Source organism: Watersipora subatra, chromosome 3, assembly GCF_963576615.1.
Source record: "Watersipora subatra chromosome 3, tzWatSuba1.1, whole genome shotgun sequence".
NCBI lineage: Eukaryota > Metazoa > Bryozoa > Gymnolaemata > Cheilostomatida > Watersiporidae > Watersipora > Watersipora subatra.
The window spans coordinates 49,841,217-49,963,030 of NC_088710.1; the positions used below are offsets into that span (position 1 = coordinate 49,841,217).

The window sequence follows — 121,814 nt, forward strand, 5'->3', positions numbered from 1 at the left end:
TTAGTAGATTTTAGTAACTACCAGGTTTTTCCATGTCACGTATGTATACATGATCACCCGGGTTGAGCTTGGGCAGCTCAACGCGAGCTATCATGTACACGTGCGTACTTTATATAATATATTGTACATAACTACTTTACATTGTGACGATTGTTGTCTGAGTATTTCATTTTGACTTGGAAATCATTTAAATTGGACTCAACACTGCTAACAAAATCTTCCCATGAGGGCAGTGTTGAGATTGTAGATGCGGCAGCTATCTATATTTCTTTGGCAAATCATTTATCTTCAGCATCTGGTTAGATAAGGGTTGTTGGGAGAGATGATCGGCTATGTTTGTTTTTCCTCCTAGGTACGTTTGAAACAGTATATGCGTATTTCAGTGCTCGCAGTTGTTGTCTCTGAATTCTAGTTATGAGGTCACTGATGATTTTAAAAGATTGGTACAAGTAGATTGGTAATGAAGATTGGTAGGAGTAGTTGGTGACCGGTTTTGATTGCTAGATCTGGGTGTCCTGTATTGATCAACTCACACTTAGAGCTTTCCCATGCTATGCCTAATGTTTCTAGCTTAATAGTTGACCATCTAGAATCTGTATCAGACTTCTTGATTTAAACAGGATGAGTCGACATGACCTATCAAGGCTGTATTTGCTTACCTAGGGAAGGCTTACCTTGGTGATTCAGGCATCCAAAAAATTACTAACTCTTCGATACATATAGGGTGGAGTAGCTCCAAAATGTTTTGTGTACAATCTGGATGCACACCTCACTCGCTGATTACATGTTCTAAGAGTTTCACTGAGGTTTCGCTGAACAAACACTTAGGGTTGAGAGTCATTCTGACTTGTTTAAAACGTTTAAATAGTACTTTGTATGTTCTATTGCCTAGTTCCCCTTTGCTGTCTTTGTTAAACACCAGTAAATAGTCAATGTAGCACAGAACACTATCTAGTCCATTGAGAACGTCATACATGCAGCGTTGAAATGTATCTCATGCACTGACTAAAACACACGGTACTCAGTTGCAGCAATAACATCTGTATGGAGTTATAAATGTGATGAGCAAACAGGAGTTGTCTCCCACTGGCGTATCAATAATATCTTATATTGCATCTAATTTTGTCATGAACTTTGAAAAAATTTTGTCTCCTGCTATTTTGGCTAGCATCTCTTCTACTGAACAACTGTGCTGGGTGTCAAATTCACCGGTAACTACTCTATTCAACTTAGTCAGATCTGTACAGATGCGGATTTGAATAGTGTCCTCTTTTGGTACTTGCACCGTACATGAACGCTAATCAGTAGGGAGTGTTACTTTCGATATTAAACCCTTACTTTCTGTCCTATTTAGCTTTTGTTTTTGCCTAACAGTTGTGCAGTTAGGGTGGAATTATTTAAAGAACATGGGTGAAATATGTACATTGTAGCTCTGGTTTTACATCGTCTTCAGCGCCTAGATTATTATAAGCAGCTATATAGGCAGTTGACATAAAAATTGATAACGTAGTTTGTTGTTATTTTTATCATCAATGAGTACGATTTCACTCAAACTAACACAGTCCAGTTTAACAAAACTTATGACACTGCAAAACAGACAAAAACTGTTGTGTCCTTCTACACTCTACAGGTATGGTGGAAAGCTTGAGGTTCAGCAAACCAGAAACTAAAATCACCTAACACAACTCAATGTCTGAATCCAACACCAAACAAACCAAATACAACAGATGTAGAGGTGTGAGTTCTCCCAAGAAATCTGAATGCCAAACCAATAACTAAAAATATTAATACTGTAAAACCTGGAGCATTGGGAGAAAGTTTGTATTTGAAAGCACCAAACTAGCATATGCCAGTGAAGTCCCAAAAGAAAACTAGGGCGACACAGCATTGTTTGGTGAAGTCACTGTGTGGGAGCAGAACGACAAGCCTTTTGAGAAGCAGATTTACTCACCAGATTTGATGATAATGATGATAACTAGCGCAGTTCCAACTGGACTTGGGAGATTACTGTAGGAAAGCTTATTTATTCCTGATGAATAGACATATAGTTAATGATGAGCAACCTGCTCATCATTAACTATATGCTAATCAACCTGCTCATCAACCTGCTCATCATCTTTGTGGTGATGTTCTATATTGGACTAGCAACACTAATCCAATATAGAACATCAGCATAAAGAATTGATCCACCGGGTAACTTTGACTTCTCTTATACTGGTATGAGAGACTACTTAAATATACTAGTCAAAATATACTATAAGACGTATACTTTGATTTCTCTTACGCTGGTATAGTCTTATACCTTCTCTTAAGTAGACAAGTTGAAGAGCCAGATGGCTGAGATACAGAAATGCCAGTATAATAGATGAACGCCCTGAAAGAGAGATGATGAGTATTCTAAGTATTCTCTTAGAGAACAGGCTGAATATATTATCCTATCACAGGATATTTTGGAATACACACATTACTATTTGCTGGGAGTATTTAATGGCTGTTACGGCATAAGAACCAATAGTATTGTCAAAAGAACCAAGTTCAACAAGCTGATGGACAGCATGAAAGTATTCAAAAGCAAGTTTTAGCAACGAGCAGAGTAAGAGTATTGTGAATATGGTGCATTATAGTAAGAATTATCAGGGACAGAATCGTCGTTTCAGAAGATGATGACCAACTCAGATGTAAACTACAGTTTGAAACAGATCTCGCTGCTGCTGCCTTTTTACATGTTGATTGATCGGATACTAAATTCTACGGTTAAGCATTGTGTGAATATGGGTAGTAAAGGCGATGCGTCTGAATCAATGATTAATAATATTAAATAATGCGGTCATCTTTGTTTCAGATCTCAATCGGAACCCTGTATTATCTAGAAACAATATTCCTTGACTCGATAGAATAACCCATTTATACAACATCCCCCTCTCTAAGCGGGTAACCATCTGAACTACATGAATAGCAATCACTTTTTGGGAAAACTAACAACAGTGGCTGAAGTAAGCGTACGACTTGAAAGCTTATAAAGTATACAACTTGAACAAATAGTAGTAAATAGTAAAATGGGAGGACTAGCTAAGGTTGTGTTAATTGCTATCCTCGAGTATTAGGAGTCAGCTATCTTTGAAGAGAGTTATGTGGTAGGTAGCATGTAGCATTGATTGTCTTTAGAATGCATGTCCATATTAATAGAGCTGGTAATCCTCTAGTCTTTCAAGTATTCTTCACTCTCTAGCCAGAGCACAAACCCTACCTGATCTAGGATAACTGGCGGAGTGAGTTGGATGCAAACTCGTGCCCTCAGCGCTATCCAGATCAGGTGCCTGCTGTCCTGAAGAGTCAGCCTCAATGTTTATCATAGGACCTGGCACCTCTGTACTCTCAGGACCCAGCCGCAAAGCTTTAGATAATGGCACCTCGAGTCTCTTTTCCCGGACAGACACCGAGCACTCCTGTTTCTTCTGATTGTTTTCTTAGCACTCTTCATATTGTAAGAACGTAGAGCAATGTTACTTAGTACTGTGTCCTCCCGTTTCATGTCCCTAACATAAATTGGTGAGCCAGGCTTACGCTCCGGTAACTGGTATGCTTTGTGTCTTTTGTTGTAGTTCATCATGGTCCTTTCTCTTATTTCCTTCTCTTTGTCAACTACTGATTCAGTGCCTCCCTGCAGAGAACATTGAGCAGGAAGGATTGGCAGAGTAGTTCTGAGAAGTCAGCCTATAAAAACTTCGATGGAGTAAAGCTATTTTCTAAGGGTGTAACTTTGTAGATCATTAAGCTCAAATAGGTATCTGTTGATTTCATCCACGTCCTCTTCACAGTGCCAGCAGCTCTTTCAGCTTCTCTTTGACTTAGGATAGCAAGGAGAGCTAGTAATATGTTGAAAGCCATAAAAACGAGAAAACTCATAACGTTCTTCAGAGCTAAACTGGGGATCGTTATCAGATATCATGATTTGTGGGATACCATACACTGAAAAGATAGCCTTAAGTTTCTCTATGACAGTAAGAGTCCCCATTGAGTCCAACCGTCTGATTTTTATATAGCGACTATAATAGTCCACAACCAGTAGATATTGTTGTTTCTTAAACTCAAATATGTCTGCTCCAAGCCTTGACCAAGCACTGTCAGGAAATGTTGAATGAATGAGAGGCTCAACAGAAGTTGGTAAGTTGATCTTGCTCTTTTATCTGAGCTGACATTCCTGGCCACCAAAAGATCTCTTGGCACTTCCTAGACATTTGTAACGCCCTGGTGAGCCTAGTGAATCCGATCTAAACCCTCTAGCCGCATTTCATTGGGAATAACGATCTGTTGATTATACAACAGTAAGCCATCAACCTCTGTGAAGTGTCCCTTCTCGTCCCAGTATGAGTGTAATGAAGTGTTGGCATCTGTCTTGTAAGTGGACCATCCTAGTCTCATTGACTTCAAAACCTTCTGACAGATAGTGTCAATACGCTGTGCTTCTTTGATCTTGCTAATCTGTGGATCTTTAATTGCTAGAAGTGTAGTACGGATATTCAGTTCTGAGACAAAGGCAAGATCTATGACAGAAGGTTTCTCAACAGGTGCCCTAGATAGAGCACCTGAGATGATTCTGACTGCTTTGAACATACTCAACTTTGGGAGCATATCGCATAAATCTAAGACGCATTCTCCAAACTTTGGCTGGCACCTGATCTAGGTCTTTCACATTCATAAGCTGAACGAAAGGCTTGTGGTCAGTTTTCAAAGTAAAAACTAGGCCCCTCAGGAACTAATATAACTTGTCGCAAGCCCAAGCTATTGCGCGGGCCTCCTTCTCAATCACTGCATAGTTCCTTTTAACGTCAGTCAGAGATCTAGATGCCTAATAAACTGGCCTCCTTGTTCCATCCTTTTGAATCTGGAACATAGGGGCCCCGATTCCATATTGGCTAGCATCAGTAATTACAATGGTTTGTAGGGAACAGTCATAATGAGACATGACTGCTGTTGAAGTGAGAACCTTTTTAATCTCCTGGAAAGCCTCTTCTTGAGGGAGTCCCCATAACCACGTCTTGCTTTCTTTCAACAATTTCCTCATTGATGCATTCATTGATGAAAAATGAGGTATAAAGCGAGCTAGCTAATTGAGCATTCCATTTAATCTTCTTAGCTCAGTCTTGTTAGTCGGCGCTGGATACTCTCGTATGGCCTTTATCTTAGCAGGATCTATGCCCACTCCTCCAGCGCGAATTATGTGACCCAGAAACTTTACAAAAGTCTTGCCCATGTCACATTTTGCTTCATTGAAGGTGGGACTTGCGTGTTCCAACCTAGCTAACACTAAGTGTAGAGTTCTGTCATGACTCTTGACATTAGCACCATGAACTAAGATGTCATCCATGTGACATATAAAATTGTCTATGCCTGTTAGCAACCCTGACATGGCTCGTGGAATATTTCAGAAGCACTGGAAATTCCAAAAAGTAATCTGTTATAACAGTACCGGCCAAACTGTGCCAAAATCGTTGTAAGCTTTGTGGAGCTTTTTTCTAGACATATCTGCCAAAATCCACTGTTGGCATGAAGTTTTGAGAATATTTTGCTGTTTCTTAAAGAGCTATTATCAACTGCTGGAATAGAAAATATTTCTCTTCTAACAGCTCTGTTTACGCCAGTTAGGTCCACACAGATTTGTACTTCACCTGAAGGTTTTAAAACTGGCACCATGCCACCGCACCAGTTAGTGGACTCAGTCATAGGGGATATCACTCCTTGGTGTACCATCTCAAGCTTTAGTCTAGCTTTTTTTTGTAGAGGCAGTGGAGTCTTCCTTGGTGCGAATATACAGGCTGGTTTGCTGCCATGTTGAAGTGAGATTTTGTAACAATAACCTTTTAAGAGTCCAAGCCCTCTAAACAGATTTAGAAAATCAGTTTGAATTTCCTTTGTTACTTCCAGTTGGTTTTTGATGTGACAAGTGACCAGCTCTAGCTTCTTACAGGCATGTCTACTCAGAAGCGAAACTAGTTGGTCTCTGATGACATATGCTGTTTCTGCTATAGATCTTTCCTTGTAAGTCAGCCGAGTCTTCAGGGTACCTATAATAGGAAGTCATCTACAACCTGGTCCTAGTAAAGTAACACGTGACTCTTCCAGTTGTTGGTCGTTCAGCCATGGCTCTTGATAGCCAATAATGGTACCATCGGCACCCGTGTCTAGTTTAAATTTGGTTTTATTTCCATTAACATCTACTTCAGCCATCCAGGTACTCTCAGTAATTTGATTTATACAGAGTTCTCCAGTAAACAAAAACTCCAGATCAATCTCTGCAGAAGCTTCATGTATTGCTCAACTCCAACACATAGCCTGCCAGTGACCAAGCTTGCCACAGTTTCTGCATTTTGCCACTTTAGCAGGACAATCTCTTTTAACATGAAATTGCTTCCCACATCGATAGCATTGGCTTTGGCATGTGCTGTTGCTAAGGGGAGCAACTCGAGGCTGTTGTGTTTGCAAAGTGTGTTGGTTATAGTCTCTTTGTCTTGTTGATTGGCTAGGCCTCTGTCCTTGTGACGCATTACTTGACCTTTTTACTACAGCATCTACTGCCCCACGACCTGTGCTTTTTTGCGACCTATTACATTACAGCTGACATAACCTCATAGCTTCTGCAAACTCTAACTGCTTCCGCTAGTGTCAAATTGTTGCCTTGAGAAATCAGTTTCTTTCTTACATTGTCATCTACAATAACTGGCACTATACAACATCTCAACATCTCGTTTAGTGGAGCAAACCCACTTGTAGTTGAAGGATGGTAGTTGTAGGCACATTTGTTGGGCAATGCACATAAGTCAGCATAGAAAGAGCCAAATGGCTCATTAGTAGTTGATTTCGTACTTTAAATTTGTAACGCTCATGCACAATGTTTCTGTCGCCTATACGATACTTTTCAAGAATATTTAATGTAGTGTTGAGTGACTGGTCTGTTGTGTATTTATCACTATTTTCAACTACTCTAGCAGCATTGTCACCGATTGTATATAAGAGCAGAGCACGCTGGTAATCTTCTTTCTCTTCTGAAAGCCTAGACAAAATGTAACGTCACTGCCACCTACTCTTAAAATGTCTAAAGTTGAGCTCCTGTTCACAATCAAGAATGATTTCACCAGGAGGCTTAATTTTAGGAGTATTGCGTAGTACTATAACAGTCTGTGGTTGGTGGGCGTCTTCTTTATCTCCCGTTTCACAAATATATCACTGCCACCATGTGTGAATATGGGTAGTAAAGGCGATGCATCTGGATCAATGATTAATAATAATAAATACTGCGGCCATATTTATTTTAGATCTCAACCGGAACCTTGTATTATCTAGAAACAATATTCCTTGACTCGATAAAATAACCCAGTTATACAATAGGCAGATGTTGAAGTGTTTGTTCATGTACCATGTCACAGAAAATATAACTAACCATGAGATGTTAGCTTTCTACAGCTGACAAGCTTTTAGCAGCCCTAAAAAACATTCAGCAGTGTAACATAATAATATAAAAACTAATTTTAAAAACCAGTGGAGAAATAGGTTGAAACATGGATTGCTGATATGCAAGACTTGTGTAGGTGAACAGAATTGTTTGACACCCCTCAAAGAGACATGGCAGCTCAACAGTGTTTGGAACACCATGCCAACCGAGTGGCTAAACCAAAAGAAATTGTACCATGAGATTGCTAAGTTGTACGATAGCCGCGGTATGATTACTTCATATTAACTGCCAATCTTGCTCAAAAGCAGGATTTAAATTCCACAGTCAATATCACAAAGTTAGCCTCAGCCCGAGTTTCATCCAAGACGACGAGTGTGGGTCAATACCCCATCCAAAGTTGGTAAGAAATGTATTGTGGTCCAAGCGGACAGCTCACCTGAGCGCTATAATAGGTCTGTGTGGGACAGAGTGAAATCAATGATATACAGCCCAAACTGGGGGCTGTATATCATTGGTGAAATTCGTTCCAACCAAAAACACTCATCTGTGCTTTTGAATTTTGATTGCAGAGATGAAGACCTCCTCAACATCTAGCCTTTCAGTCTGGCTAGGCCAAATAGGGCTAGTGTAAGTGAAAGAATTGAGTGACCCAGCTGGCTCATAGGCTGCCTCATTGGGCTTTGATGGGGGGGGGGGGGGTGGCAGCTTTGGTTCTTGTAGATAGCCAAATCTATTCTAGAATCTTTCCAACTTTGGCCATTCAAAAGGAAAAATATTTAAACTGAAGTTCTTAATTTAATAAGTGCTCAGTAATTATGGTACTACAGGTTGTTATTTTATTATCAGCAAAATAAACGATTACTAACTACTACAGGTTTGTATCGACAATATTTTCCTTTTTGCGTTCCGTGACTACGTTTGATGATTATGGTAATTCTACGGGGAGCGCACACATTCGATGTCAATTTAATCTAATTTATTTTTGTTTGCACAGCGATATGTCTATGCTACAAAGTAAAAATAATAAGAAACATTGCACACGTCTACAATAAAGTAAAACAAACATACATCTTTACTGTGATAATAGCGGTGTCTGTCTGTCAGTCCGACCGTCTAGTTGTCGCCAGGATTAGAGGTTTGGATAATATATCACTTTCAAAGAGACTCCAATTCGTGACATTAGGCTAACCAACACATTAGCAGACCAACACTCGAATATCTGAACCAATCGATCGCATTCAAGTATTTCTGAATAATTGTGCAGCTACTTTCTGTGTTTTCTTGACGCACTTGCGCATCTCTTACTAGGTGACTAGACTATACTAACAGCGTACTAGTATAGCGCATAGTACCGGTATACAATAGAAATAACACCATACGTCGTTTTCTCTCGCAAACGCTGCAAGAGAGAGAAAACGATATTTTTAAGGCTAACATTGGACTCCCATTATTCAAATCAAAGTTGCAATCTTGCATCAACTTTACGCTATATGAAATTTCTTACGAAATGCAGAGCTGTTTACTCGTCATCTGATTCATGGCCTTGTTAACCGCGAGCTGCATCAGAATTTACCTAGTCATTATTACCCGATAACAAACTGAAAGTTTGGTTCAAAGAGTATCACTAATGCGGCTAAACCTCTTAAACACGCCCACAAATTAGCGTGCTAAATTTGATATCGTAATGTTGCCCAGCTGACGGATTGCATTGAGGACTAAATGTATTGATTGAGTGACTAGTGACAATGAGCCGTTTTTATTGGTAAACGTTTCTCAAAGAAGTGTTTGTGAAGTGCAGCTCGGATTACTATTATTGGCTGAAACGCTGCAAAAACATTTTCATCTTATGTTTTATTGGATAATTCAAGCTCTTAATAACATACACATGCCTGCATTTCTCACCGTTAGTACATGCCCTAGTCCGCGTATAGCCTCGACAATACTGTGACATCGGAATAGGTGGTTTATCACCGAAAGTTAGTTTGGTGTTATTAGTGCAATGCTTTGTGCTTCATAATGACCAGCAAGTAAGTACATTTTAGACATTTGTTAAAAATGAAATTGATTATGAGGCAGCATTGATGGCTGAGTGAATTAGCTTGTCTGGCTGATTTGGGCTTACAATGATGAAACTAGCTACCTATTTGCTTATGTAGGTGCTGCTCCGCTAATGAAATTGGCAGGTTTTTGTTAGTGCAATGCTAGGTCTTTGCCAAGATTGATCATTGGCCATCATTAACTATGCACAGTTTGAGGAAACCTGTACAGTTACCGGTATATTGTGAGTTGAGTGTAATTGCATGTACAGTTTGCAGTATCAGTGCCAGTACATGTACAGTATACGTACATGTACCTGGTGAATTGGTGAATAATGTACTTTCCAGTACTAGACGAATTCACGATTCATAGGCTCTGAAATGTATAAATATACTTTAGTTGCAAACTATTCGATATATAGTGTGCTGCTGCTTTTATTGGCAAAAATGAAGGCAGTTAGCTTGGTGCACATATTGGTTGGTGAGAACAATGATATACAGCCCCCCATGGGGGGCTGTATATCGTTGGTGAGAACATCTGCTTCATACTGCATATGAATATAATAGAGCTGCCGGGCAAATATCTAGTGCACCGGTCTTGCATAGAATGCTCAGATGTATACCTTTTATCTTCCCTGAGTCACTGCCACCGTAATTCCAAAAAGTCACTAGCAAGTTTTATAAGCAAGCATTGCTTCTCGTCATATCTACATACAGTCAAACACGGATAACTCGAACTTCAAGGGACCGAGCAAAAGTGTTCGAATTATCAGAGCATTCAAGTTATCAGAGCACTGTCACAAGTCCATATATTTACTTATTTATTAGTAGATACATGTACATATACAAACTATAATATAAATCAAAAGCATAAATGGCTTGTTTCAAATTAAATGCTTCTAATGTAAAGTTTAAAACGTTTTCATGAAAAAGTATAGAGATTTTTCTATCACTTGAGATTGGTTTGTTGTTTGAGGTGATGTTATTGCCAGGACGTTTTTCAGATTGACATTGGCAAAACTTGATCGTTGTTGAAATGCTCAAAAGAAAAAACATTTTTTTCTTTTGGGGTTTTACCCACGATCAATTTTGCCGGTTTTTCTTGAAGTTTATGCAGATTACCTTACTTTACCTGGGATTCGTTAAGAGCAACACTCCGAGGCAGTTCAATTAGAAGTTTTACGAGGTTTTACGGTACATTCTATATCACTCACGCTTTTTTAATAGATACTTATTGAATGTACACACGTATTCTGTGTTTAGGTCAAGCGATGAATAGTTTTTTGTAGCTCAGACAACGTATACGTTTAATTACAACATTTTTTAAGACGTTTTAAACATTCAACATTCCGACGTTGATTCAACACGAAATCAACGTCGGAAAACTATTCATCACGGGCTAGCCGACTCACGCACTCAAGGATTTTCGCCACGCACATACAAAACAACATGCGATTTTTGTTTTGTATGTGCGTGGCGAAAATTCTTGCGCGCGTGACCCGGCTAGCCCGTGCTATTCATCGTATCGCAGTATAAATCAAATTTCACCAAATTTTTAGAAAAGTCGTTGACAAAAATATTTTGCCGATGGTGGTAATAACGACGCTTATGAATTACGAAAAGATGAAGTTTACCTCTATGGCTTTGAATAAAGTGATTTTCTAAAGCGAAAACAACCGTTTCGGTAGCTGTTGGGCAAAAAACAGTTCGAATTAACAGTGTTGAGTTCGAGTTATCTATAGCAATTTATCATTACGTGGGAACGGACTAAAGGAAATGTTCGAATTAGCCATGTGTTCGAGCTATCCGTGGACGAGTTATCCATGTTTGACTGTATATGTTTTAGACGCTCAGTGGCAATGCAGTTTACGATATATTTTTAATTGTCGAGACATTTAATAGTATGTGAGAGAATGTAAGGATATATTACGATTGTAAGCGAGATATTTTTAAGACTTCAGATATTATAATATACATATATGACGATTGAATTATTTGAAAACTTTTCTATCTTACCAAAAACTAGGAAACTCCTTTTTGCAAGAAGCGTTATAGCGCTTCTATTGTACCAGTGAAAACAGGTCATGCATTTGACATGGTACTAAAACTTTTAAATGGTTCAAAGCAGTGAAAGGGAACTCTGTAAGGGCTTTTTTAGTAAGTCTGGAAGAATGAACTACCGATATTAATGTAGCCTACATAAGAGACCACCTTTTTAATGGCATTACAGCGACAGCGTAAGACAACATGTATACCCTTTAGTATGGGCACTAGTCCAAATTCAGTAGCATTTCATTGCATTGGGCACAAGTACTCATGACAATGCCAACTATTAGTATAATCAATAAAGACTGTGGAACTGGTGTCTGCATTAGCAGGAATAAAGAGCGAGCCGCTGTTATCAATGTGAAGAATCATGATTATTTGTAGCCTTTGAAGTCTCAGGGCAGCGTTTGAGTGGCTGCTACGATGGCTTAAAGGTTGACTTGCAACAAAATTCACATTACAGTTATTTGATATAAAAAGATTCACCATGTCTTACTCTGTTGTGTTGTAGGTGCAAAATATGTGGAAATGTGATTACAAGCTTTTAAAAGCTAAAAAATGAACAGTTAATCGCAGCCACACGAGACCGCCTTAGTTTGGATTCTCTTTCCAAAACGGCTCAATTGTGATGTAGCTGTGGTAGATGGTTTTTGTTTACACTTTCATGCAGCCTTATTCGTCGAAATATTTTCACAAATATACTTCACGCATTCAATAAAACCATGTCTATTGTTCTTACGCGTCTGTTTCATCGTCATTGTAATGCTGTCACTTTTAGCAGTGATATCTTATAACTTACCGTAAAAATTCGTTTAATTTTTTAGCCTTAGCTTGAAGGAGTACATATCATTGTCTGATAATCATGACGAGCCTGTTGGTCACCTGTGATAATCGAAAAGTGCTGCAAAAATTATTTGCGAAGTACTGGGTCACATGATCAGATTACGACTTGCCGATTAGACCAAACCGAAACAAAACTGTAAAGTAGCGAGCATCTATATTAGATACGGGGTCTTCGGTAAAACCCAAAGTGTTTGTCATAAACTAGTGCTACGATAAGTTTTATATTGAGCTTTTTATTGGCCTTTTAATTCACATGAGAACGTCACGTGACAAGACAATAACCAAATTTCATGACTACGACAGAGAAATAAAGAGATTCCAATCTACGGCGGCTTTTCGTTTTTGGGCTTTTAAGAGCTTGTAATCACATTTCCACATATTTGGCAACTACAACACAACAGAGTAAGACATGGTGAATCTTTTGATACCAAATAACTGTAATGTGAATTTTGTTGCAAGTCAACCTTTAACAAGTGACTGTATGCCGGCCATAAACATCTAAACAAGGGGAATCCCGCTTTGTATTGAGCGGTTGTCATGCTTTGTGTCTTGTATAAGCCCGCGGGAGTATCTAAAATATTACATGAGGATAAATAACTTCTTTAGTCTGGTTGCCACACATCATCATTGTGTCAACAGGTGGCAGAGAATGGGGTCTATGGTAGCTTACCCTTCTTTAAACCTCTTTTTATCCAATAATTAGTATTTCGGTGCCCTTCAGTTAATAAGCTAGGAATAATAATTAAAGGTGAATGTACTTCAAGAGGGCATCATTTATCATGTTTTGTAATGCATTGTTAGTTATAGATAAGCCTATTTTTATATATTTGTACACCCAAACGTGCATTAACAAAAATTCTTTATTCAGAAAAAGATAGGCCTATCGATCTGATCGATTTAATGAATTACGGTGAGGCGTGTTTTTCTTAAAATTTTGCTGGTTTAGTAACCTCACAGGCTTGTTAGTAGTTTCTCAGTTTTTATATACATGCATTTGCGCTATCATGAGTGAAAAAAACTGATACGAAAACTGGCTTGCTGACAGGCAAGAAGATCTTCATGTTATCAACAAACATTATACACTACATATGATGTAGAGATTAAATTTGATTTAGGCTTTAATGTCTCATAGGAGCAATTCCTCGAGTGTCTTCTAACTGCTTTTCTAATGATCTAGACTTTGAAAAACTAAGATTATTGGGATGTGATAAAACACTGGATTAATATGTGATAAAACATTGGGTGATGCTAAATTGAGTAGATCTGTAAATTACAGTAAATCTGTAATGTAGCATTGCTCCTTTTTAATTTTGCCTTAATTTGGGTTATATTGCTGAGTGGTACCTATAAACAGACTTGGCATACCTACAGCAAAGGCTTCCAGATAACAGCACAGCTTTCGTATATATAGGTTAAGATAGTTATTTTTTGTGGGACAGTGTATACACAAAGAAAATGTAGGCTACCCTGTTTGTGGGTTGTAAAAGAGAACTGTTATAGTGGTTATTTTTCATGTGTAGCTTGCATGCGTAGTGTGGAAGAGAGATGGTTCGTCGTTTTAATAGGGCAATTCCATAAATAAAGTGATCTTGGGTGAAAATTTCAATTTCGTATTACATTGCTATCAATATAAAATACAGATACTAAACACGTGTCCGCATAGTGTGCAAAAAACTGTTTTCCGATAAAGTCATCGGTTAAGGACATACACCAGTTGCAAAGTGGGCCTACGTTTGTATTTGAATGTTAGTAAAAAATGCTGTTAGGGAAAAGCAACAGGAGAACTAGCCAGTTTATGCCAGCGATCTAGAAATATTATAACATGTAGTTTATGACCAGTAGTTCACTTGATAGTAAACACAGCAGAATGGATTGAAAAGGAATGCCTATTATAGCCATCCAATGGTGGCTACCCGGAATGTCTCATCAGTAATCAGAATGAAGGTTTTAGTTGATTTATGAAAAACATATTCTCAATTGAAATTTTGTTTCAGATCCTTTGTGGGCTTGCATAGGGCTATGTATACAGAGAAAATTGAAGGGGTACCTTTATCAGTCTTTGTGTAATTGAGTTACTGATGAGACATGTTACTGATGGGGACATCCCTAGGAACAAAGTATTCGTACACTAAATCACAGAGTAGTAGTTATTGATAAAACAGAATAGTAATCACATTACTCTTATAATAGAATAACTTTACACTCATTTCATCCCATTTGTGATGAAATTTAAGAAACATACAGTCTCCAGCTAAAGTTTTAATCTCATCCTGATGGAGCCAAGGCTTCCTGATAGTCATTGGGTAGACATATTCACAGGCTGCAGTAATGAGTAATCAGTATAGGCTAGCTAGTCAGTGAGTCAACATGAGCAACATATATATATATATATATATATATATATATATATACAGTGAAACTCGGATAACTCAAACTTCAAGGGACCGAGCAAAAGTGTTCGAATTATCAGAGCGTTCAAGTTATCAGAGCACTGTCACAAGTCCATGTATTTACTTATTTATTAGTAGATACATGTACATATACAAACTATAATATAAATCAAAAGCACAAATGACTTGTTTCAAATTTATTGCTTCTAATGTAAAGCTTAAAACGTTTTTATCAAAAAGTATAGAGATTTTTCTATCACTTGAGATTGGTTTGTTGTTTGAAGTGACGTTATTGCTAGGATGTTTTTTAGATTGACATTGGCAAAACTTGATCGTTGCTGAAATGCTCAAAAGAAAAGACATCTTTTTCTTTTGAGCGTTTTACCCACGATCAATTTTGCCGATTTTTCTTGAAGTTTATGCAAAGATTACCTTACTTTACCTGGGATTTGTTAAGGCAGTTCAATTAAAAGTTTTACGAGGTTTTATGGTACATTGTATATCACTCACGCTTTTTGAATGGATACTTATTGAATGTACACACGTATTCTGTGTTTAGGTCAAACGATGAATAGTTTTTTTAGCTAAGACAACGTATACGTTTAATTACTTACAACAATTTTTAAGACGTTTTAAACATTCAACATTGATTCAACACGGAATCAACGTCGGAAAACTATTCATCACGGGCTAGCCGGGTCACGTGCTCAAAGATTTTCGCCACGCAAATACAAAACAAAAACAACATGCTGTTTTTGTTTTGTATGTGCGTGGCGAAAATCCTTGCGCGTGTGACCCGGCTAGCCCGTGCTATTCATCGTATAGCAGGATAAATCAAATTTCACCAAACCTTTAGAAAAGTCGTTGACAAAAATATTTTGCCGATGGAGGTAATAACGACGCTTATGAATTATGAAAAGTTGAGGTTTACCTCTATGGCTTGGAATAAAGTGATTTTCTAAAGCGATAGCAACCGTTTCGGTAGCCGTTGGGCAAAAAACAGTTCGTTATAACAGTGTTGAGTTCGAGTTATATAGAGCCATTTATCATTGCGTGGGAACGGACCAAGCAAATCTATTCGAGTTAACCATGTGTTCGCTATATCCGAGGGCGAGTTATCCATGTTTCACTGTATATATATATAGTTAATTATTGCATTATCTGTGGGTGTTAAGCTTCCCAGAACAGGTACATCCTAATCATGGACTTTCCTAGGATTCTAGTACTCATGTTATAGGGTTAACTACTCAGTCTCTAACCTAAGCTTAGGTGCTTTTCAATTTCCTGGCATACTCTCCCAGAATACGAGTGACCCTTTTCTGATAAAATGCAGTGTCATGCCATATTTGACATATAGTCGTTGTCAGCAAGGAGACCAGAGCACTAGTATTTGATAAAAATTGCATAAAAATATTATCGAAACCCCAATCTGCAATATTATCTGCTACAGTTAATGCAATAATACTTTGTGTTGTCAGCCAAACTACTTCAAACTAAGTATGTTGTATAAATACTTGTGTCCTCGTCTTGTACTTTTGTCCTTATTCTTGTTTTAACAAAGACCTATATGTATACCTGCCATACTTTCCAGATACATCTAAATATCTTATTAATGCAACCGAAGCCAGAAATCTAACAATAGATTACAAAAAGCATCTCATATAGGTTAAAACTTGCAGTTCCATGGCAACCAGCAGTTCAGCATGACGGCTATAGGATTCAGAAGGTTTTTAGTAGTTGTACTATTTATCATTATACATAAGAATGAGTGAACATTCAATAACATTAATTATTGAATGTTCACTCATAACTAGCATGAAAGTGTCACAATATGATGCAACAAATATCTGATGATGATTAGTACTTGACACAACAAACAAAAACTTGGGTGAAGTTATACAAGAAGTTTAATGTTCTCAATTAAAAAGTAAATGTTCTTTTAGGTCAGTCTTGTGGATAGAAATGTACACAGTAGGTGTAGACATTTATGATGAGTACATGTATGATTAACCTTTATTGAACATTTTATATCTTTCCAGTTTCACTTGTGTCTGTGTATTTTCCAGGGTGTCTCCAGTTTCGATCACATTTGTCCATCTGAATGGTGGAGCATCTGAATTGGTTGATCCACACTTCTTTCTCAAGTTGGTAAGACCCAATGACGAAGAAGAAGTTGAATGCGTTCTCGCCAATATCTCAGATGAGAATATCAGGTTTGAGAAGATGAGTTTTATATGCAAAAGCAGTTATGTAGCGGTGCATTTAATGGACGACACTGGGGTGACGCATGGGACAGCCAGCAATCTTCCACCCAAAGGTAAACACCTTCATCTGTCAACAGGTTTCATCTCACTTGTCGAGGTTTTCTGTGTATTGTTTGTGTTGGCTTGCCGCTGCTTAGCCTATTAGACTTTTGACGATATAAGGTCACAGTCACTGTCCTTGACACACATTTGGTTGAAAAAATTGTTGATTTAGTAGTTCAATAAAAATGTAACCGTGGACTGACACTGTGCCAGGAAAGATCGGACAGAAATTAGATGTACCTGTGATTTAAAAGATCAATCCATTCGAGACAATATTGCTCATAGGAAAATGTTGGCTCTAAAAGATGAACTTGATAGCCATGATGTTTCAAAGCAATAAAGATGGCAGACAATTTGCGGAGGCGCGATACTGAGTAATCTATTGTTGCTACCGACCTTGACATACCGTCTGTATAACCACTATTATAGTTAATACTTGACATTTGTCCTCACATCAAATAAGCCGCCGACTTATCCTTTTTAAGCCAATCAGAGATTGGCCAATTGGCTCTCTGAGATTGAGATCTCTTGAGGCCAATTGAGATCTTTGATTGGCTCGATTTCTGATTGAGATAATCAAAGATTGGCCTAAAAAGGATAGGTCTTATTTGACCAGTTGACTAATGTCGCATATTTACACGTTGCAAAGATAGACCTTTTACGAGATTGATCTATTTTTGGCTGTAGACCGAGGACTATTATGGTGGACTTTCTATGTAGTGACATAATTGCGCTAACTGAGTTTCATACCTACCTATGCTTTTTACAAATGCTTACCCTACAGGATGAAAATATTCGTTGGTTATAAAAATTCGCGATTTCGCGAACAGGCAACTCTGCGAATTATAAAATTCCGTGAATAATTAGTTCTATTTTTAATCACAAGGGAAAATAACTACTGCATCAAATTAAAAACTAGCCGCTAGGCTGGTTTTTAATATAAATACTAAACGTAGTTGAGTTTCAAAACATTTTTAAAATCATTGCCTTGGCTTTGAGCTAACACCATTGCCAATGCATCACATTTCTTTACAAAATTATTCAAGGTTGTCACAAGATATGCAGAATGGCGTCATCGCAAAAATAGCCACTAGGCAGAAGTACTAAACGTAGCCGAGTTCCAAAACTTCTTTAAAATCATCGTCGGGCTTCGAGTTTTATTGCCATTGCATCAAACTACAAAATTATTCAAGGTTTTCACAAGTTATTCGGCATGGCTTCGTCATCGCAAAAAATCTCTCCTAGTCTTTTTACATTGAAATCAACTCCATCAATCTCTAATACCGAAGTTGAGGACGATCGTGATTCTGATCTGGACATTATGGTATGTATTTGCTTTGCAGTGCAGATACGTTTTTCCATAATTAACTGCATTAGTTAATTGTTTTGTTTAAAAACTGATCGCTTTCATTAAATACTTCAGCTATTGTTTTGGTACTTCCTTAACACTTATTAATATTTTTCTTTTTTGTGTTTACTGCAGATTGACAATGAAACAACCTACTCCGATTATGAAAACTAGAGACAAGTAGTAATATTCACCGTGGCAGAAATATTGGAAGAGAAGCAACCAGCCAACCTAGACCCCTTCATCGACAACAACTCCTTGATATCGCTGCAGCAAACATGATTAAATTATATATTTTATTTCATGTATAGATATATTATAATTTATTACAAACTTGAGTGTACAAATAAAATGTTTCAAATACAAATACAATTTTACAAACGACGAATGGAGTAAATATAAACAGTTTAATCCATATGGCGGTTGTCTAAAGCAATAAAATTAAACTGATACTCTTGATAAGTGAATACTAGCGTGTAATGGTGGTAAGTCAGTTATCATCAGAAATCTCCTCGTGGCTTACTATTGCAACGTTCTGCTGGTTGGCCAAAAGTTTGCGATCGTAAAGGCGTTTTTGTTCCATTTTTAAAACAGATATATTCTCCTTGTTAGCAGCTGCGGTCACTTCAATTTCAAGACATCCCTGAATGATTGGTGATCTTCTAGGAATAACATCCACCACCCTTGCAGTCATTGTACCTCCGGATATGATGGAAAAGCTGCTTACTATACTTATTTCACGGGGTAGATGACCAACCGTTGCGCAGTGTGCGTTTATTAGCTTCACTGCCAATGGTTCGTGTAGATTATTGGGCTCTTTCTCACACTAAAACGAATAACAAAGCGGTAGGGATGGAAAAAATAAATAATGCGTTTTACTAAAGTAAAAGTCAATTATTAATTTAGTAAATGGTTTTAAAAAAACTCATTACTTACCACAAGTTGTTGGCTTATCAAAGGCCTCCAAAACGATGAATATTCGTGAAAACCTCTGGACGCAGCAAAAATTGTTTACCGTAGCTTAGCAAGATCGCCTCGCAGTTGTAAGCTAAATACGGTATAAACCGGAACACGCGGTGTGTGCATGCGTAGGAATAACTCTATTACTAGCCGCAATAGAGTTAACTTTTCCTAGAGAGTGGCAGTTTTCAGCCGCGAATAAATTCATCCGCGAATATGCATGAAAAGACAATTTTCGCGAAATATAACTCTGCGAATAAATTCATCCTGTACGGTATATTATATTGTCTTAGCGAATGGCATTTAGTAGCCACCTTGTACTGTATTGATGTGCGGAAAGCAGACCTATTAGCTATACTATATATATATATATATACATAGTATGATCACATAAGTGATCACATAAGTGATCATACTATGTGATGGTCTGCAATTAAGTGTAAATCATTTTATTGCAGATCTAAAAACGATCTGCAATAAAACGGTTTCAGGTCCGTATATTGATGACTTATAGTAAATCAAATGAGTCATATGATCAGATGATGTGCAATAAAATGTAACATGAGTATGTATACTGTATGGAGTTCTCACCATTGAGGCAGATGTGGCTAATAGGGTGTGAAATAGACTTGGCAGCAACGTGTTCGTTAAACTAGACTTTTGTCACGCTATGTAGCATAAACTTAGAATTTAACTTATGAATTTAGCTTATTAAGCATACACTTGAAACTTAAATTTTACTCTTCTACAGAACTTGGCTTTAATTTTGGCTTCGTCTTAATTTTTTATTATATGCTTCTGGCTTTGCACTTTTTTGGCCTCGCTCTCACTATAACTCTTAGCCAACTTTTTTCAAATTAATTCGACGAGAAAGATGGAGCGACGCTGTTGTTGAAAATGGACTCTAGCATACTTGACCATTTAGCGGTCATCGAGGCAGCTCATGCATGTATTCCAAAGGTTTCTCCTATCGAAAGGCAGAAACTTGCTCGTATCTCTATTTTCTTCTATGATGGGCACTCGTATGTCGAGGTATGACTGTAAAGTTAATCCATGCTGATATTTTCTTCACACGTCAAACTCCTCATATGTTGGAACCAATGTTCTTATAAAAATACATTGTATTCTGTTCAATTCACTTTCAGAGCCTAAAATTAATAACAACATACATGTACATATAGCATTAAAACAATATATAAACAATATAAAAGCTTTATATAAAATTATATAAAAACCACAAACTATATGTAAAAACTAAATTGATAAAGCATTAGGCCTAATTAGTAAAAATGAGTTTTTGACTGTTACCCTACTTGAGAGACATGAACGCAAGTGTAGGCTCAGCCATGTGTAGGTTTGGTATTTGGTATAAACTGAGTGATAGAAATATATAGTACAACATTCATTAACTTAGGCATACACCAGATAAAATTTAAATTAACTTTATTTATATATTTTTGCCTTTTGTTTTTAATTCCTACTAGCTTCTTACATTTACTCACAAAACTAAAACCTTGCACAATATTTTGCACATTTCATGTTGGAAATTCCATTGAATGACGATACAAATACTTCCTCAAATTTCACATTGAAAATGTTGCATGTAGAAGTGATCGTCAGTCGATGTTTGCTCGTCAGCTTGTAGATCTCTGATTAGTAAAGTTGTGCGTGGTAATGGCCGCTATGAAATTTTAAACTGGCAATGTGAATGGCCGAGTTATTCTTATCCTATAGATTGGACATTACTATTTCTGTCTCTTGCTAGCAACTGTTACTAAACCATTGTAACTATTTTACTGCCAATTGCCAGGAGAATACAGGGTGAAGGTTCGGATGCACTTTCATAATCAACAGGACTGCGCGTCGATGCAAGTGCGGCTGAGGTTTGATTTCAATAGATACGTAGATGGCAAACATCAATTCATGACGAGGTACATTGTATGTTGTGTTGTCCCCAGTCAGCATCAAGAGACGTTCGATATGTTACGTACCTTCTCTAGCAGCCATGGAGGCGATTTCGGACATGATTCAGAAGATGAGGATGAAGATCACGACCTGATTATCATTTGGTTGGATAGAGAATTCATGTATGGCCAGTACTTACCATGTCTGTTGAAGTTCATTTTGATAGCTCTATACGCATACTAAAACAGAAATTTTATGCTAAGTTAATTTATGTGAGAGTAATAAATTGAATGCTTTATATGCCAGTCCCTTGACTTCTCTAATCAAGACTTGCTTTACTAAATTTAAAGGTTGACTTGCAACAAAATTCACATTACAGTTATTTGGTATCGAAAGATTCACTATGTCTTACTCTGCTGTGTTGTAGGTGCAAAATATGTGGAAATGTGATTACAAGCTCTTAAAAGCTCACAAACGAACAGTTAATCGCAGCCATCACGAAAACGCTGTAGTTCGGAATCTCTTTATTTCGATGACATACTCAAACATTGTGGTTATTGTTTTGACACATGATGTTATTACGTGAAATAAAAGGCTCAATATAAAACGTCTCGTAGCACTGGTTTATGACAAACATTTTGGTTCTACCGGAAAGCCCATATCAAATATAGTTGCTAGCTACTTTACAGTTTCGTTTCAGCCTGGTCTAATCATCTAGTCGTAATCTGATCATGTGACCCATACTTTCTGCCAAATAGCGCCAACAATCTCTGCAGCATTTTTCGACTATCACAGGTGAGCAACAGGCTCGTCATATTGTCAGAGGATATTATGCACTCCTTCAAGCCAAGGTTAAAAATTTTAACGAATTTTTATGGTAGGTTTTGAAATATCAGTGCTCAAAGTGACAGCATTACAATGAAGATGAAATAGACGCGTAAGGACAATAGACATGGTTTTATTGAATGCGTGAAGTGTATTTGTGAAAATATTTTGACGAATGAGGTTGCATGAAAGTGTAAACAGAAGCCATCTTGTTCAACTACATCCTATTTGAGCCGTTTTGGAAAAGGATTCCAGCCTACGGCATTTTCGTGATGGCTGCAAATAACTGTTCGTTTTTGAGCTTTCAAGAGTTGGTAATCACATTTCCACATATTTGGCACCTACAACACAACAGAGTAAGACATGGTGAATCTTTTCATATCAAATAACTGTAATGTGAATTTTGTTGCAAGTCAACCTTTAAATTTTCTTGCATGACCTCTGCATACATCTTGAAATGCTCGAAGTTCGGCAACTTTTAATTTTGGTGCTTTAGCAGTTAGACATCGTTCGACATGTTTTCTTAAGGAGTGCAGGAATAATGATAATCTTCCCTGCAACCATTCTGACTGAAGCTCGTATATCAAACCTGATGATAAACAAACATGTATAAGTATAGCAAAAAGATTAGTCATTACCTCTGCAAAAATTATTTTATCTGTTTTTGCCCTCGATTGCCCTTACGTGTCAGAGCTTGTACACTGGAGTCTAGTCCAATCACTGAAAAAAGGAAAAATGTAGGAAAAAGGTTAACCTTGTATTATTAAATGTGGATAATCTAAGCTTGAAGATATGTGATTTCACTCTTCTTGTTGTATGTTGAAGCTTTATGGAATGTTATAATGATAATTGTGTTTTAACTGAACCATCAGTGATTGGATTAGATTCTTGTATACAAGCTCTGACCAATGGACTTACACACAAATGCTTTTCTGTATGAAAACATAATCAACATTCACAGTCATCGATGGCCATGTACGTTTAAAACTGGTACAGACGGTTCCCTACTTACGAACATTCGAGTTACGAACATTCGAGTTACGAACAACGGTACATACAAACAGGTCTGCGCGTATGTCCACCGCTAATACCGACGGTATTACCGACGTATTAGCGGCGGAAATAGGCACTACTCAGAAGCACCACCCAGCATCCACCTTTCTCTGCCCAGTTCGTTGCAGTGCATAAGTGCGTGAACGTATCTCCAGTACGCAAAGAACTTTTTTTATTTTTACTGTACGTATTGTAAAGGAATTTGCCGGCCTTTACTTGGCACGATTTAGACTAATAAATAAAGAGAAGAGAGTGCGTGTAGTTTCATTCAGCTTTTTATTAGCGAAAGAAATTTCATTAGCCGAGGAGCGTACGGCTATCTGCTCTGCTCAACTAAGTGAGCGCGCTCCTTTATACATGTATACAATAATATCAACCATTCCGGCTAACGGCAAACGGTAAGAACACCGGCTAAAAAGGTGAATAAATAGGACCGCTCGCGCATTGGTATGACAACAATATAAGTGACGATAAGTGATAGTGTTATGACGGGATATCAGATATAACAATAGCATAACGAGCGAAACAACGATATAATAAAAGGACAACACATACAAAAAAATAAGACAACAACGATAAGTGATAGCATAACGATTAAAACAACAATATAATAAAAAGGACAAGACATACAATAAATAAGAAATGCAGTGTCATGGCCCGGCGTCCACCAAAGTATTATTTCCATTTGATTAAATTTTTTTTTCAGTACAAACCAATACAGGTTACTTATACAAGCCTTAAACATACTTATATAAACCTTCAATATACATATATAGGCCTTAAACATAATTATAATACAAAATATAGCAATGAAGCAACTTACAAACAAATTCACCTTACGAACGATCGTTCGGAACGTAACTCGTTCGTAGGTTGAGAACCGTCTGTATTGTCATTAAAAGGCAATCCGAACATTTTTCTGTTTGATTAATTCGAAACAAAACTATTCTAATTGTCTACTTTAGGGAAACACTTCTGGAGCTTGTTGTGGATCTTGATGGTTACCGTATACCGAAAAGTCTAGAGTTGCTGGTCAACAATGGCTGGCACCAGTATCCTCCTGATTTTATAATGTAAGTATACCATTGTTGATGATATGTTGTTCATTCTTACAATGTCTAGTGAGGTGATACCAAGAACAATGTAGGTAAACCCTTGCTATAGTATTGATGAACAATCACATTTAGCATGTTGTTCATTGTGAGTGGAGTTAGCAGGTAGGATGACCTCCTGTCTACTTCACTAAGCAGACCAGGATGGGATATTCTGGCTAGTTGTCAACATAACAACCAAGTTATTGTTCTTCCTATTTTACTGGCACAGTCCTATTGAGGAGCTGCTTCAATGGTATTTCTAACCGAGCTCTTTCAACAAATATGGACTTGGCTGCTTGCCAATCTTTAGCACATTTACAAATACATGTACACTTATATCTCCACATATTAGCTTCATGCATTCCGGGACTGAGCTCATATGCCAATTCTCACGTACGGTGGAACCTCGGTTTTTGAACATAATCCATTTCAGAAGGTTGTTCAAAAACCGAGTTGTTTGAGATCCGAAACAATTTTTCTTATTAGAATTAATGTATGTAAATTTTAATCCGTTCCAAGTCGAAAAAAAGTTTCGGTAAAGTATTTTTTTAACATTTTACACCATAAACTGTCCTGTATAATGCATACTATAAATAAAAATGGGTAGATATAGATCATGTTTAATTTTAATAAGAATTTTTTTTATCTATGATAATGAAAAAGAAAACAAAAAATAAACATTTCATATGTTTTGCTCTTAAAACATCGAAAAAATTAAAAGTTAAGATACAATACCAAAAATTGCAGAAATTGATAATGAAACAGCAAAATATGCAACAGATCAGTTACATCAAAAATCATGTGAAAAAGAAAATGTAAACAGCAATGGCATGTTTACTTCACATTTTTGAAGGAAAATCATCCAAAACAATTTAGGGTGGCTCGACTGTAGGAGTTGTCTCCCTAGCAAATCTCTTTGGTAGAGGAGACGTCATCCCAGATAGTTTCTTCCTTTTTGTAAAAAATTTATGAAGCTTCTTGCCTCTCTTCTTGCTTCTTGCTCTTCTCTCATCTTGCTTCTCCCTTTGTTTGAGAACCATCCGAAAGTGGCTCATAACAATGTCGTTAAACGTTATGAACGCGGACAATTTCTCGTTTTGTCTCGGCGTCATTCTTTGTTTTTGGAGCCATGGTAGCGAATGTTTTCATGCTGTTTCCGGAGCTGTTCCGAACGTTTAATTCCCCAATGCGCATGCTCCGGTTTGGTCGAAAACCAAATTTATGTTCGAGATCCGAGACTAGCAAATCTCAAACTTTTTGGCCGAAAATCGAGTTGGTCGAGAACTGAAGCTTTCAAGAACCAAGGTTCCACTGTATCTCAAATCAAAGTTTTTTATATAAAACAACTAAATACGAATTACTGTAAAACCTCAAATTGAACGCCATGGCGCTCTATTTTTCAACCCTTCCTCTATAGTGGCGACCAATTGGAGGCGGCGTTCAAATAGAGGTTGGCGGTCTATTTTTCAAATGGATCGTCAGAATTTTGGGAAGATAAATTTAGCCCTCAAGATTGACAATAAGAGATGGCCAGCAAAATAATAAAACGCTACGGATAGCCTGCAGGCTACTAATTTACTTGTATGCAATTACAAGTGTACATATGTTCTAAAACCATGTTAAGTTTTGCCAATTTGGTCGATGAATATCAACCCCGTTTTTGTTGGACTTTTTGTCATATTGTGCAAATACCGCAGTATTGTACCAAAACCAAGATTAAAAGGCAAGTATCAGTTGATAAGCAAATATCAGTTGATATTTAATAATATTTAGGTGTAGAATACCCTTAACTTTCCATTGCTGTGCATATTGCCATAACCAATCTAATAAATACTTAACTAAATTAATAGCAAATAAAGTGCTAGTTTTAAACGGTGCCACAATTACATTCACCACTATGAGCTAGTTTGACTCTAGTTCTTATTGCTGATTTAATTTTTCTACTAGTTCATGTGAAAGCTACAGGCTTTTTTTCAAGATATAATCTCTTAATTGCAGAAATGGCTTGAAAATTTCCATTCTAAAATGGCTGACTTTGTTTTTGTAGAAACGAGGAAGATTTGCGACTTAGAGGCTGGGAAAATTATTGTGAATTTTTTCACAAGCTTCTCTACCTTGAGGAGTTGCAAGTACAAATTGACCTCAAAGCGTATACAATGAAAAGAGCGGGTATGAGACGAGGGGGTATGCATGGAGGATGGAAAGAATTCATTGTGAAGGTGAGAAAGAACAACTAAAAGTCGCAATTCAAAATGAACAGTTGAACAGTCAGTTGTGAAAGAGTTAACGTAAACTTATGAGAGATTGGGTTTAAATAAGTTGTGTAACTGCGGTTGATGAGTTGGTGAGTTGATCGGATCTCAAGGTCTTCGGAGAGACTCCGAGAAGAATCTGATACTGGTATTCGAAGGAAGATCTTGATAGTTGATTTCCCAGAATTCATGACCTGACTAAATGTGTGTTTTAGATGATAGTTCACATTGCATTGGTACTGGTTAACTTCCCACATCAATTCTGTGAAGTAAAATAATAAACACACCAGAAGTTATTTTCAAATTATGAGTCTTCAGGTCTGACTTGTAAACTAGCGTTTGAATGATTGAGTGTTATTAACAAAGATTTTTAATCAGTAGACGCAAAACCGTAAAAGACCTAAAACGTAAATACCAGATATCGTAAAAAAATTGTAAAGTGCCAAGTCGGGCGAGTTTTCTAAATCAGTTCGAGTGTTAGTTTATTTTGCCACACTTGTGGAAGTAAAAACGCCGTGCGTTTGTCGTTATATCTATTATAATTTTCGCGACATACTAGTTCGTCGTAATGGATTTATTAAATGTGTCGACGAAAAGGCGAATAGGGTAGCTGCGCAATTGTGATAGACAAACAGATAGAACTGCTGTTTATAGCAAAAAGATTTTGTTGTTTTGCCTTATTTTAGAGGTGCAAAATATTTATTATCTGCTTCACTTTGCAGAATAGACTTTGCTGTTTAGAAAAATAAGCAAATCGTTGTAAATGAATGTCGAAAATTTGCAGTCCCTATCAACTTGTTGTAAATTTACCGCAATCATGGCCTATAAAACCGGTGAGATTGATCATAAAAAGGAGAAAAGTTGTTGATGCAAACCAATAATACTGCAGTTACGGTACAACCCACATATTAAAAGAGTTGAGTAAAGTTTTTCCTTTTTGCATGGCCAAAGGGTTGGGTTTGGAAAGATCTTGGAACGGATTAGGCAATTTACATGTATTTTACTGTTGTTATAACATAAATTCCCTATAACATAAATTCCCTATAACGTAAACATTCCTGGAACGGATTATTTACATTATAGAAGCGTCTATCGTATTCATTATGCACTCCTCTGCCCTTTTTCATATTGTAGTATGTTTTTATAGAGCTCTGTGTGTAATTACCAAATATTAGTCAAGCAATAAACTGGTGGTACTGCTCAGAATTGTATTGCTTCAGTATAAGCCTTGGTTGAACACTATTGTAACTTCAGAACTTTAAACCGATTCTTTATTTTGTTAACTGAATGTGGCCTCGCTACTTGTATCTCAAATCTTACAGATTCTTTATTTTGTTAACTGAATGTGGCCTCGCTACTTGTATCTCAAATCTTACAGATTCTTTATTTTGTTAACTGAATGTGGCCTCGCTACTTGTATCTCAAATCTTACAGATTCTTTATTTTGTTAACTGAATGTGGCCTCGCTACTTGTATCTCAAATCTTACAGATTCTTTATTTTGTTAACTGAATGTGGCCTCGCTACTTGTATCTCAAATCTTACAGATTCTTTATTTTGTTAACTGAATGTGGCCTCGCTACTTGTATCTCAAATCTTACAGATTCTTTATTTTGTTAACTGAATGTGGCCTCGCTACTTGTATCTCAAATCTTACAGATTCTTTATTTTGTTAACTGAATGTGGCCTCGCTACTTGTATCTCAAATCTTACAGATTCTTTATTTTGTTAACTGAATGTGGCCTCGCTACTTGTATCTCAAATCTTACAGATTCTTTATTTTGTTAACTGAATGTGGCCTCGCTACTTGTATCTCAAATCTTACAGATTCCAGGCTTGTTGGAAAAACGTCCCTCTGTGCTGCGAGGAGATCGAATCTTTGCCAAGCCTTTGGTTGATAATCCTCAGTACAAGTACGAGGGAGAAGTCTTGTATATAGCTCAAGAAAATGCTGTCTTTAGATTTCCTACAAGGTAATTAATAAAACACACGAACATATCAAATGGAGCTCCCTTTAAGGAGCGCTCTCACTTGCTGACAATTCTTGATGATAGCAAGGTACTTTTCGTATTTTTATAAGCGAATAAAAATAAGTATTTTTATTTTTATTAGCTAAAACTATTACTAGCATCACCAAAAGCTAGTTGGAATGCAACATCAACTAATTGGAGCGACAAACTGGCTCGTGACAATTAATCAGTGTAAATTGTAGCGAGTGTATTTGCCTTATTTATTATGAACATAGAAAAAGGTTTTTTATTTATGCAATGCCATAGATGTTTAACACAAACAGCAACTGTTTACTCGATAGTTGCATGTGAATATATTTTCAAACTTAAATTGTGCAACTTCCAAAAGATCGTGCGGAGTCAAAGGCTGTCGGCTGAGAATTACTTGCCATAGATTTGCTGCTTTAGTCCATCGATCAATATTGATAGGTTGCCAAAATTGCATTTGATTAGATATAAAAATTACGGTTTGAATGTGCTATTGATCAATTTTTGTGATATTACTGCTTGAGCTGTTCTCAATGCTAGGTAAGGAGAATTATCTGCGACGCACTAGTCAGCTGTCCACATTGACCGAATATGTAGCTAATAACATCTTTTAGTTATAAATTATGTGGCTAAATGTTAGTCGTTAAATGTTACCTGCCCATTGTTAGTTGCCAATTGTTAGTTGCCAATTGTTAGTTGCCAATTGTTAGTTGCCAATTGTTAGTTGCTAACTTTTGGTCAGCAGTTGTTGATTGCTGGTTGTTAATTTTGTTGTTTCCAATTGATAACTGTTAGCCTCAAATTGTTTTTGCTAATAAGTAACACATGTCGTTGGGAATGCATTTCGTCAGTGTATTTAGCCAATGCGAGTCTGTAATGTGAGTTGCTAAATGATAATTGTCGCCTGGTAATTGCTTGTTGCTAATTGTCTGCTGTTAATTGCTAGTTACCAATTGCCAACTTATATTTGCTAAATGATAATGGATAATTAGCAATCTATATTTGCTGACTACATATTAAACATTTGTATTCCGATATGCAATAGTTGAGGTTCTGTGCTTTGCAAGCCGAAGGTTTGCATTAAATGATAGTCTAATGATGGAGTGGAATTGTATCTACTACAGCAAATGTTTCATCAAATGTATGACACCTTTCTACTTTCCAGAAACCCTTTAATTATTTCATGCTACCTGGTCCAATTTCACACCTCTTGTTTTTCTATTAATTATTTAACTACCTCTTGATTTATGTGATTGAATTAGTTAACTACAATGTCATACTACTCAGCCACCATCAAAAGAAAACTTATACCAATGAGCTCCCTAAATGAATCATGGTTCAAATAAAATAATTTATACCCATTCATGGTGATTTGAAGGAGAGTTTCAAAAAGATTTCCAAAATTCATTTTTAGGTGACTTAGTTTTTATAGTAACACATGAGCGCATTAAAATTTATTGGATGATACATTTGCATAAGCAATTATCTGTACCTTTAAAAAAACTCGCAATATTCATTCATCAACCTTTATACTATACCAAACACTTCCTCTGTTAAATATTTAATCACTGATGGATGGTGGGACAGTTTGTTATCTCACTTCATTTATTAGTCAACTTGTAGGCAATTTTAAATAAGCCTGTATGACAATTGCTTTGAAAAAAATTATTTCAGTCGAATCATATCATATTTAGGTGAATGTTACAATGAATTTTGTTGCAAAAACAGACATGAAGGTCAGTCAAAGATACTTCAGGGAAATTTAAAAAGTAGTTATATGTTAAAACCTTGTTCAGAGTCTCAGCATTGTGAATATGAATTTTCAGTCTAGTTTTACAAACCAAACTAATTCAAAATTTTATTGTATTAGTCAGGAATCGTCTCATTATTCAAATCCTTTTATGAAGAAAAAATAGTTTTGTACTAGGTTTGAAGATGACATAAGAGAAATCCTCCCTACAACAAAGTTCAAGATAGAATTCAGGCAAAGACGGACTCACATGAAGGTGATGCATCGCGCTATCGACATGCTGACTAAGTCAGACAGGTTTGAAGAATGTCTCTTCCCAAAATGTAACTCTGGCAACCGAAGAACAACTCGTGAGGAAATCAATCTTGAGTAAGTACATTGACATCCTTTTTTCTTTTCGATTTTAAGACCTCCATCTATCCGATTATATCACCGTTTGCTAACCCTCAGCTTACGAATAACATATTTGTAACCTGAAATAATATTATTAGACTAAAATTGTCTTAGCAATTGAAGGGCCTGAGGTTACAAGTATTTTTATAAAATGTTGAGTTATAAATGTGAGCATCACTGTTAACTTAAGCCAGTTAATTTTCTACAATAAAGTTTATGTTATGTCTGTTTGGAAAATTAACTTAATGTGTGTACATTGTAAAGTGTGTGTAAAACCTCATGTGTTTTCAATTTTATAATTCAAATTTTTTAAGAATTTTACTTGAGCGCTTTTACCACAGGCTCTTCAATGAATCATGTTCTACAGAACTCTAGTTGTATCTAAACATTTATACTTAGCATAATTAACTTGTCTGCTTGTTATTTGGGTTATACTTTTTATTCATTCAAACATGTGAGCCTTTGACCTATTGCTATTATTGTTCTTTGTGTCACAAGTCTATAGCTCACTCGCCTATTTTGAACAATGCATTCTGTTGATATACAGTCATACCTCAACATACGAACTTAACGCATTCTGGGGCTGAGCTCGTATGTCAATGTGCTTGTATCTCAATGCAATATTTCCTATATAAAATAAATACAAATTAAACCGTTCTCACACCGTTAAAACCACCTTAAACAGCATATAACTTTGGAAAAACTTTTTTTTTAGTTGTAATTCATTTATTACGCTCACAAAGTAACAAATATCTATTTAGTGGTTATGATCTGCTATAAAATGTGACATTTCTATGTACAGTATGCTACTGTATGGAGTTCTTATCCTTAAGACACGTAGTGATTAACGGTTGTGTGAGTGACTTGACAGTAGCCCTTTTGGTACACTAGACTCTTGTTACACTACGTAACATAATATGAATTTTGAATTTAACTTAAATGATTTACTTAAATGATTTCAGCTAAACTAAACACACACTTAAAGCTAAGTTTTCTTATTTTATTTAACTTTAATTTTGTCTTCGTCTTAATTTTTTATTAATATTTTCCGGCTTTATGCTTTTTGCACCGCTTTCATTATATCTTTCTGTCGACCTTTTTAAAATGTTTTTCAAACTGATTTGATGAGGAAGAAAGTGCGATGTTGTTCTCGAAAACAGGTTTTTGCATACTTGGCCGTTTGGTTGCCATCGAAAAGGGCCTCGTACGCTCATTTCTCAAAAGTTTCTCGTATCTCAAGGGAGGAACTTGCTTAAAATTTTGCTCATATCTCGATTTTCTTGTACGCTGGGTCTTTTCTTGTACGCTGGGTCTTTTCTTGTACGCTGGGTCTTTTCTTGTACGCTGGGTCTTTTCTTGTACGCTGGGTCTTTTCTTGTACGCTGGGTCTTTTCTTGTACGCTGGGTCTTTTCTTGTACGCTGGGTCTTTTCTTGTACGCTGGGTCTTTTCTTGTACGCTGGGTCTTTTCTTGTACGCTGGGTCTTTTCTTGTACGCTGGGTCTTTTCTTGTACGCTGGGTCTTTTCTTGTACGCTGGGTCTTTTCTTGTACGCTGGGTCTTTTCTTGTACGCTGGGTCTTTTCTTGTACGCTGGGTCTTTTCTTGTACGCTGGGTCTTTTCTTGTACGCTGGGTCTTTTCTTGTACGCTGGGTCTTTTCTTGTACGCTGGGTCTTTTCTTGTACGCTGGGTCTTTTCTTGTACGCTGAGTCTTTTCTTGTACGCTGGGTCTTTTCTTGTACGCTGGGTCTTTTCTTGTACGCTGGGTCTTTTCTTGTACGCTGGGTCTTTTCTTGTACGCTGGGTCTTTTCTTGTACGCTGGGTCTTTTCTTGTACGCTGGGTCTTTTCTTGTACGCTGGGTCTTTTCTTGTACGCTGGGTCTTTTCTTGTACGCTGGGTCTTTTCTTGTACGCTGGGTCTTTTCTTGTACGCTGGGTCTTTTCTTGTACGCTGGGTCTTTTCTTGTACGCTGGGTCTTTTCTTGTACGCTGGGTCTTTTCTTGTACGCTGGGTCTTTTCTTGTACGCTGGGTCTTTTCTTGTATGCTGGGGCACTCGTGTCGCGAGGTATGACTGTAGATCAAGTAGTGAACAGAAATTGAAGTGTCGTTAGCTTGCAGGTTTTTTAATGACAAAGTCAGACAGAATGCTCAACAGAAGTGCGCAGTGGAGCATATCGTACGAGGAACATCAGGAAATGCTCCATACATCATCTATGGACCACCAGGCACAGGAAAAACGTTCACATTAGTTGAGGCAATCAAACAGGTGGTTTTATAACATCTTATAATGTATATACCTGTTTGATATAATAAATTTATTAGGAAATTTATATATGAATACTATATAAATGAAAATTTACAATACTTTTTATCAATTATATTATGAAAAAAAGTTGCTGCGCTACTGTGAACTTTTGTCTAAAATGGTGGAAGCTGTCTGTCCATGTTAAGTATTTAATGTTACATTGACTTAGAGTTGCTCGCTCTTGAGGAATTCAAACTTTTCGACGTAGCAGATCACTTGTTGGCTTATTATCTGAGTGTTACGAAATAGCCAAGTTCAAGTTAGCATTGCTGAAGCATAGAGGAGTTCGATAAAACAGCTGCGCAATGCTACCATGTGACAAAGTAAAAATACCATAAAACTTTTATTTGAATGGCATGGCGCTAAATTTTTCAAACACTACCTCAAAAAGGCGGTTTATTAGAAGTGACGTTGTATTTGTATTTGACATTGTATTTTTCAAACACCACATCAGAATATTGAGAAAATAAATTTAACCCTTTCATGGGCGGATTGAATGTCGCCTATATTTTGCACTCTCCTTCGGGCAATGCAACATTAACCCTTTTGGATGCAAACAATTTGCTAAATTATCTTCAACTTGTCATAGATCACTAAATTAGTATGCATGGGGAAGCTGATACATGGCTCTACCAGTTGATATCTATTGCTGGCAATTAACCTACAATGATCTTATATATAGCCTGCGTTGCAATTTGTAGGAGCTTTCATGTTTTTTATTCATTCTAAATTTAAGGCATATTTTCATTTTATAACTAAATTGAACAAGGTTGCATTGCAGCTCATTGCACTCATTGATATGTTTACTACAGTTTGCAGCCAAAACTGGCTTTTTATGTTCAATAGAAGAGAAGTTATGGGCGTTGATCCATTGTAAGTTCAGATTACAGCAATGATGCTATCAAATAATATGCTATAACTCTGCAAAGTTATATAATAATAATCTATCAAATGCTGTAAATATATATATATATTCAAGAACAAGTGACATAAACAAACCCTATTTATAATGCATTCAGAAACAAAAATTAACATTTTTGAAACAAAAATATTAGCATCATTTGCTCAGTCAGTTGCATTGTAATTGTTGCTTTTGTATGAAATCATTTCATATTCTTCTGCTGTTGAATATTTTCCACAGTGTCTCTTGACCTCAACTCCTTTTTTGCACAACTGAGCTAGTTGATATCAGCGTCCAAACAATTTCTAGCAGAGCAAAACTTTTACATGATGTACTTTAGAATATACACTTCTTGACAAATAAAGATAAACTAAGTGTAATCAAAATAGCCTCAAAATTTTAGCCTCTAAATAGGAAGTAGCACAGATTCCATCGTAAATGCGAAAACCTTTTGCACATACATCAAAGTATCAAGACCACGTTAAACAAGGAATTACTATTAGCCTGATACAGTTACTGATTATTCCTATGGTGTTGCAATCAAAGTTTTAACGAAAAAAAGCGTAAAGACTTGTAGTTGAAAAATGGACTTCGATACAAACAGAAACAACGAACAAATTGATTGTTATTGGTGTAATCGAGTCATTATTAGTTCTGTTTTGTGGACAATTGTCTACTGATCACTTGCTATTATGGGTTCATAAAGATCAAGAATGTCGAAATGGCGGTCAAATAGAAGTGGCGTTCAATTAAAGGGTGACACTTTATTTTTCAACCCTTCTCCAAAAGTGGCACTCGAATAAATGGCATTCAAATAAAGGTGGCATTCAAATAAAGGTGGCATTCAAATAAAGGTGGCATTCAAATAAAGGTGGCATTCAAATAAAGGTGGCATTCAAATACAGGTTTTATGGTATGTAAGCAATGATGTGATTGGTTCAACCTTAGTGTCAATATACCTTGATATACTTAAAAAACCAAGCTGTGACGAAGTTCATGGACTGTTCAGCAGACAGATTTTTGAATTTGGAGTAATGTGCTCCTGCAATATTATTTGATTATTGTACATGTACTACCCAGTCATAGTCTTGTCAATGGTTAGCAAATACCGCAAGTGGAAATTGCTGATAAAAATTTTGCTATTGAGCTCCTCTTTCATTGAATATTGTTAAATCATTTAGATGTATCAGGTCGGTTCATGGTAGTTTTGTCATTATTGCAACATTTCAAAAATTCATTTGAGTATAGTTTATGATAGAGGTCTACCATACTCAACTTCTGACTAGGTGAAGTTTAAAATAGCTTAGCTTAAACAAAGAAATTAAAAGATTTAAATCTTTTACACTATTACACTATCTTTACACCATTTCAATATTTTTTAACTAGATAAATACCTGGTGTTGCGCAGGTTTTAAAATAATTGCCAGATGAGTTTGAGTAACTTACTTGGTAAGCTAGTAAGCTGGTGGTCTCAATCTTTACTATAATGTAAGTGGTGCTTGAAGCCAGCTTAATTGTCATTACATTATGCGAGCAATAACCAATAGAATTTTCCAAGTGCTTTAAGCATGGGTATTGTAACTGATGTTATAACTATGAGGACGATTACTACATGTATTGCAAGTAGCTCGTGTGGCTTAATGGATAAGGTTGCCACCTCCACAACTGGAAGTGCCGCGTTGAAAGCCAGTATGAGGGTTATTTTCCGTTCCTAAAACTTATCACTATAAAGGTCCAAACACACTAGGTGTTTTTATCGCTAGCGTCATGAGGAGAGCGGAGATATCGCTGGCGTGTGCCTAAACACACTTGAGCAATTCACTAGCAAACGATAACATGGGCAAGCTCACAAACTGCCAATAAAATTCCGTATCATTAGTTTCTTCGCAGTTGTTAATAAATTTAGGTAAGTCAATATGGCGCCGTCTAGGCAACAACGTAAACAACTTCCGCTTTTGCTATTAAACCTATCTCACTTTCACGGATTGTACACGGCCTACACTACAAGAACACATAAGAAAAAACGATTATTGTATTTTTAAGTGCAATATTTTATGATTTTTATATATATTTTATTTTGTAGTAGTTTTTTATATTTAATATACGAAATATTTACCGTTTTCAAGATGGTCAACCTGCGCAACGATTGACTCCAAATGTTGGTTTTCAACTCGGATTTTTTGCAATTTTTGTTTGTTATAGTGTACAGGGCTGGGAGTGCTTTTTTTAAATTTATGAACAATTCAATTTTCGTTCTGAAGATGTTTCAATCGTAACAAAATAGCAAGTTGGCGCTGCTGTACATTGGTGAACATTGATAAGAAATAATTACCCGCCATAAAATTGTATTCTGGTAAAAACCAACCAATCGAAATGCATCTCGCTAGCGATAAAGTTGTGTAGAGAAAGTCTAGCGTTATCGCTCCGCATGAGCTCGCTGAACGAGTTCTAGCACAGATTAGCGCCACGCAGCACGATATCGCTCTAAATATCGCCTAGTGTGTTGTCACCTTAACTGGACAGACAAACAGACGCTGAGATTATATATAGATTTTCACCTTCTTGTTACTTTCATCTTAAATGTCATAGTATTTCTACAGTAGACGCTTGTTTGCCAGGTATATAAATTATCTAAAAGGAGATCTGATATAAGGATCTTGGTATGCGCTCCAACAAATCATGCTGCCGATCTCGTGACTCGAGGAATATTGGAAGCTGTTCCCAAATCTGATGTCTTGCGCACAATTGCCATCTCTAGGGCCACAAATGAGGTTGACGAAGAGGTAAGAGCAATATTGGAATCTAAGGTTTTTATGTATACATGCCTTCTAAGTCTTGAAATAAATGTCAGCTTGAGTTCACCTAGTATCTTGCTTCCGCAACTCAAAACCATCAGATCAAAGCATTATAACCTTTACATGCATTAACGCTATGACCTGCTGATGCCAAAATTCACCTAGCATCTTGCTTCCGAAACTCAATTCACCTTATCAATGTATTACTGTAACCTTTTCATACCTGGACTCTATGGTTTATTGATACTATTTCTGGAATAGTAAACGCATCGAATGGTAAAGCTGATGCATTGTAACCTAGGTCAATTATGGAAGATAATTAAATAACATGTTGACCATGACAATGAGCAGAAGAGCTGCAGTGTTAGTTATTAGCGGTTGTTTGTGTACAGGAGTCTAATGCACTTGTATCAATAAAAGGAGTAGTTAAAGGGTGAGTCAGTTATATCAGATTAGAACTTGTAAAAATGAGTGCTTATAAGTAGTAATTTATTATTCAATTAATACCTTGCTGACTACTGTATCTAATGTAAAACCTCTATTTGAATGCCGCCTCTATTTACCCATCACTTTGACATTCTTTGTTGATCTACACGAACCCATAATAGAAAGCGATCAGTAGAAAAGTGTCCACAAAATAGTACTAATAATGACTCGGTTACAACAATAACAATTAATTGTTTCGTTGTTGCTGTATTAGCTGCCATGATTTTAGTGGTAGTGTACATGAGAAGATCGATCCTCACAATCATTAGAACTATGCTCTGATTTGAAGTCACTAAGGTTTAAATCTGGTCCATTTTCTTAGATTCGTCTACAATGTGGTTTATAATATGACCTGAAGACTTTAGAGCGTTTTGAAGAATGATGAGAATATTCTTCAGGAACACCGTGTGATGTAATAGCATCCATTGTTATGGCTCATTCCAACTTTAAAACGTTAAAAACGTTTTGTCAATTTTTGTAGCTCCAAAGTTTTACGATTGCTTCTTCAAAACTTTGAAAGCAACACTATCAAAATAATTAATAATAGTAGGCCTACTACGCTGATATTTTATAATCAAAGTCATTCCTTGTGTAACTCGGTCTGATACTTCAATTTACATGAATATTTTAGTGGTTTAGTGCAAAATCTAGGCGACATTAGTAGCGCTTCGCCCATGAAAAGGTTACATTTCTCTTCCCAAAATTATTACGAACGAGTCGAAAAGTACAGCGCCACTCGTTATTCAAATGCCACCTTTCATTAAACGCCACTTTAGAGGATGGATTGAAAAAAGCACCATTTAAATAGAGGTTTTGCGGTATGTATCTACAAATAGTCAGAGGGTCACCAGTTGAATAGTAAGAGCAGTGCTAGTTGGAGTCATTTTCTTGGTTCTGCATGTCCTGGTAGGGCTAAAGCTACACTTTACCTAGTTGTGCATCAAATTTAATGATAATAAATATTTTAATTGTACAGAAGTCAACAGCTGACTGATTTGATATTGTCAAAGGTGTTTCATTAATAATTTTGTGTTTCATTAATAATGTAGTTTTGGTTTTTCATTAATAATTTATTAATTATTAAATTGATTAATAATTTTTGTTTAATTAATAATTTTTCATTAAGTTAATTTCAACTTTACAAAGTTTGACCTGGTAGCTAATCCTTGTGATCTTGTGATCACAGGTGGTCTAGAATAGTGCTGGGGCGATATCAAAAATTCGTTTCGGCACAATATGATGGCGTAGCCAACCGATATATCGAAATATCGGGTATGTTATTCGGAGTTGTCTTACCTGCCAGACAAAGCTGCCATGGGAGAAAAACTCCTTAATGAATCCATGTACCAGTATAATTCTTTGAAGAATCGGGTATCAAATCGAGTAGAGGTATCAAATCAGGTATCAAATTTATCGACAATCATTCACCATGGTATTATATTGAATTGAATGCCATTCATCAGAATTATATTCTATTGGACTCTGTAAGCGAAGACTGTGATATTAAAGCATTTAAATGGGTGGTTTTACTGACAACTGATTAGATAATTGGAATGACAGTGGATTAAATAATTGTCAAGACTGGGTTTCACAGGTTGCAGGCAAGGAATACCAATTGGTCCACTTTCTGTAGCTTCAAACAACTTCTACGCTTGTTCACAATATTTCCCGAGCAACTAAACAGTCTTTCGGAAGAGCATGACGTAGCACACATGGACAGATACTTCTTTGGGAGTGTAGACAGATGTGGTAGTGACTATTTGGTAGGATTATGTGTCCTCCACCAATGCAATGGATTCATTTCTGCCGAGCATACTGGATACTCCTTTGCCAGGTAGTGGGCCAGTTCACACGCACACTCAACACTCACATCTTTCTTTTTTCTTTCCTCATGGGGTAGTCGCCTCGACTGGCTACCCATCAGCAGACCATGGAGTGATTTCTTTGCTGGTGGCTCTGTTTGTTGATGTTCTGCTTGATCATCAGCACGGTCTTGTGCCACCATCTCTTCACCAGAATCTACACTGGAATTCACACTGACAGCTGCCTCAGCATTAAGTTGTTCAGAAATTGCCTGAATAAAGCACAAAACAATCAATCAACTGGTGGAATCATCAATCTGAAATGGCTGGTTAACACTTTACTTTACACTTGTCTTAGGAACGAAAGAGCTCAACTATCAGTTATGTGCAGTACTTTACCTCTCTCAATCCATCTAGCAAATGACCATCTTTATATCTGGGGTCTAGAATGGTGGCCTTCTCCAGCAGCTGCATAACTTCTATGGTGGGATCCTGCTCATCATCTTCGTAATCAAACTTTGTTATGACGTACGCTTTTACATTCTCTCTGATGGTATTTGCGAGGAGAGTTAAGGTTTCAACTGGCTTTGCAATGGTGATCAAATGTTCCACGAGAGGAATCACGGCAGAAACTGTAACATCCTGGTCCCCTCTCTGAGCGTCAGTCAGAGTCTCAAATGGTTTCAAAGCAGAGGCAAGAGACTCTAATACTGAAAACTGGTCTGTATCAGGCAGTTTCTGGACATGTTGTTTTGATGCTCCTAACACCCGTCTGATTGGTCTTTCATTTTCTAGCACATGGTTCACCATCTTTAGTTTTGATCTCCATCCGGTCTTGCAGTCGGTTATCAGAGATTTTACAGGAACACCAAGCTCTTTCTGCGCTTTGGACAATTCACGCTTCTTCTGGAAACTGCTACCAAAAACTGCAACAAGGCCACGGCAGGTTTTCACAGCTTCATTGATTTCATGCAACCCTGGATCAACGACTGCATTTTTCCCTTCTTTTGGGACGGTGGCTGACTTGATAGCATTGTCCAAGATGTGACCAATGCAACCAATTCGAGGCTTCTCCAGTATTCTTGTTGCTACAACCATATTAGAAGCATTGGCAGTAGTAAGACTGACCAGCTTGCTCTTGTCTAGGTTTCATTGTGTCAGCAGCTCTTCAAGTGTCTCTGCTATCTTTTGGCCAGTATGACTCTCCGGTAGGTAGACAATATTCAGGTTCTTAGTTACAAGGTCCCATTCAGGAGATACGTAGTGTACGTATCTCAGAGAACAGGTGTGAGTTTATCAGAGAACAGCTTTCTGCTTGGCATTTTAAACCTACAAGACACGAATATAATTCATTATCAGTGAATGATTTTTCCACAAAAGTATGACAAAGGCTCTGAAATGTTAGACTGGAAGGCAACAAACAAAATATATAACTAACCTTGGATCCAAACACTCAATAAGATCCTTAAACCCCTGCTTCTCAACAGTGTACAGTGGCATACTGTCCTTAGCGATACATCTGGTGATATAGCATTTGTGATCCTCGCTTGATTTTATCTTCTGCCGCATATTGACGCTTTTTATCCCATGCCTATGAAAATAAATTGGAAAGGTCAATCAACTGGAAAATGTAGTAGCAAATTCTTCAGCGAAGTCAAATGCAACTGACACAGCAAAGGAGAAAGAATTAGTTACCTTCTGTAGTTTTGTTTGTTGTGGTGCCTGTTTGCCAGCGTGTGTACTTTTACCAACGGGTTGTTTTTTAACCTGGTCATATTTCAGAGGATGATGGTTCTTCAGGTGAGCGAATAAGTTAGTTGTGTTGCAGTCTGAGCGCTTGATCTTTAATCCACAGTCATCACATGTTACCTGCATAAACAGTTAATAATGATCATCAATTAATTGAATTTTATATAAAACATATAGCCTATATATTGCAACAGTACATAAATAATAGGATATATACTATAGATATGTACACACACACATCACCACAATAATTAATATTAATAATAATATGTTGTTGTAGTATGTATGTATGTTGATGTATATGTATATGTATATATATATATATATATATATATATATATATATATATATATATATATATATATATATATATATATATATATATATATATATATATATATATATATATATATGAAGTAATCTTAATTATTTATTGTGAGTGTATGTAGTACTAGGTAGTATATATGATGAGCAAACCAGACGGTGAGTAGCAATAGTTATTAGTAACATAATGATGAAGGATCATTCCACCGAGGAAATAAAGAAAAGTAAATAATAAAATCTAATAATAAATGATAATGTCGCCCTCTCTTTTTGCTCACGACAACTACTAAACTATTGCTTATTCACCACGCAAATCATCGATAGATTCAATCGAACCAGCAAATAGGGAACTCGCTCATCTAGTCAGTTGGCATAGTCACACCCTCAATCTCGTTTTCTAATTTGGAGAAATGAGCCCAGACTGGGCTCTTCGTCTTATTTGCTGTCGCCATGCTTGCAAAATGGTGGATTCAGTTGAAGTCTCGCGATATCTCGCCCATGGGAGGAACATGAATTTGGAAATTTTGATTGGAGTTTAGAAAGTGAACGAAATATCGACAATATCCGGTATTACGATATGGGCAGAAAGCACTCGGTACGGTCGGTATCAAAAAGTGGTATCGACAGTATACCGAAATATCGTATTATCGTCCCAGCACTAATCTAGAGTGAACTACATGTATAGCGTCTTCCATTGTTAGGATTTCAAACAGCTGAAACTGGTTCATTATTTCAGATCAAAATTTTAAAATCTCGACTTGTAATATTTTTCTTAGTTTTTACTTCTTTTTTTAAATATAATTTCGTTATAATTTAAAAGCTCTGTTTACCGCTTGATAATTTGTTTCTTTTTACACAGTAAATTTGAAACATTTTACTTGAAAAAAATTATAAAGCGGTGTCAATCAAACAATCTGTGTTAATTATTTGTTTGGTGAAATTGTAACAACTTACAGACATTGTTAGAGTAAACCAAGTTGAAATCTCATTTGAGTACCTAGCTAATGCCTATCTTTTAAGGGAAGTTCTCTTTGATAATGGAAGTCTTGAAATTGTTCAGCTAGTAAATGTTTATTTTCAATCATCACCCTCTATTGCTAGTTCACCTCTTTCTATTGCTAGTACATCTCCCTCTATTTCTAGTACATCGTCCTCTATTGCTAGTTCATCTTCCTCTATTGCTAATTCATCTCCCTCTATTGCTAGTTCATCTTCCTCTATTGCTAGTTCATCTTCCTTTATTGCTAGTACATCTCCCTCTATTGCTAGTTCATCTCCCTCTATTGCTAGTTCATCTCCCTCTATTGCTAGTTCATCTCCCTCTATTGCTAGTTCATCTCCCTCTATTGCTAGTTCATCTCCCTCTATTGCTAGTTCATCTCCCTCTATTGCTAGTTCATCTCCCTCTATTGCTAGTTCATCTCCCTCTATTGCTAGTACATCTCCCTCTATTGCTAGTTCATCTCCCTCTATTGCTAGTTCATCTCCCTCTATTGCTAGTTCATCTTCCTTTATTGCTAGTTCATCTCCCTCTATCGCTAGTACATCTCCCTCTATCGCTAGTTCATCTCCCTCTATCGCTAGTTCATCTCCCTCTATCGCTAGTTCATCTCCCTCTATCGCTAGTTCATCTCCCTCTATCGCTAGTTCATCTCCCTCTATCGCTAGTTCATCTCCCTCTATCGCTAGTTCATCTCCCTCTATCGCTAGTTCATCTCCCTCTATCGCTAGTTCATCTCCCTCTATCGCTAGTTCATCTCCCTCTATCGCTAGTTCATCTCCCTCTATCGCTAGTTCATCTCCCTCTATCGCTAGTTCATCTCCCTCTATCGCTAGTTCATCTCCCTCTATCGCTAGTTCATCTTCCTTTATTGCTAGTTCATCTCCCTCTATTGCTAGTACATCTCCCTCTATTGCTAGTTCATCTTCCTTTATTGCTAGTTCATCTCCCTCTATTGCTAGTACATCTCCCTCTATTGCTAGTTCATCTCCCTCTATTGCTAGTACATCTCCCTCTATTGCTAGTTCATCTCCCTCTGTTGCTAGTACATCTCCCTCTATTGCTAGTTCATCTCCCTCTATTGCTAGTTCATCTCCCTCTATTGCTAGTTCATCTCCCTCTATTGCTAGTTCATCTCCCTCTATTGCTAGTTCATCTCCCTCTATTGCTAGTTCATCTTCCTTTATTGCTAGTACATCTCCCTCTATTGCTAGTTCATCTCCCTCTATTGCTAGTTCATCTCCCTCTATTGCTAGTTCATCTCCCTCTATTGCTAGTTCATCTCCCTCTATTGCTAGTTCATCTCCCTCTATTGCTAGTACATTTCCCTCTATTGCTAGTTCATCTCCCTCTATTGCTAGTTCATCTCCCTCTATTGCTAGTTCATCTCCCTCTATTGCTAGTTCATCTCCCTCTATTGCTAGTTCATCTTCCTCTATTGCTAGTTCATCTTCCTTTATTGCTAGTTCATCTCCCTCTATTGCTATTTCATCTCCCTCTATTGCTAGTTCATCTCTCTCTATTGCTAGTTCATCTCTCTGTTGCTAGTTCATTTCCCTCTATTGATAATTGACTACAACTATTACCACCGCATACTCAGACTAGGTTGCAGTTAGAAATATTGATAGAAATATGCTGTATACGGTAAACTAAACATATATACTTGTTATTCGTGTAAATTTTTGCCAGTTTCTTCACATTTTTTATAAAACCGCATTGGTTGAAAAATTTTCGAAGGTCTTACGTTGGAAATCATTTTGAGTTAAGAGTCAATTTTTTTAAATTATATGTTCTGTTAGAATATTCTCATGTTAATTTTGACTGTTTTCGTTTGCTACATCAATTCTATTCTTTGCCACAAACCATAGCAGTTGTTGCTGAGAGTCAAATGAATATATGTATAGTTTTGCTTAGTTGCTCAGCAGTTGTCTGTTCTGTTGGTGACAATATGACATATGATGCTTGAAGATCATGGATGTATCACAGCATGTACATCAAGTGACTGCAAACCTTGTGAAAAGCATGAAGATTGTTATCTCCACCCTTTCAACCTGTGGATGGTAAGAGAAAGTTCAGTGTGGCATCAATTTTCGACCACAATACTTTGTGGAAGGATTCTCAAAAAGCAAATTGTTTGAATTTGTAAATGAATATAACAAGACTAGATAATACCCTTTTAAGAATTTCACATTATTTTGCATCATAACCTGTACACTGTAGCAAAAAGCAAATAATATATAAAGTACACTGAATTTCTCTCAAGTAGTTGTCAATAAAAAGGCTGCATGGGAGACTGTATTGCTGTTTTTGTAGCAGTTTGTACTCCAGTCACACTTTCTCAGATTTTCTGTATAAAAGAAAGTGGAGAAAAAGCTTGCATGTTTCATTCCAATAAAAGTAAACTAAAACACTAATATACTACAGTAGGCGCTCCTACAACATAAATCATCCGTTCCAGGAACGTTTACGTTATAGGGATTTTACGTTATAAGAACATTAAAATACATGTAACTTACCTAATCCGTTCCAAGATCATTCCAATCTCACTCATTTGGCAATACAAAAAGGAAAAACTTGACCTAACTTTTTTAATTTGTTGGTTGTAACCTAACTGCAGTATTATTGGCTTGCATCGACTTCTTTTTTCTGATCAATCTCACTGGTCTTATAGACCATGATTGCGGTAGTTTGATGATAAGTTGATAGGGAGCACACATCAACGATGTTCATTCTCATTGATTTGCCTATTTTTTCTAAACAGCAAAGTTTAATCTGCAAAGTAAATCTAATAAGAAACATTTTGTGCATCTACAATAAAGCAAAACAACAAAATTTTGTTACTTTAAAAAAGCGGTACTACCTGTTTGTCGACTATCTTTATCTAGAGGGTCAAGGTTAGAATAAAAGATAACTTTCTATGATACCTTAACTCGTGAAATTCAGATTGGTAGACCGACGCTGCATCAACCAATTGTCTTTGTATTTATGAACAATTGTGCAGCTACCTGTTCTCCGTTTTGTCGACGCATCTGATGATCTATCACGACAAACTAGACTGTAATGGAAGTTGTATATATAATAGATATAACGCCATGCGCAAGCCGGTTTTTCTCTCGCAAGCGCGGTGAAATATATTAAAATTCAAATCGAATTTGAGAACTCACCTGACTTTACACTTTGCATTATATGGAATTTTTTTACGTAGTAGGATGCAAAAACTTCACATAAAATTTTTACGTTTTCTGGAAATTAAGTTATAGAAGGCATACGTTATTGGAGCGTCTACTGTATGCAGAACACAAAATATTGTCGGTATGTTATGAACTGCAATGAACATGTTTGCATTCAATGCATGAATACGATTGAGGAGAGAGGTAGAAAGAGGATGAGAGAGAGAGACAGTTTATAGTTTAGTTTTGTAGTTAAATAGTAACAGTTTAGTAATAGTTACAGTACTTATAAGTATAATATGGTAATACTTCAGTAGTAGTTACAGTAGTTATAGGTATAATATGGTAATATCTTAATAGTAGTTACAATAGTTATAGGTATAATATGGTAATACAGTAATACTTCAACTTACGAGTGCTCCAACGTACGAGAAACTTGAGATACGAGCCAGCTTTTAAGCAAGTTTTAGCACTAACATACGAGCCATGTTTGAGATACGACCACGTGAGTCAGTTGCCAAGTATGCCGGAGGTGTTTTATGACAACAGCATCAAGCTGTATTTTTCAACTGCTCAGGTTATACTAATACTTTTGTACCGCGTTTTTGTGCGCGCTTTCAGTGCAGAATTATGTGAATTAAAAGTACTGTGCGTAGACCGAAAGTTTGCCAGTAAAATGAAAAAATAATGTAAAGAAAAAGCAAATGATAACAATTGATATTAAATGGAAAATTATTGAAAAATATGCGAAATGTGTATGCTTGATTGAGCTAGCTCAGCAATATGAGAGAAATACATCCACAATTATCAAACAGAAGGATTATATTCATGGCATTTAGCTCGCAAAAGGACTAACCATAGTTTCTAAATGACGCAGCGATCTTCACGACCGCTGATGGAGAGACCGCTCCAGGCATTGGATAAAAGATAAACATTTGGCCGGTGACAGCGTAACTGAAGCGACGCTATTTGAAAAGGCCGGTGCTATCTATCAAAACTATAAAAATAGACATTCGGACAAGTTGGCTAGTGGTCGTGCATTAAACCTTTGTGACGACACCTGTGTTCGTCCTAATCGCAACATGTTGAAAGGGCGACAAAGGCAAACGTCCTTAGATAGGTTCATCTTAAAACGGCCGGCTAGTCGTGAAAGTGAAACAAAGGAAAAATTAGCGAGAAACTTCAAACTATGATCGCAGAAGAAATTTTAATTACGTTAAGTTAAAAATGAAAGTTTGCTTTTAGATTTGCTTTCAAGTTTGTCTTTTAAGACTTTGATTAAATCCGAATTTATCAAAGTCAACTGTTGTAATGAAGGATAACTTATATCTCCCTCTCTGGCAAATGCTAGCGCTAGCTGCTATTGTATGTATTTAATTTTACATTTTAATTTATCACATTTCCTTGCATTATTTTTTGTTTGTTGCTTTTTGAAAGCATGTGGTAAGTTAGGACAATAACCAACATGTTCTTTCTATTACAATATCTTGTTTTGAGTGTTTTATTTGCATTTTTTAGAGTATGGAAACCAATCATTATATATTTAATTGTTCTATATATAAACAAATTGCACCAACATGCGAGTAAATTGACATATGAGCTCAGTCTCGGAACGCATTAAGCTCGTAAGTTGAAGTATGACTGTACTTTAGTAGTTACAGAAGTTATAGGTATAATATGGTAATACTTTAGTAGTTAAAGAAGTTATAGGTATATTGTGGTAATACTTCAGTAGTTACAGAAGTTATAGGTATATTGTGGTAATACTTTGGTAGTTACAGAAGTTATAGGTATATTGGGGTAATACTTTAGTAGTTACACAAGTTATAGGTATAATAACTGTAACTAATACTTTAGTATTAATTACAGCAGTTATAGGTATATTGTGGTAATAGTTTTTCAGGTTTTGCATTTATCTATCAGACTTACTAGTTGTGTTATATGAAATTGATTTTATATACCACAGTATAAAGATGCTAGATGATATTCAGATGTTCAGGTCTGTTTTCAACTATGATAAGGTGAATGTATTTTATATCTCCACTGTAGGTTGGTGTCTGGAGGCCTTACGCACTTCACTCACCTGTTCATAGACGAGGCTGGATTCGCTATTGAGCCTGAGACACTCATTCCTATGGCGATGCTCGATTCTAGCCAGCAGTGCCAGGTGGTCCTTGTCGGTGATCCGAAGCAACTTGGCCCCGTCATTCATTCTGCAATTGCAAAAAAAGCCCAATTAGGTAGGTGATGAGTACTTAGGCAAAAATGATGTTGTTATGTCTATCCATAGTTGAGTGTAACGTGTCATATTGTAATTGTGTCTTTTGTCTTATTGTTGTTGTCTCACTCTTGTCTGAAATCATTAGGTTATTATCATTTGTGCTTGAGATTACTGTTAGTAAATGTGTTATCTAGGTCTTTGGGGTTTCAGTGCATTGTAATTGCTTCTTTGTCTGGTTGGATACTTTAAACAACTGGGATGTAATACCTTCCCTTTGAGTTTTCTTTGCGCCGATTGCGTAACCTATTTTTCGGTTCTCTTATATATTTGCGCTGTATGAGTTGAGAGAGTGATTCTAACACAAGTGCTTGGTCATACAAGTTGTGTTGCTAATTTACTGGAAATTATAGCAACAAATTAGATTATGACAGTGCACTTAATAAGTTGTGAAACCTTTTAAAGTAATATTTAATATGTATTTTAACGCAGAAGTTAAAGGAGATGTGTCATAAGAAGTTTACAAACAACACGATAAGTTAATTCTTTTATTTTGTCAATTCCTCTTGTTTGTTATTTTGCTTTCCTGTATTTCTGATGAACGCTACTGGTATTGCGCTAAATCCTAAACCCTGCTTGTAATATTGGCTGATAATTTAAAGGAAAATGTGGAGAGCCGTCATGCTCAATTGAATGTCTGTATTCTATTTTATTTGCCTCTGGCCTGCTTTTTGTGCTTGTATATGTCTCCTTTAGCAGTGCTCGATAAAAGCAAGGGCGATATAAAATTGATAAAATCAGCTGTTATTATATTTCAAGAGTAACTAAAAATAAGAGTTTGAACCCTTAGTTTTGTTAGTTTAGTTTGATAGAACAAAGATTATATTTTATTAAACTTTACTGACTTTCAGCTCCAGCAACAACAAGTAAGTACTAGCAAGTACTATGAGTATGATAGACTAATATTAATATCAACAGGTATGAGTATGATAGACTATTATTAATATTACCAGATATGAGTATGATAGAGAGTCTAATATTAATATTAACAGATATGAGTATGATAGAGAGTCTAATATTAATATTAACAGATATGAGTATGATAGAGGGACTAATATTAATATCAACAGATATGAGTATGATAGAGAGTCTAATATTAATATTAACAGATATGAGTATGATAGAGAGTCTAATATTAATATTAACAGATATGAGTATGATAGAGGGACTAATATTAATATCAACAGATATGAGTATGATAGAGAGTCTAATATTAATATTAACAGGTATGAGTATGATAGAGAGACTAATATTAATATTACCAGATATGAGTATGATAGAGAGTCTAATATTAATATTAACAGATATGAGTATGATAGAGAGACTAATATTAATATTAACAGATATGAGTATGATAGAGAGTCTAATATTAATATTAACAGATATGAGTATGATAGAGAGACTAATATTAATATCAACAGGTATGAGTATGTTAGAGAGACTGATGAAAGAGAAAGATGGACCTTACCTGCCAAATTCTAACAACCGTTACAACCCAAACTTTGTCACAAAACTTGTGCAAAGTTTCCGATCTCACCCAGACATTCTTGAGGTTCCAAATGAGCTGTTTTATAACAACGAGCTGATCGCCTGCGCTGATGAGAAAGCACGAGAAATGTTCTGTGAATGGAGTGTAAGTACAAAAAAAATTGTTGACATCTGGATAGATAGACTGGTCTTGCTTATCAATCGCTTTCTATCAATAGAGCCCGTGCTAGGTAATTATTAACCTGTGAAGTTTGACCCTAGATACCTTTTATTTTTCTTAGTTGAGAATTGTAAAAAGTATGCTTATTATCACGAGACTTAGCCTTTTATGATGAGAATGATGGAAAAGCATTCCAAACAATCACAAACATGTTAATTTGGAACTGACTCTTCCCAAACCTAATGTGTGGATGCATCGGTCTGTAGAGCCACTTATTTCTGTTCATACAGATAGCTAGTAGTTCTATTATTTTCCAAGTACTTTTCAGTCCACAGCTTACGACACTCTACAAGGCTTTCATAGCATTCGACTAGCTGCAAAAGATTTTCAAGGCGCTCACTCAACTGGTCTATTCTTTGCAACAACTGCAGCAAATTAAAATTTTCATGAAAAACTAGTGGAGTGCTAAAAAAACTCACCATTTTGATGTTTTTTTCACTCTAATGTTTTTGTTAATGTTAATTGTCTTGTGTTAAAATATCAACTAATTATAACAATCTCTTTAATTAGTAGTTAATCTCGAGGACAATATTTGAAAGATGTAGTTCTAAAATATTCATTTACTAGATGTACACAAACTCATCTTGTGTCTGCAGGCGTCTCTACCTCGTCTGTAGTCTGTTGATCAAAAACTAGTGAAATAATTAAATAGCTAAGCAGAACATGTGTGATAATGAGTGTGTAGCATTTTATATTGTGAAGCCTTTTACCTATGATAGCATTTTAATTCCAGAAATTGCCGAAAAAAGCTTTACAGTCTCGTTGTCCGATGATCTTTCACGGGATCGAAGGAAGAGAGGAACAGCAGAAAGACAGCCCATCTTGGTTTAATAACTTTGAGGCTAATTGTGTCATTGACTACGTTAAAAAACTATTGTCGGCAAGAAATAAGCCATCAGTAACACCATACCAGATTGGAGTCGTCGCCCCTTATCACAAACAGGTGATATTATGAGCTTCTTACAAGTAGAGTGTCCAAATGGTGTAGTGGAACTGCTTCATAACAAAGTGAAGGCTGAATCATCTTTATAGGTTGACTTGCAACAAAATTCACATTACAGTTATTTGGTATCAAAAGATTCACCATGTCTTACTCTGCTGTGTTGTAGGTGCCAAATATGTGGAAATGTGATTACAAGCTCTTAAAAGCTCAAAAACGAAAAGTTAATCGCAGCCATCACGAAACCGCCGTAGATTGGAATCAGTTTATTTCTCTGACGTAATCAATCCATTTGGTTATTGTTTTGACACGTGATGTTGTAGCAAATTTTTTTGCAAATCAACCTTTAAATAATGTTTATTATGTTCAGTCTTTTCTTCAAAAATTAAAAGCGAAGAAATATTTTTAGGATTTAGATTCAAATATTTAAAAATTTCCCACTTCATGATTATGTCCTAGATAGGAGCAGAGTTTTATCAGCACCAACATTGCATATAGCAATTTTTTGTAATGCCTCTAATCGTATTGTAGTACAATAGTCAATTACAAGTTTTTGAATTCATTTCAGGTGAAACAAATTCGAAATGTCATTAAGAGCTTAGGGATCGAAGGAGGGGATGAGTTAAAAGTTGGCTCAGTCGAGAAGTTTCAGGGGGAAGAGAGAGAGGTGATCATTGTGAGCACAGTGAGGTGTGAGAATACTGTCAAACTTGCCGAAGATGATAAGATATCACTTGGCTTCGTTGCTGATGACAAGGTAACTTGCTGCTCAAGTTATTTTCAAAATGATTTTTAAAATTCCAGATTTCATCAAAGATGAAAAGCACGATTATGTTAAAGTTTTCTCGGCACACCAAAAAGAGACCTCTTAGTTTACTATGACGTACCACATTTTGCAAAATTCAAAATTGTTTCCTAAGCAATAGTGTACATGAGACAGCACTTGCTTAGACATAGGCACAGCTGTATATGAGAGGTGGCTATTATGAATACGGAATCAATAGAGGTTTTTTCATCGGTGGTGTTCATATAATTTGAATAAAAGCATACACTGATAGAAAATTGTAAAAAGGCAATATTTGTCAGAACAACAGGTTTCCAAGGTTTATTGTTTTATAGTCATTTATTGGCCTGTAGCAGTCATCAAAATATCTTGCTTCAACTTGTTTGTTTCATCCAGTGTAACTACCAAAAGAACAGGTCTGTTTAGATTTGAGTACAAATATCTTACTGCTAAACAGCAAATGGGTGACAGGGTGAGCTCTTGGCATTAGATTGATATGATTTATTATGACGAATGAAATCTCTGTTTTTCATTTTTTGCCAACCCTGCATCAACTGGTCCTGTTAATCAGCATGGCTGGACGCACTGACTTGAGCTTATAAATTTACACCAAGCTTCCATAACACACTTTTATATGTTATTTTATGACGTACTGCATAATACAGTGCACCCTCGAGATACGATGTTGATCTGTTCCAAGGTTGGCATCATATGGTGAAAAATTGTATATCGGGGTATAGAAACCATTGTAATTATACAATGCAAAAAATGGTAAAAATTGTCCAAAATTTTATAACAATGCTGTGCATATTGAAAATTAGTAACAAAATAGTATGTTAACTTTAGTAACTATAGTTACCTACAGTAGCTGCATTGTATTAAGTGCACCTAGTGATTATGATCTGCAATAATATTGTAAAATGCAACATCATAATGTGTGTACGAAATGTAGTATGCACGGTAAGGAGTTCCTACTTTCAAGACGCATGTACAACATAAGCTTTGAATTCACTTCAAATAGGTTTAGCTTACTAAACACACATTTAAAGCTAATTAAATCTGAGTTTTTGTATGTATTTTTAACTATTTCACTAAATTTCAAATTTTTATCACTAAAATCTTATCGCTTCTCAGCTTTCACTATAACCTTTAGCGAGTCTGGTTAAACCCTTTTTCAACATAATTTGACTGAAAAAGCCATGCGTTGCAATTCTCGAAAGCGGCCTCTCATACACTTGACCATTTAATGGCCATCAAAAAATGATATTTTATTTACTGTACAGTAGTGTAAGTACATACCTTTGGAGTAACGTGACTTGAGCTGGTACATGTAGCGATCAAAGAGGAAGCAAAAACATATCCACACTTATTATGTGACTGTACACTTGAAAATAAATTTAATACGTAATGAAATTTTCTAGCAGGCTAAATGAAGTTGTCTAGTTTATTTAATTTTTGGATCTTGAAAAGCAGAAATTGCCAGGAAGGCACAGCTTTCCTGCTGGTACAGAGAGTGCTCGAAGAAAACAAGCTAACTTAGTGCAATGTAGAAGATAGCCTACTTGATTACTTATTGAAGATGATGCTTGCTGGCACTCTGTAAACGCTAGTGCAATGCAGAAAATTGCTAGCTAGCGCTGGTAAAAGGATTCAGAGAAGGTTGTACAGTAGTTTGTCTTGTATGAATTGTGCACAAGAATCAATGTAACTATACATACAGAAGTTTGTATGTATTTATACCCTAAAGGGCATGGCTTTAGCAAGTTCTAGAAAGTAATGTGGATGCGTCAACTATCTTGAGTAGCTAGTTATATCTGAGTTACATACATACGATGATTTGTATTTACGTAGTAGAAAACAGGCCCACCTGCAAAGACATGGTTAAACAAGAAAATAAAACATAAAATCAAAATGAAATAAATAATATAAAACATAAAATGAATTAAATAAAGCATGTAAAACATGCCACACAAAGAAGGTAAATAATGATATGCATTGTACAGTATATTTTATGTACCAGTTCAAATCCGTAAATTAAACATTTAAAACTTCTGCCGATGTAGGCTTTTCTGTCTCTTCTAAATCCCGGCCTTCAAGTCGTCAGTCGTAAGCTCCTCCTTGTGCTTGCTTTAATAGATTTCTTATTTTTAATAATTATTGCGATTGTTGATTGGTTGCGATCATATTCCTTGGCAATATTAACAATACGGGTGCCTTCTTCCTATTTAGTTATGAGCTACAACTCCGTTGTCAAGGAAATTATTTTTCCTGCGCCTTGTAAAGAGATTATAACGCTAAAAATGAATAGTTGCTCTCAATTAAGCACTTTTTACAAAATGTCCCCCGTGGATTGCTGACATGAGAGAATTCGATCATCGTGTCTCTTCTAAATGCTGTGAAAATTTTTTTGGCAAACAGCATTTCATTGTCTTTGTTATCTCGACGTGCGTTTTGAGCACACTGACCGCCAAATCTTTACTCGGGCTAAAATTTTCTCGAATTCAATTCGTATAGTGAAAAAAAATTTGTATAGCGAAGTGAAGATCTAATAATGTTCAACTTCATAAGGTGAAAAAATCGTATATCAGGGCAATCGTATCTCGAGGATGCACTGTAGTATGTTCCAAAGCTGTTAGTTACATTTCTACTGCCACACCAGAAGTTGCTCTTATATTTTAAAAACTAGACAGTTTTTTATTTCTTGTGTGTTTAAAAAACAGAAAACTTGGAGTTTTTCTATGCTGTTTCAGCAATTTCAACATGAACAATATATTGCTATGCTGTAAGATAGCTTTCCATGATACATTGTAGAAGGATATTGTATATCAATATGTAGGAGATAACTTTTAGTAACGCAACATTTACCGCTCCAATAGTGAATTTAAAACAGGTTTCGTTGGTTGATTTAATCCGGCCCGACATGAATTTCTGTGTGTGTGTGCGTGAGTGCGTTTTTATTTCATCAACAAGCAAACAAAAAATATACACAGATCAAAGTTATAATAATAAAGAGTAGACAACATATAGTCGGGTGTGTAAAAAAGAGATAACTCGAAGAGATGATGATAGGGCCCATTGCGAGATGGCAAAGCCAGCAGTACGTGAGCCCGAGTCAGCAGCACAAAGCAAGATAACAATGATCACCCGACAGAGTGAAGATAGAGCCTCAGCTCCACCTTAAATTTTCCTAGGGAATTTATTTGTCTTAAAACAGTCGGCAGCTTATTCCACAGTGCAGGTGTAGCAAAATTATAGGATCTTTGACCAGCAGATGTTAGATGTTTGGGAACAGGAAGTGATAGTAATGATGACGAGTATGGTAATGTGATAGTGATACAGAGCTGCTAGAGTGAAACAATTTATGAGCTTGAACGAGTAATTTATACTTATAAAGTTTATCTACAGTTAAGATATCTAAATTGACAAATAGGTCTTTTGTTGGAAACCCGAAAGGCGTAAAGTTGATTATACGCAATAATTTCTTTTGAAATATGATTAATATTATATTAGATGTAGCTGTGGTGAATCCCCCATGTTTCAATTGAGTAACACAATTTTGAATGAATAAATGAATAATAGAGCATAACTAAGATTCTTTTAGGACGTACCCACTCGAACGATAAAAAATTCCTGAGATGGTTCAAAAATCCAATAAAGGTTTACGAATGTGTGAGGACCAGCCCAAGTTTTTATCAATTGTGATTCCATGGAATTTGACTTCATCTACTGCTTTAATTGGCATGTTATTTAAAGTGATATTCAGATTGAAAGTTGATTTGTTTTGATAAGTCATAAAGGTTGACTTGCAATAAAATTCACATTACAGTTATTTGGTATCAAAAGATTCACCATGTCTTACTCTTTTGTGTCGTAGGGGCCAAATATGTGAAAATGTGATTACAAGCTCTTAAAAGCTCAAAAACGAAAAGCCGCTGTAGATTGGAATCTCTTTATTTCGATGACGTAGCCATGAAATTTGGTTATTGTCTTGTCACGTGGTGTTCTCACGTGAATTGAAAGGCTAATTAAAAGCTCAATATAAAACTTATCGTAGCAATAGTTTATGACAAACACTTCGGGTTTTACCAAAGACCCTGTATCAAATATAGATGCTCGCTACTTTACAGTTTTGTTTCGGTTCGGTCTAATAGGTAAGTCGTAATCTAATCATGTGACCCAATACTTAGCAAATAATTTCTGCAGCACTTTTCGATGATCACAAGTGACCAACAGGCTCGTCATAATTATCAGACAATGATATGTACTCCTTCAAGCTAAGGCTAAAAAATTAAAACGAATTTTTAAGGTAAGTTATAAGATATCAGTGCTAAAAGTGACAGCATTACGATGACGATAAAATAGACGCGTAAGAACAATAGACATAGTTTTATTGAATGCGTGAAGTATATTTGTGAAAATATTTCGACGAATAAGGTTGCATGAAAGTGTAAACAGAAACCATCTCTCACAACTACATCACATTTGAGCCGTTTTGGAAAGAGAATTCAAACTACGGCGGTCTCGTGTGGCTGCAATTTTCTGTTCGTTTTTTAGCTTTTAAGAGCTTGTAATCACCTTTCCACATATTTTGCACCTACAACACAACAGAGTAAGACATGGGGAATCTTTTCATATCAAATAACTGTAATGTGAATTTTGTTGCAAGTCAGCCTTTAAAAATGGTGTAATATGTTTTTTCTGTGTTGGTAGTTAATTTGTTATTGTGGCACCAAACACTTAGTTTATTCAGATCAAAGATTACTTTATGAATAGTCTCATTCAAGTCTTGCGAACTCAAGAACAAAGTTGTATCCTCAGCATACAGTAAGGGGGTTAGGTAGGATAAACAATTATGGAGGGCATTTATGTAGAGCAAGAATAGTGTAGGACCCAGCACAGAACCTTGTGGTACACCACATGTTATGTTACTAGGATTTGAGTACGAATCACTTATTTTTGTAACTTGAATTCGACGAGTTAAATAATTTTGTATCTAATTAATTGTGGACTGACTAAAGTTGAACTGCTCTAATTTCTGAAACAATTTGATGTAGTCGATGGTATCAAAAGCTTTTCTAAAATCAATAAAAATTCCCGATACACATTCTCCTCTATTAAAAGATTCTAGTATTTGGTTGGTAAAAATTGAAATTGCTTTCGATGTACCTCTGCCTGGTTTAAAACCATATTGATTTTTGTAAAGTAATGCTGTTGACTCCAAATAATCAACAATTTGCTGATTCACTAGCTTTTCCATGATTTTACTGAAAACTGGCAGTATTGAAATTGGGCGAAAGTTACCGCATTCATTCAAAGAACCTCCTTTGTACAAAGGTATTATCTTAGCTTTTTTCAATTCATCAGGTACTCTTCCGCTTTCTATTGATTGATTTAAAATTTTACATAAAGGATCAGCTCTATTTTCGGAGACTGATTTGATAAATTTCACTGATATTTGGTCAAGACCCGAGACTTTATTTGTATTAACAATTGCTATCTTTCTTAAAAGCATGTTTTTGTCGAAGCAATGGAATTCAGTATTGTAATTCAAACAAAAAAGCAAGTTTCTTGTTTATTTCTAATGAAAGCTTTCATTTTTTTAAATAAATGCAAACCAAATGCTTCCTCCTCCCGCTAAATTCTTCTTCCAGTAAATGTTAAAAGTGCTCACATCCAAAAGTCACAGAAGTCAAGCATATAAAATAATCTAGCAATTTTGCTCCACTATTCTTCAAGTTGTTGGTCAACAAGTTATCGGTCAACAAGTTATCGGTCAACAAGTTATCGGTCAACAAGTTATCGGTCAACAAGTTATCGGTCAACAAGTTATCGGTCAACACGTTATCGGTCAACAAGTTATCGGTCAACACGTCCTTTCCAAATTGGAACTGTTAAGAAAAGAGCAGTGTACATGCAGAGCAGAGTTTTCCATAAAAAGGTGGACTGAAAAGTGTTTATTCACATAAGTTAATGCCAAATCAGTGTGTTTGGTATATATAATCAGCAAAGTGCTGTGCTCAAAGAATTTAGTATTCAGCGCCGCTATGAGACTTATCATAGAGACGGTAGGACCTTTTGAAAGGACAAATAAGGAGAAACGAGATAAACCAAATGGTCACTAATCTGAGGAAACAGCAGTCTACTTTTAGCGCCGATGAGAATGTAAGAGTTGGCTATATTATTCCCCATATAATTCCCCATTCCAAACATTTTCTGATGGAGCGTTTCTAAAAACATGCATGCTGAAGGCTGCAGAAGTCGTGGCCCCTCAAAAAGTGGACTGCCTTTGCCAACATTATTCTAACAAGGAAGGAACACTATCGCAGATCAGATAGCGGAACTCTGACTTGAGCAGCCAACTTGAAAATCAAGTCATTTACTACATGTTTAATTGTAATAGATGAGAGCACTGGTGTCATAGATGTTGCTCAGCTAGCCATATTCTTTAGAAATGATGATGAAACGTTGAGCATCACTGAGAAGCGCTGGAATTGATTTCCATGAATGACACTACAACAGCAGATGGTGTTTCTCTCATTTAACAGCAGATGACATTTTCATATTTCACTGGGGCACCTGGCAAAGTGGGCCATGAGCTTGGCTACCGGCAGCACGCCAGCAATAGTTTCGAGAAAAGCAAGCATTGGCACAAAATTTTGTGGCAATGTAATAAAGGACAAAAGAGTTTTGGCTATTTCACTGTATTTGGCAGGAGGCGTTATGTTGCAAAACACTGCGAACAGACCATGTTATGAGTGTAGGTGTGAAAACTCAATTTTATCAGATCTCGGGTCTGAATCACTGCCAGTTTGCCATATCTCTCATTGATAATGGCGTTCATTTTAGCCTTTCGTATTACACTGACAAGTGGTGGTTAACCAGAAATGCAGTACTGAAGTTTTTCTGTAAGCTACGAAGGAAAATTGGACAGTTCATCAACAACAAGGGATGCTCAGTAAAGGAACTTCAATGCAAGGAATGGATGCAGGATCTCACATTTATGATTGATATTATACAATGCTTGAATACACTTTACACTACATTGCAAAGCTGTAACAGAATTATCATTCAATATTACGATAGCAGAAGCACACTCAAGATAAACCTGTCAAGCGTTGCAGCTATCTAACTGGTGACACCGCACAATTCTGTTGTCTCACAGTTGGCCATCTAACGGCACCAGACCAGTCCGATAATTAGTTAGATAAATGCAAAGACAACATAACAGATTTACTGTGAGAGTTTTAGCACCGGACTCACGTATTATATGAACCTGAGAATGATTTGGTTTTTTGCTCGTCATTAACGGTAAAGCGTTTTGATATGTCGGCTGACAGTCAGCTCAAGCTTATTGACTTGCAGTCTACGAAGGACGATTTTGCCCCAAATTAACAGTCATTGCTGTGAAGATTCTATCTAGTGTGGGACTGCTCATCTATGTGAGGTGTTATCTCTATTGAAAAGTAATAAAGCAAAGTAGCACTCATATTTAACGAATAAACACTTGAATGACATTGTTAAATGTGCTGTTACTCAGGATTTCCCACCTAATATTGATGCACTTGTGAAAGCAAAAAGATGCTAAGTTTCAGAAGGAAGCAGTAGCATGTAGAGTGCAGGGAGAGAGAAAAATAGTGTTATTCTACAAAATTTGTTTGCACTCATGAATACAGGTTCATTCAATTATTCTATTCCACATTTTTATGTATTATAAAGCAGCTGTATGACAATAAAGGTGAAGACATTTTTATAGTGCCCACTTGAGGTGATTTAGTGTGGCGAGTTGGTTCAACTGTGAAACTGTATTCATGCAACTGTTAAAATTAACCAGTTAAAACATTCACAACGTGAAAATCTATTTTTTCATTGTTTGTGAATTAATATGCTGTGCTTAAAATAGATCCTGTTGATGCAAGAACTTCTCAAGTGATTGCTTGCTCAGTATGAGAGAAGGGTAACACCGGAAGATGTGGCAAAAAACTTGGTGTGCCGGTGTGTACAGGGAAGACCTGGCATACTCTAAATTCAGCTGTCGCTATGTTCCCAAACAACTGGCTCAGCCGCACAGACAGAAGATGGTTGAGCTGTGTCAATAGCACCTTTGTCGATATAAAAAAGACAGCGATGAGTTCCTTAAAAGACTTGTCCCTTGTGATAAGACCTGGATTTGGCACCACTACCCGGAACTACTACTACTATCCAACTGCATTGCAAGTCAATGCAATGGAAATACAGCGAATCTTCTGTCAAAAAGGTTCAAGTCACAATGGTCTACCCATAAAGTCCTGCTTGCCATTTTTGAGACATGCAAGGGCCTATTACTATTTCCTATCTTAAAAAGCACCACTTTCCACATCACCACCTACTGTTAAAAAGGATGTAAACAACAAACGCCGAGGTTTACAGTCATCTTTTACCAAAACAATGCTAGGCGCCATACAGCAGCCAAAACAATGAAAACAGTCAACCAATTTTATTAGGAATTACTACTACGTCCTCCCTACAGTAATGATCGTATACTGTCTGGCTTCAACGTGTTTAGGCCTGTTAAGGAGTTTCCGAGACAAACCCACTTTGATAGTGATGAAATTAAGATTGCAGCGAGCAACTTTTAAAAAAACTAATCCAAAGATTTCTTTGCTGGAGGTATTCAAAAGCTGGACCTCGATTGCAAAAGTTTGTGTCATTGCATGGGGATGATATTGGAAAATAAATATTAATTGTGTGCTTCTACTTGAAATAGGCTCTTTTTATTAATTAACTCACCTGATTTATTGAATGCCATTTCATTTATCTAGAAGTTTTGCTACATTCTGAAGAGATTATGATTTCTGTACTGTTTAAGGTTTTGGAAAATAGTAAATAAGTAAAATTTATTTTTTTCATTGTATCTGTACCTGAATAGTATTAGAACGCTTCAAAGTATTTTAGTGTTGCTAAACAATGCCAGAGCCAGTTAATATATTTAGATAGATATTCAATAGCATACATAGTTGATACATCAGCTGATCATCCAATAATGCAGTTATTTTATATACACATATTTAGACCTAGTTTGTATACATTTTCTTACTAGCTCTGTGGCATATGTGGGGGTCACGACAATAATATTCATACTTTGTACTCAAAATTTTGCATCCTTGACATGCATACATACGGGTAGTAATGTAACAGTTTTATTGACTCCACTTGTTTGCTATTCTAAATGACACCACTTTTTTATACAAGCTATTACCATAGCACTAAAACACAAATTATTCATGCGATCTTGACTGACACTTCATTACAATGACTATAATAAATACGTATTATCTGTCACTTGTGTGGTATTTTTGCAGCAATAGAAAAGCATTGGGACATTTTTCCGGTGTTAAATGGACAATCATAAAATAAGTTTTTATTGTTTACCCATCCAACACAATCCGAGCGAATCAATAATTTTACATGGAGCCCTGAGTCAAGACTTGAAAATAAATTGAGCTAGATCCAAAAGTCTGACCAACCCAAGTTTGACATCGCAAAGGACTGCTATCTATAAAAGATGAGCTCATTAATCAGATCAAGAAAATGAAACAACGTGGAATCATCACGAAGGCAGACCGATTGACTGGATCAGTGTGCAAACCCAAAGGCAAAATTTGAGTTTGCCTTGATCCCAGAACCTAAATGATGCTATGCGCCGCAACAATGCCATACTCTTGACTTTGAATGACGTACTTCTCTAGCCCCAAAGAGCTAAGTTTTTCTCCCTGTATAAGGCTAAAGACCACTTTTTACCAAATACCACTAGACAAAACTTCCTCGAATCTGACATAACGTGTAAGTACCTGAGGATGCCATTTGGTATTTCGTCAGCAAGGAAGAAGTTTCAGCGGTGACTTACTGAAGGACTGACTAGACTAAATGGGGTGACAGTAGTGGCAGAAGAATGCTCGTTTTTAGCTCATCATGACAGCAACACAATAAGAACCTTTTGGGCCCATGCTCGTTTTTAGCTCATCATGACAGCAACACAATAAGAACCTCTTGGGCCCATGCTCGTCTTTAGCTCATCATGACAGCAACACAATAAGAACCTCTTGGGCCCATGCTCGTCTTTAGCTCATCATGACAGCAACACAATAAGAACCTCTTGGGCCCATGCTCGTCTTTAGCTCATCATGACAGCAACACAATAAGAACCTCTTGGGCCCATGCTCGTCTTTAGCTCATCATGACAGCAACACAATAAGAACCTCTTAGGCCCATGCTCGTCTTTAGCTCATCATGACAGCAACACAATAAGAACCTCTTGGGCCCATGCTTGTCTTTAGCTCATCATGACAGCAACACAATAAGAACCTCTTGGGCCCTTGCTCGTCTTTAGCTCATCATGACAGCAACACAATAAGAACCTCTTGGGCCCATGCTCGTCTTTAGCTCATCATGACAGCAACACAATAAGAACCTCTTGGGCCCTTCTTAAAAGAGCTCACCAAGTAGAGCTAGAAATTAACAAGGAAAAGGGCAAATTCCTTCTGTATGAGTTACCATATGTTGGTCATTTCTTAACCTTTGATGGTGTGAAACCAAACTCAGACAAAATACAAGCCATCGTGAACCTGGACCACTCCCCTCGAAGAGAGCACAAGGTCAACAGTTCCTGGGTCACATTACCTACATGTCTTAGTTTATAGACAACCTTTCAGCCAAGTTACAGCTATGAAGGCGACTACTCGAACGAGAAAACAACTTCAGCTGGAATATGGGCCAGGTGAATGTCTTCAACACCCTGAACACAACACTGACTAACTCAGAGACCTTACAATACTTTGAGTTAACTTGACCCTTACAGTGCAGACTGATATTTCCACAGCTGGCATTGGTGTGGCATTAATGCAGGATGGGAAACCAGCAGCATACGCATCCAGAAGTCTGAGACTGATATTTCTACAGCTAACATTGGTGTGGCATTAATGCAGGATGGGAAACCAGCAGCATACGCATCCAGAAGTCTGAGACGATTTGAACAAAACTATATGCCACCAGATCTAGAATGCCCGGCAGGTGTCTTTGGAACTGAATGTTTTGACCAATACTTTTTGGATGACCGGATGTAACGATACACACCGACCATCAAACTCTTGTATCAATCTTTCTCAGGAAGTCCATCCATAAAGCACACCAAGGTTTTTATTGCTGCAAAACTCCCACACGAGTAACAGATAATACATTTTAAATATTTGTGATAAGATAAATTATTGTTATAAAACTGCATAATTATGAATGATAAATGTATCGATTGATGATATTAGTGAATTTGTTTCTGACTAGACATAGAGTACAAATGTTGTTATGACAGAAGTATATAGATACAAGACACTAATGTAACAGTTTTATTCACTCTACTTGTTTGCTATTTTACGCTATAGCATTTTTAATATAAGTTATTTTATAACATACATTAAAAATTCAAAGTTAAAAGCCACTCAAAACTGAAATTTTTGTGCAAATGGCGCGCCTAATCTAGGCTGATACCTTATAGGTAAAAACGAAAGCCATCATCATATTCATCCAAATGTCTGTCTATATCTACTAACAAACTGTTCAAATCTATGCACCGCTGTCGACTTACTCACCGCTGTCGATCTACTCACCGACCTTGATTTACTCACTCGTGTATACTTGTGTACTGTGAAATTGTTTGTTTGTTGCAGAGGTTCAACGTGGCTGTCACTCGTGCCAAAGCCCTGCTCATAATTGTTGGCAGTCCAATTGCTCTAATCCATGACAAGAATTGGAAAAAGTGAGTTGAATGCTTACATTTTTACAGCCCCTCGTCTCTCAGACAGCCTATATGCTCCGGTCTTATTCAGTCACTGCATTGTATTTAAGATTTTGATAGGCATAAAAAGCATAACAGAAAATACTATATACAATTTTTTTCATATTTTAATTACTTTAAAAATATATAGTTTAATTAAAAAATTAATAAAATAAATAATTTATTAAAAAGCAAATATTTCAGCATCTTATTGACAAGGTTTGCTTATTCATTTTGGGCAGCTTTTGTTAGAACAAAAATTTAATTAGAATTTCGCTCGCTACTTACAAAAAACAATTGTTAGCGATATACAAAGATCCCCTCCTACTTCTTACCATAACTATGTTTCTATACTATTAGGAGTTATTAATATATTATTAGTTACGCGTTAAATCCCGAAAAAGAACATGGTAGATACAAAGTAAATCACAGTCTATTGTCCAAACATCAAGACAATAACAGCTAATTTGTGCAGGGTGTCTACTATATTGTAACTGACACCTATGTATTCCACAACTGTTTTATCAATATAACACTGCAATTTAGTCATTTGTGATTTATATTGATTGCTTATCATATGAAAAAAATGTGCGGATGATCCACCACATAACAGTATCAGCAGTTGAAATTTTTTATTCACTCATTGAGTCGCGTGTTCTTAATTTCTGCTTGTAATAGACTTATGCTCAAGGAGTTGTCTGACTTTAGCGCTCAACAGTATCATATTGTCTTTCTAGACTAAAATTCATCAAATCACATTAAGCTGAATCACTCTTTGTGTTGCGTATTTTAAGTTTGTTTGTTAATATATAATAATATATAAATCAGAAATGCAGATAATTTATTCAATGTTTTAAGAAATCCTAACATACAGTTTCATTATATAACATAGTTTCTGAGCGTTTACGAACATTTGCTTGAACTTACGTAAAGGTAAGTTAGCGATCTGGGGGCTAAGGCAATGGGTTAGTCTAATAGGTTTTACGGGCACAGTATGTTTTATTAACCTGAGATGATTGCGGTTGAACCCTGATAATCAGTTCAAGAAAAATTGGTCCATTCTGAACAAAATTTTTCATTTTTAAAACTCTGACTCTGCATTAGTTATGCAGAAAACTGCTAGCTCTTAAAGCGATATAGCAATGTTTTGTTTATCCACTAATTATCATGAACGCTAATGCTCTGCATCATTTCACAGGTTGATCAAGTTTATAATAGACAAAGGCGGATACAGAGGCCAACCACCTGAGCAGGAGGTGCTCAGAAGAATGAGTGGCTTGGATCCACCAAACAGCCCTGATGAAGAAGAGGCTGCAGGTATTTGTGTTAATCATAACATACAATTATAGCCTGCTGCGGTTTAGCATGGACACACCTAGAGCTCCATGTTTAGAACCATCTACATGCAGTTGCCTCTATGATACATAGAGCCAATCTCTTGTTTGCTAGCTACCATGTTCCTATGGCTAGTTGCATGTTAGTTTGCCTAGTATGCTGTCAGTCCCCTGTGCCATGAGAGATCATCATGTGTAATAGCTATGTGCACAATTATTCTTAGACTAGCTGTGCTACCCGGCTTTACCCGAAAAATAAAACAATTTTTGGTCAGAAAATTGATTTGTATTTAACATATAACAACATTTGCCATTCTAACTTTCAAACTACATATCATGAGAAAAGTGTTTTGTGTAATTGAAATAAATTAAGAGAGAAAATGAAGACACTTGTAAAGGTTTTCAAAATTTGTCAAACAACTTTTAAACTTCATATCATGAGGAAAATGTTTCGTGCAGGTCAAATAAATTTTAAAAAATGAAACGACTATAAAAAGGTTTAGATGTAAATGTGAAATAATGAGCAAGTAATAGCCAAATTATGTCGGTTTTGCTACGATTACAATAAACGATGATTCGGTAATGATACAATTAATGCGAACTGAGAAAACAAAATAAAAACCGTGAATATGTAGAATTAATAATAACAATTCTTGCATAGAAGTGTGTGTGTAAAAAAGCTGCTACTGTTCCGCCAGAAGCTATCCATCAAAACTTTGAATACGACGATACAGAGACTACACAATTGTGCCGACGAGAAGAATTGGCCTTGACCCCAGATATAGTATTCGAACCTTACGAAAAATATTTTTAACAGGGGCATCGTAATGCATGGCCGCATCGGTAAAATAATCAACATGCACTATAGCCGGAATGACAGATCCACAGACATACTATGAGAAATATATACAGTCAAACATGGATAACTCGCCCACGGATAGCTCGAACACATGGTTAACTCGAACGGTTTCTTTGGTCCGTTCCCACGTAATGATAAATTGCTATAGATAACTCGACCTCAACTCTTTTAACTCGAACAGGTTTTTGCCTAACGGCTACCGAGACAGTTGTTATCGCTTTAGAAAATCACCTTGTTCCAAGCCATAGAGATAAACCTCAATTTTTCGTAAATCATAGGCGTCGTTATTGCCACCGTCGGCAAAATATTTTTGTCAACGACTTTTCTAAAGGTTTGGTGAATTTTGATTTTTACCAAACATCCGCTTAGCGATCGCCTTTCGGAAGCATGGAAAAGTGAGGTGACCTTCGCATAAACTTCAAGGAAAATCGGCAAAATTGATCTCGGTTAAAATGCTCAAAAAAAGATGTCTTTTCTTCTGAGCATTTCAACAACGATCAAGTTTTGCCAATTTTAATCTAAAAAACGTCCTGGCAATAACATCACCTCAAACAACAAAACAATCTCAAGTGGTAGAAAAATCTCCTATACTTTTTGATAAAAAAGTTTTAAACTTTACATTAGAAGCATTTAATTTGAAACAAGCCATTTATGCTTTTGATTTCTATTATAGTTTGTATACATGTATGTGCATGTATCTATTAATAAATAAATAAATACATGGACTTGTGACAGTGCTCTAATAACTTGAATGCTCTGATAACTTGAACACTTTCGCTCGGTCCCGTGAAGTTCAAGTTATCCATGTTTGACTGTATATATACTAGCTGTGCTACCCGGCGTTGCCCGAGTAATAAAAATTAGCTTATAAACAATAAGAAGTAATGAGAGTTGCCTCCCACTTGCTATTAGCCTGGCACATTACCAATGGAAAATTTGAGTACGCTTACTAATGAGAGCTATTCGTCTAGGTGGCGTGACGCAATCACCCTGCGTAGTACGCAAAGCCATTGGGTATTTGTTCTCATATAGTAACATTCATCGGCTAGTGAAGACATCAATCTCGGTGGCCTAATTGGTACGACGTCGGACTGGTGAACGGGAAGGTGTAAGATCAAATTTTCTTCGGTGCGGATTCGTTATACCAAGATTTTAATAGCTATAGCCGGAATGCAGACAGACAGATCCACAGACGGAGTTTGAGAAATATATAGATAGATGTAGGAAAGTGGCTGAAAGTAGCGTATCGGTTTATGAAACCAAATATTCGAGTTCAATTCCCATGCGAAGCATTTTTGTTATGCTACCAGCTTGACTTAGGAGGAACGGACAGAGGAACGCAGCTCTTATAAAAGTAAAGATTATAGTCGTCTGCCTACAGCTGCCAGTTGTTCTACATATTGTAGTTCTATGCTTGCAGGTTATCTGGTCTGCTGTTATCTGTCTGTAAGCAGCTATTTATGTAATACATTTGTCTACTTAAAAGGTGAAGCACACTGAAGGAATAATGTGCAAATATTGCAAATTCGCGAATGTTGATACTCCAGCTGTTTGCAGCGATGAATGGCCAAAAATTTGTTTGGACATGGTATCGGTTAGCATTTAAACTGTCATAATTGGTTTGCAAACATTCACTGAGTATGTTTTAAAGTCAAATTTGTGCTTTTTCCAAAAATGCAACTTGAGCTTGGAAAATAAGAGTTTAGTCAACTGTCAGCAAAAACTGTTCGAAAAGTACTATTTTTAAAAACATCAAACAATATTTGAATGATAGAAATTGGGGGTCATATAAAATATGTCTCTGCACTTTGCACCTACAGTGTGCCTCACAGAGTTCTTGCTCAGAGCCGCTGCTAGTTCTACCATTTCACAGTAAATCCTAATTCTGGTATACTGGTATTTCTGAACTTCTGTCATAATAACAGTTCCCTTAAGTAAGTTCCCAATAAATAGTTTCCTGAAAATGAGGCCTCACCTACAAATAAGATTTAACATGGCTTTTGAGAATGTGTCTCAGTTCAGTCATATCTCGACCAATGAGCTTAATGCGTTCTGGAACTGAGCTCGTATGTCAATGTGCTCAATTTATATAATGAAATATTTTCTATATAGAGTAACTAAGTACATATTAATCTGTTCCCATACTATGAAAAAATCACCTAAAAACACGATATTTTGATGAAAAATGGGTTTCTAATTATTGTGTTTCAGTAAATAAAGTATAAAGTGAAACAATTATCTATCTAGTGGTTATGGTCAGCAATAAAATGTAACATTACTATATATATACAGGACTGGGTAGAGTTCTTACATTCGAGACAGATGTAGTGGTTAACGGCAGTGTGAGAGAGACTTGACAGCAATGTGTTTGGTACACTAGACTTTTGTAACATAGCATAAAACTGGAAATTTAACTTAAATGAGTTTAGCTCACTAAATACACTTTTGAAAATAAGTTTCAATCTCTTACTAAACTTAGCTACAATTTAGCCATCATCTTAATTTTTTTATTTGTATCCGACTTGACGCTTTTATCTCGCTTTCACTATAACTTTTAGCTGACCTTATTAAAACTTTTTTAAATGGGTTCGACGAGAAAGAAAGATTGCTGCTGTTCTTGAAAGAAGCCTCTCGTATACTTGGCCATGTAATGGCCATCGAGAACTGGCTCGTACGCTCGTGTCTCAAAGATTACTCGTATCTCAAGATAACTTGAGATACGAGTAGTAACTTGGTCGACATTTTGCTCGTATCTCAATTTTCTCGTATGTTGGAGTACGCATGTGTCGAGGTATGACTGTATTTTAATATAATATAATCAACGTTCTTTTTCAATAAGATTAGGTGGCATAATATTAACAAATGATTTTTTATTAAGGCAAATGTAGAATTATATCTTTAGCAAGAAAATAATTTGAAAAAGAATTATTTGAATTATATTTATGAATAATTCAAATAAAAGGCTTTTCAAAAATTTACATAATTGTATTGCAAGATGTTAATGCTATCAAGTGTTTTTGTTATTAAAAGTAATCTTCTGTAACAAATACCCATCACATATTGCCTTACACCCCGCATACCCATTTGTCTTGTCATGCTTTTGTCAAAGGTATGAAACAACCGTATCATGAATTTGGTTAGGAAATTTTACACTGTATCAGCAAAACTCCTGAACTTAGCTAATAGCTAATAACCATTGCTTGATTATTATTAACCGTAAATAGTTTAATCTCGTCAAATTGGATTAACAAATTTTTGTGCATCCATGAAACAAGATGTGTCGTTGAGGAATCACGATGTGAGGATCTAAGAGCTTTTTAAAATAAAAGTAGTTTGATTTCATGAGAGTGAGAAAGTGGAGATCAAACTAAAAGATAAACAATAAGATGAGGCCAACAATAAGCAACGCATTTTTTAAATGAACTCTAACATCATATTTAACCCAAAATTGCTACAAGCCCCGTTTGATTACAGTTAAACCTCCAGTAGTTCTACCTATTCCAATCTCCTTACCTGTAGCTGTCTCTACCTTTAACTATTTTTACCTGTAACTATTTTCACCCGTAACTATCTCTACCTGTAACTATATCTACCTGTAACTATATCTACCTGTAACAGTTTTCACCCGTAACTATCTCTACCTGTAACTATATCTACCTGTAACAGTTTCCACCCATAACTATCTCTACATATAACTAGTGTATCTCTACCTGTAACTTTCTCCATTTATAATTATCTCTGCTTGTAACTATCTCTACATGTATAGTTACTTGTACCTGTTGCCATCTCTACCTGCAACTATTTTTACCTTTTTTTGTCTGTACCTGTTCCTAGCTCTACCTGTAGTTATCTCTGTCTGTAGCGATCTCTGCTTGCTATATCTTCCTGGCTTTAGCTATTCATATGTGTTCGTAATTTTACATAGTTGTAAACCTGCACTATTAAATTCACCAATTTATCTTGTGCAGCTAATGCTGCTGCACCCCAACAGACGTCTCGTGGTCCTAGGGCTAGCATCATGATGAGGTACGTGGATGATGAGATCAACAGACCGGAGTAAGCACCTCTAGCGGTAATCCATCTGAAGAGAACTTCAGTGAATCTGTGACATATTCGTTGTAAGCAGCCTTAAACGAGTTATTCCTGAATTCATTCAAAAGCTTTACTTCTATGTTTTTGCGAGTACAACTCCTTACATACAGTGTATTTTGTTTTACACAACTCCAAAAAGTTTGTGCCATCCCATGAGCTATAATTTTAGACGTGCAAGACCAAATACTAGCAAGTTAAATGTTGTTAGGTTTATCTCCAAATGCTGGCTGGCCATTGCTGTCTTACCAATGGTGACGGGATGGCCAAAGACAGTATAACTACCTACCTAGACAGTAACTACAGTTTAACAATTGCCTTTTGTCAATCATAGTTTTTTAGTAGAAGACTTGTAGCCTCGTAGCTGTGGCAAATTGAAATGCAATTGCAACTAGTTTTTACATCTTAGTACGGGGCGTATCACGCACGCCCATCACTCGTTTTATATTTGAGTAGGGGGGGTGTCATGCACACCCATCACTCGTTTTATATTTGAGTATTGGGATGTCACGCACAACCGTCGCTCGTTTTATATTTGAGTATTGGGGGTGTCATGCACACCCATCACTCATTTTATACTTGAGTAATGGGGTGTCATGCACACCCATCGTTCATTTTGTATTTGAGTATTCGGGGTGTCATGCCCACCAACAGCTCACCTCATATCTAAGCGTTAGGAGTATTTTCAATCATGTGGAGGGTTTATAAATCTTGGAGTGTCTTGCTAACAAAAAGCTGATAGCAAGTGCAATAATTTTTTATTACATTTTGCTCAAAATCTTAAATCAAATCCTGGTTCAGAGGCTCAAAAGAGGTAGTATATTTTTCCCACAATTTTAATAAATTTTTCTATTTTCATTCTTTTCTGTTTACATTTTGCTTGATGTTTGTTAGCTGTTAACTATTAGCTGTTGTTTTATGCTGAAGTGAGAGTACTTGGTACAATTTGTTGAGCGTTACTACCATTAGTTTCATGCCATCAGCTATCTTTTATTTTTATACGCAAATTCCTAACTACTAACAGAGCAAATTAATTCAGGAAGTTTTAGATTTCTAGAATCGCCGGCGTATGTAAGCTAAGCAACTTATTCGGTAAATACTTAAAAATCTTGAAAACTAAGCCGTTAGTGTTAACATTCCGATTGCAAATATATGAAGTTAACGGTAGCAAAGCTCAGCATGACTAAATACTTTGTGTGTGTGTATTTTAACTGTCTAGACTCGGGTCACTCTTAGTGAGTACACAAAATACCCATATCCGTAGAGACTATCTTTTATTGCCAAATAAATCAATACAAATATAAAAAATTTCTGTGTCATTTTTCACATAATTACCAATGCTGTAGACTGTATGTGAAAGACATTAGGTCAGAGTTCGGCAGCGTTGGAATACTGTTGGAGCAATATTAAACACCGGCTCCAGGTATACCTAAAATCCATGTCATGCTATAGTCTATAGATGAACAAAAATATTGGTTTATGACTCATTGTAGAATCAACTAAACATCTATAGCGTAGTAAAACCGCATCAAATTCATACTATTATCACAACAGTACTGGGCACATGTCTTACAGCCTTATATAATATATACATTTTACATCGTACATGTATAATATACTTGCTGCACTGGCAACAGATAGTACTACCAGAATCGACGATAATTTGCAATATAAGTTTCTTAAAGTTTGTTCATCGAAAACATCTAGCATAAGATTAACATAACATAAGATTAAAATAAAACCAAACGCATGTCAAAAAATATTCCCCAAATTATCCTTAAAATATTCAAGGGAAATATGAAAAATATCAAAAAGTGAATGAGTCAAGATTTGCAATTTTGCCATGGCTGGTCTAGCTTGTGATATCAGCGCACTAGAACAGTTTTATATATTTTGAAGAATACATATGTATGTTTGATTATAGTAACATCACTGGTTACGTTGCATTATAGCTGTGAGTACATGTACATAATGTATGACATGCTTGGTTATCAATGTAACCTGACTGGTTACGTCATATTATAGCTATTAATACATGTACATGTGACATCCTTGTAAATAATGTGTAAATCTGAATTTTCAACACAAGGATTTTGACCTTGTAGTAATTGTAAACATCCTGTTGAACTATCCTCGTGTTAAACCATCTGTTTACTCCTTTTAGCAAGCCACATGAAGACAAAAATGCTTCAAATATTCTGAAATCACTTGATTGTATGCAAAAGACTGCTGCTGTATGCTATGGTGTTTCTACTGGTAAGTCATTCAACTTGTTGGAGGTTGTCCAAGTACTTGGAGGTTGAGCGATGATGGAAAGAAAACAACAAAGTATAGTCAAGCTTGTGTATCTAAAGCAACATAGACATTGAATTTAAAGTGTTTACATGGGTAGAATAGAATATACCAGATAAAAATTTAGTAGTTAAAAGGTATAGCCATAGAGCTAGTAGCAAAGGTGAGCTTAAAAGTTTTAGGCTCACTTTTCTTACTAGCTCTATGGCTAAAAGTGCTTTTTAAATAGAGGTATAACTTCAAACAGAAGTGTAAGCTTAAGAAATATAGGCCATGTCATATTAAATGAATGGTTCAAACAGAAGCACCCGCTCATACATTCAAAAATTGCAAATAGAATTCTGCCCTGATGAAAATAGTCATTTGAAACTTGCCCTACTAAAAATAGTCGATAGGAACTTGTCATACTGAAAATTGTCGTTAGAAACTTACCCTAGTGAAAATCGTCGATAGAAACTTACCCTAGTAAAAATATTTGATAGATACTTACCTTAGTGAAAACTGTCGATAGAAACTTACCCTAGTGAAAATTGTCGATAGAAACTCACCTTAGTAAAATAGTCAATAGAAACCTACTCTAATAAAAATTATTGATAGAAACTTACCCTAGTGAAAATAGTCGGTAGAACCCTACCCTAGTGAAAATAGTTGAAAACATATCCTAGTTAAAATAATGAATGAAAACTTACCCCAGTCGAACGCTTTTTCTTTATTTACCCGCTTCTTATGATTGGGTCGTAAACTGTCATCTTTGACATTGTGAAAAGGCCTTCGAATCTTGGTGATTGTATTCTCAGCGAGGGCTTCGGCAAGGCTTGGCTCTTGACTAGTATTTGCCGATTTAATTGGTGCCTTTGGGCCGGCATGTGATTTAAAATGTACTGTCCAACTATTTATATCTGTGGTTGGCTTTTCATTTGTGACCTGTCGCATAGACTCCAAACTTTCCTGTAAACCTGGTGAAGGAAAATTCTTTGGCTTATTCTTCATTTTAGTCAATTGTTTGAGTTTCTTCTGGTCTTCCACTTTTTCTTTCTTGCCCAAATGGAAGCCAAAACTTTGACCAGAAGCGGGTTTAGAAAAGTGAATAGACTGAGCGGTGAGCCCTGGTGCTGGTTTACTGTCTTGCCGGACAGGTTCATTGTTTTCATTGGAAGGCTTTTTTGAAGCCTGACCTTTAAACTTCTGTCTATAGTGATCTAAGAAAGCCTCGTGCATATTTCTAGAAGGTTCCATTGTCTCAATAGCAGGGTCTGTAAAATACATTTCCTTATTTGTTGGACAAGACGAACGTGACGTTGAGATGTGCAGAGATGACACTAAAGCAAGGTAAAACTAGTTCACAGGTTTTAAAAGTACAGTAAAACCTGTAATTGAACGCCACCTTTATTTGAACGTCGCCTTTATTTGACCGCCACCATAGAAGGGTTGAAAAATAGAGCACCACGCTTTACTTGAACACCACGTCCATTTGATACCCACTTTGACATTCTTAGATCTTTACGAACCAATAATAGCGAGTGATGAGTAGAAAGGTGTCCACAAAATCGTACTAATAATGACTCTTTTACATCCATAACAATTGATTCTTTCATTGTTTCTGTTTTTACCGAAGTCCGTTTTTCAACTTCAAAGCTTTTCGGTTTTTTCCTTAAGACTTTGAAAGCAACACAATAGAAATAATTAATAATCGTATCTGCCTAATGTTCCTTATTTAACAGGGTCTTGATATTTTGGCGTATGTGGCAAACAGTTTACATTTACCATGGTATACGAATGATTATTTTTTGGGTGAAAGCTGTTCTTAGTGACGCAATCTTTTACGCCTGGCATTTGTGTGAAATGCAACACTTGAAAGTTTTGCTCTCCTAAAAATTTGTTTGAACGCTAATATTGACTACTTCAACAGTGCAGAAGAAGAGCTGAACTCAAAAGACATTGTGGAAAGTATCGGGCCGCTAATAGACAATGTTCGTTTCATCGAAAGCAACAATCCAAACACAACTGGCTGAGCAAACGATGCAAATATTTGTGTTACAAAAATGCTAACTTTGTTTCTACATGTATTATAAGTATGGTTTGTTTATGTAATTTTTTCTTGAATATATATATTTAGCATTTGATAGATTATTATTATATAATTTATGAATTTGCAAATTTATAGCATATTATTTGATAGCAACCTTGTGGTTATCTTAACTCGGCTTATAGGACGTGGGCCGAGCAGGCAAAAGAGCTCTAGAAATGGAGTTCCGTTGGCACCCCCTTTCAGTAGCAATTATTGGAGTGATTTAGACTGTTTTGGTATGGAAAATTCAAAACTGAAAAGTTTCCGTAGCTGCCATTCCCACTTCCATGAGAAATTTTGTTTAAATGATGTTTTAAGGATTTATCTCCCCTGTAAATAAGATTCCTTACATAGAAGCATCAGATTTGCAAATTGCAACATTTTCTCATAATTATTTTGCAGTGATTTAGGGTCTCAGTAACGAAATCAAAATTCATCTATCTATTTTCTAACATTCCATATTCTACGATTGTTACACATACATGTAACTATATACATATATATATACATGTTTATATATATGGTTTAATAGCTTTATTTAACAAAAAAAATTCAAAACACTATAATTATGTTATACATGTATAACCTGACACTGATGAATCATAGAAAATAGTAAGAACGCTGCAAGCACTGTGAACATGGTGATTATTATTAGCAGTATTATTAGTAGCTAATATCAAGTCTTACAAAACGAGCTGGGATATTTCAAAATATCGCATATCCTAACTATTTGTTCAATATGTTGAGTTCTTAGTCATTTTCCTTATCGTCGGCATCCTCTGCTACTGCTGTTTCAGTTTTGTTTCAGTGTACGCATGTGCAAAGCCCTGTGTAAGGCAGCTTTGCCATGATACTGCCACATCAGTTCCCTCGGCAGCTGGATTTTTGACACTCACATAGAGCTGCTTGTAGAATATCAAGTGGGGTGGTGATTCTGGTAAAACACTTTACTGCATACTCATCGTTTTTCGTACCCAGTATTCACCCATGTAAAGAAGGAAATGGTGCATTGGTAAGTTGGGTTGTTAACTCTTTCTATATACATGTAGGTAGCTGCTACATAATTGGCACAATGCACATGTTCTCTCAGCGATTGAAGGCAGGGAGGGCTGGACTGATTCGCCCCAAACATGGACGCAAAAAGCCTGTACCTTAGTCAGTTGAAGTCTGTGCCATGTTCCGGGTTGCTATTTTCTTGGCCATAAAGTCAGCATGTGTAAGTCACACAGGGAGAATAGAGTTGCACCAAAACTTAAATGATTCTCAGAGTCCTTTCATTGCCTGCTGAAGGTCGACTTCTGTTTTGATGAATTTCCTATGACTCTTTTTTCTTTGCCTGCAAATGATGAAATTGTATCACAGCCAAAAAACTGGGAACCTATGAGATTTTCACATTGGTAGATTATATCCGAGCTTAGTAGCCATCGAGCTTAGTAGCCATCGCACTGACATCTAATAGCCATTTCTCATCTCTCTGTCTAATAGGAAAAACGGAGTCTGGTAATTAATATTCTTACCATGGGCAAGTGCCATGATAGCAATGATTATGTCAAAAGATTTGATCACCACCTGTGAATAGCCATCAGCAGCATAAGATGCATGCAGCACAAGACGGTGTCTGCCTCCTTGTAATCACAAGCCAATGTAGGCGCCTCTATAGTGGTGGGTTGAGCATAAGGGTTAATATTAAGCCAGTAGCATGATCTTGCGGTTGTAGTGTAGAGTATTAGGGTATCATGCTTGACTGTAGTCTTCCAGTATGAAACAATGAATGCCAACATCATTTCCTTGTTTCTTACAGACTTTACAGAGGCTTTTCAGTCTGGTATCTTCACAGCTTTACTAAAATGAAGATTGCTTTGTAGTTTCTTATCACCTTTTGCTTCACTCACTCCCCTTGATTTTATTCTTGTAATAGTTGTCTATCACAAAATCCACACAAACAGCCTTGTACTTCTTAGTATGAGCAATAAGCACATCAAAAATGGTATCAGCAAGTTGATGGAATGTTGAAAGAATGGCACTGGCAGGCAGGGCTTGGATAAGCGCCATGGCATCCACAAGGAAGGCCCCACATCCTCAATAGCTTGGAGTCACTGCATTATGGTAGTTTGGTCATGTCCGCTGTAGATATGAACTAGTCCTCTGAGAAGGTTTCTAAGTCAGTTGCCCTCTGGGAACCTGGGCTGTAATATCCAAAAACTACAGTTAGAGGCACAGCTCTCTGCTTGTCCCATTACATAAAAAGTTCCAAGATACCATAGTTAAGTGGTGAACAATCTTTTTAAATATATACTTAGATATATAGACGCAGATATACTCGTCATAACACTTGTTACGAGAGGCCATCTCTAAAGCAATCGCATCTTGATCAACGTTCTATAAAGTACACGTTCTTCGTGTTTGATGGCAGCAGCATTCTTCAATACATCTGCATGTGTAGGCAGGTGCACTGCTTACAAAATTAGCCGGTTGTCTATGCGGAACCGTTCATGAACACGTTGATAGGAGTTTAAAATCAGTTGTAGGGGGCCATAGTTGATAGGCGATATGATGCCAATCATTGGTACCTTACCAGTACAAGTTGGACTGCAAAATAACACAGGGCACTGCTCATCAATTACTTAATCATAGTCAAAGCAACTGAAGAGATCATATCTTAAGTTAATTTACAGGATAGATGGCCATACCAGCAGACACAGTTTTGGCCACATGAAGGACAGCTTTGCGAGTAGTTGATTCGTGTAAGTAGTACTACACCTACTTTTCACAAATCATGCATACATGTTTAAATGTAGGTCTTGATGTGTATAAGTGGACAGCAGAATTGGACCGTGTGATTTTCTTTGGTGGCACATCGTCATCTTGACAAGGTGTATCATGAGTAGCAGGTTTCCGACTATCTTCTTGTGGCTAAATGAATGCCAGGACAACATCGACTGGGGAAATCACTATCACTTAGTTAGCTTGGACCAATAAACTAGAATGAATACATGCATAATTTGTCCATTTGATAAACAAGGGCAAGACTAATGGCTAATGCCTTGCTGGATTGAAATTTTGTTATTTTTCAAACTGAATGCAAGCACTTTGATCAGTAGCCACCACTACTGGTTTGTACAGATTACACTGTCAGCATTACTTGCATCTTAATAATGATTATTAATTACATAACTGATATACATATTTATTTTATAGAATAATTATCAGTCATATTATCTCACCTTAAATGTTTGAATGATAAAGTATCACGTCTAAAAAAAACTCACCTCACTGTGTTTTTTCTTAGCAAGCTTAATTTTTCTGTTGTTAGTCAGTCTTTGATAGCATGTTCTGCGAATCTGGGAGCCCTTGCAGACAAGTTGAAGGCGTACAGCATTAGAAACAGACCTTTCAGGCTCTTTAAAAGTGTTTTTCCAGCTTTCTAGACAGTAACTAAGTGTTTGATTTGCGTGATTAGTCAATTTTTATCAAACTATATTCTTGAGAACCAGTTATGTAGGCTACATAAGCCATGTCAAAGCATGAATGCACAGGCCTGCCAACCCAAGAGTGGGGCAATGCGTGAGATTTGGTTTTGGGGCAATTGATGTGTCAATGATAGCATATATAAAATTGTGGAAATTGGGGTAAAAATCTCACGCATTTTAATTTTTTCTTTGGGGTGATTGCGTGAGTCTCACGCCCAATGCGTGAGAGTTGGCAGGTATGTGAATGCACGACAAGAAAATAAATTACAGCAGACGAAGCTTTGCGCTTGATTTTTGTAATAAATGGACAAACTGTGACTCACTCCGTAAAGAGCCAATTACATTTCGGTGTGAAAGGAAACAACTCCTTTTAATCTACCCAACAAAATGAGAAAATTCATCCACTAGTGGTGATGGTCTGCATGGCAACTCGTTGAATATGAATTGTACTCCATCAAATCTATCTAACAAGTGCAAAAGATTGCCACTGAAAAGAGATGCCAACGGAAATGCAAGATAAACTGCCTTCGCCCACTGCCTATTATAATAGATTGATGCTCATAACTCCTATTGCATATAAAAAGTCAGTTCTTGCTGCCAACTAGCGAATAAATCAATAATTGTAACTTTTACGCAACATTGTTAAATATAGTTATAAAATAAAGATGTTTTAAAATTTTAAATGAAATAAAAAATTGAAAGCTCCAGCAAATTGTAGTGCAGGGCACAGGCTATAACATCATCGCAAGTTAATTTTAAGCTATAGATATCAACATGTAAAGATATTTTTCAGATTCCCAATGCATATTTATTTAGATACTACAAAAATTTGGAGGTAAGTTAGCAAATTTATTGCATCCAAAAGGATTTATGTCACTCCACTCGAAGAAAAGTGCAAAGTATAGGTGACATTTGCTTTGCCCGTAAAAGGGTTAAATTAATCTTTCTAAAATTCTGACTAGCTATTAAAAAAATAGAACGCCACCTTTATTTGACCGCCACTATAAAAAAGGGTTGAAAAATAGAGCGCCATGGCACTCAAATAGGTTTTACGATAATTGTATGTGGTACTAAATTGCAATCAGTCTAGATGTTACATTTAGGAAAGCTGATTATGAAGAAATAGCAGAGGAGGGAACAGCGAAGTTTAAAGGTGTAAAGTGTAGATGGATAGTGTATATGTATATTGGGGCCACATGCTATGCTCTTGACTATATGGAAATCAATTGGCAATTATTTTCTCAAAAGAATAGGGACATCTATGAAAGAGATCCTCGAAGCAAGGAAATTAAAGGTATATTACATAGGCATAAAGCTATGCGCCCACAAATGGGCACATCAAATGATCCACATTGTCAATTAGGTATTATTGCTAATTATATTATTAGTTTATATATTATTATATACTAGCTGTGCTACCCGGCGTTACCCAGGTAATAAAAAAGTCTTTGGACAGAAAATTGATTTGTATTTAAAATATACGGTAACAAAGTTTGCCATTCTAACTTTCAAGCCACATGTCATTAGAAATGTGTTTTGTGTAGTTTAAATAAATCGATAGAAAAAATAAAAACAACTTAAAGTTTTCAAATTTTTTCAAACAATTAACTTTCAAATTTCATATCGTGAGGAAACTGTTTTGTCCAGGACAACTAAATTAAAAATAAATAAAACAACTGTAAAGGCTTTCAAGCAACTGTAAATTTAAAATTTCATAACTTGGAAGAAGTGTTTCGTTGACATAAATTAGAAGGAAAAATAAAAATGTAAAAGTGTTTAAATGTAAATGTGAAATAATTAGCAAGTAATGGTTAAATATAGTTTATTTTGCTACGATTACAATCAAAAAGTACTTGGTATACAATTATATGATTTCAGTTTGTTTCAGTGTTGGCATGCCCAAATTGGCATGCCAATTTTTGCATGCCAGTATTGGCATGCAAAATTTCGTGGGCTATAGACGTACATAGAATGGTATAGAAACTCATAGTCATTAGCTAATGCAATCACCTCCTGGTAAAAATCATCATCATTAAAAATAGTACCAAAATACTATGTTAACCTTGGTAACTATAGGTGTAAACAATGACTTGAGTGCATTTTGTGGTTATGATCTGCAAGATAATATAACATTATAATGTAGTGGAGAGTTTTTACCCTCGAGAGATGGGTAACATAAAAGCTGAATCTAACTTAGTTGAATTTAGTTTAGTAAATACATACTTGAAGGAAGTTCTACTATGTATTTTAGCAAACTTCAAACTTTTAACATATATTTTATCATTTATTCGTTTGCGAATCATTTTTATTATAACGGATACCGGATATACCGTATAACGGATAACTCACCATGGTGAGTTCAGCGACATATATCTTTTAATAACGTATATAATCAGTACACAAATCACCAAATTTTAAGTTCGAAATAAGTTATTGTTGATATCGTGAGGCGGAACAAATTTGCCCTAACGAAAAAAGACGAAGAAGCATCGTGTTGCATATATACTTAGGTCCCAAAATATTTCTTAACAGAGGCATCGTAACGCGTGGGCGCAATGCTTAAATAATAGCTATAGCTAGACAATCACAACGATGAATACACGAATACACATATGACCAGTGTACACATACTACACAGTGTATCACATAGATATGATACTACACATGTACAACAGTATATATATGATACTAAACATGTACAGCGTTATACATGTAGATGTGATACTACTTGCGACCAACATAAAATTAACATGGAGGTATTACGAAGCGGTAGATAATCATTTTGTGCAGATATTGCATTGTTGCAAACAGTAAGGTTATAATATTACAGAAGTGCATCGGTATGGAAATATATTCAAGTAGAAGAGAGTGAGAAGATAATATACCACATGAGTATAAAGGTGTGCGCATACACTACCATCCAAGTGCAACATTGTGAGGACATAGGTTTACACTGGTGCAACAAATGAGTATAATATCGTAGTTGTAATACACAGTTTTGGTATTGCACCACACATGCAATAGTGCATACATATAGCACTAGAGTAGAATAATATTACATGCTAGCACTTGTCTCTGCAGTATTACAATGTAATTGAAAAACCTACCTTTGCTGACCTTGAGGTCTAGACAAGTTTTTCCATGACAGACTTTGAAGCAAGCTATTCCGTATAGATAGAGCGTAACTAGAACTGCTACCACTGCAACGGCAGCGCATACAAACAAAAATGTTATCGCGTTCTTCGGCACTACAAAATAAGAGTGTAGAGTTAAAACCCTACTAACAATCAATTCAATGTTCTAGCTTTTCAACATAGGACGTTAAATGCAATGAATGAGTATTTAAGTCTGCACCAAAGTTATCTCCATCAGAGTCTGTAGAAATATTGCAGTTTCGCAGTTGAAAGTGAAGAGGCTCACAAAGATTAAGAAGAACATGAAGAAAGATATTAATAATAAAAAATATATAAGCTAAGACGTAATAAAACAAAAAATACATAAGTTAGTGTCAACTTCACCTAGTTTCATTTAGAGTAAGTGATGCTGTGTATTTTTATTAACACTCCTTTGAGCCAAATTTTTTGTTTAAATTTCTTGAAAGTTACAAACAATTATTTTATTTGCTATTACTTTTTGATTTCATTTTTTGTACACAATTTCGTTTTTGCGCTTATTTTTTACATGTGTTTTTGCAATTAATTTGTTTTAATACGAGTAATATTAAATGTATTAATGAGTAAATACATATACGCATTAATATTTAAATGAGTAATTATCAGCTGTATGTATTAAGGATCTATTATGGATTAATTAGGAAACCAATTAAACAATTAACAATGTTTTGTTATGAGAATGTTTAATCTGTCATATGATGATTTTAACATGCAAACCAGATCTCAAAACAAATTGAATTTATATGTTGACATTTGACTGTACATGTATATATTGTCAAAGATAAGCTATGTTCAACTTTAAAGGCTACCTTTGCTTGTCAGTAGCAGTTTAAGCTAGCAACTGTAGATCATGGTCGCAGGTTTTAGCAGAGCCATACATTAAAATGTAGCTCTCAAATGCCTGTAATCTAACAAGGATATGAGAAACTTGTCATGTTGGTAATCTAACCATTGTCCTACCTACTTGCACACCTTATTCTTTTCTATTGGCAAAGGTAGCTTTAGATTCTGAAACATCATCCTTATTTCATCTATTTTCCTGTTAATCTGACAGAAATCTTCAGCTCTAGGACAAACTGGTCGTTTTACAAAAGAAATGAGACTTTCTGCAAGCTGAATAACTTAATCTGTATCACGACTGGTATACGCTCCAAACTTAGATACTGAAAGCCTTCAAAGACTCATAAGCTATCCAAGGAATCCTAAAGCTGTAACTGCTTTGCAACATTTTATTAATAAACACAAATTTGTGTTTGTTAATCTAGCAATCTAACCATGCAATTTTAAACTAATGAAATATTTGAGAAAATATCTTTTTTCCACTTTGCTGAGTGGTAACTCTGTGTGTTGAAGACCGTGGCGCCATGTGATGTAAATGTACTCTCTGTTACCATAGAAGCATGCTGATATCTGTACCTAATTCTAGTGCTACAACTCTTATGGATTCCAAACTACATACTATTAAGCTTTCCAATAAGCTTCGAGTGAGATTTTCCAACAAAAACCTACTGCACCAAACTAGAAAAGCTACAGTAAACTGTGAATCTGTCAGAACCTTGTGAGTCTCCAAAAGATAACAACAAACCGAACTTGCTCAATAAACAACAACAGAAATAACCATTGGCAGATCTGGTACATACAGTTTCCATAAAAAGAATCACCGATGCTTGTACTTTCTGAAGTCAAAGCAGAAGTGCTGTTGTACAAGCTTGTCTCTGTTGTAGACATAACAAACAAGCAGCTTCAACTTGTAGCCTTAAAACTCAAATTTATTGTTAGTAGAGATGAACGATTAAGTACTAGGAGAGATGCTATTGTTGAGCATCACGCGACTAAAACATTTTTTTTAGCTACTTTCTTTGTGTGCAACTGTCACAAGCTACAAAAATAGAGTGCAAATAAATGTAACATGATTCAGTACAAAACTATAACTAAACAAAAAAATACATAATTTTATAAATAATTTTTATGCTCATCTTGAGGGAATGCATAATTGATTTATGCATTATTGCCTCTCATCTGTATGCCATTCGATTAGACAGGTTCTATCTGATTAGGATTTGCATTGTTATAACCAGCGTGGTACATGGATCCCATGCTTCCGTGAGATTTGATATCGCCATCTCTTGCCATAGCTGCCTTGGCTGGCTTGTAGTGTTTCTTATAGTAATCAAATAATGCTCCGATTATCTCGGCTGTTATGACGTCATTGGTATTCTTTGCCATTAGCCGTACAGCAAAGACACCATCTTGTCTTAAATACTGATTGACAAATTGGCATATGAGCCTCTCATCGGTGGAGTTGTCTTTCCTTATCTTATTCATAATCCTAAGGTACTTTTTAAGATATGTAACTCGGTTCATAGAGAACAAAGTCCAGATCATGTAGACGATACCAATTAAAGTGATCAGCGCAATAAAGAGAATCCAAAACCAAAGAAAGATGTAAATTTTTTCATTGAAGAGATTAATAGGAAGGGTGCACTGCACTGTGTAGTCATGAACATTTTGCATCTGACGAATTTGAAAATCGCAGAGTGTCACTCGTGGGAACATGCGAGTGTTTGGTTCTGCGTTGTTCCACATATCCCTAATAATCTCTATGCCATAAATGGTGTATTTGTATTTGTCATTAGAGATGAACTCGTTGAGAAGCCAGAGCTGTCCGACAGCGTTTATTAGGTAGAGTTGTTTAACGAAAAGGTTGAGAGTGATGAGATGATTACCATAGAGTTTACCGATTGGAAAACAGCAATAGCGAGAGATGCTCTGTAGCCAGCGCCTTATTCTACCTCGGCGATATTCCCTCTGATAGGCAAGAGCTCTGTCAAAATGGCGGCAGATGAACTTTATTGTTTTGTCACGAATATCTGGATTAATATGCTCGACGCCAGAGACAAGAAGTACCATCCTATTGATGTCCATGCCTGCAGTTGTGTTGTGAGTCGACCAGATTATGCTTGGGATGTAGAAGCAGAGTGTTTGCAGCAGCAGAACAAGGGGGATCCATTGGTAGTAACCTACTACCTCTTTCCGTGGTATATCTATGGTCAAACAAACAGGAGTTATCAGCGCATGCTCCTTGATGTAAATTCACTCACGCAACTATTCTATTGTATAATTTGACTATGTCAAAAAAAACTTGAATGTTGAAATGACATCCGCATGTAAAAAAGCAAATTGATGAAACCTGAAAAAATAAGTGGTACAGATACACGATGGTAGGAACGTCAAGAAGAAAGCAAGATAAATAAAAGCAAATGAAAAGATAAAAGATAAGAGATAAAAGAGAAAAAAGAATGATAAAACAAAAAAGGGAAGGGTCAGCATTTAAATTAGAATATGAAAAATGTGATTGATAGAAAAATAAAGAATAAAGGCTACAAAAGCAACATAAACAAATTTTTTAGGGTTAGTATTTTTATATCATTGTTTATATGTAAGTAGTTGACCAGAAAAAAAACAGCAGCTCCTATCTTTCCTACTCAAAAAAATGTAGACGTATTTATAAGCTATTTGTCTGATGGTAAATCTGTCATTTTATCATAATCTGTGAGAGTAGGAATAAACACAATCTCTTTTACACAAAGAGAAAACAAAACGCCTATGATAACTACTTTCGAGACTAGACAATTGGTATTATCAAACAAGGAAAAGGGAAAAAACTTTATTGTAGGTTTTGAACATTTATTTTGTCGGCGATAACATTTAGAACAAGTATCTTAATGCTATGATTCTATTGCAGCTGCAATTATATGCATGTCTGATGCTCAATATTAACAAGGTAAATAATAACATAAGCAACAGGTACTGCAACTGCTTACATCTGCCCGCAAGTGTAGCTGTAAGCAAGCTGCCATGACAAAGTCTCATTCCAGATGTTTCGATAAATACATTAGGAGTGAGACTTAGATGACATCTGTTTCAGGTAACCAACTCTAACCATAGTCGCGGAAACTTACCAGGTTCTCTGGAAGTTACACATTCAGTGACAATTAAATTTACATCAACAACATTTACACAACAATAATCTTCATTCAACAATTTTATGCAAACCTTGTTGGAACTTACAATGTTTTTCAGGCACTTGCTGCATCGGTACGTAGTACGTGTTGCTAATCCAGCAAATGTGATTGGTGTATTCAATCATAGGGTCTGTAAAGGTCGCCGGGCACCAGCAAGAAATAGGGTCTCCTACATACTGTTTTGTACTCGTAACCTACATTCAAAAATAATTCCCACCGTCTCGTCAATGTATCATACGATGGCAGCAAGTAACTAACAGCTGCACAAATGCTGTAATAGTAAGTATTGTAAGGTAAGGTAAGGTTTTATAATAAACTTTCAGACAAAGCATGCTTTCAAAAGTTTATTATTAGACTAGAAAAGTGAAGAGTGAGACTTTTTCATTTGGCAGTATTACATAAATTTATATACTAATATGAAAGGGCCATACTAGGAAGTAATAATAACACACATGCACAACTCAAACAGTCACTACAATATCTCCTATCACACCACATATTTATCTGTTTATTTCAAGTTATATGCATGCCTATGACTTGAAATAAGCAAATAAAATGTGTGATCATATTTATACAGATTGTTGTGTTCAACCATTTAAAAAATGAAATGTTCAAAATTTAGCCGACATAATCATTCAAAAACACAGTTTTACAGCTGTTTGGTTTACATATTTGAAAGCAGGACAAAATATAGGATTAATTTAATATGTAATTTATGGCTATTACTAAATTCACAATATTGTAACAATGTTGTAAATGAGGATTTAAGCTTTCCAACAAAGGAACCGAGTTTAATTAGCACACCGCTGTATGAGTATCAACCTACACTGCATATGGATGAACTAAATATGGCCGTAAATAAACTGCTGTCGGCTTTTATTTCAGTCTTACTACAAGTAACAGACCTGAGACACAAGATTTTCTATATGGATAACAAGGCAGTATGCATGGTTTAGGTATATCCTTTAAAACATTTCTAATTTTTATTTTGCTTTACATAAAACTTGGATGTTTCTTTATTGTTTAAAGAATCTATACAAGCAAGTACAAATCATCAGGGATTGTATTCTTAGGCACTTACGACTACGAAGACGACGAGAATGATGACTGTGTATCTGTGGCTGCATCTATCAAAGAAGTCGTCATCCCAGCGAAGGGAAAACTTTCCAACCTTAGATACGGCTTCCAAGAAGCCAGACATGCTGAAAAAAGCAAATACAAAATTTCGGGAAACAGCTTGAAGTTCAATAGGAGGGAAAAGTATCAATAACTTTCAATAGTATATGACGAGACTAAAACTCTAGTCTAAACTTAGCAATAAATACTGCCAAGTGAACATAAGAGCTAGCCATAGTTTACTGAGCAGGGAAAGGGTAAGTACTAGTCACTAGGTTACTAACTGCCATCGTAATACTTACCTTTCCTCGGACATTTTTAGAGCTGTCTGCGAAGCTAGCAAATAAAAATACAATAAATTTTACATAGTACGTTACATCTACGTTATCTATTTCAAGTACAACAAGATGATGGTTCATTCACACAGAATAGAATAGACGTTTAAAGAATATCATCTGTTTATTTCTATATTGCTAATATATGGAACAAGATCACAACAAAAACCAATTAGCTTTAAAAACTGCCAAAAATGATTTTTAAACATATTAGCTCTGTGAACAGCTGGAGATGTTAGAGTGATGCAGGAGAAGGAAGAGGTTGACTGGAATAGCTTCTTCTGGACCTCCTCGCTCGCGGCTGTGACATCAAGCTCGCTGCTTCGGGGTCATACTTGTTAGCGCTTTTATGTGGCTTGTGAAACTCTTCAGAGTCATAGTGATATTCCTTGTAGTGATTCCAGAGGCGAGCGATAACTTGCGCCGTTGTAACGTCATTCGTGTTTGAAGCAAGCATTCGCAGACAGAATATTCCGTCATAGCCAAGATATTCATCAGCAAAACATGCGATGTGCCTTCTATCCAAATCATTCTTTTGAATCTTTTCAACTAATTTGATATACTTTTTAATATACCCGACTCGATTTAAGGAAAATATTGACCACAGCCAGGCAAGCAAACTGTAAATGTTAGCAAAAAAAACTACAACGATCCAAAACCAAAGGAAGGTGAAGAACTTCTCAGAAAAAAGGTTGATAGGAAGCGCGCATTCGACCGTGTAGTCTTGTATGTTGGAAAACTGTCGAATTTGAAAGTCACACATAGTTACCCGTGGAAATATTTTACTATTCAAACCAATGTCTATGCCTTGAATCACCAATCGTATCACGTGAATGCCAAACTCCGCAAAATGGACACCCAAGTTGTCAGCACCGAGAAGATAGTTTAAAAGGTAGAGCTGTCCGATAGCGTTACCTACAAAGAGAAACAACTGACTAACAAACATAACTATCTGAGTGAACACTCTCCAAAACAAACGAAAAATCATATACCATAATAGATCTTCACAGTTCTATGAAAGGTTGACAATAATGTAGATCCTGATTGGATTTATTATCTGTCCAAGCGAATCTTTTGTTTTTGTTACACAAAAGCAAACATTACTATTTGTTCATTGCTCGCATTTTGTTAACATAAACTGAAATATCGAAGTATATATCTATGTAAGTTAGCAAATAAATTAATTCACATCTAATACTATTTTTTTGAAATTAGAGAGTTGTCTTACCGATATATAAGACTTTGCAAAAAAGGTAACAGCCAATGAGATAGTTCCCATAGCCTTTTCCACAAAACACAAAGCAGAAGACCTTTCTTAATGCGGCTAAACATTTAAATAGAGGCTTTCGTCTCCGCCAGTAGGAATAGACTAAGGCCTGGTCCAGGTGCTCCACAACATTTGTAATTGTCTTCTCCCTAACCTACAGCGCAATAGTACAATAGATTGGAATTGGTTTTAAGAGAGACAAAACTACTAAATATACTCATCTTGTCTGCATACAAGTTTTAAAACTATTCTATTGGTATGCGTAACAGGCTATAGAGGCGCAGCCTTGTACCATGCATTAAAACAATACGACTTCATAAAAACTTCATATTTATAACTACTTTGTATATTACTACTAATATTTTTTCCTGTAAATTAATAAAAACAATGATTATCATAAAAAAGGATAGCTTTAATAAATTAAATAACCAAAAGCATTAGAATTATTACAAAACATTACAGTAGGAGAAAAACATTACATGAGGCAAAGTTTTTCTAGTTTTCTTTAAACAACTCTCGTGAGCTTAAAAAAAACAGAGAAATTTCATGAATGAATACAGCTAATAACAGTGATATGCATACAATTGGTTTATACTAAGCAAATATATATACTTGGAAAATATATATACAAATCTAAACACACTCTACAATTGCTGTACTTATCTAAACACACTCTATAATTGCTGTACCTATCTAAACACACTCTACAATTGCTGTACTTATCTAAACACACTCTATAATTGCTGTACTTATCTAAACACACTCTATAATTGCTGTACCTATCTAAACACACTCTACAATTGCTGTACTTATCTAAACACACTCTATAATTGCTGTACTTATCTAAACACACTCTATAATTGCTGTACTTATCTAAACACACTCTATAATTGCTGTACTTATCTAAACACACTCTATAATTGCTGTACTTATCTAAACACACTCTATAATTGCTGTACTTATCTAAACACACTCTATAATTGCTGTACCTATCTAAACACACTCTATAATTGCTGTACTTATCTAAACACACTCTATAATTGCTGTACTTATCTAAACACACTCTAAAATTGCTGTACTTATCTAAACACACTCTATAATTGCTGTACCCATGTAAACACACTCTACAATTGCTGTACCTATCTAAACACACTCTACAATTGCTGTACTTATCTAAACACACTCTATAATTGCTGTACTTATCTAAACACACTCTATAATTGCTGTACTTATCTAAACACACTCTATAATTGCTGTACTTATCTAAACACACTCTATAATTTCTGTACTTATCTAAACACACTCTACAATTGCTGTACCTATCTATACACACTCTATAATTGCTGTACCCATCTAAACACACTCTACAATTGCTGTACTTATCTAAACACACTCTATAATTTCTGTACTTATCTAAACACACTCTACAATTGCTGTACCTATCTATACACACTCTATAATTGCTGTACCCATCTAAACACTCTCTACAATTGCTGTACTTATCTAAACACACTCTATAATTTCTGTACCCATCTAAACACACTCTATAATTTCTGTACCCATCTAAACACACTCTATAATTGCTGTACTTATCTAAACACACTCTATAATTGCTGTACCCATCTAAACACACTCTATAATTGCTGTACTTATCTAAACACACTCTATAATTGCTGTACCCATCTAAACACACTCTACAATTGCTGTACTTATCTAAACACACTCTATAATTGCTGTACCCATCTAAACACACTCTATAATTTCTGTACCCATCTAAACACACTCTACAATTGTGGTGAATGCAATTTTGAGAATGTTAAACAATTTTGTGAAAGTTTAACTATGTAAATAAGCACAGGTATCTATAGTTTCACATAGATATAATGTAGCATGTCATGTCATAGATGTAGCATGTCATAAACATAGATATAATGTAGCATGTCATGTCATAGATGTAGCATGTCATAGACATAGATATAATGTAGGATGTCATGCCTTTTTGTGTATCATGTCTATTGGATTACCTACAACTTTATGTGCTACGCTGCCTAGCCTATGCTGCCTAGCCTATGCTGCCTAGCCTATGCTGCCTAGCCTATGCTTCCTAACCTATGCTGCCTAGCCTATGCTTCCTAACCTATGCTGCCTAACAAACTAATCAGGCATACCTAACATTTTATCTACAATGCTGCCTTGCAAAGCAACCAGGCAAGCCCTGTAATCTCCTGCTGTTTCCAGGCATCATAAGTGAGAAAACAATTCAGAGCTTAGACCAGAACGGCAGTAAAATGCAGGGTGTGTTATGAGAAAGGGAGACACATATGCTGTCCAATTGCACAAACCAGTTCAGTAGGGATTCGTTAAGAGCAACACTCCAAGGTAGTTCAATTAGAGGTTTTACGAGGTTTTACAGTACATTGTATATCACTATATCACTCACACTTTTTGAATGGATACTAATTGAATGTATTCTGTGTTTAGGTCAAATGATTAATAGTTTCTTTAGCTAAGGCAACGTATACGCTTAATTACAACAATTTTTAAGATGTTTTAAACATTCAAAATTCCGTGTTGAGTGATATACAATGTACCGTAAAACCTCGTAAAACTTCTAATTGAACTGCCGCGGAGTGTTGCTCTTAACGAATCCCCGTTCAGTAAGAGTGAATATCCTCCTATCTAATTATCTAACCCATACTAGCATAGACAATGTGTTACCAAACAGCAAAAGATGTGATCATATAATTATGGCCACATTGGTTTTTATCACAGCTGTGCTCAAGCATATTGCTAAGCAAGTAAGAAATGGAATAAAAATTCTTTACCCACGCTTCCATATGTCTCCCAAACATAAGCAAACATTTTATTATTTTTAATGTTGAAGCGATCTACTTTCATATAACAATGAAAGTCAATTACATTGATTTGTCCCCAGATTCAACCAAAGACTTGCACTAAAATAACATACGCAAACTTGAAATAAAAATATTTTAAAAACCTCAACATATGAAGTTTATAATTTTATGTATAAAATGCAATGTTTTAAAAAATTTTGAATATTTAAAAATTCTTCTTAAGTTGAGACAAAGATATATCAAAATTCAGTTCGAGTTTCAAAGCATTTAAATATAGAGGTGGCCATAAATCGAGATCTGACTATACTGCGAAGTAAAGTATGACTGTACCACGAAAGTGAAGGTTTCAAAAAGCTAAAATTTTCAGACAAATATTTTCTTGACCAGAAACAGCTTAAATATCTCAATTAGTGCATAAACTCCAGCTGTGAAAGTGTGAGGTGGTAAAGTATGCCACCGGTGAAAATATCTTGGTGTTACTGCAGACGTTACACCAGCTAGTCTTCTAATTTGTAAGTTGTTTTTAGTGAGAAGTTTACAAACAAATTTTGAAAGTGATTATAAATTCTGTCAACTGATATTAAGCCAAATAAAACCATTTTGCAATGTTTTAAAAAATCAAAACATAAAACTGTTTCAGAATCTTTACTATAATAAGAGATGTGTCAGTACATCCATCAATCCAAAGCCAGGGTTTGAGGTTGTGAAAAAAGATCACTTCGGGGAGGATTTGGACTCGTACCATTTGGCTTTGAAGCCTGATGCAGTAACATCTGCACCAGTCAGCCACATTAGACATTGTAGAATAATTGTGCACATAGTTAGTTTTGTGCTTATCGACTCACCTGATGATCTCTTGCAGTACACGAGACTGCCAGGGTATACTAGTCTTGTACAATTACATTATAATACTAACAGTGGGTATAAATAATAAGAAAAATTAATAGTATTTTTATGTTAACTAAATGGCATTAATTGTATGAGAAAGTTGTGTTAATTATGCATGTGTGCAATACGGCCACCCATCAACAATCGCAGACCATCTCCTACAGCCCTAATGTACTTGCACAACTACCTACAAATAAGAGCTGTTACTAAGAGACACAACTACTACTTTATGAGAATCACCTCTGGTTGAATATTCTCTGCGGAAGCGACTAGCATCGTCAGCCTGTTAACATCGACTCCACTGCGTGAGCTAAGCACACTCCATACGATATTAGTCATTTGGAAGAGGAAGGCCTGGGAGAGGAGTATGAAAGGTACCCACTGAAATGTTGTAACAATGCGTAGTAACACCGCATAACAAGGGGAGCCAAAGCAATGCATTAGTTATCACATATTTATGACTATTTTAGTGAGTGCTATTTGTGTTTACGACTGCAAAGAGCAGCACGGAACACGATAAAATAAACAGCCTCAATTTACTCTACAAATACTGGACTCACAACAGCCTTTCTCACCAATAGCCTTCCCCCAAAATAGCATTAACAATCACGGGTTGACTAACATGACCTCTTCAGCCTGCTTTACAAATACCTACCCTACCAGTATTTAACCATTTATTGTGTCATTCTTTAACAAAAATATACAGTTAAATCTCTACATACACAACTAATTCACTATGAAACATGCTTTGTAAGTTAATAACGTTGTATGTTGAAGCAAGTATTTCTATTAGGATACATTGTGATTTGTTTAATTTGTTTGACAGTATAAAAAGCTATGATAACTTCTCACTGAATACTGCAGGTAATTACACATAGCTCTAAAAACAAATCTACTATAAAATATGTACAGTAATTGAATTAGATGTCAATGAAAGAAAGTTTTATTTTTATTTCAGTATAAGTGTGCAGGTTCAGAGGCAGAGGTTGTGGTAGATTTACATGGCATAACTTACTCTAGAACAATTTAATTCAAATTAGTTTATATAGATTCAATTAGTTTTATATTTTTAACAATTTGTTTGAAATGACTTCTAGAGTCAAATATTTGCTCAATTTCCATGTTGTGTCAGCAACTTAGTATGTTGATGTCGTAGTTACTGTAAAACCTCTAATTGAACACCACCTCTATTTGACCGCCACTATAGAGAAAGGGTTGAAAAATTGGTGTTTAATTAGAGGTTTTACAGTATATATAAAACAGCAGTGAGCGGTGTCATCTGTCAAAAAGCTATTATTGCTAAGTATACTGAACATGCACTGGATGTACATGTAGGTATCATAGTCTTTCTTAAAGATAAACTTACGCAAGACTCTAGTCGAGTTTATCAGGATGTATCGGTATTTTTCTATTATTTGCGATTGTTGTTGATGTTTAAGGTAATATGACTGCCAGAATGTTTCTAAGTAAATATCGACAAAACTTGATCTCGGTTAAAATGCTCAGAAGAAAAATGCGTGCAAAATGAGATCACTAGTTGTTATTGGCTATCCGCATTCAAGCTGCAGCATTCCATTTTTATTTTGTCAGCCTCTTTGCAACTATAGCATCATAATCGCACTTCTGATTGATCTGAGAGTTTTAATTGAGATCAAGCTTTATCGATTTTAATCTTGAAACATCCTGGCAGTCAGATCACCTCAAACATCAAAAACAATCACAAATAATAAAAAGATACTGATACTTTCTGATAAACTCTACTAAGATTTAGTGAGAGTTCACCTTTAAGATAACAACCACATAATAGCTGATGAACATTCTCTACAATATCTTGAACTTACAGGTTCATAATATTGTAGCTGATCACAACCTTTTGGCTGAATCAAGTGGTAGAAGTCCATTATACAATCAACAGTGTACACTGAAGGCTGTAACAATGTGTCATCGTACATTGGAGTCGTCTTCTCGGTTATTATTCGTTGACTATGTGCACCGAAGACCGTTGGCATCGTCAAAGTAACATGGATACATCAGGAAAGTTTGCAGCTGTCAAACTTTCCCGACAGTTTTTGGGGCATCCATGACAGCCTGTGCAATGTTCACCATTTCGAGGATGAGGATTGGCTGTCACGAATTGCTTTATCTATATTTTCTTTTAGGACAGGTGACAGTATTTCATCGTTTCCGTGATCGCATTGTATAATGAATACGATACACCACGGACTATTTGTAGATGTAAGTGCGGATGGGTTTGTGATAGCGTGAACATTGTTATCACAGACAGTCATCAAAGTCTTGTGTGATTAACACCGACATACGCGGGGATATAGTCTGAACCAGCCTTAGCGCAAGACAAGAAAAGAGAAAAACTTTTGAGTAGTTCTCTACAAGTTCAAAATAAAATTGTTAAAATAATTGAATTTCTTGATCTTGTAGCCCAAGCACCTCAGGCAATAGGTAAATGTCTCATTTGCTACCTATAAACCACCATGCTCTTCTCTTCTACTTGTAACATAATATTACAATGTACGTGAAGTAACATGGAATTGCTGAATAACTATTCATGAGAATAAAATTTTTAAGGCACCAATCAAACAGACGTTAAGCCTGCCAGCACCAATCAAATGCAGGTTAAGCCTGCCATGCAAAAGATTGTATGAGTATAAAATCATAGGCACACCCACGCTTATGAAATAAGTGGCTCTATGAGGAGATCTTAGAGTGAGGTTGAAAGGCCATAGGCTATAGCAGATACAAGCATTGCAACAATGTTTGGGGGACAGTCTGAACCCCGTTAATACACATTGTTACCCAGCTGACCAGCTGTTTATATTATGAACATCTGTAAATGCAAAGTCAATCATTCTCTTTGGTATGACTTACTGTTCACTCCTCAGATGATTTCATTGGCTAGCACAGACTATACAAGAAACTCAAAATGTTTAAGTAGCAATCATTTTTTCAAATCCATATTTGGATTTATGCAACAATAAATATTGATTGGCCTCTCTTGGCCTGTCTTCTGTGCGATTGTGCGCTCCAAAACTGCTAACTACAAATGCTTTGTATTTACCCATTTGATAATTTATATATGGCTGGCTATATAGCAACAATATTGTTGGATTTGTAGCAACAATAATGTTAGAAATACATCAGTAATATAGCTGGCTATATAGCAATAATATTGTTGAATTTATAGCAATAATAATGTTAGAAATACATCAGTAATACGGCTAGCTATATAGCTATCCTAGACAAAGTCTTACCAATAGCTCAAGCACTAAAGGCAGGAAAGTACGACTACCAAGTACATAGACTCTATAGCAATAAGCATGTCAATCTGTGTTTCTCTTCTACCTGCACTACTTCTTGTGTACAAGATTGTCAGATTACTAAAGGTTTGTCAAAAATAAAATTTATTTATTCGTCCCAATATTCTTATTCATAGTCGTGTGTCCTTTAGAGCTTGTTCAATAGAGCAAGGCTAAACTTCCTGTTTGAACAGATAGGTAAATTGTACTGCATGTCTTTATGCAGTATTAAATATTGGTTTAGCTAGTAGCTATAAGGGGCAGCAGCATAAGACCAGCTGTAGTATAAATACATGAGGGTAGATTCTCTCGGCATCAGTCATAGTCATAAACTGTTATCGCCAATGTTTAATCAACAAATGTCAGTCTTGTATTGGCTGTTAAGAGTTTGCTCTAAATAAAGAACGTTTTATGTTATTTTCAGCTAAAATTAAACCTCTGAACCCAACACCATAAAACCGATTTATTTTTTTGTCATGCTCGAGATAGTAAGTTTACCAGTAGGATACCTACAGTAATTAACAAAGATACCAATGCAACAAAATTTACAAACTCTGTTACGGAAACTATGATTGGCTAATACGAACCTGGTAGTAAACCAAAACCAGTTCTCTAGGTTGGTCTTTGGTGAGAGGAGCCCGGTTGTGAGGTAGATAGTATGTGTTAGATATCCAGCAGACCTGATGAGTGTACTGAACCATAGGACCTGAACACGAAAAAGAAATGACTGGGAGGTGCGTGAGACACCGCTGACTCTAGATATCTTTTAAACAAACTGACCTCTAGCTAAAAACACTTCAGAATAAACATGTTTTTTTATCAGAATAGCTAATCATATTGTAGGTACTGGCTAAAGCAGTGGATTGACTTTTTTAGTAAGTGTTTTCAATCCAAATGAATTTACTAGGAGTGACTGATAACTCTAAGAGAATTTATAGAAAGCAACCCAAAAATAAATAAAAGGAAATCAATAATTATAGATTAGAATAATATAACTACTAATATAATAATTTAATAATACACTAAAAAATATTGCATCTTTTAGCCACCTCGTATAATTTTTCTCATAACTATGCATTGGTTAGAAAATGAAATGGTCTCACATCTGATACCCGAGTGTGATCAATAACAAGAATACAGCAACAATATAGCTAGGATATAGCAAAAGTAGCAAGTATAGAAGAAGATGAATAACAAGTATATAGAGATGATTAAGAAGTATATAGAGATGAATTACAAGTATATAGAGATGATTAAGAAGTATACAGAGATGAATAACAAGTATATAGAGATGATTAAGAAGTATATAGAGATGAATAACAAGTATATAGAGATGATTAAGAAGTATATAGAGATGAATTACAAATATATAGAGATGAATAACAAGTATATAGAGATGAATTACAAATATATAGAGATGAATAACAAGTATATAGAGATGAATTACAAGTATATAGAGATGAATAACAAGTATATAGAGATGAATTACAAGTATATAGAGATGAATAACAAGTATATAGAGATGCATAACAAGTATATAGAAATGAATTACAAGTATATAAAGATGAATAACAAGTATATAGAGATGAATAACAAGTATATAGAGATGAATAACAAGTATATAGAGATGAATTACAAGTATATAGAGATGAATAACAAGTATATAGAGATGAAAAACAAGTATATAGAGATGAATTACAAGTATATAGAGATGAATAACAAGTATATAGAGATGATTAAGAAGTATATAGAGATGAATAACAAGTATATAGAGATGATTAAGAAGTATATAGAGATGAATTACAAATATATAGAGATGAATAACAAGTATATAGAGATGAATAACAAGTATATAGAGATGAATTACAAGTATATAGAGATGAATTACAAGTATATAGAGATGAAAAACAAGTATATAGAGATGAATAACAAGTATATATAGATGAATAACAAGTATATAGAGATGAATAACAAGTATATAGAGATGATTACAAATATATAGAGATGAATTACAAGTATATAGAGATGAATAACAAGTATATAGAGATGAATAACAAGTATATAGAGATGAATAACAAGTATATAGAGATGAATAACAAGTATATAGAGATGATTAAGAAGTATATAGAGATGAATTACAAGTATATAGAGATGAATAACAAGTATATAGAGATGAATTACAAATATATAGAGATGAATTACAAGTATATAGAGATGAATAACAAGTATATAGAGATGAATTACAAGTATGTAGAGATGAATTACAAGTATATAGAGATGAATAACAAGTATATAGAGATGATTAAGAAGTATATAGAGATGAATTACAAATATATAGAGATGAATAACAAGTATATAGAGATGAATAACAAGTATATAGAGATGAAAAACAAGTATATAGAGATGAATTACAAGTATATAGAGATGAATAACAAGTATATAGAGATGATTAAGAAGTATACAGAGATGAATAACAAGTATATAGAGATGATTAAGAAGTATATAGAGATGAATAACAAGTATATAGAGATGATTAAGAAGTATATAGAGATGATTTACAAATATATAGAGATGAATAACAAGTATATAGAGATGAATAACAAGTATATAGAGATGAATAACAAGTATATAGAGATGAATTACAAGTGTATAGAGATGAAAAACAAGTATACAGAGATGAATAACAAGTATATAGAGATGATTACAAATATATAGAGATGAATTACAAGTATATAGAGATGAATAACAAGTATATAGAGATGATTAAGAAGTATACAGAGATGAATAACAAGTATATAGAGATGAAAAACAAGTATATAGAGATGAATAACAAGTATATATAGATGAATAACAAGTATATAGAGATGAATAACAAGTATATAGAGATGATTACAAATATATAGAGATGAATTACAAGTATATAGAGATGAATTACAAGTGTATAGAGATGAAAAACAAGTATATAGAGATGAATAACAAGTATATAGAGATGATTACAAATATATAGAGATGAATTACAAGTATATAGAGATGAATAACAAGTATATAGAGATGAATTACAAATATATAGAGATGAATAACAAGTATATAGAGATGAATTACAAGTATATAGAGATGAATTACAAGTATATAGAGATGAATAACAAGTATATAGAGATGAATTACAAATATATAGAGATGAATTACAAGTATATAGAGATGAATTACAAATATATAGAGATGAATTACAAGTATATAGAGATGAAGAACAAGTATATAGAGATGAAGAACAAGTATATAGAGATGAATAACAAGTATATATAGATGAATAACAAGTATATAGAGATGAATAACAAGTATATAGAGATGAATAACAAGTATATAGAGATGAATAACAAATATATAGAGATGAATTACAAGTATATAGAGATAAATAACAAGTATATAGAGATGAATTACAAATATATAGAGATGAATTACAAGTATATAGAGATGAATTACAAGTATATATAGATGAATAACAAGTATATAGAGATGAATAACAAGTATATAGAGATGAATAACAAGTATATAGAGATGAAGAACAAGTATATAGAGATGAAGAACAAGTATATAGAGATGAAGAACAAGTATATAGAGATGAATTACAAATATATAGAGATGAATAACAAATATATAGAGATGAATAACAAGTATATAGAGATGAATTACAAATATATTGAGATGAATTACAAGTATATAGAGATGAATAACAAGTATATAGCAAAGACGTAAGAACACTTTAGAATTACCCAACAGACTGATAAAATACAAATACTGAGATATAAGATACGTAGGATAAATAGAACTGACTGTTAAAAAGTGCAGGCGTCCAGCAGACGATGGGCTCTCCCACATACTGTTTGGTGCTGACAATGACTGTGAATATTAGCAGAATTACTGTGGAGTATCTATGGTTCACTCTATCAAAGAAGTCATCATCCCAACGCGCAGCAAATTTGCCCATGCGTGAGATGCCATCGAGGAAGCTGGAGATTCTATAACGCAAATTTGCATTTTATAGTAAAATATACTTAAACAAGAATGAGTAGCAAAAATAATCACGAAATATTTCTATCACAAGATGGCGTATAGAAAGCGGCTATCGAGCCAAGAAATATAAAAAATATAAAAACTTACGATCCTATCATCCTTAAGGTTGCTCAAGCATGTGCAGCCGTGAGACAGAATATTACGAGTGATGTTTGGCTCGGATCGAACAAGATGAACTAACATTGCAGTTATTGTATACATACATCCCACTGGTTGACTGTTATACAATACAAAACATGAGCAATACGCCGCTATAATCATTCTCCAATTTGTATATCATAATGAAATTCTAATGAAGATGATTTAGATGCAATGTAGCCACAACGTAACTAGTTTGGAGAATCGAAGATTGCCTTAATTACTCTGTACCGAGCACGAGCCAATTAGAGTCGGCCTTTAATAACTGCTTGTCAAACTGCACTCTATCAAGCGCGCTACTTACCAGTTTTATGGCGATGCTATATATCTTCCCTTCTCTTAGATCCACCCACATACAAGCTGCCTTCTTAAATCATTCCTCTAGATTTCATGCTATTCGCTCCAGCTGTAGGTCGGTGCTATGAGTGCTTTTGAGGAGTCAAAAAATCATTGTAGTCCGATTTGTAAAAACAAAAAATTAAATCAGTGAGCCATGGTTAATATTTGCCAAAAACAAAAATAAAGCCATGAATAGTTAGTGAGCGAATTGAATATAAAGCAGGTACCATGCTGACACGTGCCCTCATCGCTAAGGAAATATATTCCCAGGAGTCGTTGGTGTTTTTGATTTTGACTCGGAATTCTTTGTAGGAAGACGATTTGGTCTCCCGTTAGGCAGTCGTGAGTCCTTTGCTAGCTCTAGATCCACATCAATAGGATGATTTTTATGAAACTCCGCTCTTTGTCGATGATGAAGCATAAAATTATCCCAAAGTTTACAAACAACCTCCGATACGATCACATCATTGGTATTCCGAGCGAGCATTTTAATCGCGAACACACCATCTTGTCTGAGGTAGCGCTGGCTAAAGCATGACAGATGATTTCGGTCGATCGGAGCTCTTCGCATTCTTTCAGAGATGAGAAGATACTTCTTGATATAGGACGTGCGGCTCAGGGAAAACATTGAGCTGATCCAGAAGATGAGACTGAAGAGGTTGAGAACCGTTAAGATTAGAAGCCAGCACCAGAGGAAAAAAAAGATTTTCTCATTGAAGAGGTTAATGGGAAGGGCGCACTCTACGGTGTAAGTGTGTAAGTTGCCCATCTGACGCACAGTGAAGTCACACATAGTCACGCGCGGGAATACTTTGCTAACACTTGATCTGACAAAGCTCTTACTGGTGGCCAGCCGAAATACATTCAGTCCGTAAAAGAAGAAGTGTACTCCTAGGCCTTCTGTGCCCAAAACGTAGTTGAGAGCAAATATCTGTCCGAGTGAATTTGCTGTAAATATAGCAATGACAATTTAATACTTTGATCTCACATCTATCTATTTGAATAATGATATATAAGAAAATAAATTTTGAATTGATGGTGAAGCTACACCTCTATTATCTTACCAGGATATTTTTTTGCATGTTAGTCAAACTAGACATTTCGTTAAAATTGGTAAACGGACTACATTATTCGCTTCACTCAAATTACAACAACCCAAGTTAACAATTTTATCTGTTAACTCAGGCCCTGCGCCTCTGATATCTATGCTATTGCTCATATGGTCCCTCGTTGCACCTTACTTTTTCTATCATCTTGTTATGTAATGATTTAATGTAAATAAAACAAGCAGACAAACTGCTTTGCTACAACTTCAAGATTGATTATCCATGATACCGTTAACAGTTAGACAGTTAACATCTGCCTAAGGTTGCCATATCTTCAAATTACCACTAATCATCATATTCATTATGCAATCATCTGCATGGGACATAGAAAGTTAGTCTTACCTAAATACATAACTTTACAAAATAAATAAAACAGGATAAGATAATTCCCAAATCCTCTCCCACATCCAATATTGGCAGTTTGCAAGCATCTGTTACAAGCTCCGTTGTTTCTCCACGCTGTCACGGCTAACGCTCTGTCCATCTGTTTCACCATGGCTCGTACGGTCCTGTCGCGAATCTGACAAAGTTCATTCAGTTTCAAATGAAATATAGAAATGAAATCAAATGAAATACTGAACAAGCTAAAAATATACAGCGATGAGATTGAAATACTGCATTTAAAAAAATAAAAATAGGCAACTATATAAAAATTTTAATCTTCATATAAATCATATTCTGCGATACTTATTTTCCAATAATTGAATAGCTAATGCTCGAAGATTTCAAGTAAACAATATAAATTCATTATTTATGATATGACAATTATGCTGCAATTCAATCATGAAAAAAAAATTAAACAAAATAATCCTGATAACTAAAAAAATAACTGCTAACCACATCTCTAAAACCAATTATGATCTAGTAAAAAAATACGTTGTTGTAGCTACAACAACTGCTAAACAAACTAATATTATCTGGGACAGAGCTCTGCCTCCTACTCTTAGCCATTCATGCAAATGCTACAAGATATTCAAACCATCTTTGGTTGGCTTACTCAGGCTTAAAATTATTTAAGTGAGGTTTTATTATTTTGTATCCACATATATGTCAAGTTGTTTGCTTTTTCTACAAGTTTTGAGAGAATATTTGATAGAAATGGGAGTTTTAGAGTGATGCTAAATTTTTATCTTTAAAAACCCAAGTTAAAAATAAAACTTTTCATCTTTAAAACCAACTCTACACTGGCTAAGCTTACAAATACAGAGAAATCATAAGAGAATAGTTGACATAATACTAATTTGTAAAATCAATTTTTATTGCAAAATATAATAGAGAATATATTGAAACTGCTTACAACTAATAGAGTTGAGTCTATTGACATAGAGAAGCGGCACTAATATTTCTTTAGAGTAATTTAGTTCCGAAAGTGAAACACCTAAATAATCAACGAAATTCTACCGATCAGATAATGATGTTATAATGCCTAGTGAAGGAGCTGAATGCTTTATAATATTTATGAATAGCGCTTTTGTTCTTTAAGCAAAAAAGTCAAAAAAAGATCATTAACCAGACCAGTTAAACCTGCCTTCAAATAGATTACAACTTAATCAGCTGATTATCTACGACTAGGTTATAAGACAAACGACTTTTACATCCGGACAAATCTGGTGTGAATAACACTCTTCTTTGTCTCGATACAAGCTAAACAGAAAATAAAAATTGAAGGCGTGCAATTTTTAAAATAATTATAAAAAAACTACCAACTAACGTTTCACCATCTGATGATTAGCGATGTGTCAACAAACGGCAGACGACTTTGTCGAACATTGAACTAACCTCAGGGTTGATATTCTCCATGCCAGAGACGTTTTGAGACAAACGATTCAAATCCATTCCCACAAGTTGACTGGTACCTTTCCATAGACAGTTTGGCAATTGAAACAGGAAGGCTTGTGTAACGAGAATAAATGGAACCCACTACAAAAACAACTTTGACATATTATATGACATATGACATATGGGCATATGACATATAGGCATATGACATATGGGCATATGATATATAGGCATATGACATATGGGCATATGACATATAGGCAAATGACACATGACATATGACAGTGCATTACATCTCATCAGTTTAATCCCGAGTATAGTCAAAACTCTAATTATGATTGTCTCATGTACCGACTTTCCTAGACACGATGTGAAAGTCGAGCAAATATTGAACCTGAACCTTAAAACTCTTCAAGGTCAAAATTTTCTCAAAGAATACTAGTTTTGAAATTAAAAACATAGCGATGAGTATTTTTTATACTATAAAAAATGAAAATAGATAAAGATAATACAAAAGATAAATAATCCAAGTTAGAGCTCTTCTAATGTGTTTATGCTGGGATAACCAAACAGTTGTTTATAATAAATGAGTTCATTGTATACTATATCTTTGATTGGATTAATTTATAAATAATTGATAGAGGAACTACTGTGCGGATCATAAAGCGCTAAAAGTAGCATATAGAAGATAACTCCAAATGCATGAATATGTGACGGAGTAAACTATTGCGCATTATGATGAATCATTAGTCAACATTATGTTATTAGTACTTCTAGTGTGAGTTTCAGCTTCTCCTAGAAAAGGCGATGTTGTAACATTGGAATCTCCAATAAGTAACATTGGAATAACACATAACTTATTGGAGTAACATTGTTACTCCAATAAGTAACATTAGCATCTTTATCAACCCCTCTACCTTTAAACTGTCTGCGGTATCACCAAGGCTACACCTCCTCCACCCGCCACTAAGAAACGGCAACCATACAAACATTTTTAATGTTAATTCTTTAATAATGTATTCTTTTTATTTAGTTGTATAATGCATTCGTTTTCTTATTATGTGCAATTATTTGCAGCAAGTATTAATAAATTAGCTTAGATTTATAGACTGTGTAATGAATGATAAAATTACTGTATATCTTTATGGGAATATTTGATTCTAGATACAACTGTTTTAACACACAAAGTCGGTACCTGACCAAATTACATTTGTATGTAAAGGTTTGGCTGTTTGACAAGCTGCTGTTCCGTTCGACACTCACAGGGTGTACAGACAAGAGGGCTTGTGAAAATGCTACTACTTGTCAGCAGCGATTCTCTATCTCTGTTCACAATTTAGCTATTTGGCTAACTAATAGCCATGTCAACATCCAAAATTTTAAAAGAAGGAACAGAATCATTCAAAGAAAAAGTTATAAAATTTGAAGTTGTTCAACCAATAGCATGAATGCTGCTCTTGGTTAGCCAACCAATAGCATGAATGCTGCTCTTGGTTAGCCAACCAATAGCATGAATGCTGCTCTTGGTTAGCCAACCGATAGCATGAATGCTGCTCTTGGCTAGCCAACCAATTGCATGAATGCTGCTCTTGGTTAGCCAACCAATAGCATGAATGCTGCTCTTGGTTAGCCAACCAATAGCATGAATGCTGCTCTTGGTTAGCCAACCAATAGCATGAATGCTGCTCTTAGTTAGCCAACCAATAGCATGAATGCTGCTCTTGGTTAGCCAACCAATAGCATGAATGCTGCTCTTGGTTAGCCAACCAATAGCATGAATGCTGCTCTTGGTTAGCCAACCAATAGCATGAATGCTGCTCTTGGTTAGCCAACCAATAGCATGAATGCTGCTCTTGGTTAGCCAACCAATAGCATGAATGCTGCTCTTGGTTAGCCAACCAATAGCATGAGTGCTGCTCTTGGTTAGCCAACCAATAGCATGAATGCTGCTCTTAGTTAGCCAACCAATAGCATGAATGCTGCTCTTGGTTAGCCAACCAATAGCATGAATGCTGCTCTTAGTTAGCCAACCAATAGCATGAATGCTGCTCTTGGTTAGCCAACCAATTGCATGAATGCTGCTCTTGGTTAGCCAACCAATAGCATGAATGCTGCTCTTGGTTAGCCAACCAATAGCATGAATGCTGCTCTTGGTTAGCCAACCAATAGCATGAATGCTGCTCTTGGTTAGCCACGACGGAGCGCCATGCTGTTGGCAGCGGAACTCACCATCCCCAAAAAATAGGATGCACTAATATTGTACTTTTCAAATTCATTAACACAACGTAAACATATTTTGCAGTGTCCAAACATCTTAAGTTCAGGTCGCTGACAGCAAGGTAGTTAAAATAAATGTACCGGTGAGAAAGCAATCATTATTTGAAGCGGATCTGATTGTGCTCCTACTGTAAGCAGCCGTACAGTAGCACTTGTTTCCAGCAAGCATTTAAATCCACGGAATTAGTTCAAGGAGATGTCAGAGAATGATAAAGGCAGCAGACACCTAAAATGTCGGCGCGTAATTAGGGGTGATTTTTTTAATGCCAAACGAACGCGAGGCGTTTATCTTGTCTACCTTGATTATTCCAGGGTAGGATTATCTGTATAAATATAATGCCAACAACTGACTGCAGCTCCACATAAGTACATCTCTTACAAACCATCCTCCTGACAAGGTATTAAATTTTGCCAACAACATCTAAGTCAAAACTTCTTCCACGGATGAAGAAGCATACAAAGTCTAGAGAGCTGATCAAGCACTTGACTGAATCATCGTTACATCATCTCCTCTCATCTCTCCATAAACAAATTAACTAATCATACGGAATGCATAAAATCAATGCCAGCTTTGAGAAATCATGAAATACCCAGCTCGCACATTTGCGGCAGCACTTGAGCACCGATGACCTGCTACTCATAATCTCAAGAGCATGATCACACCCACATCAGCCCTTGCAGTATTGTAAACATTCTATGGTTCTTTACGATATGCTCATAGAAAAAATGAATAAGGCTGACACCATATTAGCCTGAGTTTTTCATACAGTGTTATACGTGTTATTATACAGTGTTAAACAGTTATGATGTCCCTGTTATACGATTTTTTCGCCTTACAATGTCACACAAGATGTTTTTTCATCACCGCCATACCACGACTTTTCGCCATTCGATATCAACAAAATTTTCTTTCGAAATTAGAAATTGGCAGTTGGTGTGCTAAATACGTCGAAATAACGAAGATGTCGATATGCTATTCGCAAAAATCTTTCTCACGGCGCTCGAATGAGATACAAGGCTCGTCCTCTCTCTCAGTTCAGTGTTATTGTTATAAGTTATAGTAAAAACAAAACTGGAAACAGATAAAGGATAAAAATTTTACACAATGACAAAGTTGAAGTTTTGCAAAATTATTCTTCTAAGCTAAATTTTAGTACTAATTAATTAATACTAAAACTTAACTTTATGTGTGTTTAGAAACAAACTAAATTCGTGTAAGTTAACTTCAACGTTTGTGTTACGTGTCTGTCTCAAAGATAAAAACTCCCTATGGTACGTACTGCTGCTACTGCACATAGTAATTTTCAACGTTACATTTTATTGCAGATCATAAACACTAAATACACTAAAGTTACTGTATGTAACTATAGTTACTAAGGTTAACATACTATTTTGTTACTAATTTTTAATATGTACAGTACTTATATAAAATGTTGATGATTTTTTACCAGGTAGCGTTTGCATTAGAAAATTACAATGGGTCCTCTATACGACACTATCACTATTCAATGTCAACACTGGAATGAACTAAAATTGTATGGCGAAGGTCCACTGTATAAGCTCACCTGATAGTAAACTAATATAGCCTCCCTCGGCTCGTTCGACTTGAGGGGTGCTAACTCTGGGGCTAAATAATATGTGTTGGAAATCCAGCAAATCTGATGAGCGTAGTCAACCATCGGTCCTAAGAAAGAGCATAGATCTATAAACCATTAGAGAGGTTTATGACGAGCTTAGGTTACTCCTAGAACAAAGACTCATAACAAAGTCCCTCGCATGCTTAGATTTACCTTTCGTATAACTAAATACAATGACAGCTAGTAAGGAAAAAAGCCATTCTGTATTCAAATCAGATATTATTCAATCAGTTGAAAATTTTTAATTTTTTGTGAAAGCGCTAGTTACTGACGTATGTTGATCAGCATTAAGCCATTCCAAAATTTTCTTCATATTTTAAAACCAACATATATTGGAACGAATATTCGTATAATAATATATCATAATTTCGTTCCACTGTATTTATATATTTATTTGTATTATTTATTATTATTTTGTATATACTTTAAATAACTATATGACTTTAAAATTAATGCATCATATAATACTATGTGAAAAATGAAATGCAAGATATAAATAATTTATAAAAACTAAATTGTTATTGTAATAATAATAAAAAAGAGGTATTTATTATTACTCCATAGTAGAAACATGATAGCAGAAGGATAGGCTTGCCAATATCTAGGCTCAGAGGAAATGAAAGAGTTACACAGCGAAACTTACACTAAAACTTAGACTAGATGAAGTCTAAATCAAGTTAGCTTATGTATATGTTATTATTGTTACACCTTTTTTTTATTTAACATTCCAGTTTTACTATTACGGGCTTCTTCATTTTTGCTCAAAAACTTTGGATGCCATATGTTAGAAATTCCATGTCATATGTCATAAAATGGTATATTAATGTGATCATAAATCAAGGTTAACTGGCAAGAAAATGAGTTAAAAATGGATTCGCTGTAGCCATTCACTTTAGTTGAGTATCAGAGCACTAGACAAGGAATCAATAGAAGTACCACGGTACAGTAAATACTAACAAAGAAGTCAATGAGATCTTAGATATCCTCCTGTACTTGTGCCAGATATAACGACAATAAAATTGCTAGATAATTATTAGCCCATCTTGAGACAGAATAATATAAAACTTGAAGACAATCCCGTTATGCGGATACCATAAACCTTAAGAGGTCTTAAGATATTAGTCTGTCTCAAGTGCTCCAAGCGTCTAACCGTACAGAGTGGATGTTTGATTCTAATCCGTGTAAGCTGCTATTCAGGTCAAACATAAAAGATTCTCTGAAAGCAGTTACAAGCAAATCATTATTGTAAACCAGCCATGATAAAACTGTGGATCTTCTCAATTTGTGCATTTTTCATGTTTAATTTTTTTTTAATGAGCCAGTTGGGTGTTCTCTCTTTTTAACTTTTAGTTTAAGCTTATTACTTTTGATATTTCTCGCATAGTTGTTTATTTTTATTCTTTGTCGTTAAAAACTGACAAATTTGAGTAAATTTGATGCTTTGTATAAAAAAAATCCAAAGTTTATGACAAAATATGTAATCAAAAAGTCGACAATTTGACTTACTGTAATTCTTTTAATCTTTGGATATTTTTACAGCAAATCAGCGCCAATGCTGATTGGCCATCCCTGAACTAGATCTATAGTTAACCCTAATAAAATTTTCACTCTTCAATCGCCGGACAAAACAGCAAACCTATAATAGTGACCCTAACATGAATACCTTATCATAAATCCAAAAACTCTCTACCAACCTCACATTAATCTTCGACATTTGTCATTTTTGTAGATTTTCAGCTTCCTTTTGTCATTAGCTATAAAGAGGTCTCCGAAAGCAGGGTACAAAGAAAAAACAAAATGTTTAGTTTCTACACACTGCCATTCAATTTGAGTTACATGATAGTGTATATATCTAAGCATTGTTTAGAAACGAACCTGTCCAAGTGCCATCACACCAGCACACAATAGGCTCTCCAACGTACTGCTTGTAACTGACTATAACTGTCATCGTTATAAGAATCAGACATGAGAACCTGTGGTTTAGCCGGTCGCAAAAATCATCATCCCATCGGCGGGAAAACTTTGCTACTTGCCCAATAGCATCAAAGAAACCTGACAGTCTATAAAAGCAGTAAAAAACAAGCACTTGTTAAAATAAAAATTAGAAACATGCCAAACAATTAAACAAATTTGAATTCATTTCAATAATGACAGAAAGATGGTAGCATATATTATATAAACTGACAGAGAGATGGTAGCATATATTATATGAACTGACAGAAAGATGGTAGCATATATTATATGAACTGACAGAGAGATGGTAGCATATATTATATGAACTTACGGCATGTCGAGATATATCCAGTTTACTGTGACTGCAGAATCTGAAGACACATTCTAATGATGAATTTTTATCCATTACGGTTCTCTGTAGTTTCGTCATTAGTAGGTCATAATTCGATTAACCGTGACTTATGATTTCTGCCTGTCATCAAATGGCTCCAGTTGCTAACCTATGCTCTTTTGGTTAACATGATTAGTAGATACCAAGGGATCCGTCAGCGGTAACCATAATGGCAGCAAGACTAACATTGGCTAAACCAATTTCAAATTATGGCCTTTTAGCATTGTACAATGCTAGAATCACATTTAGTGCCCGTTATGCCAACTGAAGAGATGGATGTTCTTCCAGAACCGTGGTGCACAGAATCCACAGCAGCTTCTTTACAGCAGCAAAACATTTATTTGCGCAGTTCAGTTGTTTAAAATTTTTTATATCAGTTTCAGTTTTATTGCTGCATTTATGTTTTTATAACCTGATATGTATTTGTATAGTGCAGCTATTCAAATACATAAAACTGTATCACAAAATAACTACTAATAAGTGTAAGTATCAGCTAAGTCCCTGCTTGTCTAGCACTGTAGGTACAGTAAGTACAGTAGATACAATAAACTAGGACATACCTATAACTAGTTTTATTTACTTTCTATTACTATTAACTTTTAATTCCATAATTAGTATTCGTATTATAAGAATATACCATATTTATTGCATAGTATGTTTATGCGATACTAAATAGGAAATTTAAAAAAGATGACATATCATTTGGTTATATATTACAAAGAACACTATTAATAAAATGAATAGATTATTACAATTATATAACTCACATATATAGGTCAATCATTAATACTAGAGATCACTCAGAACAAAACAAGCTGCCAATAATATATTTAAACTCGGCAAAAGCATATTTCACAAACCTGTAGAAAGGCATCTCTCAAGGTTTGGTTTATCAAACTCAAAAGAATTAATGGATGCCAACAAGGCGTTGCAGCGAATGGAAAAGCAGTACTTGTCGTTGCCGACTTGAGTCGAATGCTGAAGAGCTGAGCAGATAACTAGGTTTAATAATCGCAAAGCACTTGAGAAAATCTGCGCGAGTACAAGCTTGCCAATCGACGGTCAGACGAGCTTATTACATGAATATGGAACAGACATTTTTTAGCCATGCATTCAGTAATTAACCTGTATACGCTGAGGTTATGTTTTCGCTGAAATATTATATATTTACTTTATCAATATAGGCCGTACGATGAATAGGTATAACAGGTAATAGGTACTGACATCTTTAAATGATTGGATAACACAAACCACGCTATCAGCAAATAAAGAATTCCCAATTAACCTAAACTAATTATCAATGTTCAAACAGACGAGATTTAGCAATGTGTATACACTGTACATGCTTAAACCCTAGATCAGGCTTTATGGAAATGAAAGAAGAGAACTGCAGGCACTGCCTTGGTTTAATTAAATAATTATTTGATTATTTTATTACTGTTATTTATGTTGTATTTTATTAATATTATTATTTTTGTGTATTATAAGAGTTTGATATACAATAGAAAAGCTCTGATAGTAATATGGTATCATGATTTGGGTACTAATCCTTATGCTCAAATAAACCAACAAAGCAAGATGGAGACATTCTGAAATTCAATACTTCACACTGCCTTTCACTAAAAACAGCAGTGCTAAACTCCTAAAAGGGGCCAAAAGACACTTCAAGCAGTTTCTAACATTGGGCAGAGCAGACCAAATGAGCTGAATGCGGGGTGACAGCAGGTTACAATTTAGGGCTATTGTTTAGAGTACTGATGGAGCATTTGTGTCAGTTTGAGACTACTAGCATTATTCGCTATTGGAATTGCTATATGATATGCCATAACATGATGGTGTAAAACAAGCTGCATATATGTGTGTATATTTGAAAAGATTAACAACCAATACCTTAAGTCAGAAAATATAGTCGGGCAATTACATAAAAAATGATTAAAGAAAATGATTGAAATGATATGAAAGTATCAGTGATGTGGTATTACCTCTTTCCCTCACTTTTTTTTTACCCAATTCTTTCCGTTGCATTTATTATATTATTATTATTATTTATTGTAACCAAATCAAAGATAATTTATAAAGCAAAAGAGAGCAATGTTACTCGTTCAGACCATCACACTCTATATAGATAAATGAGGACTTCAGACTAATAATACAGTGAAAGTAGCTCACTGTAAACTAAGTCTGCAGAGAATGTAGACTCATACAAAGCCTTAGTAATCTATATTTCACAGTTTCAATATTATACCAGATTACAATGGTAGATGTTGTTATTAGTGCTGTGTATCGTATGATTGCGTTTATTTCTCAATAAAGGGCTAGTCATTGGCCAACTGGCAACAGACAATCATATCCTGATCAACAACATTATTTACTATAGTCTTTATCGTCTGATCAGAAATTTGGTAAGAGTATTAGAAAGATTTAAATGTTAGATTTAGCGAAGTATTTTTTGAATACCAGTTAAATGAGACATAAAATTATAAATGTCATTAAGGAAATGAGAGCTACTACACTGACGCCCTACCTCCATATGCATGTCATTATACAAAGTTGGTTTTGATCGAGTAAACAGAATAGAAAGTCAATTAACAGCGATTCAGTCTTTGCTGAGAGTAAAATTGGCAGCTAGAGCACCCAACTAAACATAGCAACTGTAAAATATCATGCAAACTTGAATGCCACATTTCACCAGTTTAGTCTCATGGGTTATGAAATTTTGAGCTCCTTACTAGCAGGATATCTTCCACACTTCGCAGCTAATGAAATGATAAAGACACTATGTGTAATTGCAAGTTAAATAAATTGACCCAAGTGTGATTGCAAATTAAATAAATAAGTTTGTGGTAAATTATTATCTCTGCAGCAAGAACACACAATATATATGTATAGTAGATGTCATGGAGGTTTTGCTCAGTCTACAAACTCTTGCATTTTAATGATAAACTCATAGGATGGAGATGCCGATTTCACTGTAGGTAAACGCCAAACATATTCACATTAAATGTCTTTTGAAACAGATGCCTGAAAGCCCAAATTATGATGGCTACCTCTTATACTATCAACAAAACAGCTTCCAAAACAAGCAGATAAATTAGGATGAGCGTATCCATGTTAAATTATTGTTTGTGTAGTTGGCTGTTTATACATACCAGAAACATCAAATGGAAATTTTTATTTAGAGTTTTTGATAAACTCTGACTTTGCAACAAAGTGGAATATGTTATGCAGTTTAAGATTTTAACCATAGCTTGTAATCTACGTTACATTAACTATATTACATAGTTGTCCTCTCTGATGTGAAGACAACTTACATTTTAACAACTCAAGTAGCTCTCTGAAGAATGTTTTAATTGTTCTTATAAAATATGTTTAAAACACAAATTTCTATAAAATAGTAATTCTATTTTAATACGATCTGTTTCCTAATATATATCAACATTATGTATACAGGTTTTTAATTTATCTGTCAGCATGTGTTTGCAAAATTGGAGTTGTCTACTATTTTGTTAAATCTAACCTAGAGAATGTTTATTTGGTAACTTAATCTTTTCTTATCTGCAACGCGAATTAAAAACTTTTGTAAGCTTGCTATTGCATTAACAAATTACCAGATTTCAAGTGTCTTGATTCAACATGTACAACATAAATAGGTAGAGCTAAGCTCAAAAATGAAAGCCGGAAATTCTTGGAGAATTTGATTAAAAGAATCTATGGCAATGATTTTTACGTTTTCATTATGCTGTTGACCGATAATCTTACAGCTGGCAATAAGTAAAGACCTTATTCTCAGGATATCAGGTGCAATTTAATTAATATTTACTATTAATACATCGACAAGAAAGCTGGCCGAGATCAATATCATATTATTGAGCTAAGAGCCAGGTGTATATAATAATTACAGTAAGATTCAGTTAGCAGCCCCTACGTACTATCAAGGGAGACCTTTCACACACAAATGCATCATGTATATCTGTGATGCACAACTTCATAGAGTCTTAACAACACATACTAGATTAGGTTTATGCTGGCTGTAGCTAGCCCATTTTATGTTCAGTGTTGCAAACACTGTCATAATAATTTAACATTCTGTAAATTTGGAAAGGCACACAGTAGGGTTAAAATTTGCTTATACTTGCTTTGAGTTTATGTGTTTTGATCTTCTAGTAGAAATTCTGATACTGTTATGATTCATGATGCGGATTTAGCAGCCAATTGATGGCCACATATTGCTTCAACTATGTACAAATGACCCATTAACAGCTGCAGCGATCACTCTTTGCATATGAGAATTATGGTTTTGAATGGATGACTGATGCTATAAAAATTGCGATTGTGTCTCAAATTTTCTAATGCTATGGGTGTCCGCTAAAGTGCTGCATATTATAGGAATTACCTGAAATAAACTGGCCATGTATTTGTGTACAATTAGCTAACACAGGAGGCTGTAAACATTAGGAAAAATAAAAAAATTTAGGGCTCTTTCAAAGGTGCGATGAGTTTGAGTTAGCAAAACCTTGTAGTAAAATAGACACTCAGATGAGTGAACCCCATAACAGCAGCACAAATATAATATATTGGTGTAAAGTTACTGCCTGAAATGCATTGCCCTACAGAGTCAAAAGGTAGCACAACGATAAATGTCAGTAAACAGTTTGTACTAGCAGACAAGATGAGTAATGAGGCCTCCACCAAAGGATGTAGATGACAAGATACAAACTACTCTCTATGTTATGCTCGTACTGAAACTGCAAGCATAACAACTTAACCAATACATGACCATCAAACCTTCTGGAATGATGATCTGATGTATGCACACAAAATTTCAATGCCGAACGAAACAATACTACTTTAAATACAAAGAATTGTCTGCTCTTTTTATAAGTCAACCGGAATAACTTAGCATAAATAAACTCACAATAATAAAAATGATAGTTTTTTTCATTTCCAATATATAGTAAGTATATTATTAACCTTTTTTAAAAAGCAAGTTGCAAAATTACTTTTTATTCCTATTACATTGTATTTGGTAAAAGTTTTCATAAAAACGCCAGCAAGATTTCCATAAAAAGTACAATATTATACCAGTACAGCATATTTTAAATCATTGTTACAGCTGAGCATTTATATAGAGGAATGCAAGACAATAATTTTATCTGCTCTACATGCCTTAACATTTAACCTTCCCGAGCTGAATGTAAAGATATCGGATATCCTTGAAGTACAATTGAATATTTTCGATCAGAATTATTGCAATACATTTAATGCCCTCTCATGAATAAGATTGGACACAAAAAATTAAGAGGGATTAACAATATGACTCAACATAAATGTGGTCGCTTTACCCAATCTAGGCTTTCCAAAAACTTTTCGTCAAAAATATTATTTCTACCTGAACAGTATAAAATAGGAAACGTATCGACTACACCCTAGTCCTAGTTCAAGCATCTACATGTATGCCTGTTTATTCTTATGCACTGCTATGTTGATTACAAAATGTTATACATCTGGATGTATCAGTATGATAAAGCCTGATGATAATACGCAACAGCTATCTTGGTTTGTCGGCTGCAAGTTCATATGCACTAGCTATAGGTTTAAGAGAACATTCTAGAACATCGTAATGTGACTATAAAGAAATATGGATAGTAGGCAGTTGCTTATAAATTTATTGAACATATTGAACAAGACCATCCAAGTTTTATGAATGCTAGTAGTTGGTACATGTAGCTAGAGGGTGTTTTAAGAGTGTACAGGGGTGACCATATCCTATTCGAAGAGCTGTCTTTTTAAATAGGCATATTGTCAGAACGGATAGTGACAGGCATTTTTGTGAACAAAGTCATCTTTTTCTGTAAGATTACTTAAAACACATATAGTGGCAAGCACTTTTAATTTGCTCTTGTCGTACAAATAACACTTTCAGAATGTATAGTGACAACCATTTTTAATTCTAAGTTGTTTTCTTTAATACTATTACTAATAAAGAATCTTTGAATAAAAATCTAATAAGAGAATCTTTGTTAAAGTTGAGAATATTTCTAAAAATTATTGCTATTGGCTATTGACCATTTCTATTGGCTATTGCTATTACCCATTGCTATTGGCCATGTGTATCTGATTGGACTACTGAATTCGAGTGGTAGAATAGCAAGCTGCTATACTATTGCCGCATGTCCAGAATGGCCAGGGCACTTAGCTTATGTGGCTATACTTACCAGAGTGCCTCAATAAACTCATAAGATAAAATGAAAAGCGCTCCAAATCTACATTCATTTTGTGTAACGATATTGACAAATTGGCAAAATAACCAATTATTTTCATGCAACTGTTGCAGAGTTAAATTGCAGCAGTAATAAAGCAGAGTTGAATCGACAGGAAAAAGTTAAAATAATCATAAAACTATCAAATGAACGGTATGCTTATGCTTGTGTGTATTGAGCCTAAGATGATCAGAAAAGGAAGTGTGATTTATGAATATTGTTCACAAACGTCGGGCTATGGATTCACTACTTTCATCTTATCTGTCTGTTAGGCATAAATATATATGTTGTATATACTTTAGTCAACCTGATTTGGTTAAACAATCACAGCAAAGCCGTTTTGTAAAACTTGTGCTTGACAAATTCTGACATACAACAAGTTCTGCATAGCAAAGCAATTGGCTAGATGTAAGCCAGCAGACAATTTAACTTGCTCTACCGATATCTGGCAGACTGGCAATAGTTAAATCACTGGCAGATTAACTTTGAATACTGTACATAACTATACAGTCAGCTATACCTATAATATATGACACGGTACTTCTGAGTAGACACCTGTGTATGATGTGCTGTTAGGGAGTTGACACTTATACATTTGCCAATCCTACAGGAAGTGTGACAAAATGGTTTACACTTGTTTTGTTTTATTTCATCAAAAGATATGAAAACAAAAAACAACAAAAGAAAATAATGATAAGGCCTAAACTGCGCAGTAGCGTTGCACTTAAAAGTAGATTTCAAGCGAGTATCAATTATCTCTTGTCATGATCCTTGCAAACTAGTATATGACTGTCTTACACGGACATATGTATCTATGCAAACAAATACCTCTATTGTTAAGTGTGTATGTTGATACAAGTAATATAGTTTATATTCATGTTTATGATATGAGTATATCTAATGTAAAACTATGAACATATCTATGATTTAGGTATATACGTGATATAAACAGACACCTAATACATCTATGTATCTATGATACAGGTTTAAGAATAAATACTATTAAATGAACATATTATTATGCATATTATTAGCTGTACATGACTGTAAGAAATATACAGATCAGATACTAGAATACTCGGTCTCACTTCCTAAAACTAAGTCATCATATAAACACTTACGCGTAATATGCCATTTCTGCCATGATGTCTGATGTAGATTGCTTCCCTTCAAATGAAAAAATAAAGTGATCTGAAGATATTGACAATGGAACTCAGCTGTCGGTCACACGACTGGTGAACAAGGAACAGCCAACAAATAGTCAGCTACTACCAAAATACAATTTATTGCAGTGTAATAATGCTGCCTGCACTGCTGTATAAGCTGAGACACTCAAGTCAAACCAGTATTAGAGGGCTAGACTATCAATACACTTTATTGTAAGATATATATGAATAGATGCAGTACATACCTTGATAAATAGATGGATCCCTTCAGAACTCTCTGAGGAATCACCTCAGGTAAAACGTCAAGTATTGTAATAAATCTATTTATCGATACGGCTATCGAACCGAGCACAAGCAGAAATATTAGAAGAGCTTTGCTGAATATGGATTGAGTGCCTCGCGATATTTCAAAATCAGAATTGTTTACTTTATATGGACGTATTGAGGGCACCTTTAATAGCATCCATTAACTGGATCGCGCTATACCAGAACTGACGGACAACACTCCGATTTGAGCACAGAACTCATACAATTATGATAGTAACGCATGGAAGCCAGTGATGCTAATAGATAACCGTATGAAAGTGCTGATGGCAATGCGGTAATGCTAACAAGAAATATAAAACAAATACTACTGGTAAGGTCAGGAAAACCCATTATATTTAGCCTGTGCTCTTATAAGGATTCATTAAACACACTGTAAGCTATTTGATGGGCAAATCTAGGCACATACGAGTGAAGAATTTTCAAGCAGCTAATTACTGATCAAAATGTTTATATAAATCGTATAATATACACCTATTGCTCTTTCAACAAATTGCCTATCTATGATAATGACGACTTTGAGCATTTATGAATGGTCGGTCAGGAATTCTGCACGCCCTTTGCAAACACCGGAGTAGCGAGTACCAATCAAAACTAGGCAGCTCATAGCTGTAAAATAACAAGGATAAAGGTTTCATAATGTTGTTTACATGACTAAGAGGTAAGAGAGAGACCAGAGTATAGTAGCAGCAGAATGTTTACGACTAAAGGAGATGTGTAGTATTCAACTTGTATATAGCTTACACTATTGGGGTCATAGAGTTATCTCCCCCTAGAGTGATAACTACACGAGCGTTTCCGGTGCCAACAAGGAGCGTTTAGGCCACGCCTCTTTTTTGTGCTAGTCAATCGTAGTGATTGACTAGATCAATAACATCAGCCATGAGAAGGGTTAAACAAGGATCATGAATTCCAGCTGAGATAATAATTAATGCTCATATTAAAGAAATGATGATTATAGTTTATCACTTTAATATATGCTTATTATTTAAAGCAATTCAATACCTACCAGGGATTGCTAAACATATTATGGAAATGTTTACTTTTTCATTTCCATAAACATATTTCCATAATTTTAGGGAAATGGATATGGAAATTTTATTTTACAAGTATGGAAATAGTATGAAAATGGAAATAATATGGAAATGAATTATGGAAATCCTATGGAAATGGAAATAATATGGAAATTAATTATGGAAATGGAATTAATATGGAAATGAATTATGAACTTTTATGGAAATGGAAATAATATGGAAATGGTAATAATATGGAAATGGAAATACTATGGGAATGAAGTAGGGAAATGGAATTAATATGGAAATGAATTATGAAAATGGAAATAATATGGAAATGGAAATAATATGGAAATGAATTATGGAAATGGAATTAATATGGAAATGAATTATGGAAATGGAAATAATATGGAAATGGAAATAATATGGAAATGAATTATGGAAATGGAATTAATATGGAAATGAATTATGGAACTGGAAATAATATGGAAATGGAAATAATATGGAAATGAATTATGGAAATTGAATTAATATGGAAATGAATTATGGAACTTTTATGAAAATGAAAATAATATGGAAATGAATTATGGAAATTGAATTAATATGGAAATGAATTATGGAACTTTTATGGAAATGGAAATAATATGGAAATGAATTATGGAAATGGAAATTGTGACATGCACATAATCCCTGATACCTACATGACTTGCCAAGGCACTGAATAGATAGTGAGTGAAAGTGAAGGTAATGCAAGCAGTTACTCATAGATAACATACATAGTCATACTGGGGTTGTATTACATTGGTGTGATGGGAAGCTAATCAACTGCCATCAACTATGAGCTGTACTACCCGGTGTTGCCCGAGTAATAAAAAAGTATTTGGACAGAAAATTTATTTTTATATAACATTTACTATTCTAACTTTTAAACTTCATATCATGAGAAAATATTTTTAAGCAGTTTAAATGAATTAAGATGAAAAAGAAAACAACTCTAAAGGTTTGCAAGCTTTTTCAAACAACTACAACTTTTAAATTTCATATCATGAAAGAAGTGTTTTGTTGAAATAAATTAGGAAAAAAATAAAACTGTAAATGTGTTTAAATGTAAAATAATTAGCAAGTAATGGCTAAATATAATCTGTTTAGCTATGATTACAATGGAAAATTATTTGATAAATAAGGTAATAAAAAGTCTATTTTATTTTTATATAATTATAGTTAGTAGAATTAAGTATAATTTATTTTTATTTAACATATAACAACATTTACCACTTTAACTTTCAAACTACATATTATGAAAAGTGTTTTGTGTAATTGAAATAAATGAAGAGAAGAGAGAAAATAAAAACAACTGTAAATGTTTTCAAGCTTTTTCAAACAACTACAACTTTTAAACTTCATATCATGAAAGAAGTTGTTTGTTAAAAGGAATTAAGAAGAAAAATGAAACTGTAAATGTGTTTAAATGTAAAATAATTAGCAAGTAATGCTAAATATAATCTGTTTAGCTATGATTACAATAAAAATTTATTGTAATCATAGCTTATTTTTATTACTTTATTTAATAAATAAATTAATTCACAACTACTTTTTTATTACTTTATTTAATAAATAAAGTAATAAAAAGTCTATTTTATTTTTAAATAATTATAATTTAGTATAATTAAGTATAATTTATTTTTATCTAACATATAACAACATTTGCCACTCTAACTTTCAAACTTTTTGCTTGCTTACATCAAGCAAAGATGTCCACTAACTAGTGGACATCTTTGCTTCAAGCTAGTCTATGTATTTGATTGATATGTATTGAAATCTAATATTACATGCAAGGGCTGTTTGTGAACTGAGGTGACAATGAATCACTCTATCACCATACAATGTCAACACTTTCAGTTGATGGCAGTCGATTAGCTTCCCATCACACCAATGTAATACAACCCCAGTATGACTATCTATCTTATCTATGAATAACCAATGATATACAGCCCCTCATGTGTGGGGGCTGTATATCATTGGAGTAACTGATTGCATTAACTCACCTACTTAACACTGTCTATTCAGTGTCTTTGCAAGTCATGTAAGTATTGAATTGCTTTAAATAATAAGCATATATTAGAGTAATAAACTATAATCATCATCTCTTTAATATGAGCAATAATTACTATCTTAACTGTGCAAATTAATGATCATTCTCACGGCTGATGTTATTGTTCTGTCAATCACTACGAGTGACTAGCACAAAAAAGGGGCGTGGCCTAAACGCTCCTTGTTGGCACCGGAAACGCTCGTGTTGTTGAATGCGCAGTTATCACTCTAGGGGGAGATAACTCTATGATTGGGGTTCATCTAGAAATGGTGTTCTGAGCTCAGGAATTGAAAGATGCTTACCGCATTCTTTCTGACCAGAAGCTGTTCAGACTTTCACATTTTTAAAAGAAGTTCAGTGAGCTAATCATACTAGTATTGTGAGCAGTTGTACGTAAAGAGAACATTAGCTGCATCTCTAGTGAGAATCTCATTTGTAAATTGTATGCAACAAATAATAAATTGTGCAACTAAATTTTTAATATGTTTCAGTCTAAAGATGGGGGGCAGTGAGGATGAGTGAAAGTGGCAAGTTAAGTTTCCTGTACCAGAACTGAGGCGAAAATTTACACAGGCTTTTTATGCAAGAAATAATGGAATTACCTCTACTCAAAATCAGTTCTCAGCAATGAAAAGCAGTAGTCAAGTGTAACTTTCAGGGTTGAAACTGCAGCCTGTAACCATGAATGAGCTGGTCTACCTAGTAGGGGCAAGAATAAACTGGTAGTGAAGACCAACAAAATCGACTAAAAATCAACAAAAAGCTGCAGTAGGCCAAGTATGTGCAATCATTTACTACTAGTTGACTCGAAACAAAAAATGGCCAAGTCAGCCATCTTTTACTTGCTCTATGAGACCGTGAGAAGTTTTTTGTAACAGGCTTTAGGTGAATAAAGACTATGGCGAACTTCAGTGTACCAACTAAGGAACCTTGGAGATTTCCCATGCCCACCCTAGAAGAGCACTCACGGCAAAATATTGAGAAATATTTTTCGTTGAACAGGGTATGCGATAAGTGTTTGTTTAGTCTTCGCACACCAATAAACTTGGAGTTGTCTTCTACATGTCCCGTTTAGGGTAACCCTCTGAACGAATCCAATAAAACCTATTTAGCATACACTAAATGAGTTTGTTACAGGCAAGTGTTTAGTTGCAGTAGTCTACAAATATCAACATATTTCTCAAGACCTCTGACCAATGCTTTTGCGGTTGCTTTAGGATTTGAACACCTCACGTGTACCCTTCAACGTAATCTGTATGCGTAGGACTCCGAAAGAAGCCTAATAGCTGGATTACTTAGGTTATTTGGCTAGAGTTAAGGCCTTACATGGCTGGTTTGTAGTAAACATAAATTGAAATCATAGACATATATGTGACTCGCTCACAAGCTAATAACTCAGTCAAACAATACAAATTATTTTAAATATCAATAAAAGTTCATAACTGATATGAAGTGAAACATCATAAAGAGCAGGAAAAGAAGAGAAAGTATAGCAACTAGATATGATAGGTCATGTTAAAAAAATAATTGTCTCTAAGAATAGAAAAAAGGAAAATGCATTTTATATGTAATAAAGCTAAGAAAATAGAAAAGAAACAAAGTTAATAAAGCAGAACTATATAAAATATAGCGAGTTGAAAATGTAAGATGTTACCTTCAAGCACGATTGTCATACAAGTGAAGCATGCAGGTGATGTGACTGCAGCTGTGAGAAACAATTCCCCGAAATAATGTAATCATCAAAACCAATCATTCCATGATCACTCCGGCACTTTCCTCCCTTTCCCACCTTTCTTTCTCAACATCCCTGTTACGATCGAAACTAATATGATTGGCAATCATTATCTCCTACAAGCAGCAGAAGAGCAAGATCGACGATGCCTTGACTTTGATCCAACCGTGTTTTGGGAGGAGATAGCTGGAGAGCGAGAGGGAGCAGAGAAAGGGTGGGTGTGGAGACGCTGAGATGAGTATTTTCGCTGATCACTGTTCTGCTGACGGAGCTTGGCGGTGTTGTTGCTGCCATCAGCATGCAGTGTACGTAGTAAAGAGTTCTCCTTCTCACTACGCGTCAACTGTTCCTTAAGATACTGGTTGTGTTTTTTCAACTGCGCAACATCTGGCCCGGTATACCTAAGCAGCAGGAGGCATCCATGACGTGAGACCGTGGATTTTAAAATCTCAAAATTACTAACCAACTAACCACACCTGTAAGCCAATTCTATTGAGATAGGAAGATATGCAATAGTAAATGATTGTATGCAAATATAACAAAATAACATAAAATTAGATTCACGCTGCCAGACTCCAACACAACGTACTCCAATAAAAAATCTCAAACAACCTTTAATCTATGAACAAACTTTGCCATAGCGCACACATAACTGGCTAACTTTAGATATAATCTGCTCCAAAGTAAAACACTATTGCATGACATAGCACCAGCACATCAAGCCACCTAATTTTTGTTTCAAAATACTTCCGGTCAATAGAATTGAAGAGTGTGAATCTTTTTCTAAGTTATATATCCTGTGATAGTTTATCATCTCACACTGCATCAATATGTACACGTGCATCCCTTCCGCAAACACCCTCGAGCAATGTAATCAGTTTCCTTTGTATGGGTGTAATATAATTTTCTATTGGCATAACAGTTGTCATGTTCAATCAATTAGTTTGACTGAGTATGATAAAGAAATAAAACAGCGATAACAGTACATATGCAATATGAGTATTGCTTTAGTTTATCTGAACTGCACAGCAAAGAATACATGTTTTGTTAAATATTTCCGCAGCTTCTACATCTGAAACCATTCCTCACAGCTACCAAATGTTTTTATTTAAAACTAGCCTGGCTCCACGATTTGGATTGGGAGGTATTTACATCATCCCTCATTGCCAATAGATCACCATCACCCAATAGCTTTAGATTGTTTGCTAAAACTTATTAATCATACAAACCCATCACAAATCAGTAATTTTAGGTCTAGCCTAAGGAGTGTGTTCATCACTTGCTGTTGCTATCAAACATTAGTCGTCAACCAGCAACATGTCCCAAGGTCAAAATATTCTTTGTCTTTCAAATCTGTGAAAATTTTATAGTTATTCGACATTTAGACACTCAAATATCATGTCAGATTTTCACAAGTTATTTTCATGCTGGTTCCGAAGAAAATGCTGCTATTTTATCCAACTAACAAATTCAACCGCTAATTTACAATTATTGTATACAAGTTGATATCTATGTTAATATGCCTATGATCAGTTTACTATAGTATAGAAGACTGCTTTCAGCAAAGTAACAGGCACTTTCTAAAATTATACTCAAAATGAAAAACTCCATGTTTATAGGACCTCAAATACTTGTAATATTAGCCAAAGTTCCAATAAGTGCTTACCTTGCTAACTCTTCAGCTAACTCATTGCTTCTCTTATGAACTCTAAGAATCTGCTGGCGCAGTATTTGTATTTGTTTGTCTTTGTCAGCAATG

The 121,814-nt window shown here is 35.4% G+C and overlaps 3 protein-coding genes across 5 annotated transcripts; 1 reads left to right on the forward strand and 2 right to left on the reverse strand.

Annotated features, from left to right (window-relative positions):
- The first annotated feature begins 9,239 nt into the window (after positions 1-9,239).
- Positions 9,240-71,233, forward strand: LOC137390048 (putative helicase mov-10-B.1). Of its 3 annotated transcripts, XR_010978094.1 has the most exons (18): positions 9,240-9,477; positions 16,832-17,082; positions 21,190-21,466; positions 24,128-24,235; positions 26,304-26,475; positions 28,335-28,480; positions 30,432-30,623; positions 32,769-32,916; positions 36,475-36,639; positions 43,981-44,072; positions 47,232-47,422; positions 48,882-49,093; positions 49,902-50,111; positions 50,677-50,865; positions 62,589-62,677; positions 63,894-64,012; positions 68,857-69,006; positions 71,142-71,233. XR_010978094.1 is itself a non-coding variant. In XM_068076287.1 (17 exons), exons 1-17 carry the CDS (start codon positions 9,467-9,469, stop codon positions 68,946-68,948), a joined length of 2,664 nt encoding a protein of 887 aa, XP_067932388.1. In that variant the 5' UTR covers positions 9,240-9,466; the 3' UTR covers positions 68,949-70,271. The 3 variants fall into 3 exon arrangements, 2 of the variants coding, with proteins under 2 accessions (XP_067932388.1, XP_067932389.1); XM_068076287.1 differs by lacking the exon at positions 71,142-71,233 and having other exon boundaries at positions 68,857-70,271; XM_068076288.1 differs by lacking the exons at positions 50,677-50,865; positions 71,142-71,233 and having other exon boundaries at positions 68,857-70,271.
- A 10,614-nt stretch (positions 71,234-81,847) lies between these two features.
- Positions 81,848-98,006, reverse strand: LOC137390691 (uncharacterized). The gene is made up of 9 exons (XM_068077014.1): positions 97,936-98,006; positions 97,609-97,793; positions 94,365-94,483; positions 90,707-90,847; positions 86,685-86,877; positions 85,695-86,371; positions 85,087-85,275; positions 84,052-84,199; positions 81,848-83,024 (listed from the first exon to the last, which is right to left on the reverse strand). Exons 1-9 carry the CDS (start codon positions 97,944-97,946, stop codon positions 82,015-82,017), a joined length of 2,673 nt encoding a protein of 890 aa, XP_067933115.1. The 5' UTR covers positions 97,947-98,006; the 3' UTR covers positions 81,848-82,014.
- Positions 98,007-98,575: 569 nt separating this feature from the next.
- Positions 98,576-107,413, reverse strand: LOC137390693 (innexin unc-9-like). The gene is made up of 6 exons (XM_068077015.1): positions 107,409-107,413; positions 107,000-107,184; positions 105,053-105,171; positions 101,211-101,351; positions 99,837-99,951; positions 98,576-99,273 (listed from the first exon to the last, which is right to left on the reverse strand). Exons 1-6 carry the CDS (start codon positions 107,411-107,413, stop codon positions 98,576-98,578), a joined length of 1,263 nt encoding a protein of 420 aa, XP_067933116.1.
- Between the last annotated feature and the right edge of the window lie 14,401 nt (positions 107,414-121,814).

Coding starts and splice junctions, on each gene's coding strand:
- LOC137390048 (XM_068076287.1), top strand. Junction 32,917..36,474: donor TAGTTGAGGCAATCAAACAG/GTGGTTTTATAA, acceptor CTTGTTTGCCAG/GTATATAAATTATCTAAAAG. Junction 44,073..47,231: donor ACCCTTTCAACCTGTGGATG/GTAAGAGAAAGT, acceptor TCTCCACTGTAG/GTTGGTGTCTGGAGGCCTTA.
- LOC137390691 (XM_068077014.1), bottom strand. Junction 94,484..97,608: donor GACGCCTGCACTTTTTAACA/GTCAGTTCTATT, acceptor TTTCGTGTTCAG/GTCCTATGGTTCAGTACACT. Junction 84,200..85,086: donor TTCTCGTCGTCTTCGTAGTC/GTAAGTGCCTAA, acceptor TTTTGAATGTAG/GTTACGAGTACAAAACAGTA.
- LOC137390693 (XM_068077015.1), bottom strand. Junction 101,352..105,052: donor CTATATTAGTTTACTATCAG/GTGAGCTTATAC, acceptor TTGTTTTTGTAG/TGGGTTCCATTTATTCTCGT. Junction 99,952..101,210: donor TGGAGAATATCAACCCTGAG/GTTAGTTCAATG, acceptor GAACTTTGTCAG/ATTCGCGACAGGACCGTACG.